A 144179-nucleotide genomic window follows, 5' to 3' on the forward strand; every position below is an offset into this window, starting at 1 on the left:
TACATTACAATTTATCTTTCAGTGCACATTTACTGCCTTCTTTTTTACTGCTTTGATTTACTTTAAAGCCTCTAATTTCAGTGTTTACTTTTACGTTAAAGTCACTATTTTACATTTAACACAAATCAGATACACATAACATAACAAAATAAAGCAATCAGTCCTGGAGTATTCTAGTTGACTCCGCAAAGTAACCTTTAAAAAGGAAACTAGCGCTTGTTTACCATTTTTCTGGGTAAACATCTCTATTTTCTAATTTTGAATTATTTCTAATAAATTAATACTATTTTAATATTTTTATTATTCATTAATTAATAAAAAAATATAATAATATGATTAACTCTTAAATTTTTAATATTCTAATTAAATTAAAATACTCACTATTCTCGATTAATTATTCCATCGTAAAAAAATAGATAAATTAAATAAACACATAATCATAAAACACACCAAAAAAATTTCAAATAATAATTTAAAAATAATTGTAAAATATGTTAATACTATTCAAAACAAAGTTTGTTTGGCTAAAATGAGAAGTAGTTAATTTTTACTTAATTTCAAAATAATTTTCTACTAAAACTCAATCAAAAAACTACTTTTTAGATTTTATTTTCATTTTTAAGTTAAGACAAGATCACTGACAACCATTAACTACTTGTGCTTATTGATCCCCACTTCGTTATCATATGATCACTAATTTGACCATTGTCAAATACCGGTAATCGCAACTCCGAGCATTATATGTTGTTAATATGATCATAATCACCCATCATCGACTAATATTTTAATCATGATAGAAAAAAGTTTTAAAATAAGTATATTAATTTAATATAGTTATTTATCATATATATTATAATTTATAGATTAAAAATACTATTAGTTCAGCTTAATTGATAATTATGTAAAAATATTTGGTTGGGGAGCATCGATTTGAATTTGCGACATTCATTTTTTAATAGAATGTCTTGATCATTAAATAATTAGATAGAAAAGTTAATAATTAAAAAATATTAAGAGTCGTGTTAAAAATATTTATTAAGATGTGAAATTAAAAAACTAAAAGAGTGTATGTAGTATAAAATTATAAATAAAAAGTGTTTTGATTGAAACCAAAATAAAAAATGAAAAAAATTCTTATAAATCCTTCATTACTTTTTTTTATTTATTTCTGACCTTGCTACGCTTCAACAAATTTTCCACTAAATAAGTTCTATTGATTAATTGTTATTATTTTAAACCAATATGTTAATTTTTAATAAAATTTAAATTTATAATATATAGTTCTAATTATTTAATTGTTATTATTTCTAAATCCATATTTTTATTAATTTATACTATTTAATTTCAATTTTCTTTCTTGCAGGTCTTTAAGACACTATTTGTAATCGAGTGCAGCTTTTGTCAAGATGGAGAGAGGGCCCAATGGCTTTGTGCTAGCGATGCGCCATCGATTCATTTGACAAGTGACACTAAGTAGAATAAATCTTCAGTTGGTCGCTTCAAGTGCAACAAATGCATCCCTCTCTAATAATAACGTATGCATAGGAGCTTATCTTAGAGATGAAGATGGTCGTGTTGTTGTAGTTCGAACAAAATGGTTTTCGCTTAGTACAAATGTTGATATTGGTGAAGCTCTAAGGCTCTGTTTGGTAAAACTAGCTGATAGCTAATAGCTGGTAGCTTTTAGCTGGTAGCTTTTAGCTGGTAGCTGGTAGCTGATAGTTGATAAGCTAATGTGAGTGTTTGGTAAATTAGCTGTTTCATTAGCTGATAGATACAAAATGACATTAATGACATTTTAATTAATGAGGGTAATAATATATTTTAGTTAAAATAATAAGGGTATTAATGGAGGAAAAACTCACAAGCTAAAAGCTACAAGCTCAAAAGCTACTTCAAATAGCTTTTGAAAAAAAGCTAAAAGCTAGTAAAAAAGCTACAAGCTAAAAGCTAAAATAGAGTTACCAAACAGAGCTTTTTTATTAATACGAGCTGAAAAGCTAAAAGCTAAAAGCTAAAAGCTCTTTTTTATGTCTTACCAAACAGACTCTAAGTCTTATGGCATCCATTAAATGGGTGCATGAGCTCGAATATGACAAGTTGGATTTCGAATTGGATGCTAAAAGCATTGTAGACAGAATGAACACTCCAAAATCAAACGACTAAGATTTTGGTGCTGTTACACGTGATTGTAAGCTCACTCTTTTATTAGGATTTCTCATGTTAAGTTCGCTAGGAGACAAGCTAATGAGGTTGTTTATGTTTTGACACAGGTGTTGACAGGGTGGCAAAACGGGCTGCCCGCCCCGCCCGCTGCCCGCCCCGCCTTATGCCCGCCAAAAAACGAGCGGGGCGGGCATGCCCGCCAAGTAAAATGGGCATCAAAATCATGCCCGCCCCGCCAAGATGGCGGGTTGGCGGGCGGCGGGCTTACCCACCTATTTTTATTTATATTTTTTTAATAGATTAATATGTTTTTTTTACTTTTTAATTAAACTTTTCACTTATTTTTTAAAACAATTTTTTATAAAAATAATTTTTTAACAAATTTACTCTAAAAAATATTACATATATTTATAAATAATTGTATAAAATAAACCATCAAGAATTACAATTACTAGAATTAACTAAGAAAAGAGTGAGTTTTGGAGGAGGAGCGGGTTTTGGCGAGCGGCGGGCTTTGGCGGGGCGGGTATGGCGGGCGGCGGGTTTTGGCGGGGCGGGTTTTGGCGAGCGGCGAGCCTAAAATCCCAACCCAACCCGCCAATTTTTGGCGGGTGCGCGGGCGGCCCGGCGGGCCCCGGTCCGTTTTGCCACCCCTAGGTGTTGTAACCCAAAATTTGCCCTCCTAATTTTATTTTGCTCAAGCTTTGCATATCATTTGCATATTTCCATTAGAACACAACTTTGCATCATTTCAAGAAAATCAAATATATATATATATATATATATATATATATATATATATATATATATATATATATATATATATATATATATATATATATATATATATATATATATATATATATATATATATATATATATATATATATATATATATATATATATATATATATATATATATATATATATATATATATATATATATATATATATATATATATATATATATATATATATATTTTATGTCATTTTGTATTTTTTTCTATTTCATGATTTTATTTTATTTATTTCAATATTAATTTTTCATCTTAATTTTAATTTAAAAATATCTTTTTAGTTGGATTATTATTAAAATTCATATTTTTTTAGTTTTCTTTTATTTTGCATTTTATTATATTACTAATCAATCTTCTTTCTTTTTTTTCCTATTATTATTGTTGTTATTATTGTTACTATAGTTTTTGTCTTATGTCCAAAATGAAAGAAGAAAGAAATTCTTGCTGTCCAAAAACCTCTTGCTGCTCCCCCAACAATAATAATCCACAACACTCACTCGTAGTTTCAACTGAACAAAAGAACCGCAATCGATTTTTGGCCAGAAATTCCCATAGAAGAAGAAGAAGAAGAATAAAAGCAGTATCACGCAAATTCTAATTCTGGATCCAAGCGGCCACGCACGATAACGAATCGTTAACAAATCGGACTTGCATCACCAACGTAACAACACGCGCAACTTCTTACCGAAGATAGGAGAAATAGAACCAGAGAGATGAGAGAGATCGAGACAAAGAAAGCCTGAGGAGAGGCATTGAGTTGAAATAAGTGTGAAGAGACGGACGAACCCTTCCTTGTTTTAGGGTCTTTGTTGAAATTCTGTTAACCACCATATCTACTGAACACGCCCCCTGCTTGTGTGGTTGTTTTTGCTTGTTGGGCCTGCTTGTGAATCTGAGCCCAACCTGACTTTCCTTTATACACGATTTTGAATGAACCTCCCTCTGTCTAGCTGATTGTTTAAAAGTTGTTGGGCCTGCTACCCATTCAAAGGCCCAGCGCCCCATTTTCTATATGCATCTCTATTTCTATATTTTTGTAGTCCATTTATGTTTGTTTTCTTATGTATATGTAGTTTTAATATTTGCTTGATATCAAAAATACAAAAATATTATTAGAGTTTATATATAACTAGACTTTATTTTTCTCATATAAAAAAATACAAAAACATGTCATTTAATTAAATTTCTTTTATTTTCCCTTTAATATTGAAAAATACAAAAAATATTAGATTAGTCTTTCAATCCCAAAAATATTAGGTAGATGTATATAACAATAGGATAGTCATTCCCCTCATTTTCATTCCTTCTTTTCGTTTTCAACCTTTAAAATACTTAATAAACTTAAAAAAGTAGAGAAAGGTGAGCATCCTGGCATTGACATCAAGTTCATAACTATCTACATTTTCCCCCTTAAAAATACCCAACAAAAAAAACACATAAAACACCTAATAAATTTCAGACTCTTAAAAAGTAGAGAAGGGTGAGTATCCTTGCATTGGGATTTAATTCACCATTATCTACATCAAAAAACACCAATCAATCATTTCTCCTCTCTCTCTCTCTCTCTCTCTCTCTCTCTCTCTCTCTCTCTCTCTCTCTCTCTCTCTCTCTCTCTCTCTCTCTCTCTCTCTCTCTCTCTCTCTCTCTCCTCCAGGGCTTTCTTTCCCTTAAACGGACGTGTTATTTCCTTTCGATCGCAAACAGATAACGCCTAAGACTCCACTCAGCGAGCTGCTATCCTAATGCTAGAATGCGAATGTAACTTTGTCCACTAAAAAACACAAACAAACAAAAATATTGAGCTGAACTACGACGCTCTGATTCCTCAAAAAGGATACGTAGGCAACAAGTCGCGGGGCTTAAACGAGCATAATTTTGTAAATACTTCTTTCTTTTCCCCGCATTTTCTCTTCTTTCTTTTTCATGTTCCTTTAGCTTTAGCATTAGATAACACACCCTTAGATTAGAAGCAAGCATAAGTGGATCCTGTGGAGTACCACAGACGTGAAGGATGCTAGTACCTTCCCCTTGCGTAACTGACCTCCTTACCCGATCTCTGGTCGTAAGACCTTTTCTTATCCATTTCTTTCTTCTGGGTTTTCTCGATATTTTCCCTTCTCTTCGGAGATAAATAAAGTTCAGTGGCGACTCTGTTTTCTTTTTTTCGAGCCAGTTGGTTGGCATCTTTTTATTTTCGCGAGGGTGCGACAACAGGTGACACAAGCTAAGAGAGTTTCCTTTCAGAATAGAGGGTTTACCCTTCATCCTGCTGGCTTACCTACTAGAATGGATATGGATAATATGAACCAAAAAGCCCGGCTTTACCTGATCCTCTTGCTACACAACATTAAGTCAAGGAGTCACAACTCAGACCTCGCCATAGATATGTCTTGCCTTCTCTATTGGATAATGAGTGGTGAGGAAGTGGATGTTGCTCAGATTATCTCTCAGGAGATACGAGAGGTCGCCTCTAGTGGTCACAAGTTAGGAACCAAACTGGTGGCTCAACTTACCTTTCATGGTCTCTGATCGATAAAATAGCAAGTGTACTGTTTTCTACCGATGTAGTTATTAAAGTGGAAATTATCCAAGTATCGATCACAAGGACTGCTATGGCAATATAAGTTTTGACAGTAATTCAATTGAACAAAAAGCACATGGGGTTGATTTGATTGGTTTGTTAAAGATTACAATAAGTTGAAATAAGCAATATTTAAAAACGAGATTTTTTAATAAAATAAGAGAAAACATGCTAGGGTAGATGTATGAACCGCCGTGTAATTCGTATAACCGCTATTTCATGAAAGATTCGTTTGTCTGAGTAAGTAACAATTCTTAATAGTTATTTTCCCTAATTCCTTAGCGTAAAATCATATGGTACATAAATTATGTTTTAATTCCTTAACAACCTAACTTTGCACCAAGGACCATGTTCATGTAATCAAGAATGGATGATCACAATAGTTAAACCCTTATTCCTAAGCGATTCACTAATAGTGTTATAATTCAAAAAGCATTAACATGGTTTGTCCGACCTAACGTTAACCGTAAATCAAGAATCTATTTTCCAATAGAAAAAAGCATTAGACACTTTGAATATAAACTTAACTCATAAAACTTCAAAATCATAAAATAACGGTAATTCGATTCATTACATACTAGCAATTCAGGGACATCCCCCTACCATAAAGATGTTTAGCTACTCATAATAATGAAGAAAATTGCAAAAGTAGGTGTAGACATTACAAGAGATGAGGATTGCTTCAATCTCCAATCGCTTCCGCTCTTGAAGATATCTCTTTCCAAAACCCTTGATTCTCTTTTCCTCCGTTCAATTCTCCAAATATGATCCAAGATCCTTTTCTTTGTCTTCTCTGCTCCTTTTTGTATTCCTAGGTCAGAACTCAAGTCTCCGGCAAAGTCCGAAATACCCTTTTCTCTCACAGATTCAAAATAACTAAAAATTGGGATTTCTGCTCGCACGCTGACACGGTCGTGTCAGAGGACACGGTCCGACCGTGTCATGCTTCCTGTACCCAAAAATTGCATTTTTTTCTTCTTTTCCTGACACGGTCGTGTCAGATGACACCACCAGACCGTGTCAGCTTCTTTGGCCCTTCCAAAAGCTGTCTTGATGTATTCAGAACTCCGCTGTTCGACCATAGTACCTGAGGCAATGCAAACTACCAATCCAGACCAAAAAAAGACATCAAAGGAACTCTTAAACTACTAAATAAACTTAACAAAGATTAAAACACATAACACTAAATACTTGACCAAAATGCTAAAATAACTTACTAACATGTTGCAAACTATGACAAAATATTACCGAGAATAGAATGAAAAGTAGCAGAAATGGTGACCGATCACAACCCCAAACTTAGTTCGTTGCTTGTCCTCAAGTAACACTTTTGATCAACAACAAGGTCATTCTAAGATTTTTCCTTTACCACAATACAGCCAGTTGTACGCAAGTGTCTTTTCACCATCCTAGATTAGAGTCTGGCCCCCAATTCGAATTGTCCGCTGCATATCCGTATCAGAGTGTTCTATCACCTGCAACTGTTCGCACCTCTCACCAAATCTCTCGGGTTAAAGTGTTTATGCGCTCACATCACAGCATATGCAATATCTACTCTTAACCTTGAATAAATTCTATTTTTACCACACTCGTAGATCACACACACTTTTTGAGGTCTTTAGGTTGTAATGGGGCTTGGGTATGGTAGGATAAACAAAGAAGGGGAAACACAAAGGGTTTATTGCCCGATATTCATTAGCTATGATCTGCTCAATTTGATACTTATTCTCTTTGGGGGTTTTTCATGAAGCATTCAGGCAGATATGTTCCTTTTAACGAACTTTATATTGTCGCAGTTCTTCACTACAAATTTTTTTCTTATTGTTTTATTTTATTTTATTTTTCACACATTTTTTTTCTTGACTTAAGGAATCCTACCCCAAACTTAGAATTTTTTTTTGCATTATTATTACAGATACAACCTTAGACATATCGAGCAAGTAATGGTTACACAAGTGAGATGATACGGTGTGAACATACATGTGGGTGATGGTCACTTTATGGGTTAAACAAACAAATGGCTCTGGCTCAAAGGGGTTTTCAAAGGATGATAGTAATGTGAGATGGGATGGCTAGAAAGGCTCTGGGTTCAACAACAAGTTGCCTCAGTGTGTATTCTCCGACGGTGTGATTCCAACAGAATAAATGCAAGATCGGAGTGATAAAATTATACCTGGATAAACTCTCATGATGATGATTTCGTGTTTGGCTTTTTGTATTCTCACCATGTTGGGTAGTTTGCAGGATCCAGAACATTCTTCACATTATGCAGCATCTTTTCTCCTACGGTAAACCATGCTCCTCTCTCGGTCCGGTGTTATCCACTTGCCTATAACTAAATTTTTTCGGCTGCACCAACTATCCAGAATGACCCAGGAACTAGTTCACACTTATGATCTTTCATCCACTTAACTGCTCTTCTATCCTATTCCGGCCATTAGTGTCCTGCTTGCAACATATCATCAACTAGAAGAAATAGATTAAAAACACACAAGCACTTGAATTAAAGTAACAACTAACCAAACGATCAAGACATTAATAAAACACTAAAATAAGAAACAAATAAGAAACAAAATAAAATAAATAAAAAAACAAATAAAACAAATAAGAAACCCTCCCCCACTTGAACGATACATTGTCCCCAATGTTATCGAACAAATGAGAAAGGGGACTCACTGCTCGGGTGGAGGTGGTGGTGGCGGATATTGCAACATCATGTGTTGAAGCATCCGATTCATACTGTCCATGAGTTCTCCTTGACGAGTTTGTTCCGTACCTTGACGAAATAACTCAACTCCTTGTCGGGTCTGTTCCGCCCTTAAATCACCTAACTCATGTTGTAACCATACCCATTCTTCCCGGGCGAATACATTTGTGCTGGCTCCTCCAGTAGGGTGCACTCTGGGTGGCATTTCCCTGTTGACTGGGCCACCCACATCGTCTTGCATGAAGTCGGGCTCCTCTTGCTCGACTTCGTCGTCAATTACCTGAAACTCATCAGCAAATATCCCATACTCCCAGTTTTGACTTTGTAGAGTAGAAATCCGACCGGGAGCGGGGAGCATCATAATAATCTTTTTAGATACAAGATATGAATACCGGTTACCTGCAACACGAATTACATTTTGGCTAATGAGAGCCTGCAAGTCAATCAAATGTCTACCGTTTACCGGAACATCTTCTGTCTCATAGCCCAAATGGCTAGCAATGCGGGTAATAATACCCCCAACTGAAATGTCACCGGTCGTTGCTTTCCCCATCTTCCTCAAATGATTGGCAGCAAAAGCGGCAACGTTGGCAGGGCTTTGCGTAGTCATGCAATGCATCAGATACAACTCCGCTTTGGAGGCTACGCCGGTACTGTCACCCCTGCCAAACAGAGAAAAAGCCAAACATTTTTGCACATACCTGAAACACGGATTTTGGACCCGTGAAGCTTTTGCACCTTTTGCTTCATATTGTTCTACACCTGTAATTTGTCTCCAAAATTCTCCGGGAATAAAAATTTCCGGGACCGTACCAGGTCCGTACACTGGCAAATTAAGCACCAAACCCAACTCTTCCACAGACAAAGAATGTTCATTATTAAACAACCGAAAGGTCATAGTGCCCGTGAGAATTTTATGCGAACCATCCCATACCGGTTTCAATGCAAATTCAACAGTGCTTAGAAACTCCAGAGTCATTTTTTCAAATGTAGGTGCCTCAAATCGCATAAAATCTAGGACTCCTAATGTGTGCAGCAACCTAGTGACTTCTTCTGAGAGTCCTAATTGAACAAGAGTGTCTCTACACATATACCTAGTGGGTATCATCTTTCTACGAAGGTGGTGTGAGTACCTTACCTCTTGTTCCGCTTTGGGGAAAACAATTCCATGAGCATTTACCGGTTCCGCCGCTTGTTGGGTACGCGATGTGCGTTTTCGTGTTTGTTTTGGAGGCATAGTGAGATGCTGCACAAATGAAAAAGCAAATAATAACAAAAATTAAAAATCAACCAATTAACAATCCGTTACCGTAGAATCGTAGAGTACGATTAGTAGAGCAATTTTGCTAACTGGAGTGGTCGAATTCAGGTTGATATGAGGGAGTGGGTGAAGCTTTGAAGGAGTGGAGGCTATGGAGGTTTGGGTTTTTAGGTTTTTAGAAGAAGAAGAATGATGAGAGAGAGATGGAATGAAGAAGAAATAGGGTAGAATATATTATTTTCGTGGTGGGGCCCACCAATTTTGAAATTTTTTGCAAAAGGAAACATCTGGTCCGCAGAACGACACGGGCGTGTCGCACCACACGGTCAGCCCGTGTCGCAAATGACGTGAGGAAAACCAGTGAAAGCACTCGGACACGGTCGTGTTCTAGGACACGGTCAGACCGTGTCGTGCCTCTGTTTTTCATCCCTGAACTGCATTTTGCAGACCTCGCCTGACACGGCCGTGTCTCACCACACGGTCAGACCGTGTCGTGCCTCTGTTTTTCATCCATGAACTGCATTTTGCAGACCTCGCCTGACACGGCCGTGTCTCACCACACGGTCAGACCGTGTCAAGCCCTTCTTCTTGTAATTTTAATTTTTCTAAGTCCAGCTTGTCTCTCTCATAACACCACCCCGAATTTTCACCTGACACACAACTAAACAAATAATTAAAAAGACATTACATAATGAAATAGTCCGAATAAAATAAACCAAACGCGTGGGTTGCCTCCCACGAAGCGCTGCGTTTAACGTCGTGTGGCTCGACGGTTCACCCTTTCATTCAGATAGGTGAACATTCTCTATCAATCCTCTTGTTTGGCCTTGATAGTATGGCTTTAACCTCTGTTCATTCACTTTGAAAGTGTCTCCATTGGTGGAATTCTTCAACTCAATTGCTCCATGAGGGAATACCTGATTAATAACGAAAGGGCCTGACCATTTGGATCTCAACTTTCCCGGGAATAGTTTTAGCCGTGAGTTATACAAGAGGACCAGTTGTCCTTCATAAAATTCTTTTCTCACGATCTTACTATCATGCCATTTCTTCGTTTGGTCTTTGTACATCTTGGCGTTTTCATAGGCTTGGTTCCTGAATTCTTCGAGCTCATGAAGTTGTAGGATACGAGATCCCCCTGCCTTAGACAAGTCCATGTTCAAGAATTTTGATGCCCAGAATGCCTTGTGTTCCAATTCCAGAGGCAGATGACATGCCTTACCATAAACTAATTGATAAGGCGACATACCGATTGGTGTTTTGAAGGCCGTTCGATATGCCCACAGAGCATCGTCAAGTTTGATAGCCCAATCCTTCCGAGAAGCACTTACTGTTTTTTCAAGTATCTGTTTAAGTTGCCTGTTCGATACCTCTATCTGTCCACTTGTTTGAGGGTGATACAGTGTGGCGACCTTATGCTTAACATTATATTTTTGGAGTAACTTCTCCATGAGTTGATTCAGGAAGTGCGTTCCTTCATCACTTATTAAAGCTCTTGGTACCCCATATCTAGCAAAGATGTTTTCTTTCAGGAATCGCACTACCACCCTGGCATCATTTGTAGGCAAAGCCACAGCTTCAACCCATTTGGACACATAATCTACCGCTACAAGGATATAATTCTTTCCGAAAGAGGGGGGAAATGGTCCCATGAAATCTATACCCCATACATCAAAGAGTTCAACTTCTAGCATAGCATTTTGAGGCATCTGATTCCTTTTTGAGATGTTGTCTGTTCTCTGACATTTATCACACTCTTTAATTATTTCTTGAGCATCTCTGAACATAGTTGGCCAATATAACCCAGATTGGAGAACTTTGGCGGCAGTTCTATCACCACTAAAGTGTCCTCCATAGTCGGAATCGTGGCATGCTTTTAGCACATCATTTTGTTCCTCCTCTGGAAGACATCTCCTAATCAGCCCATCAACTCCTTTCTTGTACAAGAACGGATCGTCCCACAAGTAGAACCTGCAGTCATGCAAAAACTTTTTCCTCTTGTTAGAATCAAAATCATCGGGGATTACCCAACCTACCAGATAGTTCGCATAGTCAGCGAACCAAGGGACACCAATAATAGCAAGGATGTGTTCGTCTATGAACTCATCCTTTATTGGTCGCTTCTCTTCTGTTTCCTCAATAGGTGACAATCGAGAAAGGTGATCCGCCACGGTGTTTTCACACCCTTTCTTGTCGCGAATTTCTACATCAAACTCCTGAAGGAGTAAAATCCATCTGAGAAGCCTTGGCTTAGAGTCCTGTTTGGCAAAGAGATACTTCAAAGCAGCATGGTCAGTATAAACAATGACTCTAGAACCCAACAGATATTGCCTGAATTTATCGAAGGCATACACAACTGCTAGCAACTCTTTTTCGGTTGTTGCATAGTTCATCTGTGCAGGGTTCAAAACATGACTAGCATAGTGATCGGTCACCATTTCTAGTAAGTTTCCGCACCTTTTTCCGACCAAAAGTCATAATCTTGGTAATACTAAGTGGCATTGTTATAGGTTTTATTATAAGTTTCTTAATTTGTCGGTTATTTAAGTTTTGCATGCTAAGTGTGTTTTAAGTTTTATAAAAGTGCCATTTTATGCGTTGGTTGTTAGTTTGTTGTCGTCCAGGTTGAACCAGGAATGAGATAGGAACTTAGGACACTCCGAGGCGAAAAAAAGAAGCTGAAAGAGCCAAATAGAAGGTTCACACGGGCACCAGTGTGCTTGCACACGGGCCGTGTCAAAAGAGGGCTGGAAAGATGTTTTTGAGAGCTAGGCAGAGGTTTCACACGGGCACCCGTGTTCCTGCACACGGTCCGTGTGAAAAGCTGAGCAGAAAGTGATTTTTGGGCTAAGAAGCAGTTGACCAACACGGGCACCCGTGTTCCTGCACACGGTCCGTGTTGGTAGGCGCGGGCAGATTTCCAACTTTTGATATTTTGAAAGCCTTGAGCTCATTAAGGGTATTTTGGACCTTTCGGATACGAGGGATGACTGCCAACACTACTAAAACCTAACAGGAAGGAGGAACCAGGGATCTTGGATCATTGAGCATAGAGAATTACAGAGAAAGAAGAGTCAAGGGTTTTGGAAGAGATCTTCAAGAGCACTCGCGATTGGAGATCATATCAACCGATAATTTCTTGTAATGACTTCAATTACTCTTGTTATTTTCTTAAACACTATGAGTAGCTAAACTATTTTATGCTAGGGTGATGTCCCTAAATCTTTTCATGTAATGACTTGTTAAAACCGTTGTGATGAATTTGATGTTTTTATAATTTGAGTTTATGATTCAAAGATTTTCATGCTTCATCATATTGGAAAATATTTTGTTGATCTATGATTAGGGTTAGGCGTGACACACCACTCTAATGCGTTTTGAATCACAACATTACCGGTAAATCACTTAGGAATAAGGATTTCACCATAGTGATCATTCATTCTAGATTACAACGCGTAATGCCTTAATACTAAAATCAATTATTGAGGAATTGAAATTGACTTTTAAGTGTTAATAAGTTTTTCACTAAGGAATTAGGGAAAACTATTTTATGGAATTGATACTCAATTATAGTCACATCTTTTCTTGAACAACGGTGTTCTCAAGGAGTTACATAAGATTTATACATCAACCTTAGCATGCCTTCTCATTTGTGAACCAAATCATCATTTACTTATCGTTTTTAATTATAAACAGTTAGTAGTTTTATCAAGCAAAACAAAAACCAATCATAGCTTTTTGTTCAATTGAAATTTAGTCCTGGCTTATATTTTATCCGCAGTACTTGTGATCGATACTTGGATTCAACTCCATTTTAATAACTACATCGGTAACAAAAGTAGTACACTTGCTATTTTCCGATCAAGTTTTTGGCGCCGTTGCCGGGGACTGCCAAACTATAAGCCGAACTTTAAGTCAATTGAAATTTTGTTGCTCTGCGACCAAAATTTTATTTTTATCTGTTAATTTTAATTTCGTTGCAGTCTTGTATCTGTTCTAACTGTTGTCTAACTGTTTATGCGAGGTCAGACCTCAGCTAAATTTTCCTTTGACACAGAACCAGAAAGAGCTCTGCACGAGAGACGCCGAAAGGCAAGAATTGAAAGACTGGCAGCACCAAGTGCAAGTCTTAGTGTTCCACATCAGGGAAGCGACGACGAAGTGTCTGTGCATTCGGAGCACAGCGACTCTGACTTTGACAGGGAGGTAGTTCAGGAACCAGTTAACATGGCTGGAAATCAACCTCCTGCAGAAAGATTGTTAGGGGACTATGGAGGGGCAAATGCTCACCCCAACCGGATGACTATTGTTAATCAACCTGTGAATGTGGCACATTTTCAATTGCATCCATCCACCATTCGCCAGTTAGAGAGCAAGCCGTTCTCCGGAAGAATAAACGAGGATGCAAATAAGCATCTTCAGAGATTTCTCACTACGACAACTTCGTTGAAGATCGAAGGTCATTCAGAGGAGGCCAAGAGACTAGTTATGTTCCCGTTTACACTTACTGATGACGCAGAGGAGTGGTTTTACTCACTTCCGGCTGCAAGTATCACGACATGGCAAGAGATGGAAACGACATTCCTCAATGAATATTTTCCTGCGTCGGTGTTTATCCGAAAAAGATACGATATTGTCAATTTCAAACAAAAAGAGGGGGAATCATTGGGGGATGCATACAAGAGGTTCAAAAGGTGTTTGACTGCATGTCCTACTCATAACATGGACGCTACCGAGCAAATGCAGAATTTCGTGAATGGGTTGCGACTTAAGACAAAGCAGCTTATTGATACCGCTGCTGGTGGTTCAACAAATTTTGCTACAGCCATAATTATGAAAAGGATCATAGAGGCAATTGCTGCTAATGAGCATCTTGAGTTGTATGATCGAACCATGAGCCAACCGGAGGGAAAAATTGATTTGAAATTGCCAGAGCAGGTTGTTAAGATGGAGGATCAGATTGCTGCAGAGGTAGAGGGAAGGTTAAAAAAGATTAATATTGGAACTCAGACAGTAGCACAGGTGGAACCAGTTAAAGCGGTTCTTTGTGAAATATGTGGTGGACCGCACTTTGCTATGCATTGTGTGGCAACTCAAGAACAGGTTGAGCAGATTCATATGTTGAGGCAAAACAATCCTTATGCCAACACATATAATCCGGGGTGGAAAAATCATCCGAACTTCTCATGGAAAGACCAGCAAGGAAATGTCCAGAAGCCGGTTCAAGGACAACAACCATATCAGCCTCAGACTCAACAATACCAACCACAGGGACAACAATATCGTCCGCAACAACAACCATACCAGCAACCTCAACAACAATACCAACCACAGGGTCCAAGAAAGGCGTAGTGGGAAATTGCCATTGAAAAGATGGCCGCTCAAAGCTCCCAATTCCAAGAAGAGACACGTAGCAATTTCAGGAACACCGGAGCCTCAATCAAGAACCTTGAAGTACAAATGAGTCAAATTGCTCAACACCTTGCAATTCCGCAAGCACCAGGAGCCCTCCCAAGCGCAACTGTTACTAATCCTAAAGACAATCAAAAAATCAATGCCGTCACTACACGGAGAGGGAAACCGCATGAAGTGGTGGAAAAGGATTCGGAGAGTGAGGATCAATTGCTTGAGGTGGAGCTGGACATAAGAGAGAATGAGCACGTGGAAGAAGAAGTGATAACACCAGCACCAGTTACAAAAGAAAAAGTATTAACACCAACACCAGAAGTCAAGCTGCCTTACCCTCAAAGAAACAAGAAAAAGGGGCAGCAAGAAAAGAATTTTGAGAAGTTCCTGGAATTATTCAAAAAGCTGGAGCTGAACATTCCGTTGTTGGAGGCACTTGAGCAAATGCCACCTATGCCAAATTCATGAAGGACATCATCGCAAAAAAGCGAACCATTGCAGACCACCCCATTATTCTAACAGAAACTTGTAGTGCTATTTTGCAGGGCATGAAGATACCAGTGAAAAAGAAGGATAGAGGAGCAGTTACTATCCCTTGCACTATTGGAGATAGATCTTTCAAGAGAGCTCTAATTGATCTGGGGGCAAGTATCAGTCTCATGCCTCTATCCATCTACAAAAAGTTGGGAATTGGTGCAATCCAAGACACTCGGATGACTCTCCAATTTGCAGATCATTCGGTCAAGCGACCTTACGGAGTAGTCCAAGACGTCCTTGTGAAAGTGGATAAGTTTGTGTTTCCGGTAGATTTTGTAATTCTTGAAATGCCAGAAGACGAAGAGATGCCGATAATTTTGGGACGACCATTCTTGGAAACGGGGAGAGTCATGATAGATATGGATGGGGGCACTCTGACTTTGAAGGTTTATCATGAAGAGTTAAAAATCAATGTTCATAATACCATGAAGCATAAAGAGGATATTGGCACTAGTAGCAATATACAAGTGCTCCAACAAGTGGTAGAAAGTGATCATGTGGAGAGTGTATTGCAATTACCTCTCGAAAGAGTTTTGAGCATGTCAATTTTTGGAGAAAATGAAGAAGCCAATGATAATGACTTGGAGGTGGTATCAATGTTGGAAACTCAACCTATCTTTAAAGGTTCTCGAACACATAGGTGGGAAGATCTAAGGCAACCAATAGCATTGGGTTGCAATGAAGAAAAGCCAAAAAGTTCAGAATTGAAACAGCTTCCGGAGAATCTTAAATATGTTTTCCTCGATTCTGAAGAAAAATGTCCCGCCATCATTAGCTCGAGCTTGAAAAATATACAAGAAGACAAGTTAATTAAAGTTCTGAAAAAGTTCAAGGGAGCTATGGGTTGGAAGATTGAAGACCTCAAGGGAATAAGTCCTACGATGTGCATGCACAAAATTCTCATGGAAGAAGATCACAAACCGGTGGTGCAGCCTCAAAGGAGATTGAACCCAGTTATGAAGGAGGTAGTGAGAAAGGAAGTTGTGAAGCTGTTAGATGCAGGTCTTATTTACCCGATATCAGACAGTTCATGGGTGAGCCCTGTTCATGTGGTACCTAAAAAAGGAGGTACAACGGTGATAGCTAATGAAAAGAATGAGTTGATTCCTACCAGAACGGTCACTGGGTGGCGAGTGTGCATAGACTACAGAAGACTAAATCTGGCCACAAGAAAAGATCACTTTCCATTGCCATTCATTGACCAAATGTTAGAAAGATTGGCTGGGCATGACTATTATTGTTTTCTGGATGGGTACTCTGGATACAACCAAATTGCGGTTGCACCGGAGGATCAAGAGAAGACAGCCTTTACTTGCCCATACGGTATCTTCGCTTATAGAAGGATGCCGTTCGGGTTGTGTAATGCCCCAGCGACTTTCCAAAGATGCATGACTTCTATTTTTGCTGATATGCTTGAAAAGCATATGGAAGTCTTCATGGATGACTTCTCGGTTTTTGGTTCCTCCTTTGATAATTGTTTAGCTAACCTTTCACTTGTTTTGCAGCGATGTCAAGAAAGTAATCTGATCCTAAACTGGGAGAAGTGCCATTTCATGGTACGAGAAGGCATTGTTCTTGGTCACAAGATCTCCCACAGGGGAATCGAAGTTGATCAAGCTAAGGTGGAGGTTATCTCAAAATTACCACCACTTGTGAATGAGAAAGGTATTCGAAGTTTCCTTGGCCATGCTGGATTCTACCGCAGGTTCATAAGGGATTTTTCAAAGATAGCCAAACCGCTGACCACTTTGTTGGTTAAAGACAGGACTTTTGTATTCGATAAAGAGTGTGCCGATGCATTTGAGACACTGAAAAATAAACTAGTGTCGGCACCCATTGTGATTGCCCCTGATTGGTCTATACCCTTTGAGATCATGTGCGATGCTAGCGACATTGCAGTGGGGGCTGTACTTGGACAGCGGAGAGAAAAATTGCTTCATGTTATTTATTATGCCAGTCAGGTTTTGAACCCTACACAGATCAATTATGCAACCACCGAGAAGGAGTTGCTAGCTGTTGTGTATGCCTTTGATAAATTCAGGCAATATCTGTTGGGTTCAAAAGTGATTGTTTACACTGACCATGCTGCTTTAAAATATCTCTTTGCCAAGCAGGATTCGAAACCCAGACTTCTGAGGTGGATTTTACTTCTCCAAGAGTTCGATGTAGAGATTCGCGACAAGAAAGGGTGTGAAAACACTGTTGCAGATCACCTTTCGCGAATGTCACCCATTGAGGAGACAGAAGAGCGGCGTCCAATAAAGGATGGGTTTGCTGATGAACACATCCTAGCTGTTATTGGAGTGCCTTGGTTTGCTGATTACGCAAACTACCTTGTTGGCAGTATAATACCTGACGATTTTGATTCTAACCGCAAGAAAAAGTTTGTTCATGATTGCAGGTTCTATCTATGGGACGACCCATACCTATACAAGAGAGGAGTAGATGGGCTGATAAGACGATGTGTGCCTGAGGAGGAGCAAAAGGATGTGTTGAGAGCATGTCATGACTCGGAATATGGAGGGCATTTTAGTGGGGATCGTACTGCCTCCAAAGTCTTGCAGTCAGGATTGTACTGGCCATCATTGTTCAAAGATTCCCAAGAGATGGTAAAAGAATGTGATAAGTGTCAGCGTACTGGGAACATTTCAAAAAGAAATCAAATGCCCCAGAATTTCATGTTAGAGGTGGAGTTATTCGATGTTTGAGGAATTGACTTCATGGGTCCGTTTCCACCATCATTCGGGAAGAATTACATCTTAGTTGCAGTGGACTATGTCTCAAAATGGGTGGAGGCGGTAGCTTTACCAACTAATGATGCAAAGGTAGTAGTCAAGTTCTTGAGGGAGAACATATTTGCTAGGTTTGGAGTACCGAGAGCACTTATTAGTGATGAAGGAACGCACTTCCTAAATCACCTCATGGAGAAACTCCTGCAGAAATACAATGTGAAGCATCGGATAGCCACCCCTTATCACCCTCAAACAAGTGGTCAGGTAGAGGTGTCTAATAGACAGCTCAAACAAATTCTCGAGAAGACAGTGAGTTCGTCGAGAAAGGATTGGGCAACAAAGCTAGATGATGCGTTATGGGCTTACCGAACGGCGTTCAAAACACCCATCGGGATGTCACCATACCAACTTGTCTATGGAAAAGCATGTCACTTACCTTTAGAGCTTGAACATAAGGCATTTTGGGCAACTAAATTTTTGAACATGGACTTGTCTCTAGCAGGAAATTCTAGAATCTTACAGTTGCATGAATTAGAAGAGTTCCGGAATCGTGCGTACGAAAATGCCAAGGTTTACAAGGAATAGACCAAGAAGTGGCACGATAGGAGGATTCAGAAAAAAGAGTTTTGGGAAGGACAGCTGGTCCTTCTGTACAATTCCCGTTTGAAGCTTTTTCCGGGAAAATTGAGATCCAAATGGTCGGGACCATTTATGGTTCATAAGGTGTTCCCTTACGGTGCAGTTGAAATAAAAAATCAAGCTAATGGAGACATTTTTAAAGTTAATGGGCAGAGATTAAAGCCATATTTCCAAGGTCAACCAGTTGGACAGGTTGATGTCATTCGTCTTGCTTAGTAGGACGATGGACCGTCGAGCCATGCGACGTTAAACGAAGCGCTCCGTGGGAGGCAACCCACGTTTGTTTCCGTTAACTTTCATTTTCTTTGTTTTATTTCGTTTCTTTTGTAGGTGGTAGAGTTTGGACCGGTAGACGCAACTCGAGTAAAACGGCACGGAGAGTGTCCATTTTTGGTGCATTGAAAACCATCAACACGGGCACCCGTGTGCAGTAACACGGCCCGTGTTGAAAACTGACTGAAAAGAAGAAATAAAAAATTTAAAAAGTGGCTTCAGCACTTGCAACACGGGCGCCCGTGTGCAGCAACACGGCCCGTGTTGCCCTCAGCACGCCCCTAATTGCCAAGCCAGCTTTTTCACACGGCCGCCCGTGTGCAGAGACACGGACCGTGTGAGCTGTGCGGGACAGTTTTTTTCAAATTTTTTTTAAAACCCCATGTGGGGCCCATCTCCATTATAACCAATCTTCTTCTTCTTTCCATTCATTCTCCCACTTTTCTTTCTCATCCTCCATTAAACCCTAGCCTCCACCTTCACTAAACTCATCCTACCACCATCAACCACCCATCAAAACACCATAGTGCTTTCACAAAAGTTGTTCTACTCTCCATCCTCTTCACTTCTATCGGTTCAGATTTTTGATTTCGTGCAATTTTATTTTTCCGAATTTTTCCTTGTGTTATTTGTGTGTTTTTGTTAACTTTTTCTTGCAGAGCCATTACAATGCCTCCCCGAAAGACAACCACACGCCGTAATATTCGGGATGATTTTGCCGAACCCTCCCAACCGAGGCAGCGGGTCCGTCGCGCTCCAAGTCGTGCAACCGTTCGTAGAGGGGGCCAAGAAGAGAATGCCCATGGCATTACGTTTGCACTTCCTGAACACAAAGCAAGGTATGATATTTTAGTGCAACGTAAATTGCTACCGACTAGATATATTTGTGATGATACTCTTACCAAGTTAGGCCTCAAAGATGAAGTCTACCGGATGTTTCACAACATCGGTATGTTGCCTTTTATGCTGTTTGAGGCACCGACTTATGAGGGCCTAACTTTGGAATTCCTGAGCACTGTAGATTTCAAATTGAGACACAAATGGAATGGCTCCGAAATGGAGTACTTTGGTGATCTAGAGTTTTATATGTTTGGGCATAAGCATGTGTTGTCTGTGGAAGAGGTAGGGGAGGCACTGAAATTACCGTCCTCTGGACCAGGCGCCCCCCCTGAAACTTTTCCTGCTTGTGAATTCTGGGAAGCCATTACAGGTGCAGCTGGGTACAATCCAAGCAAGGCTAAGGCCTCGGGGATTCATAACCCTTGTTTCCGTTATGCTCAGAAAGGTTTGGCTTTCACCTTGTTTGGGAGGGGGGATAGTACAGGGGTCTGTGCAAAAAGAGAGCTATTTTTGTTGCATAACATGATTGAGGTAAGTCGGGTGAATGTCGCTGCTTTTGCTGCTAACCACCTGAAGCAAGTTGGTAATGCTTCTTGTGGAGAGATTTCAGTTGGGGGAATGATCTCTCAATTGGCTGAGCACCTGGATTATGGCCACTTGTTGAATGATGAGCCTTCTTTACCGGGTAAGAAAATTGATTTGCAAACTCTTGTAAATCAGAGGATGATTATAGTGAAGCCTGGGTATTTCTCACTAACTGTCCATGGACAGCATGTTTTGGCATTACCTGCACCTGATTCTGTTTCTATTGCAAATCGTGCTAACTGGCTATATGTAGCCACAGGTGAGTTTATGGGTGAAAGCCCTCCACATGACCATAATTTTGCAGGTGATGACATGGAAGATGACCTCCCCGCCCAGGATCGCCCTGTCCCGCCCCCTAGACAGTTTTTCCAGCACACTGTTGGATCATCTTCCATGAGTCAGGATCAATGGGGGTGGGTGCAAACGGAGATTGGCGCTCTCCGCACCGAGCAAACACGACAGGGTGTTGAGTTGTTCAGGCAAGGAGCTGTGGTGGATGATGTCCAGGAGATGATGCGACGCCTCATGTTGCAATTTCCTCAGGATCCTCCTCCTCCACCGCCTTATCAGTGAGATTGGTAATCTCCGTCACACTGGAATTAAAACATTGAGACAATGTTTAGTTCAAGTGTGGGGGAGGATCTATTTTGCTTTGCTTTCTGTTTTTTTTGAATTCATAGTTTAGTTTGGTTAATTTGAATTTTTCTTTTCTTTTTTCTTCCTGTTTTTATGTTTATTTCGAGTTTGCAGTGCTGCCATTGTGTTACCAGGTTGGATACAAGTCGGAGGGTGGCGAATGACTAGATAGTGGTTGAACAACACATCTCACACTTGATCTCTACAGGCACCACGGAAGTTGACACAATCAAAGAAAAGAAGGTTGGACGCAATGAGGAAAACACTGAACCAAGAGAGAGTATGGTGAACTTTGGAGGAAAGGAAATTGCAGAACACTTAGAGCACTGTGAAGCATGCAAGCTTAACCTACCCGGTGAGATGTCAGAGCCAAATTTATAACATCCTTATGAGAGCTCAGTCAGGTATGGCACTATTCACTTTGATTTTGCGTATTTTCTCATAACACAAGCACACTATGAAAGCACACACTGAGGCAAGTTTTTTTCTCCGTAACCCCGAGCCTTTCTAACCATCCCGTATGCATGTTATCCATCGTTAACCCCCTTTGAGCCATAATAGTTGTTTTGTTCATTGTGTTAGTCTGTTTATCACCTGTTATCTCATTGTTCATGTCATCGCTCGGCATTCATGATTAATCACTTGTAAGACACTAAAAGGATCTAAGTGTGGGGTTGTGAACCATTGAAAAGGGAGGCAAGAAGAGAAAAAAAAAAGAATATCTAAAAAAAAAAAAGAAGAGAAAAAGATGAAGATGATCTTGTGAAAACAACAAAAAGAGGTTTAAATTTCAAAGCAGAATAAGATATTTGCACCGGTCCACTTTTAATCTGAAAAAGGTTCAAACCCCATTCCTATGATTCATATCAAAATGAGTAGAGAAGTGAATCATATGTAATGCCGAGCACCTAAACCATTTGTTACCCCGTTCTTTGTTTACCCACCAAACCAAAGCCACGTTACATCCCTAAGACCTCATAAAGTGTGTGTAATCTCTGTGTGTAGTGATTTGAGAATTTATTCAAAGTTGAAAGTAATATGCATGCCTTGATACTATGAGTGTAGACACTTTAACCCGGAGAGATTTTGTGAGAGTGTGAAAAGCTTGCAGGTGAAAAGCGTGTTCGAAAGTGGGAATGCCGTTGATAGTCTGAAGAAGGAAACCTTACACTCGATTGCTAAGTGTAGGAATCTTGCGAAACACTTGGTTGTGTTGTGGAGAAAAGAGTTTCGTCGGTGACCTTTGTTTTGACTCGATACATCACTTGAGGACAAGCAATGAGATAAGTGTGGGGTTGTGATCGGTCACCATTTCTAGTAAGTTTCCGCACCTTTTTCCGACCAAAAGTCATAATCTTGGTAATACTAAGTGGCATTGTTATAGGTTTTATTATAAGTTTCTTAATTTGTCGGTTATTTAAGTTTTGCATGCTAAGTGTGTTTTAAGTTTTATAAAAGTGCCATTTTATGCGTTGGTTGTTAGTTTGTTGTCGTCCAGGTTGAACCAGGAATGAGATAGGAACTTAGGACACTCCGAGGCGAAAAAAAGAAGCTGAAAGAGCCAAATAGAAGGTTCACACGGGCACCAGTGTGCTTGCACACGGGCCGTGTCAAAAGAGGGCTGGAAAGATGTTTTTGAGAGCTAGGCAGAGGTTTCACACGGGCACCCGTGTTCCTGCACACGGTCCGTGTGAAAAGCTGAGCGGAAAGTGATTTTTGGGCTAAGAAGCAGTTGACCAACACGGGCACCCGTGTTCCTGCACACGGTCCGTGTTGGTAGGCGCGGGCAGATTTCCAACTTTTGATATTTTGAAAGCCTTGAGCTTATTAAGGGTATTTTGGACCTTTCGGATACGAGGGATGACTGCCAACACTACTAAAACCTAACAGGAAGGAGGAACCAGGGATCTTGGATCATTGAGCATAGAGAATTACAGAGAAAGAAGAGTCAAGGGTTTTGGAAGAGATCTTCAAGAGCACTCGCGATTGGAGATCATATCAACCGATAATTTCTTGTAATGACTTCAATTACTCTTGTTATTTTCTTAAACACTATGAGTAGCTAAACTATTTTATGCTAGGGTGATGTCCCTAAATCTTTTCATGTAATGACTTGTTAAAACCGTTGTGATGAATTTGATGTTTTTATAATTTGAGTTTATGATTCAAAGATTTTCATGCTTCATCATATTGGAAAATATTTTGTTGATCTATGATTAGGGTTAGGCGTGACACACCACTCTAATGCGTTTTGAATCACAACATTACCGGTAAATCACTTAGGAATAAGGATTTCACCATAGTGATCATTCATTCTAGATTACAACGCGTAATGCCTTAATACTAAAATCAATTATTGAGGAATTGAAATTGACTTTTAAGTGTTAATAAGTTTTTCACTAAGGAATTAGGGAAAACTATTTTATGGAATTGATACTCAATTATAGTCACATCTTTTCTTGAACAACGGTGTTCTCAAGGAGTTACATAAGATTTATACATCAACCTTAGCATGCCTTCTCATTTGTGAACCAAATCATCATTTACTTATCGTTTTTAATTATAAACAGTTAGTAGTTTTCAAGCAAAACAAAAACCAATCATAGCTTTTTGTTCAATTGAAATTTAGTCCTGGCTTATATTTTATCCGCAGTCCTTGTGATCGATACTTGGATTCAACTCCATTTTAATAACTACATCGGTAACAAAAGTAGTACACTTTCTATTTTCCGATCACATAGTAAATAACATGCAACAACCTTTCTCTCCGCTGTCCTAAGACTGCCCCTATTGCAATGTCACTTGCATCACACATGATCTCAAAAGGTAGAGACCAATCTGGGGCCACAACAATTGATGCCGAAACTAATTTTTTCTTGAGAGTTTCAAATGCTATGGCACAATCATTATCAAAATTAAAAACCTTATCCTTAACCAAAAGAGTGGTTAAGGGTTTTGCTATTTTAGAGAAATCTCTTATGAACCTACGGTAAAATCCCGCATGTCCCAAGAAACTTCGGATACCTTTTTCATTCATTGGTGGTGGTAGCTTTGATATAACTTCGATTTTTGCTTGATCTACCTCTATCCCTTTGTGGGAAATTTTGTGACCCAAAACTATACCTTCACGCACCATGAAGTGACATTTCTCCCAGTTGAGGATCAAATTTGTCTGTTGGCATCTTTCTAAAACAAAAGCAAGGTTAGTCAAACAGTTATCAAAAGACTTACCGAAAACCGAGAAGTCGTCCATGAAAACCTCCATATGCTTTTCAAGCATATCATCGAAGATGTCTTGCATGCATCTCTGGAATGTGGTTGGAGCATTACATAACCCGAAAGGCATTCTTCGATAGGCAAAAATACCAAACGGGCATGTAAAGGCGGTCTTCTCTTGATCTTCTGGTGCAACCACAATCTGATTATACCCCGAGTAACCATCGAGGAAACAATAGTAATCATGCCCTGCTAAACGTTCCAACATCTGGTCAATGAAAGGTAGTGGGAAGTGATCCTTTCTTGTTGCTAAATTCAATCTTCTGTAGTCGATGCAAACTCTCCACCCTGTTACTGTCCGTGTAGGGATCAACTCATTTTTCTCATTCTTAATCACTGTCGTTCCTCCCTTCTTTGGTACCACATGAACCGGACTCACCCACGCACTATCAGATATGGGGTAAATCATCCCTGCATCCAATAATTTGACAACTTCTTTTCTGACAACCTCTTTCATAGCTGGATTGAGCCGCCTTTGTAGTTGAACTACCGGTTTGTGATCATCTTCCATAAGAATTTTATGCATGCACACCGTAGGACTAATTCCTTTTAAATCTTCAACAGACCATCCCATAGCACCTTTATACTTTTTCAGCACTTCTACGAGCTTATTCTCTTGAAGACTTTCAAGGCGGGAACTTATAATCGCCGGGCACTTACTTTCGGTGTCTAAAAAGACATATTTCAAGTTTTCCGGCAGTTGTTTCAATTCAGCCCCTTTCTCCGGTTCATCTTTCTTCTCCTCCACCAATGGTTGCCTAAGATCGTCCCATCGGTTTGGTCGAGAACTTTTGAAGGTTGGTGTTACACTGCGGTCATACAGCTCTAAATGTTTGTTTGCTGCAATAGCATCAATGATCTTCTTTATTTCAGTGGCTGTTTTAAAATTTGTTGAACCACCAGCAGCTGTGTCAATTAGTTGTTTAGTCTTAAGCTTAAGACCATTCACAAAATTCTGCATTTGCTCGGTTGCATCCATGTTATGAGTAGGACATGCAACCAACAACCGCTTGAATCTTTTATAAGCATCTCCAAGTGATTCTCCTTCCTTCTGTTTGAAATTAACTATATCATATCTCTCGCGGATATACACAGAAGGTGGAAAATATTCATTCAGAAATGTTGTCTCCATTTGTTGCCAAGTTGTGATACTTCCAGCAGGTAGAGAGTAAAACCACTCTTCAGCATCGTCTGACAATGTAAATGGAAACATCACCAATTTCTTGGCTTCTTCAGAATGCCCCTCTATCTTTAACGACGTTGTCATAGTAAGAAACCTTTGTAAGTGCTTATTTGCATCTTCATTGATCCTTCCAGAGAATGGTTTCTTTTCAAGTTGTCTTATTGTTGCCGGGTGTAGCTGAAAATGGGCAACATTGACCGGTTGGTTAACAATTGTCATCCGGCCAAGAGGTGCATTTGCTCTTCCATAATCACCTAAAAGCCTTTCCACAGGAGGTGGGTCTTCGGCCATAGTTTCAGGTTCAGAATCTGAATGCTCAGAATGTATTGAATGAGTCTTCTCTGTTTCGGGATCTGAAACTATCAGCGGTTCTTCTTTTGCTTCCAGTTCTCTTTGTTTAGCTTCTCGGCGTCTTGCTCGAAATAATCTTTCTGTTTCTGCGTCAAAAAGAAGTTCAGCTGAGGCCTTACCTAGCATACAAAGATTAGATGAATATCAGTATGAGCAATTCAAATACAGAAAATAAAATTTTGGTTGCAGAGCAACAAAAATTCAATTGAATTATTATTTAACTTATATTTGGCAGTCCCCGGCAACGGCGCCAAAAACTTGATCGATAAAATAGCAAGTGTACTATTTTCTACCGATGTAGTTATTAAAGTGGAAATTATCCAAGTATCGGTCACAAGGACTGCTATGGCAATATAAGTTTTGACAGTAATTCAATTGAACAAAAAGCACATGGGGTTGATTTGATTGGTTTGTTAAAGATTACAATAAGTTGAAATAAGCAATATTTAAAAACGAGATTTTTTAATAAAATAAGAGAAAACATGCTAGGGTAGATGTATGAACCGCCGTGTAATTCGTATAACCGCTATTTCATGAAAGATTCGTTTGTCTGAGTAAGTAACAATTCTTAATAGTTATTTTCCCTAATTCCTTAGCGTAAAATCATATGGTACATAAATTATGTTTTAATTCCTTAACAACCTAACTTTGCACCAAGGACCATGTTCATGTAATCAAGAATGGATGATCACAATAGTTAAACCCTTATTCCTAAGCGATTCACTAATAGTGTTATAATTCAAAAAGCATTAACGTGGTTTGTCCGACCTAACGTTAACCGTAAATCAAGAATCTATTTTCCAATAGAAAAAAACATTAGACACTTTGAATATAAACTTAACTCATAAAACTTCAAAATCATAAAATAACGGTAATTCGATTCATTACATACTAGCAATTCAGGGACATCCCCCTACCATAAAGATGTTTGGCTACTCATAATAATGAAGAAAATTGCAAAAGTAGGTGTAGACATTACAAGAGATGAGGATTGCTTCAATCTCCAATCGCTTCCGCTCTTGAAGATATCTCTTTCCAAAACCCTTGATTCTCTTTTCCTCCGTTCAATTCTCCAAATATGATCCAAGATCCTTTTCTTTGTCTTCTCTGCTCCTTTTTGTATTCCTAGGTCAGAACTCAAGTCTCCGGCAAAGTCCGAAATACCCTTTTCTCTCACAGATTCAAAATAACTAAAAATTGGGATTTCTGCTCGCACGCTGACACGGTCGTGTCAGAGGACACGGTCCGACCGTGTCATGCTTCCTGTACCCAAAAATTGCATTTTTTTTCTTCTTTTCCTGACACGGTCGTGTCAGATGACACCACCAGACCGTGTCAGCTTCTTTGGCCCTTCCAAAAGCTGTCTTGATGTATTCAGAACTCCGTTGTTCGACCATAGTACCTGAGGCAATGCAAACTACCAATCCAGACCAAAAAAAGACATCAAAGGAACTCTTAAACTACTAAATAAACTTAACAAAGATTAAAACACATAACACTAAATACTTGACCAAAATGCTAAAATAAATTACTAACATGTTGCAAACTATGACAAAATATTACCGAGAATAGAATGAAAAGTAGTAGAAATGGTGACCGATCAGTCTCATTATGGGACTTTGCCGCCGTGCAGGTGTGGAGATTATGGATTTGGTTCACATGAATATTACTAGTGTGGTGGATCAAACCTATGTTTCTAGATACTGAGCTCCTAAGATGGCTCCTCAGAACCAACCTCAACCTCAAGCCATGGCACCTCCAGCTGGTCAGCATAATGAGCAGTTAGCTTATAGGTATAATTGGGCTTACTTTGATGCTAACTGAAGATCGCAAGCTATGATTCATGATTCTTTGGTAAAGCTGTACCGCCACCAATGCAATCCGGCGGATGTTCCCTCTTTTCCTACAAATGAGGAGCATGAGGCGCATTGTGCTTGACTTGAGGACATGCCATTCTTCAGAGAGGGGATGGATGTTGATGGTGATGATGATGGAGATGATGAGCAGGATGATGCGGGTGATGTGGAGGAGTGATGATTTATTGTTGTTGCATTAGTTTATGTTATTTAATGCTTTTGGTAACTTATGTTTTATTTTAGTGTTTTGATAACTTATGCTTAGTATGCTCTAGTATGTTGTGACCATGACTTTTGTACCATCCGTATGCGGATGAAGTTTTGTGTACTTCGGTAGCCATGGGTGCCACCCAAACTTATTTTTGTGGGCAACTTATGCCTTTGGTTAATTAGTACATTATGCTTTTGACTTAGATTAATCTAGTATAGTTGTTTAATTAGTTTATTGTGTTTTGTTAATTAGTATAGTATGTTTTGTTCAATTTAGTTATGTTTGGTTATTTGAATAATTATAGGTAGACTGTATATATTATGTATATATATAGTGTGTATATTAAATTTTGTTGTTGTTTGTCCTTGTAAAGATTGTGATGCTCAAAGAAGCAATGTAAATATCAAGTGTTGTCGACATCAAACTTGGATGGTGATGATAATACTCTTGATAAGGTACATGCTAAGGTAATAATTTTATTTCTTTGTAGATTGTAGTGTGACCATGAATTAGGCGCTTTATACAAAATTTTTTTGCCGCATTGCATTTTGTAAATCTTGTTTATGTTTGAATCAAAAGTAGGACATAACCATAAATGTGAGAGGACTTCCATTGTATAGAAAAAATGTGTGTCCTAGCAGTTGGTGTTAACTTAGACGATTCATGTTTAATCTTGCTTTGTCGAGAAGCTTTAGAACCTAGAAGTGATCGAGGCAAATTTTTTCCTGTAGTACGAGAAAAACCACCATCCAAAAGGCTACGAGTGAGAGCGCGATCATTTGTAACCAATTTTGAGCCTGAAAAATTTTTTTTTTGTCAAGTGAATCAAATAAAAGTGCAAAAAATTAATAAGTATCCTACTTATTTAGTTTGTTGGTGAAAAAAAAAATAAAAGAAAAAAATCTTGATTCACTTGAAAAGTTTCTTTGATAAACACTTAACCCAATGACAATTAAACTTTGAATGGAAAGCATGAATGTTTTGATAGAGTGAAATGTGTAAAGTTGGGGAGAGGGGTCTACTAAAGACAAGAAAAAGAAAAAAAATGGTGGTACAATATCATTCTTTGAAAAAGAAAAGAATTGAAAAAGAAAAAGAAAAGAAAGAATAAAAGAAAAAAAATGGAATCAAAATGATACAAAGAAAGAAAAGAATGCATTGTATGTTGAGAAACAAAAGGGTAACAAGAATGTATGAGTTGTGTAAGTAAATAAATGCTTTCCATGATTATTCACCTTTTTTGGTTCAATGGCCGTGTATATATTGCCACTTGTTTGGAACCCGAGCCAATTTACAACCAAAAAAGCCCTTCGTGATCTTTGTTTCGATTGTTTCTTTTGCATAGTGGAGATGAATACATGAATTGTTTTGGATGTGCACAATTGCTAGTGAGTGTGATTAGTCTTTTGTGCTATCATTCCACTTTGTCCTTCATGACTTATGAAGTGAAACTTAGGTGATTCAAGAATGAACATTATTTTCCTAATGCAATTGTGTTGAGATGTTTTGTGTTTAGAAGTTGATTCATAGTCATATTGTGATCTTGTACAAGCAAGGGATGATTATCATGTATGCATGTAAGTCAAGTTTGAACCATTCATTTGGTGTTGCTAACCTTATGTAAATATTATTTTTGTGCTTGTGAGCTAGCTTTGTTTGAGGACAAACTGAAATTCTAGTATGACAGAATCCGGATGTCATCTATGATGTCGTGACATCTGATCTGTTATAAAAGAACTATTTGCTCCGTTAACCATCCTTCCATAAGTGTGGAATTCTGCTAGGACTCTCAAAAAATCCCCTTTGACGGCCTCCCAAGAATCTTTTATAAACCCAAAATTCACTCCATCAGGGCATGGGCTTTTTGAGCTCTCGCATTCCCATACCGCTCTACGGATTTCATCTTCTTAGAACTCTTGAACCAACCGATCTCTGTCACCTTCTTCCATTTTTTGGAAGAACATATTAGATGGAATAGGTCTTACACCTCTGCCTTTAAACAGCCCCTGGAAATGAGTGAAAATCTCATTTTTAATAATATTTGCTTCCTTTGTCATTCTTCCATTCACTTCTAGGGCCAGGTATCATTTTCTCTCCTTCTTCTGTTAATGCAGCCATGGAAATAACTGGAGTTCGCATCTCCTTCTCTCACCCATTTGATCCTAGCTCTTTGGCATTGGATACTACAATTAAGATACATGAGCTTGTGCAGATTCAAGTACACTTCTCTTTTACGGTCTATCTCCATTGTGGATAACGTCGATGATTCACCTTTAACTTCAAGCAAATTTAGTTCTTCCTTAGCACTCTTGATCTTACCTTCCAGGTTTTGCGTGTGTTGCTTGTGCCAATCTTTTAGTTTGCCTTTGATCAGTTTCAGTTTTTCTTTTAAAACATACACCCCCCATCCATCAATTTTCATATTCAGCCATTGTTCTCTAATGAAATCGTTATACCCATCTAGATATTTCCAGCAGTTTAACATGCGAAACGGTTTTGAACCCCAACTTTGCGAAGAACCACCAAGTAGAATGGGGCAATGGTCGGATAATCCTTTATCTAATGCCCATTGCGTACTTGTAGGCCACGAACTAAACCATTCTTCTGCGATAAGGAATCTGTCCAATCTGCTCATTATTGTGCTGCCTGACCTTGACCAAGTAAAATTCCTCCCATGTAGAGGAAAATCGACCAAGTCTGAGCTTAAGATAAACTCATTGAAACCCTTCATATCCTCTCTTTTCGAATTATCATTTGCTCCTGTTCTTTCTTCTTCTTATTGAATAGCATTAAAATCTCCTGCTATACATATTCTGTCACCATTCTTTTCTTGTATTCTTTCAGACAAACATCTCCATAATTCTCGCTTTCTTCTTGTGTCGCATGGAGCATATGTGTTTACTATGATTACTCTTTTCTCTTCCTCTCCGTATTCACCTTCCAACCAGAGAATCGAATCATACATCTGAATACTAGTTGCTGAAAACGCTCTTTTGTCCCAAATCGTCAAAATACCACCTGATCTTCCTTCAGATGGTTTACTAGCGAAATCAAATTCATCAGACTCCCATAACAAGCCGCAGTTCCTTCTATCAACATCTTCCATCTTTGTCTCTTGAATACAAACCACCAATGGTTTATGCTGCTGTACAAGCTTTTGGATCTCTTTTTTCTTAGCATACCTCCTAATCCTCTAATATTGTAACTAATTAAATTTATAACTTCACACAATTACACTCCACTCCCTCTGATAACCCTAAGGTCTTATTATCCTCTTTCTCCACCTTGCACCCCTACTGCCAACTGTTGGACCAGCTCTCCTTCCTCTCCTTTATGTATCAAATCAAATTCTTTCCCCAGATCCCAAACATCCTTTGCCGCTTCTACTTAGTTGGTTTTTTAAAACTGTTGTGGTGTAAGACTTGCTTTAATGCGAGTAGTTGAATGTGTGAAGTGAGTTAATCAATTGTGAAGACATACAAATATGAAATAACTTTAGAATTTTTAGTTTAAATATGAAAAACTTCATTAATAATATTATTTAAGAATTTTAATTTTGTTTATTTAAACAAATACCTAATTATTGACAATTATGGTATAAAATAATCGCTTGAAAATTTAGGTCGAGATTTATTTTGATTATTTTGCAATAATATTGTAGCTGAAATGCTAGAACACCTAAACTCAAGACCGTCATCTGTTACATTTTCGTTTTAGAGATTTGCTAACTCTGTTTGATACAGATTTGTTACAAAACTAGCTAATGTATTTGTGGTAGTAACTCGAAAATTTTCTTATAGTGATCTCGCATGACAATTTTGTTTTAGCAAAAATACGAATTTTCATATTTCACTAAATTATGTTACAATTTCTTTATCTCTAATATAAATTATAAAAAAAAATTAAAAAATTATGATTTTTTAAAATTTTTAACTAAAAAATTCTCACTTTCTCTTTGTTGATTTATAAATATTAATATATTATATCAATAAAGATATACGACAAAAATTATATTATCTTTTTGAAGTTTATTCATATCAAACAAAATATATTAAAAAAATTGTTGAATACATTGACTATGAAACGTTGAAAAAAATTTATTCTATACTGTTTTATAATTTTTAATGTTGAATTATGTATTTTTTAAAATTTTTTATGTATGACAGCTAATTTTTTTTTTTATTTTGATGATTTTGGGCTTCGGCCCTCTCTTTTATAAAAAGAATAGTTGTTCTTGTTTCTGAGGTTATACCAGAGTGTAATATTTAATTTTAACCTTGAAAAACATAATTAAAAAAGTTATTAAATTAAAAAGTGAAAATATCATTTATTTTAGATATTTTTGTTTTACCTAAGTGATATAATTTATAAAAAAAAAAACTACGATAGATTATAACGTTGCAGGCAATAAGTTGAACTATTTGCATGACTGAAATTAGAGTTGTCAAAAGGAAGTATTCAATTTTAAATGGATTGGCTTTGACACGCCTCAAGTATTTATTAAGAGCCGAAGTTCAAAAACTATTACCCAAACCCGATTTATACGGATTGGCTTTGGACTGCGCCCAATTTTATACGAACTATTTATTTATTTATTTATTATTTTTTAATCAAAAATAAAAATTTATAATATTAATTCTTAAAAACTAAAATATAAAAAATATATTATTTTAAATATAATATATTTTTAAGCAATATATTATTTTGACTTAAATAGTCTTTTGGTCCTTGTAAGTTGGGGTGTTTTTGATTTTTGTCCATGTATTTTATTTTTCTTGTAAATGATCCCTGAATGTTAAAGTCTTTTTGATTTTAGTCTCTAAAATTAAAATTCGCACGAAAATTTGAAAGAAAATTCACAAAAAACCTACCGATTTTTTTACGGATTTTAACTTTAAGGACTAAGACCAAAAGTATTTTAACATTTAGGGATTATTTTTAAGAAAAATAAGATACAAAGACGAAAATAAAAAACACGTCAACTTACAAGGATCAAAAGACTATTTAAACCTATTATTTTTTATAAATACTATAATATATGTTTTAAAATATAATATATATTTAAATTATATAAAATAATATTCAACATAAGAGAAACTAATACTCCCTCCGTCCCAAATTATAAGAGAAAAAAACAAAATCACGTTTATTAAGAAAAGTAAAAACACAATCATTTAATTTATGGTTTTCTTGAAATAAAGTGTTTTGAAAAATGTAAAAAAAATTCTAATTGGTTGTTGGTTATAGAAATGATGAGAGAGAATGTAAGTTAAATGCAATTTGCATTTAATTTTACCTTGAAAGAAATGAAAGATGATTTCTTCTCTTATATTTTGGGACAAGAAAAATGCATTTTTTTCTCTTATATTTTGGGACGGAGGGAGTATTATAATATAAAAATTGTGAATAAAACATAAAAATAATTAAATATTAATTATATTAAATTATATATAATATTTAAAATAAAAAGATTAAATAAAATATAGATAAAATTTAATAAAGTGAAAAAAACAAATGTGTTGATTTAAAATGAGAAAACATAAATATTAAAATAAAATTTTATTATTATAGTTATGTGAATTTAGCGGATTACCTGCTATCTATACGTGTCGTCTAACCCTTAAAATATATGAGTTCTAATTTTAAACAGATTTAACGGAGTGATCCATACGATCTAATTCATTTTTCATCTAATCACAACCATTAGCAACTTAAGAAGAAAAAATGAAGTCATTTAAATTTAGAGTTTAATGAAGATGCAATGATAATGTAAATTTTTTTTTATCGTCATCTAATAAAAATATATCATTCTATTATATTATACAAATAATTAAAATTTTAAATCTGATTTGAATACATAATGGTATACACCACTAATTTACAGTCTCGATGCATTTTCTTATTTTCTCTTCAATTTAAGCTCAATATATTTAGAAATATTTGAAAAACTAAATCTGTATTATCAACTATTAAGTCTTACCTTATACTCCTAAAGATTAAACAATAATTGATGTTATAGCGGCATAAATACAGGAAACTAACTTCAGTGTATGACAGCTAAAAAATACAAACAAACTCACTCAATTTTGTGTGAAATATAAACTTCACATAACTGAATACCGCTTAACTATTTCTAACCAAAAAAATAAAATACCGCTTAACTATTACTCCCTATTTTACAATTATAGTAAAAATGCATACTATAAAATACAACTATACTAGTACTCCTTTTGTCACAAATCCTGTCTATATACAATTCTCTTAATTTTAGGAAAAAAGAAACCACTTTTCTTTTCTTAAATTCTGCCTATAAATCTCGTGAGTCAAAAACTCATACACACATTATTTGGGTCCACCACACACGCACACCTTAATAATTCATTTTTTAAGGAGAAAATTTTTGAGCAAAGTTGGAATAAATCATGTCGTCTTGGAATTCAGTTCCACTCCATGTCTCCTATGAAGCTCTTGGATGGTTTGCTTTTGTTTGTTGGTCTATTAGTTTCTGGCCTCAAGTCATCTTGAATTTCCGCAGGAAAAGGTAATAATAATATAAACAAACCCAGAAAATATCATAGTTCATAATTATTATTTTATTGTGTAATTTTTTTATTGATATTTTGTTTATTTTATATTTTTTAATAGTGTTGTGGGGCTGAACTTTGATTTTGTGCTGCTGAATCTGACGAAGCACTCGTCGTATCTTATATATAATGCGTCTTTGTACTTTAGCACTGCAATTCAGAATCAATATAGACACAAATATGGAGAGAAACAGGTTTGTGAATTTCTATTAACATTCAATTCATGATTTAGATTTTGATATCTTGTGAAATGAGATGATATTTTTATTTTTATTTTTTATATTTTTTTAATATATATTTGTAAATTGTGACACTGTTAATTGAACTTGATCTGGTTCATGTTTATCGAAAAATTGTATGGAGAGAGAGAAAATGCATTATTATATGAAAAAGTCAAAGAAAGAGGAAAGAAAATATAGTAAAAGATTCCATTTTAAGACGGGGCTTTCGGAAGGAAAATAAAAGGAGTCACGGAATAAAATATCTCTCTCTTTTTTATTAAATAATCACTATTATAATACATATTTCACTTTTAAATTTATTAAGAAATTGATGTATTTAACTTAAATATAGACTAGATTCATCTTTTATTTAAATGTTTTATAAGAAATATTAAAACTTGATGTATTTAAATTCAAATATAGATTAGATTCATTTTTTATTTAAAATTTTTTAAAAAAATATTTATTTATAATAATGACCAAATAGAATAAGATTTTTTTTTTTTAAAACTATGACTCATCGAGTAAAATGAATTAAAAAAAACTAAAGATTAGACTGTACTCCCTACGGTCTTATTTATAAGCAAAGATTTTTTTCAGAGTTATTGAATAATGAATGTATTTGGTCTACATAATAGATCAGATACATTCATTACTCAATGAACCTAAAAAATGAATCTTTGTTTATAAATAAGGCCGGAGAGAATATGATATATTTATAAAACTATGCTTTTAAATGTTAGCTTTTTGACTAATTAGCATTTCAGAAGTTTGACTACTTTTTATGTTTTTAATATTTTGCAGATGATACCAGTGGCAGCAAATGATGTTGCTTTCTCAATCCATGCTGTTCTACTAACAGCAGTTTCATTGTTCCAAATTGCAATCTATGATGTTAGTGCAACTTTTCCTTATTCTTCTTCTTGTCATGAACTTATAAATTATCCTAACTAAAAGTAACAAATTTTTTGATTATTTTCATGCAGCGTGGAAGCCAAAAAGTATCTAAAATCGCTTGGGCTATAGTCACTGTTGCATGGACAGTAGCAGCTGTGTGTTTCTTTGTGGCATTGAACAACCATCACTGGCTCTGGCTTCTCTCAATCTTCACGTATGTTTATAACTAGTTTTGATGCATAATTGGTTATGGAAGTTTGATTATTTCAACATTTTTTTCTGACTTTTGTTGAAATTGATCAACTTGCAGTACCATTCAAGTTACTATGACCGTCGTCAAATATATTCCCCAGGTTAGGATTAATTCGTTTACACTAATATAGAATTATAAATAAATGCTATTTTGTCTAGAATTGAATCTTAAACCAACATGTTACATTCATTTAACTCGACTAATAATTTTGTTTGTGACAATAGGCCGTGATGAACTTTAAGAGAAAAAGTACTGATGGATGGAGTATTGAGAACATTCTACTCGACTTTTCTGGAGGGGTAGCAAACTATCTACAAATGGCTATGCAATCCATTGATCAAAGTAAGTTATCTTCCTTAACTAATTTATCTTGTCTAAATTTATAGTTTCAAACACGTCTGTCTGTCGTGCAAGGTGAACTACATCAGAGTCTCAAAATTGTGAAACTGTGAAAAAATGTAGCCTCATAATAGATTTGTTACGGCTAAACTATGGTTAAATAAGACTCTTAGTCGTCTTGCCAAGGTTGAATTATGACTAACCTATACAGGACTTTCAAAAACTTAAAACTACTTGGTTTTATTTCAAGCGACATGATTATAAGATTATTGCATCTTTGTTTTTCAGGTTCATGGGTGAACTTCTATGGAAACATTGGAAAGCTATTGCTATCCTTGGTATGTATCAGTGTATCATTCTTTTACTTTAAGAAATATTATTGATGAACATGATTTCTCATTCTTTAACAATATTGCAGGTGTCTATATTCTTTGACATCCTCTTCATAATCCAACATTATGTGTTATATCCCGAAAGAAAACGCAAACCAGAGACAACTCCTGAATATGATAATGCCGCCAAGTCGTCTGATCCAACATTGTCTCAAAATGTCTAAGGGAGCGTTTTGTGAATTTTATTCTAGGGAACAATATAAAAAAAAAAAGTGTTTGGTTAATAGTTTTGTTTTGGATAGAAATGAAATATGTTTGGTTTGTAAAATTAAGTTTTTTGAATGAATGTTATAATTTTGAAATTTCACATATTATCTCCTAGAACTTCAATATCTATAAAATGAATCATCTCTGTCATCTGTCATGAGTTTTGCATAGCTTATTTGAGTTGTTATTTTTCAGCCTATAAAATCCATTAACAAATTTATATTTAATAACAAGAAAAAAATTGAATTTATGAAGAATCATGATTTTACTCTGGCGATTTTTTTGAACGAAAAACATACAATTAAGCTCCGTTTCCTTTCTACCTTAGTTCTTTCTTAATCAAGCCTAAATTCGTCGCTTTCCACCATGACCTCCGCTGTCACCGTCCAAAACAAAGCCACCGTTGTCATTCCATGGTCTAGCCTTCAATCACAAAATACTAACCCTCCACTTAATGATCAACAACCATCTATGGTAAAATGTTTCTTTGCGGTTAACAATGTTTATGATATTCCTTTTGTCTGAACTACCTCAACGGATTATAAATAGGGATAAAATTGCAATTACGAAACTAGAAATGGGTGTAGAAACATGTAAATTCAATCTTCATGAAAGGATTATTTAGTCTAAAGGTGCAACTTCTTTGAAAGTTATTGCCTTGAAAGACAAGCTAAATCCCTTATGGAAATCTCTAAGCAAACAGGGGAATCACATCGCTAAAAAATGATATTGTCAATTACTATGAATATCATTATCTCAAGTACAAAATAATCACAATCTTTCTTGTGCATGCAAAGGGGATTTCAATAAAATTCTTGGAGCTCACAAACACACAGGTGTTCACTTGATTGTCTAACTTCTAGCGAAGGAATTTAGGATCTCGTATGAAAATAATAATTTGTTGCATCTGTTGGAATAAGATTTGTTCAAATCCTTAAAAGATTTTGATGATGACAAAGTATTTTAGAACAATAGAGTTTTACCGATGGTTGTTCAAGTGCGAGGAATCAAAAGACATTAACCTTGATATAAATCAAGGTAAACACTTAGAAGAATCATTAAGAGATATGCAAAATTGTTCTGAATCTAAAGGATCGGAACCAAGCTTTCATGCTCTGAAAAAGTCTACTCAAGTTTCTCTGATGTTGTGTTAAAGCCTACTTGGAAATCTAAAGACCATCAATGTTTGAAGACTAGAGTCACGCGAAGCAAGCAGACGCTGTTATAAGGAATGACTCTAAAACTTATGAACAAGCTTCATCAACAGTTCTGAAGTCTCTACTTCAAAGGATTATTGTCTATCTCAAGTCAACAACTCTAAAAGTATTCATCCAGATTAGTTTGATCAAGATTCTGATAAAGGAAAACTCAGAACCCGTGAACTTAAGACTCTGTAGTCTCATTCTAACTAGGTTCTGAAGACATACTCTAACTTCTAATCAAGCTTTAACTAATTCTATAAGAAGCCACCGATTCAGGAAGTTCAATATAAAAGATAACAATGACTTTATTCAAGCTTCAACAAACGTCTACAAGAAGTCTCCAATATGAAGTTATCTAAAGAAGATTGCATGACAACGTAAAACTACTTTAAGTCTATTCAAGAAAGTAATGTTGTCAGGATCCTATCTCTTCAGCTTTTTTACAAACTTTACTCTGCTCATCTCAACGTCTTTATGCTAGCTATACTTAAACTTCATTTTATGTGTTATAGCAAAATACCTTCAAGTGCTATTTGTACTATAGGTAGTCTCAACCTTCAACGGCTACTTGTACTATAGGTAGTTTCAATCTTCAAACAGTTACTTGTATTATGAGTAGTTTCAATCTTCAACGAATTTATTTTCATATTCTATAAATGAAGAAAATTGAAGTAGAAAATGTGTGTGCATGACTGTGTGTACACAAGAATGTGATACCAGATCACACGATGAGAATTGAGAGAAAAATTATGTGACACATAAAACACATATAAGAGAAACACACAAAAGAACCAAAAATCTAACAAAAAGGGTTATTGTGTGTTAAAGAAAAGAGAGCAGAGTAAGACATATTCACATATGACTAGGAGAGTTAAAATAAAGAATATGTGAAGAAGGCACAACAAATGAAGATCATATGTGTTGAAGAAGAAGAGAAATAATGAAGATTTCATTCTTATACACTTAGGAGCTACTCAACTTGTATCTTGCTCAAAGTGTAAAACCTTTGTGTATCTGCTTAACTAAGAAGCACACATATAAACACAAAGGTTAATAACAGATTCTTTTATTAAAAAAATCTGGAGTCTCCAACATTCATGCTTGAGCACAAGTCTCTTTCAGTTATGATTGAATAGATGTTCTGAACTGAGGTTTAGGCAAGGAAGTCACTTGCTTGAGGGCTTGAGCAGGAAGTCTCTTGTATGAGGAATTGAGCAGGAAGTCTCAATCTGGAGGATTGAGCAGGAAATCTCTTGCTTAAGGGCTTGAGAAGGAAGTCTTTATCTGGAGGATTGAGCAGGAAGTCTCTTGCTTGAGGGCTTGAGCAAGAAGTCTCGATCTGGAGGATTGAGCACGAAGTCTCTTGTCTGAGGACTTAAGCAGGAAGTCTTGATCTGTAGGATTGAGCAAGGAATGTCTTGCTTGAGGGCTTGAGTAGGAAGTCCTAAATTGTAGGTTTAGTTAAAGAAGTCTTTTGCATGCGTGCTTGAGCAATGATTTATCTTTCTAGTTTGATTGAGCAAATTGTAATCTGAATGATTATAGTGAAAATCTCTTGTGCTGTAAGGGGACTGCACTACTCTCAGTTTATGAGGAACTAGGATATATCGTGTGTCACTTTATTTACTTATGCATTTAATTATTCTGTTGTGCATTGAACTATGAAGTCAGACTCTAGTCTAACTTAATTCTTCTTGATGCAGAATCTGATTTCCTCTACTAGGTTATGAATCAAGATTGCAAAAAAAAAAAAACTTTGGTATACACAATTCAACCCCCTTCTTGTGTATATTTTTCTCACCTTCAGTTTGTATCAGAGCCTGGATGTGCATAACCCTTAACAGTGGTACAATCAAAAGATCTAGTGAGAAAATTATACAACACATTCTTTAGTCTTATATACGAACTCCTATCAATTGATAAAACATGAAAATTACAAAAGCTGAAAAAAGATGATATGGAGAAATTCAAACTAATGGTGTGCAAAGTGCACACACATAACTATATGATTTGAAAGGAGTGTTACGATAATCATATAGAGAAATTCAGTCAAATCTCTTCAGGTCAAGAAACTTATTTCTCCTTTAAGTCATTTGCTTTATGAGTATGAAGGGATTTTTAACCTTTAAGACTGACTCGTGGGGCAAGTCTGCGAAGAAATCAAGGATCTTTTTCTACATTAAGCCATTTGCTTTGTGAGTAGGAATAATTTTTAATCTTTAAGATTGATTCGTGGGACAAGTGTGCTTATTGAAGCAATCAAGGTTCAATTTTGATTTGCTCATTGCGATATCTAAAGAAAGCAAGATTGAAAACTCTTGCACCGTAACTCAAGGTCAGCAACAAAATACCTTGCAAACAACTTCTCTTGTTTATAAGAAGATTTAGACAAAGATACCGAAGGAGTCAATCTTGCACTAAGGACTCACATTCTGAAACTGAGTAAGAATCTGGCTCAGATGAAGATAAGAATGTAGTTCTGCTCAAAATAGAAAAGTGTCTGATGAACCTTTGAGTATGCATGAAATGGCTCTTCAAAATTTTTTTTGGCAGTATCAAAGCTTGCTTCCATGGAGAAAGCAAGACCAAAGAATAAGACTTGGGTATATAAGTTGTTAAAAGTAGTAAGATTAGGAATCTATGATCCGCTGTCGCACATGGGTCAAAAACGAGTAATTTAAATTGTAGTTTACGGTAACGAAAACTTGAATATCATATCTCAAGGACTCTTGGATTATTATTAACCAACTAAAGTGATTATGGGGGATTGTTTTGTTTAAGAAATCAGAGAAAAAAAGTGATTATCAACTGATTCTGGTTCTGACTTATCATTGATTATTATAAATTCAATCTCCTAATCTATTCCTATTCGACTACAAAACTCACTGACAAGCGCAACGAGTTTTATGTAATGTAAGTTCCTCTTATCCGAATTAAGCAAACGAATTTAAGCCCTCGCGGATTAAGCAAACACGAATTAATCAAACACAATAAAGAATTAAGCAAACGCTAATGTGATTATAGTTAAGGATCATACAACCATCGAATTAAATCAATATACTCTATGAAAATTGAATAAAGCAAACAAGAATCACATAATACAATTGAACGAAATAGAAACTTGATTAAAATTATTATAACCTCAAAGTATGGTGGAACCCGTAATTAGTAGATTTCGCCTTAGGGATTAGTTCTCCATGACCAAAACCTACAAAGAAAAAGTTTTCTCGTGAATAGTGAATAATGTGACAGTACCGTGTCAGATTTCCTTTTAACAAAATAAGAATTGCACTTCTAATTCAAACCGGGTTGGAAAACATAAAAATCGGTCAAAAATTGGCCCAAAACTAATTAATTCATAAAGTATTAAACTTCAACGAATTATGTGAGACTCCTGCACTCCAAATAAGATTTTGGCTTCAACAAAAAAGTCGTAGCTCTTTCTCTTAGCTTTCCAACGCATATCAGAACGCGCAAAATGGCATCCCGCAGCTCAAGTTATGGTCTCAACAATGAACAAGTATCAAATAACCGCTAATGTTGAAAATAAAATAAAGGCAAAAATAAACTAAAATATAAAAACACAATAAAATGGTAAAAATAATAAAACAACTAAAGAAGCGCCAATGTACAATAACAGAAGAATGTGCATTAAAATGCACTAATTAATCCACCATATTCCATGACAAAGAAGTCAAAAGGTTTTGATAAAAAAAATGTGAGATTTCAAAGTTCGTAGTTTCTGAAGAAATCAAACACTGTGATCTTTAGGTCTAATGGTGAAAGGAACTCAAAACATAACATCTCCAAGTCAAAAGGTTGCAAGAAGACCCAAACCAAAGACTTCTCGATCTAGTGTCAAGAATTCATAAACTAAGGTAAATGGTAAAGCATTTGTCATGATGCCTAAAGGTAGAATTAAGGAAAGTTGAGCATTCTATTTTTCGATTCAGAATGATCATTTATCTCGTGGATTCTATCATCAAATAGTGTCTTACAGACATACAGTTGTTTTCAACTCACTTTATAGACACTATAGAATCTGAAAAGGATGATAAGGAAGAAGTGTGCTTGCTGTTCAACAAAGAATAGTCAGACCCGCATTCTCCATGTTCCTACTCGGCACCAGGTTGATGATATCTTCACCAAAGGCCTCCCTATAGTTATTTTTTATGATTTCCGTATCAGTCTAAGCGTCCGTCGACTTCCTGCTTCGACTGCGAAGGTGTGATAGAATCGATATTTATTTTGTATTATTTATAATTATAATTTACCTGTAATTATATCAAATCAGGTCAAATCTCGGGTACTATATATACTCTTTATTTACAACAGTTTTTAAAGCTTAATTAGTTTAGAGACCCATAAGTTTCATGTTATTCTTTTAATTAATAAACGTTTCTTTCGAGTCTCTCCAAAACATCTCCCAAGGCCAATTTGATTAGCTTTTAACTTTTCAATAAATCTTGTATTATTTAAATAAAAAATGTCACTGGTTTTTAATTTGAACTTTTGACCGGGTTTGGGTAGGGAACTTAGTAAATTTGTCAATAAAAGGCTTTTTCTTTTCACAGTTTGTCTATAGAAAGCTAGCTAGTCGGTCTAAATTTATGACATAAATAGGCATAAAGATCAATACAAATTTTTTTTTTAACTTATTATACAAATTATACAGCAAAGTTTGGTGAAGTCCAGGAAAAATGATTCTCCTGGTACATGAGACAAAATAATCCTAGTTTTGATCATGATAGGACTCAATGGGAAACTTGATACACATTAGAATTCACTTCTTTTTCAACATTCCTGTCAAGGTGCTTTCTGATTCAATCTTGATGCTCCTTTGAATATATATTATGAACCAAATCATGTCTCATCTCACACATTCTCTGGTGGAGACTCATCAGAAGGCCTGACAAGGTGCTCTCTAGTTTGATCTTCATCGTCGCCAGTGGTTACCAATTTGGAGAGTTTTTTAGCAGGATACAGCACATAATGTTGAATAATGAAAATAATGTCAAAGGATACAGATACCTGCAATTATGTATTCCATTAAAATAAAGAATCCATGTTTATAGTTGAAAGCAAAAACAAGAAACGAAAACAAAGTAGAAACAAAAATCTAACAAGCCCTTACTTCTTGAACTAAAATGGAGTACCATACTTCTAAGATTAAAATAATGATATCGAAGTAAAACAGAACTAGAACAAGCTAAACTTAGCAATGATGTAAAATATTGCATCAGGAGAGTTTTCCATACCAGAGAGAGCAATACTTTTCCTATATTGCCATAGAAGTTGACCCACGAATCTGGAAAGATAGGATTTAAAGATGTCAGTTGAAATATAGAATCAAATGGCAAGAAGACCCATCAAAACGCAGAGACGAGAGTTCATGACAAACAGACCTTGATCTATTGATTGCACTACCATCTGTCCATAGTTTGCTATTCCTCCAGAAAAGTCAAGTAGAATGTTACCAATGCTGAATCCATCAGTACTTTTCCTTAGGAAGTTCATGCTTACCTACATTCATGATACAAATTATTAAATGAAAAGCAAGAAGCTGGAAATAATGATGTAGAGTTCTCTTTGATTTATTGTTATGATTAACTCAGGGAAAAAACAATTAGTTAATGTTACTTCACCACCAACTGCGTATTTCGAATAAAACATGTAATAGTAAACTACTTAAATTTATAGTGAGTTATTACAGGTTCCATAGTACATCCGTTATCAACAGAAGAGTGAAGAATTATCCGTTATTCGTTTTTGAGAAAGAGTTTATTTGGGGACACGAAATTTATGTCTCAAAAAAATTTCATGCCACCAGCGTCATGGAAGTCATAGAAAAATGGTCCTTCAAACCAATACAGCTATACGAAGGGTTCAAACTTTTAGAGGACTCCTGATTCCATTACTAGATAGAAAGAAAGAATCAAAGAATTGGGTGCCACCTTTATTCATTCCATTCAATTTGTATTTCCATAATAATTAATTTGTTTCTGTTTTCTAAGAAAAAGAAAGATATTAAGCTAGAATAGTAGACTACAAGGACTTTGAGAAGAACATGAAAATAGTTTGATATGCATTTAGAAGTACAATCAATAAATTAGGTTCTGTAAGGAGTTTACGTTTGTTAAAAAAAATGCTACTCAATAATCATTTGCATAAAAAAAAGAAAACAAAAGGAAATTCTAACCTGGGGAATGTACTTTATAGTAGTCATGAGCACTTGAATTGAGCTGCAACATGATCAATTTAAGTAAAATGTTAGAACAAAACTAAATCATATTCATAGCCTAATTCATCCCTTACAAAAGCACCTTGTAAACCGATGATTGTCCCTATTTATAAACATATGTTCATGTCATATATTGTCTGATGTAAGACTCTTAACAGTTAACACGCCTTCTCACGCCCAACACTATCGGGCTTGGTGGCTGGCACGATGGCGAAACCTAATAGCAAGTAGCCCAAGAGATCTTATACCTAACTCTGATACCATTTTATAGTATGTTCGTTGGGTCTAACTCATTCATACAAAATTGGCTTCTAAGGTGATGATTACTGTCAGTTATTGTCCGATATAAGACTCTTAACAATCCAGAATATAGACTTTAGCAGTACATCAAGGGTAGGTCTGAATACATAATATTCTATCGTAGCAATACCATTAACAATAAGCAAGGATCCAATTCCATAAAAAAATAAGTAATGCATTTAACCACACAAGCACGTATAATCGTCACAGGAGCAAAGTTGAAATTCAAAAAGCCTCAAATAGATGCAATTAATCACACCAGAAGAGACAACATACTTGAAAACATTGAGAAGCCAAAGCCACGAATGATCAGACAAAGCAACAAAGAAACAAACTGCAGCAGTCAGCCAAACAACCGAGACAATCCCAATCGAAATTTTCGACAATTTCTGACTTCCACGCTACGATAAAAAAAACAGTTTCCAAGTTCAGAAAAACAGATAATTCAGTCCTATAAAACTCGCCAAAAAGGAATAAACATCATTTTTACTTCATAGATTGCAATCTGAAACAATGCAATTGCCGTCAGCACAACCGCATGGACCGAAAAAGCAACATCATTTGCAGCCACCGGTATCATCTGAAAAAGCAACACCATTAAAATGAATAATTTCGCATAAACAGTTTAAATAAATGATTAAAAATAAAAGCGATTAAATTACAAGTTTGTGATTGGTGAAGGAAAGTTACCTGATCATAACCGTATTTCTGGAAGTATTGTTTCTGAATAGCGGAGCTAAAGTAGAGAGAAGCATTGTATATGAGATAGGAACTATGTTTCGTTAGGTTTAAGAGAACGAAATCGAAGTTGAGTCCAACGACGCTGAAATTGAAAAATTGAGGGTTTAAATTAATCAAACGGAATGAAAAAGATTGAAGGAGAAGAAGAAATTAGAAATAGGAACCTTTTTCTTCGAAAATTTAAGATGACTTGAGGGTAGAAACTGATGGACCATGCAATAAAAGCGAACCAGCCGAGAATTTCGTAGGTTACTTCTAATGGAACTGAATTCCAAGACGCCATTTCTATCTTCAATTTTCTTCTCTCTATGTGTTACAACGATCAGCGAGAATAAAAATAAACTGTATTAGTATTAGTGTGTGGGCCCCGGAAATTGTTCTGAGATTGTATTTGTTGTTATTTTGATTTTGGTATTTAGGGATAAAATTGTTTGAGAAATTAGAAAAGAAGATTGAAAGCTAGTGAGGAAAGTCATTGATTGTGTAAGAGCAAGAGCAACACGTTATGATGAGTAATTTGTTCGGCTTAACTCTCAAGGAACAACGAATTTGGGAGGCTATTCCGGCTAGATTCAATCTGTTAACAAAGTTGTTTTAGAAATTTGATTTAAATTTTAAAAATTGAGAGTGCAGTATTTATTTAAAGAGTTTTCAACTACCTAACTAAGAATAACACATGCCACCAAACACCCTATATTACCCTTTAACTCACTTTTCATTTACACTAATGAATGCCCTTTTAAGTAATTGACTAAATACACATTTGTTGTCCAATAAAAATCAAAGATTATGCCAAGTGGCAACTACATCCCATTTTCAATGTTTCCCCCTTTCTTTTCTTTTTCAAAATTCGTTCATTGTCTCTTTCCCCCTATTTGTCAGTCATCTACCCCTTTTCAACATCTTTCCATATCTCTCTCCTCAACTCTGTTTCACCGAGGTCAACAACAACTTTTCTCTGTTGTCTCTCTATCTCTTCCATTTTATGCCTTCTGCTCTCCCTTTGGTCTTCCAACCCTAGCGCGGGCGAAACTCTTAGAAAATGAAAGACAAAGTGAACTTGCAATACATCGGAGTTAGAGCGTTGCACACATCAACTGAATATGGAGCGGTCAGAGTTACATAGATCAAAGATGAAATTACCGTTAATGGTGTTATGGGTATCCGGATCTTCAACAAATAGGTATGTTCATGCACCTAAAACAAGTTTGCAGTAGCTTAGGTTTTGCTGTTGTTATATGCTTCATATGGTTTACCTAAATGTTAGAATGAATATAGTGTTTTGGGTTTGATTCAATTTATACACTCATTCTCAGCTTCTTCACGTCTCCTCAAAATCATTCATTCCACCGCATCAAGCCATGGTTAGGGGTCCTGGATTCTACACTGACATCGGCTATAAAGCTAGAGGTAGTTTTTCTCCCTCTCTCTCTTTCTCACACTCGATTCTTGTGTTGTTGGAATTTTTTAGACTTTTATATTTTTATTTTTTTTACATCTATGGTTAGTTGATGAAATTTGTAATGGGTTTTGTTTGTTTTGTGTAGATCTGTTGTACAAGCTTATCCTGTGTGTTCATTTGGACTTTTTATTCTATTTTGAATCTCATTTTTCATTATTTAGTTTGTTCATTCACTATTTTTCATTTTTCTGTTGGTTATTCAGCATAGAGTGAGATTGGGAAAGTACAAGAGAGATTCAAATTTATTGCAGGTTGTATGAAGTCCTGATGCTAACTTAATTTTCCATGTATTAAACTTTCTGTTTTTGACTAAACTTTCTTGTTTTTAGAATTATGGTATTATTATTCCTTCTATTCAATGAGTTCATCCTTAATTTCTGTTATTGAGTCTATGACCACAATGTATAATATAATGAATTTGAGATTGTTGCCAAATGTATGGCCATAAATATAATATTGTTTGGTTGAGGGAGTGGAATGAACAAGTTTGTTTGAGTGAGGTTGATTTTCTTTGAAGTTGAAGTCATGTTTACTGTATGAAGGTGATTATTGGTCTCTTATGTTTACTCATCAGTTTGTTTTATTTGTTCAGGAACTTTGCTTGATGGCAAGCCGATAATAACTTTACTTACTAAAACAATTAATTTGAGTAAGGTGGATTTCTCGCATGAAGAGTGGGTCTTCTACAAGAAGTTGGAAGCTGATTCACGTTCTCAATTTAAGGTTTATTTCCTTTCAAATTTCTTATATAAACTGGACATACTGTAATGATACAATTTGTTTTTACTTTTTAAATTAGCGTCTAGAAATTGATTGTGCCGTAGACAATTCAATTACGAATTATATTATTTTGTTCATCTGATATTTCTACACTGATGGATGTTCTCATTTTGTAGTTATGAAAAGTAATGCTTGTAATTTGCAGGCATATGTGGTTGCTGGCACAATGAATCAAAACTAGGCAAATACTATTTTAATACTTTTACGTCTCCGTTAAGCTTGCGATCACCCACTTCTCTTTAAAGAATACAATTTTGATCCTATTGAAAAAGATTCTGTTGAAATGGAAAAAAGGCTTCCAAAAGAGATGTTGATCCATACAGAAAGCAATCTTATCTGATCAATTCTTTTTTGTTTGTTGCTTCTTTTTCTAGCCATAGTTGTTTGCTTTTGGATTAGCTTTGAAGTACCTTTCTTTAGGATCATGTGCTTAACAATTTATCCATGTCACTCAACTGATAGCAAGTACCAAGCTGAGTGTAACATGAACAAAAGAGGGAGAGGGTTTTTTCAACCTTTCATGGGTAAAGGAAGCTTTAATCACCAACATTTAGCCATGTATCAACTAAATGATAAGGAAAAAATATAAAATAAGTTTTCTCTTAACATAATCTTTGTTTTTTTGGATGGCTTATCATATGTGGAGTTTTCACAACTTGATTTTACCTTTCACACTGACATAGACATTAATTTTCCTCTAACTAACTTATGATTGTTTATTATGGCAGACTAATGGTTGGCATTGAAGGAAAAAAGACAATTCATAGCACAACAAATTGCTGATATATGACATGGATTGTGGTAAACAATAAAGGTAGACCTCACAATTATAATTAACTAGTATAACTCATGATATTCACAAAAATGGTTGATATATAGCATGCATTAACTAGATTTTTTTTCTTGTAAAATTGATACTATTTTTTATTCACATGGACTTTAGAAATAGTTAAAACATAAAACCTGACAAAGTTGGTGTTTTTAAACAATCTTTTCTGTCATAATATATTTTTGAATCATTTAATATTTGTGCATTAGTTAAGAACTAGGAAAACTTATTATGAAGAAGCCACTGTACCAAACAAAAGTATTATTCCAATCCAAAAGTGAACTTTAGTTGACATTTTAGAATGAACTTCTTGCCTTTTGTTTTTAATTGATAATTAAACATGTCTGAACTAATATTAAAAAAAAAAAAATCATAACTGACACTAATTATTAAATAATGCCACTATTTTAAAATTAAATGTCATATCTATAATTTAATCCTATGTTCAATTAATGTCAATGGTTACTGATTTTTCAGTGGGTATATGTAGTTAATAACTTGCTACCATTGATGCCTTGCTCTTTAATTGGCATTTTATCTTTGAGTAATCCAATCATTGACATGTTGTAACATTAGTCAAAACTTCAACCTTTTGGTTTGGCATTGTTCAAATAAAAACCATTCTAAATGATAATAATGGCTAAACATTATTGAGCTAAATGTATGTAATATATATATATATATATATATATATATATATATATATATATATATATATATATATATATATATATATATATATATATATATATATATATATTGACTCAATGGCTAGATCGTTTTGGTACAGCCTTGGATGGCAGGATGGCAATGATTTGAACACGAGACAATTTGGTAGTTCTATATTTGGTGCCAATGACCCAATATTTGGATTGTAATATTGTATTTTGTATCCCTTCATTTGTAATCGTGTATCTTAGCAAGTGTTCTTTAGTAGTTCTAGATAGCGGGAGCATGGGATTAGTCGACCTTGACCAATTAATGTAGTAAATCAAAACTCGCACGCGGAGGGGAATAAATGGCTATTAACCCTTAAATTTATCATGTTGGTGATTTGATAAATATATATTTTTTAAATATTTCAAGTTATTAGTGATTTTTTAATAACAATTGTATATCACCAACAATCTAGCCTTATCGAGTTACCTAAGATACGAATAACTATACATTTCCATATTCTTTTTTTACATAGCTAATATATATATATATATATATATATATATATATATATATATATATATATATATATATATATATTTCTCATTCGAATTTTTAAATTCTTTTTTCTTTTGTAATATATTATCCATCTTAAGATTTGAATTACCCGTGCGGACGCACGGGTCTTCTACTAGTTTATAAATATATAAAAGCTAAAGGCATTTGAAAAAAACCATACATTCTTCTGATTTTATGTTATAATTTTTCTTATTTCAGAGTTAAAAGTATTTAATTACACCCTTGTTTTAATTATATATATTTGATATTTAATGCATTTAATTATGGTATTTGCTTTAATTATACTTCAATATTGTGTGGGAAACATAATTTCATATTCAAACCTAATTATTTCGGTAATAAAAAGTCTCACAAGTTTTCATGTTGGTAATCATGAAACACGATTAATACATGGAATCCTCATTGTCTCTCGTCATCGTTCTCTTTCATTTCCTCTCTCTCTTGAAAAAATATCTGTATTCCTCCTTCTTCCTCCATCATCATTCAACATCACAATATCCATTCTCCGCTGCATCGAGACAATAATGGTTATATTCCGCTTCATTTTGACGGTAAGAGCTACGATTAAGAAGACGAAAAATATTTTGGTTGGTGTACCTTTTTTCCTATGCAGTAGCATGGGTGTCTCTTTTTTTCTATTCAATGTTTCAGTTTTTAAAGGGTATCTTATTTGGATTTGGGATAGATATACATTTCTTGATCTATTTTTGGTTTCTTTAAGGATGAATTGGGGTTGTGGGTTTTTAACTCTGATGTTTGTGTTTATAAGTACCTTAAACACTTGGGATATGAGGTGACATATGCTTATAGGTAACAAACAAATAAGATTCGAATATCTTCCTCTCCTGTTGTTGTTATAACATGATTTTGGTGGAGGAATAACGAGAGTTATAACATGTTTGGATTCATGATTTTCGTGGTAGCTAATTCTCCGATATTCCTTTATTGTTTATCTTATTTGATTGTTCAGTACGCTAAATAGTTACTTGTGTGATTTATATTCCTCTGGAACAATGAATTTTAGTATTAACTCATTTAGAATACCACAGCTTTACATTGAGGTTACTGGAACTACAACCGCCGATTCACTAAAGATATTAATAACGTTTGCTGACAAAGATTTATTTTATTTCAAATATAATTATTGTTGTCATCTGTCAAAGATTCATCTATAAATTGTGTATTGCTACAACTTTTTGTAGAGCACAGTCATGGAGGTAGTGATGGCTATAATCAAAAGCGATATGCATATTGGTGTTCTTCTTCAGGGCGAAGGAATCAGAGACGATAATAAAACACTTTAGCAAACAAGTTTTTCTTGCAATGATAATCTCAATACCCTTATTTTTAATGGAACTTTCACTCTCCTAATGCATTGAAAAATCCTTTTAGTATCCTTTGGAATGTCTTACTCTTTAATGCATGTGTTACTTGGTTTGGGGAAAAGGAAAATCCCTTCACTGCTAAACCATTAAAAAACCATTATTGATGAAGAGTATGTGTTTTAATTTTTTATATTTTTTCCAAGAATGAAATCTAAGAAGTTGTGCATTTTATGATTTGTACAAATACATTCTGACGGCAGAACCTGATCACATATTTGTCAATCCAAAGCCTAATTTAATTTGGCTTCAGAAAATGATATATTCGTATCCTATCCGGGCATGGCAGCAAACTTTAGGCAGTTTTGGATTGATCATATTTTGAAATGATTTTGAGTGTGTTTTATGCATGATAATGTTATATTCAATGTGTGAGCTGTCTATATTTTAGTGCTAATCATACATGCATTTCTTGACAACATGTGTTGGTTTCTAAATTACTTCCATATGTGTTAGATGATTTTATCATTTGTAGAAACTGTGCACGAGTCTAAATTTTTTTCGTTTTAATAGTGTGCCTTATGGTCATTAAACTTTCGTTTTAACATGACAAAACTTCATTTCATAATGGAAAGTCCATTATTGCTACTGCCATATTGTTGCAGGTGATTTTTGTTTGCACAATTAAGGTAATCTACCATCAAATTTGGATGGAACATTTGTTGGATATTACCAATTGAAACACCAACTAAATTATAGTTTCCTTGTGGCTATGAGTTTATGATTAACAATACAATGTAGTTATATGCAAGAATTGAATGTCTAAACTATGTCAAGTTTTACTTGTGTAGAAAATCATCAGAGAAGTTTTACTTGTGCTATAAAAGTTTGGTGATGATTTGCCTGATATTGGACTTGGAGATTGCAAAACTGATCATGATTTCATGTCTATGTGCAAGGTTTGATTTCTACTTCTAAATATCTTTGCATACTTACATTTCAGTGATTTAGTAATTAGTTGAGTGGAAAATAATTAGCAATAGTTCATTTTAAATTGCAAAACAATTTTGGCATTTTAAATTTATACAATTGATGTTGAATTAATCATTGTTTTGAATGAGATATAATAAAAAAATTGTTTTTATAAATTTGCTCGATTTTGTATCTTGGTGATTGCCATACCCAAATTTTTTACCCTAATATCCCAATTCATTTATATTGAATCTAAAAGATTTTTATCATTATCATTCATGCATCATCACTAACCTCAAGATACAAGAGATATGTGTTTGCTTGTTTACTTCTTTCACAAGATAGGTATGTTGGATCAAAGAGCTCAAGTAATTAGGGTTTTGTGACTCTCAAAGTGACTCAAGCTTCTCATATGATAAAGTGATTTCCCTTATCAATACTCAAGTCAGAGTGTGCCTCAATTCAAGATCATCAAATTTCAAGTTCACCTGATGCACAAATTAGGGGTTTGAGCCAATTCCTTATGATGTTGAACTTTTGGTCAAAGCATGATGTTTTGACTTATAACATGATTCAAGGTTCTCAAATACTTCATTATAGCCACTCATATGGTTCAATTGGCTAGAGGAGTTTGATTCATTGATATTGGAAATATTGTAATTCATCTATTGAAAAAGTCAACTGCTAAAGAATCCACTTTGACTTTTAGAGTTTTTGGTCAACCATGGACTTCTAAGGTTAATAATCATGAAAATATGGTTGATGGAACCATTTGATCAAGTTTAATCAAGATAATCAAGAAAAAGTTTCAAAAGATGAAAATTAAGGTTTTAGAAATTTTTCTAAGTACCAAAATTTCATGTTCAAGTAGCCTACTTTGCAAGGTATAACTTTCTCCTCAAGTCATCTTTTTTCATGCCCGAGGTCTCTACTCAAAGATGGTGCTTCATACTTCAATATTTTAAAAAATTAATAAAAAATATCATAAAAATTGGAAGTTATGGGTTAATCAAATTGAAGTTTCAATATTGTAAAAATGTTCCAACACTTAGAAATTTTTCTAAGGGTAGAACAGCTTATTTTCTCAATTTTGTTGGCCAATTTTCATTAAGATCCAAGTTGAATTTCTTCAAGTGACCAACATGAAAGTTGAAATGTGTGATCTTATATTTCCAAAAAGTCCAAGAGCATGAATTTCTTTTACTTGAGCTAAGAGAATCGAATTAAAGAAGACGACACCATAAAGTTATTCTTGATGTCCATTTCCATGTTCAAACCAAGTTACAACCTTTGCAAATCTGCAAGATCTCTTACATGTCGGCCATATTGCTTCTAAATCTCAACCTAATCAGTTGTTTACACAAATCAAAAGAGCATTACCCAATTGATTCAAGCATTATTCAAGGTTTCATTCTATTTCAAGAAGAAAGACAACTTCCATTTTGGTAAAGCATGCTTTAATCACAAACCACTTTGCATTGAGCCCATACCTTGATACCTCTAATCACACTTCATCAACAAACTCGGAAGCAAAGCCTAAAGCCTCCTTATTGTCTCTCAAGTCACTCAAGCTATGCATTGGAACCACCATGTTTTATGTAACTCCATATTTGCATTTCAACCCAAAACCAAACTTCACCATTTCATTTCTGATAAGCTCTTAATCCCTCATGTTTCCCTATAAATAGGAGGCCATTTACAGCTCAATTCCACACCTTGAAATGTAACATCCCAATTTTATTAATTATATTATTAATTATTTTGTTTGGTGTTTTATTAATTATTTATTTATTTAATTATTATGTGATATGATAATTCTTTGATTATTTAATTATGTGTGTATTTGTGCTATTTAGGTTAATTAAGTTATTAGAGAGATATAACTAATTGGGCCTAATTAGTAGAAATAGAATATGAAATTGGTTTGTGGGTTAAGCCCATTAAGAATAGAGATAGTAAGGAAAATAGGGTTTTAGAGGTTATAACTCATTTGAGGGAAAAAGAAGAAAAAAAGGCTAGAGGAGAAAGAGAGAACTCAAGAGAAGAGAAGAAAATTTGGAGAGAAACTAGAAGATAGAAGGAGATTGATTCAAGGTAAGGGGGATAATCCTTATTATTATGAGTTAGTATGATTGGGTCAATGGGTAGATTAACATGATTTAGGGATTTTTTGTTCTTCAATTTTTAGGTTTTTGACATGTTAGATTTTGTTGAAAATCCATGAAATTGATGTTAGAAACATGTTTTGATGTTAGTAGTTGGTACATTGGAGAAATTGAGAATCACAAATTGTCATATATGTTTAGAAACTAATATTGCATCACTTTACTCAATTGCTATTGTAGCAGCTTGCAATACTGTGTTCAAATTCATATGTTTCTTTTATGGTATATAGTGCAACATACATGATGTTATGAGATTGAGAAAAGTTAAACTTTATTTATTAATTGTGTTTTAAGATTGAATGTTATATTTCAATTTGAAAATTTGAATAGACATAAACTTTAATATACTGTTGTATGGTTCCTAACAATACAAGATATATAGAAAAAGTGTCACACATACTTATCTTGTTCAACATGGTTCAAATAGAAGTTATGTGAAAGAGAGAATCATTTAGCCTACGATAATTTTATATAGAAAACTACTACATACTGTAATGATAGATTATAAATTAACTGAAGTATAACAATTGCTACGCTCTGTAGTGATACATTATAGAATAATTTCTATAATCGTTAAATTTATAATATAATGATTCATTAGTATAATAATAATAATAATTATTATAATTTAATATTAGTGATATAATATTATTAGGAGTTTTGAGTGAGAGATGAATATCTGGATTATTAGGCCAATTTAAGTTATTTTCATTTTCGATAGAGTTGTCAATAGAGTTGTTAGAGTTATTAATAAAATTGTCAGAGTTGTTTTGAGTTATTGAGAGTTCTAATTTTAATTGTTTTGCATAATTTTGACATGTTTAGAGTTGTCAGTGTATGATGTCGGTATTTTCTTTTTCGTTGAAACTTTAACAATTCATATCTTTTGAACCGTAACTCCGTTTGGGTTCTCGTTCGAAGCGTTAGAAAGATAGTGCGACATTCTTTTCAATAAAAATAGTTTTGTTGGCAGTAGGTGATATTAACTGATGATTAATAGTTATATTAATTGCATTGAGCCGATTTGATTGGATTATGTTCGGACTTGGATCGATTAATTGGTTTATCGGTAAATTATGGTATTTTGTGAAATGGACCGAATTTGTATTTTGGTTTGAATATTTATGTTGAGAATAAAATATTGCTATGCCAATTATGTCATTTTGCGAGTGTTCTCTGTGGGTAGCCGTATGGCATGAATCTTAGTGATTAGATGATGTTTGTGAAAGCGTGTATTCATTTATATTTTGGCAATCGCGGATTAACATGATATAGTATGATACTAGTGTTAATTTGAATTTATGTTCGTATTTGATAATTGGCCTATATATGTGAATAGTATATTTGTTATGAATGTGTATATGTACAAATGGTGGATAATCCATAGAGTTGAATTATGGTGATATGCATAATGTTAAGATGGTAGAGATGATATTAATTGCATATGTGTTGGTGATGATTGTACATACATTCATAGCATAGTTTACCTTGAGATAGAGGTGGTTTGCTTTGAAATAGAAGCGATGGCTTGATCCTTGAGATGGATATAGAAGCGGTAAGCTATATGTTTACGTTTGGTGGGCGTTGGTCTTGTCCGGATCAAAAGCGTGGCTTGGATTCTAGATATTGAATCGGAAAGCGGTGGAACTTTGGGTTCACATTCGGTACCACATGCATAGAGTCATATGTCTTGCATTGAGTCATATTGGTGTTATGTGATGTTTGAATATATGCAATTGTGTGATTGTTATGTGTGTATGAGATGTGATAATTGAATTTCGTGATGTTTGATACATGATTTGGAGATAAATGTGAATATGTGATAATGATGGTTTATGTGCATATTTGGAATAATAGTATTGAATCCTTTTGAATATTATACTATTGAACTTTGTTGCATACTTGAACATGTGAAATATATTGGATAATGCTATTTACATGATTATGCGAAGTGTGATGAATTCCTATGATTGTTAATTAAATCATTGTACTTTATTATACTTCTTCATAATGATTTGAATTCCCACCCTTCTGTTTGAGTGTTGCCCTTTGTTGGTAACGTGCATGTTCTGAAGCTTAGTAGCTCGTGCGAGGTTTAGCCGGAGAGTGTCCGCGTTTGTTTGGTGATTAGGTAGTGAGTCAATACTCTGGTCATGTAACACTGGGTTAGGATTAGTAGTATTAAATTCATGTTTTTGTTTTGGATATGTATTATGATATTATCTTGTGAACATGTATGTTTTGTTATTTTTTGTTGAGAGGCAATAGTGCCGAATATCTTGGATATGACGTTATATTATCTTGTGGATTATTATTAAGATATGGTTATGGTATGGGACATGATCATTTATGAAATACATGAGTATTTATTATTTCCGCTGTGAATGCATATTCTTGATGAATTATGACAAGTGAAAGGTGTTATCTGTGACACCCCATAAATTTCTTTACTTAATTTAATTAATTTTTTTTATTTAAATAATAGAATTAATTGAATTATTTGAGAAATATGGACTGATGAGGCTAATGGGCCAGTGTCGCAAGTAGCAATTGGGGGATGTGTCAATTGCAAAGCCTTTTACTAAAACAAGGTTATATTTTTCATAAAATAGAAAAGAGGAGGATTTTGTGAAAAGAGAACCAAAAAGGAGAAGGAAAAGAGTTGAACGTGAAATTGGGAGAAGAGCAAGTGTGAAGAGCAAGGGTATCCAAGAATTCGACATCGAGGTAAGGGGGGATTCTTCTCATTAACCTCTATTATGGGTTGTATGAATGATTCAATAGAGTTCGTATGTTAGGATTCCGAATTGGATTGTATGTCGGGTTTGGGGTTTTGGGGTTTATAGAACTTTGATTCAATTTAGGTTGTGAATGATGATTGGTGATGGATAATGATGTTAAACATGATTAAAAGTATGTCTAAACGTGCAATTTATGTCGTATGTGTGGTTTATTTTTCTGAAATTCGTACTGGTATGATTTGAGGGCATTTGGGAGGTATAGAATGTTGTTTTCTGCAGGTTGGTGTTTCTGAAATCGCCGGTTCGCGCCGCGTGCACAGGGTTGGCGCCACGAACAAGTGGGCAGAATGTCAGGATGTTTTGATATGCACAGGTCGCGCCGCGTACCTGTGTTGGCGCCGCAAAGGCGTAACTTTTCCTCGCTTCGCGCCACGTGTAGATGTTTGCGCCGCGAACAGCTTGGCAGAGAGCCAAGGATTTTTGGAACGCTCAGTTCGCGCCGCGAACCAAGCTTTGCGCCGCGTGCTGTTGCTGTTTGGAATTTTTTTTAAGATTAACAATGTATAACTTTTTAACTGTTAGTCCGTTTGATGTGCCGTTTCGAGCACAGTGGAGCTAATTAAGCGATTTATGCAATAAAATAGAGTTTTGAGTGGTGAGTCGAATTTAATTTAAAACACTTGATTTAATTGGTTGTGGTGGCTCATATTGTTATTGCATCGGTTGATGATTGTGATTGTTTAGTTGTTTGGTGTTGATGATTAGCATGCGGTATGTGATGCATGCATTTCATAATCATATTGTGGGCTGTATCCCTTATGGTGGTGGGACAGCGGTAGCTAATTCCCATTGTGTGGAATTGGTGAGAGAAGTAGCCGAATCTTTATGGTGGTGGATCGGTGAGATGGGTTATCCCATGTTTGGTACCACATGCATTTAGTTGCATTGCATTAGGTTGTTGTGTATAATTGTAACATGAATGGAAGTTGTCCAATGTTATAATTTGTGTGTATTTTGGTATGAATGACTGTAATTGACGAATGTTGCTATATTATCTGAATATAATTGATTTGGGTGAATAATGTATGGATGAAGTTGTATTGTTTATATTCCTATAACATTTGTTAATGCGAATGAAACTCACCCTTACTGTTGTTATTTTTCAGATTGAGGAGTAGCTTGTGTACTTGGTGAGGATTAGCTCGTCAAGTAGTTCGTTAGAGTCAGTTGGGTCTGTGTCATGCTCTGGTCGTGTAACACCGGGAACGTTATTTTAGAATTGGCTGATAAACTTCTGTTTTGTTTATGGTTTATGTTTGAATTATGAGTCTTCGACTCCAGATGTTTGATTATTCAGTTGTTAAGAATATTCCGCTGTGTTAACATGCTACCTGAATAATTTTTGGTTTATTGTTCCTTTATGGCATGACATGAATATTTGTTTATTTTGTTGGCGTTGTAATACCCTTCTTCATGTTTTACTCTGATTTTAATGTTAATTTTCTGCGGGGTTTAGAAGGGTGTTACAATAGTGGTATCAGAGCATAGTCGGTCGTTGAGTCAGAGTCTTAGTGTCGGTTAATCCTTCGTATACGATTAATGTAAGGTTGACACTGTCGATACTTCTTGTTCTAATGAATATTGTCTGATATTTAGCAGAACAATGGCCGGAAGAGGAGGAAGAAATGACGACGCGATTGCTGAGGCTCTGGGCATGATTGCTGGTGTATTAGGAGGGAATGCCAATGGGGCTGGTATTGGCGCTGACAGGCAGCTGAATAGTTTTCAGAGGAACAATCCTCCGTTGTTTAAAGGCACGCACGATCCCGAAGGCGCTCAGAGGTGGCTGAAGGAAATCGAAAGGATCTTCAGAGTGATCGATTGTGCTGAAAATCTGAAGGTGAGGTATGGGACTCACATGCTGTCTGAAGAAGCTGATGATTGGTGGATGGCTAGTCGAGATGAACTTGAATCTGCAGGTGTAGCGATCACTTGGGCTGTATTCAGGCGAGAATTCCTGAGGAGGTACTTTCCTGAGGATGTTCGGGGCAGGAAAGAAGTTGAGTTTTTGGAGCTGACACAAGGCAACATGACGGTGCCGGAGTATGCTTCAAAGTTTGTTGAGCTGGCCAAGTACTATGTCCACTATAACAATGATGAAGCGAGCGAATTTTCGAAATGTGTTAAGTTTGAGAATGGTCTCCGCGATGAAATTAAGCAGGGAATCAGGTACCAAAGGATTCGCCGGTTTACAGATTTGGTGGATTATAGTAGGATCTATGAAGAGGATAACCTCAAGCTGAAGTCGTCTCACTCTCGCGAGTTAGTCGATAAGAAAGGGAAGAAGCCTATGGACCGTGGTAAACCATATGGTAGAGGTAATTATAAAGCTGGGAGTTGGAAGAAGCCTAGTGGGGGAGACTCTAGTGCTCCTGTTAAGTGCTTTAAGTGTGGGGAATGTGGACATCGTGTTCACGAGTGCAAGAGCGAAGAGAAGAAGTGCTACAGGTGTGGTAAAGCAGGCCACATTGCGGTTGACTGCAAGGGAAGGACTGTGACTTGCTATAACTGTGGTGAAGAAGGTCATATTAGTCCACAGTGTCCTAAGCCAAAGAAGAATCAAGCTGGGGGTAAAGTTTTCGCTTTATCAGGTTCAGAGACTACTCCAGAGGATCGATTGATTAAAGGTACATGTTTTATCCATGGCACTCCTTTAATTGCAATAATAGATACTGGAGCAACTCACTCGTTTATTTCGTTGGATTGTGCTAAACGTCTGAACTTGGAAATATCTGATATTCATGGAAGTATGATCATTGACACTCCTGCGTCAGGTTCAGTGACTACTTCGTTTGCCTGTTTGAACTGTCAAATTGATATTTTTGGTAGAGAGTTCGGAATGGACTTAGTGTGCCTTCCGTTGGAACAACTTGATGTCATCCTGGGTATGAATTGGTTGCAATTTAATCGGATTCATATCAACTGTTTCACGAAGACGGTTATTTTTTCGGAAGATGTCGGTGTTGAGAGTTTAGCAATGACTGCTAGACAGGTGGATGAAGCAATGAAGGACGGGGCTGCCGTGTTTATGTTGATTGCATCCATGGAGGTGAAAAAGAAAGCGGTGAGTAATGAATTACCGGTAGTTTGTGAATTTCCGGAAGTTTTCCCAGAAGATGTAAGAGAATTACCGCCAGAGAGGGAGGTAGAATTTGCTATTGAATTAATTCCTGGAACTAGTCCTGTGTCGATGGCACCTTATCGTATGTCGGCATCGGAATTGACTGAGTTGAAGAGTCAATTGGAAGAGTTACTTGAGAAGAAATTTATTCGTCCTAGTGTCTCACCGTGGGGTGCACCGGTGTTACTAGTGAAGAAGAAAGAAGGTTCAATGAGGTTGTGAGTGGATTACAGACAACTGAACAAGGTTACTATCAAGAATCGGTATCCCTTGCCGAGGATTGATGATTTGATGGATCAACTGGTTGGAGCTTGTGTGTTCAGCAAGATTGACTTACGGTCGGGATATCATCAGATTCGGGTGAAGACGGACGACATTCAGAAGACGGCATTTAGAACAAGGTATGGTCATTACGAATATACAGTGATGCCATTTGGAGTAACCAATGCGCCGGGGGTTTTCATGGAGTATATGAATAGGATCTTCCATCCTTATCTGGATCAGTTCGGGGTGGTGTTTATAGATGATATTTTAATATATTCTAAGAATGAAGAAGAGCATGCAGATCATCTTAGAGTGGTATTGGAACTATTGAAGGAAAAGAAACTTTATGCAAAACTGTCAAAGTGTGAGTTCTGGTTAAATGAAGTGAGCTTTCTGGGGCATGTAATTTCCAAGGATGTATTGTCGTTGACCCAACGAAAGTAGAAGCAGTGTCTCAATGGGAAGCTCCGAGGTCAGTTTCTGAAATCCGTAGTTTCCTTGGTCTTGCGGGTTACAATAGAAAGTTCATTGAAGGTTTTTCAAAGTTAGCGTTGCCGTTAACTAAGTTGACTAGGAAGGGTCAAGCTTTCGTCTGGGATTCGAAATGTGAAGAAGGATTCCAAGAGTTGAAGAAGAGGTTGACTAGTGCGCCGATCTTGATTTTGCCGAATCCGGCGGAATCTTTTGTTGTATATTGTGATGCTTCGTTGTTGGGATTAGGAGGTGTACTAATGCAGAATCAACAGGTAGTCGCTTATGCGTCGAGACAACTCAAAGTGCATGAGAGAAACTATCCGACTCATGACTTAGAATTGGCAGCAGTGGTATTTGTATTGAAATTGTGGAGACATTATCTGTATGGTTCGAGGTTTGAAGTGTTTAGCGATCACAAGAGTCTGAAGTATCTCTTTGATCAAAAAGAGCTGAATATGAGACAAAGAAGATGGTTAGAATTTCTCAAGGATTATGATTTTGAACTGAATTATCATCCGGGTAAAGCAAATGTTGTTGCCGATGCATTGAGTAGGAAGTCCTTGCATATGTCTATGCTTATGGTGAGAGAATTGAATTTAATTGAACAATTCAGAGATTTGAGTTTAGTATGTGAAGACACTCCTACCAGTGTTAAATTGGGTATGCTGAAGCTGACTAGTGGTATCCTTGAGGAAATCAGAGAGGGCCAGAAGACTGATGTAGAGTTGGTTGATAAGTTGACACTGATTAACCAAGATAAAGGAGGTGAATTCAGAATCGACGAGAATGGTATAATAAGGTTTGGTAGTCGTGTTTGTGTTCCTGACATTGCCGAATTGAGGAAGAGTATTCTTGAAGAAGGACATCGTTGCGGATTGAGTATTCATCATGGTGCTACCAAGATGTATCATGACTTAAAGAAGCTGTTTTGGTGGCCTGGAATGAAAAAGGAAATAGCTGAATTTGTCTATGCTTGTTTGACTTTCCAGAAGTCGAAGATTGAGCATCAGAAACCGTATGGAGCTATGCAACCGTTATTTATTCCGGAATGGAAGTGGGATAGTATATCTATGGATTTTGTTTCAGGTTTGTCGAGGACGGCGAAGAATTGTGAAGCTATTTGGGTTATTGTGGACAGGTTGACAAAGTCTGCTCACTTTATACCAATGAGAATGGATTACCCGATGGAGAAGCTGGCTCAATTATATATTGAGAAGATAGTGAGTTTACATGGTATTCCTTCGAGTATCGTGTCAGATAGAGATCCAAGGTTTACATCCAGATTCTGGGAAGGTTTGCAGAAGGCTTTGGGTACTAAGCTAAGATTGAGTTCTGCTTATCATCCGCAGACGGATGGACAGCCGGAAAGAACTATTCAATCACTAGAAGATTTGTTGCGTGCTTGTGTGTTGGAAAAAGGCGGTGCTTGGGATAGTTATCTACCCTTGATCGAATTTACTTACAATAATAGTTTTCACTCGAGTATTGGTATGGCTCCGTTTGAAGCTTTGTATGGTCGGAGGTGTAGGACGCCTTTATGTTGGTACGAATCAGGCGAGAATGCGGTGATTGGACCAGATATTGTTCAAGAAACGACGGAAAAGATTAAGATGATTCAGGAGAAAATGAAGGCTTCTCAGAGTCGTCAGAAGAGTTATCATGACAAGAGACGGAGAACACTTGAGTTTCAAGAAGGAGATCACGTGTTTATGAGGGTTACTCCTATGACTGGTATCGGACGAGCTCTAAAGTCAAGAAAGTTGACTCCGCGTTTTATTGGTCCGTTTCAGATTTCAAAAAGAGTAGGAGATGTGGCGTATCGCATTGCGTTGCCATCGACGCTTGCAAATCTGCATGATGTATTCCATGTATCGCAGTTGAGGAAATACATTGCTGATCCCTCTCATGTGATCCAAGTCGATGATGTACAGGTAAAGGATAATCTGACAGTTGAAGTCTTGCCTATGAGGATTGAAGATCGGAAGGTGAAACAATTGCGTGGCAAGGAGATAGCGTTGGTCAGAGTAGCTTGGGGAGGACCAGCCGGTGGAAATGTTACATGGGAATTGGAGAGCCAGATGACTCCTACCCGGAACTCTTTGCCTAAGGTATGTTTTCGAGGACGAAAACTTTTCTAGTGGGGGAGGGTTGTGACACCCCATAAATTTCTTTACTTAATTTAATTAATTTTTTTTATTTAAATAATAGAATTAATTGAATTATTTGAGAAATATGGACTGATGAGGCTAATGGGCCAGTGTCGCAAGTAGCAATTGGGGGGTGTGTCAATTGCAAAGCCTTTTACTAAAACAAGGTTATATTTTTCATAAAATAGAAAAGAGGAGGATTTTGTGAAAAGAGAACCAAAAAGGAGAAGGAAAAGAGCTGAACGTGAAATTGGGAGAAGAGCAAGTGTGAAGAGCAAGGGTATCCAAGAATTCGACATCGAGGTAAGGGGGGATTCTTCTCATTAACCTCTATTATGGGTTGTATGAATGATTCAATAGAGTTCGTATGTTAGGATTCCGAATTGGATTGTATGTCGGGTTTGGGGTTTTGGGGTTTATAGAACTTTGATTCAATTTAGGTTGTGAATGATGATTGGTGATGGATAATGATGTTAAACATGATTAGAAGTATGTCTAAACGTGCAATTTATGTCGTATGTGTGGTTTATTTTTCTGAAATTCGTACTGGTATGATTTGAGGGCATTTGGGAGGTATAGAATGCTGTTTTCTGCAGGTTGGTGTTTCTGAAATCGCCGGTTCGCGCCGCGTGCACAGGGTTGGCGCCGCGAACAGGTGGGCAGAATGTCAGGATGTTTTGATACGCACAGGTCGCGCCGCGTACCTGTGTTGGCATCGCGAAGGCGTAACTTTTCCTCGCTTCGCGCCGCGTGTAGATGTTTGCGCCGCGAACAGCTTGGCAGAGAGCCAAGGATTTTTGGAACGCTCAGTTCGCCCCGCGAACCAAGCTTGGCGCCGCGTGCTGTTGCTGTTTGGAATTTTTTTTAAGATTAACAATGTATAACTTTTTAACTGTTAGTCCGTTTGATGTGCCGTTTCGAGCACAGTGGAGCTAATTAAGCGATTTATGCAATAAAATAGAGTTTTGAGTGGTGAGTCAAATTTAATTTAAAACACTTGATTTAATTGGTTGTGGTGGCTCATATTGTTATTGCATCGGTTGATGATTGTGATTGTTTAGTTGTTTGGTGTTGATGATTAGCATGCGGTATGTGATGCATGCATTTCATAATCATATTGTGGGCTGTATCCCTTATGGTGGTGGGACAGCGGTAGCTAATTCCCATTGTGTGGAATTGGTGAGAGAAGTAGCCGAATCTTTATGGTGGTGGATCGGTGAGATGGGTTATCCCATGTTTGGTACCACATGCATTTAGTTGCATTGCATTAGGTTGTTGTGTATAATTGTAACATGAATGGAAGTTGTCCAATGTTATAATTTGTGTGTATTTTGGTATGAATGACTGTAATTGACGAATGTTGCTATATTATCTTAATATAATTGATTTGGGTGAATAATGTATGGATGAAGTTGTATTGTTTATATTCCTATAACATTTGTTAATGCGAATGAAACTCACCCTTACTGTTGTTATTTTTCAGATTGAGGAGTAGCTTGTGTACTTGGTGAGGATTAGCTCGTCAAGTAGTTCGTTAGAGTCAGTTGGGTCTGTGTCATGCTCTGGTCGTGTAACACCGGGAATGTTATTTTAGAATTGGCTGATAAACTTCTGTTTTGTTTATGGTTTATGTTTGAATTATGAGTCTTCGACTCCAGATGTTTGATTATTCAGTTGTTAAGAATATTCCGCTGTGTTAACATGCTACCTGAATAATTTTTGGTTTATTGTTCCTTTATGGCATGACATGAATATATGTTTATTTTGTTGGCGTTGTAATACCCTTCTTCATGTTTTACTCTGATTTTAATGTTAATTTTCTGCGGGGTTTAGAAGGGTGTTACATTATCTTGATGACCAGGTGTAATTGTATATTCGATGATGAATGATGTTTGTTTTTGAAAGCTTTTAGTTTTTGGAAACGTCGATGTGACGCCCTTTGTTTATATGCATACTTATTTACTCTGATTATATGTTTAAATATTTAGGGAATTAGAAAAGGGTGTTACATGAAACACCTCAAATCCCCTACAAACTCAGAGAAACTCATATTGAGATTTTGAAAACTCCATTAAAGCTCCAAAATCCATTTTTTTCCGAATTTCTCTTCCCCTGCAAGTTTCTTGCAAACTTATCATCCAAACACCATCCACATACCATAAGTAAACTTCTGTATGCTTTAATACATAGTTGTAACACTTTCATCATCAACTTAAAATTCTCATTTTTCAAGCTTGCAAGTTGAGTTGGTTAGGAAGATTCAGACAACTTCAATCCAAAGTAAGAGTTTCTATACACATTACTTCAGGTTCAGGGAAGCTAATGGGATCATTATTCATCCTCAAAAGTAGCTTAATCACTATATCAATCTCCACATAACAGGTAAGTTTTTCTGGAATTAGAACTTATACATAGAGGCATCATTTTAAGCATTTCTCAATTCTACTATGATTGTTGTGATGCCATGAGCTGAAGCCCTATGAAAATAGGCATTGATTATACCTTTGTGCAATTTAATTTCATTTAGAAAATTTAGGGTTCTTGAGCTTTTCTTAGAAATTCATGAGCTACGGTTAAAATAAATTTGTGATATATACATTTTTGAAATCCTGGTAAAAATTTGAACAAGATTGATGTTTATACTTTTACATTTAGTTGAGAATGAGAGAGTTCCATTTTGAAGCTCAAGGTTGAAGATGACATTGGCGGTGGCGCCATTTTTCTGATTAAATACTTTGTTTATATTTTATTTATTTGAGTGCATATAGTTAATGGATGAGAGCGTAGCACCGCTAGTCAAGGAGGTTTGTGTGTGAACGAAGGGTATGGGGTTCAAGTCCCCTTGACCTTCACTAATTTTTTACCACTTGCTTATTTTCTCTTTTCTTTCCATTTTTATTCCATTTTAATTCTCATTATTTCCTTTTGATTTTATTTTTTCTTTATGAAATCATGATTATTTATTTCCCTTTAACATAAAAAATCATAAAAATATTTATTTAATTATTTTATTTAATATTTACATATTTGTTTTAAATATATTCAAAAATCATTAAAAATATATTTGCCTTTTCAAGTTGATTTGTTTAATTTTTATATTGATATGTATTGATGATTTGTTGATGTTAATACTATTTTACCATTTTTACTTTGATTATTTATTTGTTCATACCAATATATGCAATTAAGATCATCACCAAATCTTAATCATATAAGCATATATCTCACCAATTCATCACATATGAATTCACCACAATTTTTGCACAAACATACACAATCATGCCATCATTCACATATGAATCACATTCATAGCATTCACCAATTCAACACACCACAAATAACATATAGAAACTATGTCAAACAATGTTATTCTCAACCAATTGCAATTCTCAACATACATATACACACAGATGTCATTGTACATCCACGCACAATTCATTTTCAAATGGTATACAACACACTTTACAAAACAATCACAGCTCTATTATCATTACAACAAACAATAACTATCATGTATTTCATGTTGTCACACACCAAAACATACTTATACAAGCACATACACAAGTATTCAATTAATTACCCACACTTAATTTCACCACTTGCAGCAAATAATGCAACAATTCATTAATAGAACATATACACAATTAAATTTCCAAATATATTAGATAGAAAAATACTGGGCAACCAACTCTATTATCTACACTATGTTATATTTATGTTCATTAGCTTTCTGACGCTTCAAACGATTTTCGATTTGGACTTACGGTTCAAAAGATATGACCAAAACGATTTTGCAATACAAACACTACGGAGCTGCCACGGCCATCCGTGTTAGCTGACATGGGCTGTGTCAGAGCCTAGAAAATCACATTTTTAATTTTATGCGATTTTTCATGCTTTCAACCTTTCAACAAATCCCAAACCCCAAGTTTTGACCTCCAACAATCCCAAAACATATCATATCATAAGACACATGAATCAAGGAAGAAAAACACATTACAACACCATTACTCAGCATATGGCATCAATAAAAAACCATGGTTCAAACATCAATTTCATGGCTTCACATTCAAAATCTAAAAACATCTCAAAAACTTAGAAATTGAAATACCCATTCCTAGTTCATGTATTCTACCCATTGCATACATCATATAAACCCATAATCACATGAAAACTCACCCTTACCTTGGATTTGAGCTTCTAGGGTTGCCTCATCGTCTCTCTTTCTCTTATCTTCTCCTATTTTCTTCTCTTTTCTTACTATCTTTCTATTCTTTCATATTTTGTGAAACCCTTACTAACTCTTATTCTAAATGAGCTTACTAATTAACACCTCCACTATTTCTCACACTAACTCAACATAGGCTCAATTAATTATTTTTTTCTCATTTTCACACTTACTAACCCAAAAGACATATAATACATATTAATTCAAATAATTCATATATTCACAATATCACACAATATAATTAATTACTATATCATATAATAATTAAATAAATAATTAAATAAATAATTAACTAAGAAAATAATTAATAAATAAAAGCGTCGATTTATAAGACGTCGTGAAAAAAGCGTCGATTTGATATGTTGGTTGAGAAACTTAGTGGAGCTTCTACGTGAGAGTTAGAAGAAGAATAATTTGATTAAGAAAAATTAGACGAAGAAGAAATGATATTTTTCCAAAAGATTCTTCCTTTTAATGTGAAAGAATAACATTTTATTAGTAATAAATAAATATAAAGTGTCAACTAATTATCAAAGAAATTCTCACGTGACAAATAATTACTTAGTATTTTTTTTAAAAAATATGTCATTGTACCTTAAAAACATTTACGGTAGAAATCAAATTTATGAACAAAAAACTTAAAAAGATCATTACTTAAAAGAATTTTCTATAAAAATTAAAATTGAATTATAGAGTTCTTAAACATATTTAATTTTTATATTTCTTCATTATTCACATATATTTATAATATATCAATAACTTATAATTTTAATAGTGTATAGTAATGGACAAATATACTATTTGTCAATGTTAAATCAATAACCTATCATAGACTCCACTCTTCCTAGTATCAAAAGAACATTCTACTAGCAACAATTAATATTTTAAAATATTGACCTTTGATCAACACAAATATAGTTTTGGATCACTCATTAAATCAATAGATAACTAGTTAAACCCCATAGTTATTATTCCGTTTTATATTTTAAATAATTGAAAATATGTTCCATGTTGGTTTATTACTTAAAATTGTAAAAATTTACAAACAAATTACTAAAAAAAAAATTATTTTTTTAGTTCTAAATAAGTATAATATTAATACATATTTTAAATTAATAATGAATATAGTATTCATAAAATCATATAATTTGATTTAAGAATATTTTAATACTTATATATTTTACTTCGGTATATTAACTTTTTACATATCATTATATTATAGAACAATTTATGTATTTTCTTTATTTAGAAAAAAGTTGCAATAACCATTTTCAAATTTATAGAAACGGTTTGATGTTTGTCTCCACTAGGATATTTGATATAAATTAGTTGTCAAATGAGTTGTTAAATAATTTATTGTTATTCTTTCAATCTTAACAATATTGCTCCATTTTTATATTCAATCTTAACAATAATTTGTTTACTTGGTCCATTTTTATGCTAACAACTTGGTCGACACGCATAACTATGACTACAAAGCACAAATAACTTGCTTCCCAAGGTTCTTATCCCCTCCCTGTCTGTCTACAACCTTAACATATATAATCACAATACATTCATCTATATTTCTCATCAATCTTTGTCTCAATACCTCAATTCAACAAAAATGAAGAGAGAGGGTAAGCAACATGGCATGGTGAGGACATACAGGATCCTACCAAATCCGAAACCCAACACCCGATTCATTACTCGGATCGATTCGCCTCCAACAGCTGGACTTTTCGCAAAGGTTCCTTCCAAGCCCACCAACCATTCCAAATTCACCGGGAAATGCGATAAGGCGCGGTGCAGCGATTGCCGTCTCCATCCGGTCTCAAAGTCAAAGAACAAATCCAAAGGGAGTTTCAAGCATTTTCAGGTCATGGATCAACCCGGGTTGAAATTTAGAGGGTTGTCCGCGACCGGGACTTTGAACCATCTTTCAAATTGTTATATGGATGATGATGATGATGATGATGTGGAAGATGAAAATGTTGTTGACCATGTGGATGATATGAAAGATGAAAATGTTGTTGACCATGTGGATGATGATCATGTGAAAGATGAAAGTGTTGTTGAATATGTGGATGATGTGGAAGATAAAAGTGTTGTTGACCATGTGGATGATGATGATGATGAGGTGGAAGATGCAAATAATTCATGCATTCTAGAAGAAAAAGAAGTGGAGTTTCCATTGCGTGTTGAACAAGTTAAAGAAGAAAAATATGAAGATGAAGATTGGTGTTGGGTGGAAGTGGAGTGTTGTTCATGATTTGATGATATTGTTTGTTTCTACTAACAAATTGCAATTGCTTGATAATTGCTTCAAATGTATCATTACCAATACAAAGGAAAGATCCAAAATTATAATGGATAAAATATTAGGATCTGTTAATTACACCTTTCAAATAAATATTACTCCTTCTGTTTTCAATATATACTACCAATTAAGGAGTTACTCTGATCAATATGCAAATTTTAAATATATTGTCACCAAAAGAATAATTGATAAAAAACATAGTTACACTTTTGATATATGGGATTTTGGCACCTTTAATTTTGTTCCAATGATTTTTAGCCTCTATTCTAAAATTTGATGAAGCTTGATTGATCCTATTAAAATCTCATGTCTTATCAAGTATTTGATTGGTCATGAATATGACATATAAATGAATTAAAAGTTTAGAAGTAATAAATTTTAAGAATTTTGTTGAATTTGAAAATGAAATGAGAAGAAGAGATATCCACATCATGGGTTCACCCCGCCATTTTTGGCAGGTCCGAGTAAGGATTTTATCCTGGACCCTCAATTTTCTGTGTCCTACTCTATTTTTTTAGTAGGCGCTGAGCTGAGACTTCTTTGGCCGTTTATCACTTTTAAGTTTTAGGAATGGCAGAATCCACCCATTTTTGGCATGTCTAGCTAAGATTTCGTTTTTGATACACACGAGTTTAAATAAAAAGGACACTACCGTTTGTCACTTTTAGGTTTTAGGAGTGGCAGAACCTACCCATTTAACCTCTCACTTTTGGCAGGTCGAGTCAATGGTTCTGGTCTGACTCCTCTACTTTGTTTGGCGGAGTGGACATACCCGTTTGCTTGCCACCCTAATCAAAATGACATATAGCTAGCACTTCTTAAGATCGAACAATTACAGTATAAAGAATTTTAAGATCTCAAAAAACTGCAGACAAAGTATCTATAGGGATGAAAAAGTGGCTGTGAAGGTCAAAGTAGAAATAGCATTTTAAACAAAGGAAGTCTCACACAGGACCATACCATATTGCAATATGTTTAAAAGTATACACGCATGCACCAAAAGGCATCATCATAAGTCATTTTCATGAACCTAAGATATATGTACAATTCAACTCAAAAACCTTGTTCTAGTTGTAATTGCAGCTTAAGTTTTTATCCAAAATTTTCTGCAATATTGCAACATAACCAAACTGCAACCACATTTTAAAACCTGTTTAGAGTTTACATATAAGCTATGACAACAAGGAGTGGTCAAATGACATCATTCAGTGATTCTGTATTCTCCTTTATGAAAAAATTTAGTTATTTCTTTCATTCTTGACTCCATTCTGAATATTTGGAGACATATTTTCATAAGTAATGACACTCTCAGAAGATAAAGAGCCTTTGCTTTGAACTCGAGAAGTGACTCTACTTCCTGGTGTCAGTGTCAGTGAATCCTGCAAGAAATCAACAATTGAATTATTATCAACTTTTGATTGTTATGGACAATTTATTACAACCAAAACTCAGATACGTTAGGATCAATGGTTTATGAACAAATGTGGGAATATACCTCTTTTTTCCCTCTGTTAGAATCTTCTCTTTCCTTGTTAAACTCGGGTATTGGCCTCGGTTTGAAACAGAAGCATAGTCTTAGTTTTCTATTCTTTTTGTGTGATCTCTCCTGTATGTAACAGAATTGAATGTTAATTATACAGATAAAGCAACCGATGAAAAACTGACATAGATACGGAAACTAGTGAAATATCTCAGTGTCATATTGTGACAGACACTGAACGCGCCTTCATTCGAAGTGCAAGTACTACGCATGAAGGAACCATGAAAGAATGATAACATATGAGTCAATGACAATTTACATTTGACATTACAATGATCTAATAAAGTAGGAAGTAGAGCTTTGCCTTGTTTCTACGTGCAGTCCTTTCGTCTGTTTTCAAGCTGAGTTGGGAAGATATAGTAGGTGATTTCATTATGTTTCTGCATGCATAAAACATTGGAAATGTTAGTCTTGAAACAAAGGTTATGTATAATATGTCTCGATGTATCAGTGTCTGACATCAACACAATCTAGACACGACTTCAATTAGAAATGTGAGTGCTATCTACCTATAAAGGTTATATGCCTTCAATTTAACATAACATGTACCTTTTCTTTTCTGATAATGGGGAAAATGAAGGGTGCTTCTGTAACTCATTCTTACAGGCCTGCAATTGAAAAAAAAAAGTTCTCTTTAGCAATTACGGCAACTTTGAACATCCTAACAAAGTTGAGGGTTTTGTAATGAAATGGTAAAAATTGAAGATTGATTACCTTAGTTGGTGTTGTTAGAGGAATCCATATATCCTTTGAAGCTACCGAAGAACCAGAACCAGTCTTTGTAGTTTCAAATTTCTTCATTAATAATGAATTCAATCTACTAATTTGCCTAATGAGTGCAAACTTAACTGACATGGGTAGTGATTTAGCTTTTGATCTCTTCTTTCTTAACGAAGCCTTACTGTTCATTGGATTAACAATATTATCTCTATCTGAAATAATAGGATATGTGGATTTGTCCATTGATTGCAAAACTTCCATGCCAAAGTTACAACCTTTCTGCAATGATTAAAAGAGTTAAAAGATTCCTAACAAAAATATTACTGCGCACCGTCTAGCCCAACTAGTGGATGCCTAGTGTGTGCGAATGTAGTTAACCCTAAACTACACTCGCACACACAAAAAGTTAGTTCCTATAAAAATAATATTTCCAGTAATAATTCAACTAAAATCAAATTCATGTGGAAAGAGCTGTATAAAGCTCAAAACCATCCGATTAGATGATGCCGAACTGCTATCTGAACGCAGGAGATTCTTGCATACAAAGAATCCAGATCACAAATTAACAACATTAAATTCATCTTTGATGTATCAATTGAAATTTTTCCACTAACCTTTTCACTTAGATCCTTCTTAGTATCATCATTGTCAACACCTTCAAATTGATTTTGCATTGAATTCCCTACACAAGCCTTGTTTTCACTTCGAGGTAAACTCGACTCAACATTCAAATTTTCCGCATTTTCTTCACTGACAACATCTTCAGGTTTTGCACTTTCTGCCTCATCAATTCTTGCTTGTTCAAGCAAGGCAGCTGCTTTTTGAGCTGCAAGTTTCTTGTAATGTTCTTCAAAGAAAGCTTTCTTCTGAGCAACCGAACCCGGTTTCGAAAACCTCTCAGCTTCTTCAACATAACGGTTCTGATTCTGAGAGAACGTTGACCATTTCTCCCATTCTAATGACTCTGTTGTGAACCTCCCAAAGGACACTGATTCTCCCATGTTTCTTTGCAGTTTGCAACGTTCCAACTTCACTACAAAAAAAAAATAGTGGTATTTATTTCTTTATTTATTTGCGTTTGTTTTAATTATGAATTAATATATGTGGGCGTTATCATTGATTTGAGGAAGTGCAACCGTTTGGAAATTTGAATTTTCAAATGAAAAAGGTGTGTAACAAGCAAGGCATGTGATGGTTAAAGTAGGAAAATTTGAAAAGGAGCGTTTGGTAGTGGGGTCTGGTAATGATGTGTGAAGGTGAGTATTAATCTTTGCCAACTGAGATGTCGTTTCGGCCTACTTTTAGTTCCGAAACTGAGGGCGCTAATCATGTGTGGTGGTGGTAGGATGGGAGTACTATTTTTTTTTAAGGATGGGTTCTCAATTTATTTATTCCTAACATGGGGAGATTTGGAGAAGTGTATTTTTAATTGTGTTTTTATAAAAACTACACAATTAAAATGTTTTTGGTAGTGTATTTTAATACATCAAAAACACCAATATACATTAACATAAATTTAAAATATCAATTAAACACAAACAAGATTTTTGAAGAGACAAACTAGTTATTTCTTCATCAGGTTCAACTATGTATGTCGTAATTTCATCAAATGTTTTAGGATGAATGAAGTTTGAACATATAGCACAGACATATCTGACCAAGTTAACCTCTAATTTGATCCTTTTTTTGGTATGATACTAACCAAATATAGAGAATATGGTTCTCACATCACTCTTACTTTGAAATTGCAAGTTGGTGAACTGAAAACATACATCATCGTTGATTGAGAGACGATGATACTTCACGTTGATCATCCTTTTAGTGCCGCAGCGTTGAAACGATGATTCATTTGGTCCAATTGATCCATAGATCAGATATTATAATATTGATATTGATTCTAAAGAAAATGGTGAGGTGTCCCATTTTTGTAGTAATCTGCAGATAGGTTAGACTTTATTTTGACTGGGTATGAGTTAGAAGATTTCATTGTTTTGAATTATGAAGTACAATGAATCAAACACAATAATTTATACAAATTTGCATGCATTATAGACGACATAATCACGTGTTAATAAAGTTCAAATTCTATTAAAAATTAAAATTGACGTAATTTACACAAGTTCAAATTCTATAATCTGAATGGACAAAAGCACACTCATGGTTTGGGTTCAGAATATAAAATTGAAAACTAGGTTTTACACCATAATACATGTTTCATTTATATTTGATACCTTATTTTACACATGCATCAACATATATCATAACTAGACAATAAAAGTTATAAAAAAACTCCTAAAAAGATACTTAATATATCTAGAATGCATAAAAGATAATATAGAATTGTACATATTTGGAGTGATTGAGCCGGTCAGGCACATCGGTCCAAAGCAGAATGATGAGGCAGATCCAAAAAAGGTATCAGTCCGGTATCACTTGTCAGCACGGGGGGATTCCTCAAGCCAGCTCAAACACTCAGCCAAACGAGCCCAGCATCATCAACCCCGGATATCCATAATCGTCGCCTTCACGATAAAGGTCTTCACCGTTATGGAAGTTACAAATCTTTAAAGACCAAAACGGCGGGAGTTACGGTAGTTCGCGTATTATGGAAGGAATTCAAGGTTCCTCCATCAATGAGAGTAATAATAGCTCCAACAGCTATAAATAGGGCTTCCAACTGAGGGATAAGTAAGACACATACGTTCTTGAGCTCGCATTAGCTGTGCTGCTCAAATCCATATAGCTACAAATCTTAAACTCTTGTGTGACCTCGCCGAAATATTCTTCCATGAGGTAATCAAAAGTGTTCTATAGGAACATTTGGCGGCCATCGTGGGGCCTAGGTAAAACTTCCCCAGGCCACACACACAAATTCACATACCTTTGACACCAAAGAAAAACCAAGCAACTCGCCATGGAGGAAAGCACCATTTCTAGCATCGCCCACTTGCTGACCATGGCAGAAGCTTTGAGGCAGCGGAATGAGTCATTACAGGGTTTCATACAATTCCTGCAGTCACAAATGCCCAAGGAGAGCGGTGTCACACATGAATCACCTTATTTCCAGCCTCTATCGGATGCCGTGTGGGCAGAAGGGATCCCGGAAGACTTTAAACTTCCTCCTTTTCCCATTTTCGACGGCATAACGAATCCCGTGCAGCACATTTGGGCCGTCGACGACCAAGTCACTACACTCGGGGCTACAAATACTCTCAAATGTGTCATGATGCTAGGAACGTTCAAGGATGAAGCGCTAAACTGGTACATGAATCTCCCGAGAGCTTCTGTCCCAAGATATCCCGATCTGGTATGGAAGATGAATCAATCATTTCCGATACGCAAGCAAGGGGAAGCTGTTAGAACAAGATTTGGTTATGCAATACGTCTATGATTTTTGATGATAACAATGTGTATGAATAATTTTGTTATACTAATGTTTGTTATTGTTGAGTACTTAACAAACAAGTTTGATTCTGATGAGAAGGCGTGGCCAAAACATCAGAAGCCATCAGGTTATATTTCCGCGCTACAAGGTTCTGCTGAACGGTAGCAACAACTTCAGAAGTAGAAGCATCTGAAATAATCACTCTTGATAGAAGTTCTGAAGAAACCAGTTCTAAAGACCAAGTGCTGAAAGACTTTAAAGACGTGGTTCTAAAAACTCTGAAGACTTGAAGTTTTGAAGACTCAAACTTCTGAAGACAAAAGGATTGTGAAGACTAAGTGCTAAAGACTCAAGTTTAACACCTTACATTTATTTATTTCATCGTGGTCATATATTTTACAATCACACTAATAATACATTTATTTATTTCATCATGGTCATATATTTTACAATCACACTTATAATTAAAAGGCATGTATTACAAATCACATCTAGATCACTTATATTCTTTTGCATGACTTGTCGAGTACTCAGTTAACCGATTTTATTATCATATATTTATTAATAGAATTTGTTTGATGATAGTGGGTTCATGTTGAATGGTGATAACACACTATTAATATGAAAATAACTTACGAAATGAACATAAAAGACTATATCATATTTTCATGATATACATATCAGTCATAATATTTATGTTATAAAAATTCAATTTATTCCTCTAAAAACAATTAATTTTGTCAGTTTTGTTATAATAATAAGTAATTATTATTATTACTATTTTGAAATATATTGTGAATAGTGGATGTCTTTTATCTATAAAATTTTCAAATTTTGCATAGTAGCATGTATCATTACATTCAATAGTACTGAAATTCTAGCTCTATAAATACCACTCCTTGGTATATGTAATGTCACACACATAAATCATCTTTAAAGATACTCAATCTCTTCTATCTCTCTGTATTCAGTTTTCTTAACACGTTATCAGCACGATCGTTCTATCAGAAGTTTGCAGTACACTAGGTATATATATTATATACTTAACTCTTTAATCTTATAATTACTTTCATCTGCCCGGTTATAGAAAACTGGCAACCAGTCAAGTGATTTATAACTCGAGTAACTATTATCATTATCATTATTATTTTACTCCTTGTTATAGAAAACTGACAACTTGTCAAGTGCTCTATAATAAGTCTGAGTATTTTTATTATAAATTTTGTGTGGAGGTATAAAACCCCATATGCAACTACTAACATTTATATTTATGCAATTACTAACTTTTATATTTTAGTGGAGGTTTAAAAACCACCATATGTTATTACTAACTTTTATATTTAGTGGAGGTTTAAAAACCACCATATGTTGTTACTAACTTTTATATTTAGTGGAGGTTTAAAAACCACCATATGTTGTTACTAACTTTTATATTTAGTGGAGGTTTAAAAACCACCATATTTTGTTACTAACTTTTATATTTTAGTGGAGGTTTAAAAACCACCATATGCTGCTACTAACTTTTACATTTTAGTGGAGGTTTATAACCCCATTTGCAGTTACTAACTTTTATATTTAATGGAAGTCTGAGACTCCTAACGCAAATATTCTTTTATATTCAGTGGAGGTCTAAAAACTCCATACGCATATTCTAATTTTTTTTATGTGTTCATTTACCTTATATGTTATAAATTATAATTATCTCTAACACTTATAACTACTAGATGATATTTAATACACTTAAAACTTGGCTAAATATTTTTTTTATCACACTTAACTTTTTCCTTTTCCTTTTTCCTTTTCCCCAACGGTAATATAACGGCCATTTTTTTTCAAAATTACCTCTATAAATACTTCCACTTCTTTCATAACTTTCACACCAATCTCAAACTATCTATCCATATTTTTCAAATGGCTAAATTTCTTATTTTGTTCATCACTCTACTTGTAATTATGTTGTTTGCTGTCAGTATTATCAAGCGTGAAGAATTAGGTAATGATTTTGTAGCTTTAATCATAATTATCGTCTTACCATTACTGATCTTAGCTTGGTTTGTTAGTAGAGGTTTTTAAATAATATGTAGTCATGAATTTTGTAACAGAATAAATTGATATTTCTTTTGGTTTTAAATATTGATTATGTTCATCTGAATTATAGATATAATCATGTCAAATCTTAAGCATCAATTCAAAATTCTAAGCATAACTAGGGACAACTTCATAACCTGGAACAACAATTTAATAGATTACCTTACATGTGAGGGACTTAACAAAATCCTTGAAGGAAAGAATTCTGTAAAATCGACAGACGACCCAGATGAAATGGAAAATAGAAAGTCGAAAGTAAACAGAATAATCAAGCATCATCTTGATGACGGATTGCAAACATAATATTCAAATGCTAAAGATCCCAAGATTTTATGGGATAAAATTAAAGCAAGATTTGGACATCAGAAGAAAGTCCTGTTACCCTCATTAATAGATCAGTGGAACAAGTTAAGGTTCTAAGATTATAAAACTGTCATTGCATATAATTCTGCTACGCACCAGATTATATCATAGCTAGAATTTTGTGGCAAAATTATAACCGAAAAAGAAAAATTGGAAAAACCTTTTTCGACTTTTTATGCATCCCAGATATTATTGCAACAACAATATAGAATGAGGGAATACACTGAGTACTCTGATTTAGTTGCATCCCTTCTAGTGGTAGAAACAAAATAACGAGCTCCTTATAAAAAACCACCAGGCACGACCCACGGGAACAATGCCATATCCAGAAACTAATGCCACAACCTTTAATCGTGGGCGTGGTGGCTTTAATCGTCTTAAGAGACGTGGTGGTCATGTTCGTTTTGATGGTAATAATGGTCATGCTCGTTTTGATGGTCACAATCAAGGAGTATATCATAGTCGAAACCTTTTCCACGGTCGAAATCATTTTCGTGGTAGAGGACGTGGACGAGGTCATGTGAATAATTATAGATCCCCTAAATATGAACAAAATAATTGAAATCACAAAGGAAAGGGTAAGTATATTCAAGAAGGTCCCTCAAGGAATTATGAGAATATATGCTACAGATGCGGAAAGAAAGGCTACTGGTCTAAGGTGTGTAAAACACCAGAACATTTGTGTAAAAGACAAATGGCATATGTTGAAGAAAAGGGAAAAGAAGTGAATTTTAATGAGATTGAACCCAGAAATGATAATACCTATTTTGAAACTGCTGATTTTATTGGAGGTGAAACAGATTAAGTAACTATTTAAAATATGTTTTTGAATAATGTTTGGTGTGCTTGTTTTTATATTTGAAACATGTTTCTACTTAACAATTTGTATGTTGTTAAGGTGTATCTTATGTTTGTATGAAATAATAATGTTAAATATGTTGTTAATTTACTGTATTTAATTTTATTTTTATTTTTAAGAAGGTTAAACATGGAACATGTCAAAGACATTTGCATTCCGGACAGTGGAACTACACACACAATCCTCAAAAGTAAGAAATATTTTACTGAAATAAATCCCACTAAAGATATAATAAATACAATCTCAGGCTTTACAAATTTAATTGAAGGAACAGGTAATGATATGTTCGCATTACTAAATGGGACAAAATTTGTCATTAATAATGCTTTATACTCTCCAAAATCAAAAAGAAATTTGTTGAGTTTTAATGACATATACCGTCAAGGATATGATACTGAAACTGAAGGTAATATGAAATACATTAATATTACTTCTAATGTTTTGGGAAAGAAGAAAACTTTGGAAAAACTACCGAAATTGCCTTCTGGATTACATTACACATATATACATGAAATTGAATGCAATTTAGTAGTAAAAGAAGATCCCAAAATTTTAATTTTATGGCATGACCGTTTAGGTCATCCTGGTTCAACAATGATGCGTTAAATAGTTGAAAGTACACATGGTCATTCATTGAAAAGTTTAAAACTTACAAAAGAAGACAGACCGTGTGAAGCTTGCTCTCTTGGAAAACTAATAACAAAGCATTCACCGAGCAAGATTCAGACAGAATCACCTGCATTTCTTGAAAGAAGTCAAGGAGACATATGTGGACCTATCCATCCACCGTCAGGACCATTCAGGTATTTTATAGTATTAATTGATGCATCTAGTAGATGGTCATATGTATGCTTACTGTCAAGTCGTGATATGGCATTTGCAAAATTTCTTGCACAAATAATTAAACTTAGAGCTCAATTTCCTGATTATACTATAAAGAAAATTAGACTTGACAATGCTGGTGAATTTACATCTGAATCATTCAATAATGGGTTAAATACGTTTTTAGTCTCTATAAATATGCGACCCTGCATTTTTAGTCCCTATAAAATTTTTCTTCAATAAATGGTCCTTCTAAAATTTTTATGCATGTAATTTCGGTCTCTGCTGTCAAACCAATGTGTATTTTACAATGATTATTTTGCAGACATGTTCATAATGTTTTAAAAAGTTCCTGAAAATAAAAAAGTACTCAAAATTTAATTTTTAAGTTGAGATTTTTATTACTTTTATCATTATTTTTTGAAATTTGAAAAATTCATATTTAATTCTTCTCATTTTAAAAAATTCTAAAACTTGGTAAACAAATATTTTACAGTATTCTAGACATATATAAAAAAAATTATTCAAAACTTTAAAAATTAAAGGATAATTAATCAGTTTTTAAAATTTTAGAAAATAAATGAAACTAAAATTGCATGCATAAAAATTTTAGAAGGACCATTCATTGAAGGAAAATTTTATAAGGACTAAAAATGCAGGGTCGCATATTTATAGGGACTAAAAACGTATTTAACCCTTCAATAATTATTACATGTCAATTGGTATTACTGTTGAACATCCTGTTCCTCATGTACATACACAAAATGATTTAGCTGAGTCATTAATCAAACGTCTTCAATATATTACTAGACCATTAATAATGAGAACTAAACTACCAGTTACTGTTTGGGGTCATGCAATTTTACATGCTGCAACACTTATACGTCTAAGGCCAACTGTTGATCATAAACATACCCCTTATCAACTTGCAATTGGTAAGGAACCAAATATTTCTCATTTAAAGATATTTGGTTATGCAGTATATGTTCCAATATCACCACCACAGAGAATAAAGATGGGACCTCAAAGGATGTTAGGTATATATGTGGGGTATGAATCACCATCTATTATTAGATACCTTAAACCTTTAACAGGTGATGTTTTCCAGGCAAGATTTGTTGATTGTCATTTTGACGAAACAATATTTCCAACTCTAGGGGGAGAGGATAAAAAACTAGAAAATGACATAACATGGTATGTACCTCATTTATTATATTTGGACCCATATAATAGATCATGGGAAGAAAATATAAAGAAAATAGTCCACTTACAAGATTTAGCAAACCAATTGCCAAATTCATTTACTGATTTGAAAAGAGTAACAAAGTCACATGTACCAGCTATAAATGTCTCAACTAGGATTGAGATTTCAAATCAAAATAGTGTAGAAAGTACATCTAAGGCACACTTGAAGCGTGGCCGACCTATGAGATCCAAAGACAAAAATCCCAGAAAAAGAAAGAGAATAGAAAAGGTGAATTTGATTGAAAGTGATCTTGAAAAGACACTAGATAATGATAAATAAAAAATTGAGAAGCGTGCTCTCGAAGAAGCACAAGATGATGAAAATGAGATCATTGATAATGAAACTGATAATAAGAATGATCTTGAGATTTCAATTAATTATGTTGATACAGGAATTTTGTAGAACCGAAAAGGTATGAATATAGATGAAGTATTTTCATTCTCCATTGCATGTGAAATTATAAATGGAAATGATGATCCAAAGCCAAGAAGTATGAGTGAATGTCAAAATAGACATGATTGGAAAAATTGGAAGGATGTAATAGATACTGAGTTAAATTCTCTAAAAATCGAAAAGTATTTGGCCCTATTATGACTATACCAAAAGATGTAAAACCGGTCGGGTATAAATGGGTTTTTGTAAGAAAACGAGATGAGAAAAATGAGATTGTCAAATACAAAGCTCGTCTTATTGCACAAGGTTTTTACCAACGACCGGGAATTGATTATGAGGTAACATATTCTCATGTTATGGATGCTATTGCTTTTTGCTATTTAATTGGTTTATCAGTATTTAACAATCTTGATATGTATCTTATGGATGTTGTTACTGCTTGTTTATATGGATCACTTGGTACTCATATATACATGAAAATCCCAGAAGGATTTAAAATGCCTGAGACATTAAAACCTAGAGAAATGTATGCAATTAAGTTACAGAGATCATTGTATGGGTTAAAACAATCAAGGAGCATGTGGTACAATAGACTAAGTGAATATTTACTTAAAGAAGGCTATGAGAATAATCCTATTTCTCCTTGTGCTTTTATAAGAAAAACAATATCCGGATTTGTAATAATTGTTGTTTATGTTGATGATTTAAATATCATTGGGACTAATAAAGAAATCAGAGAAGCGAGAAATTATTTAAAGAAAGAATTTGAAATGAATGATCTGGGAAAAACTAGATTCTGCCTTGATTTACAGATTGAGTATACAAAAAATGGTATATTGGTACATCAATCAAATTATACAGAAAGAGTATTAAAAAGGTTCAACATGGACAAGGCAAATCCTTTGAGTAGTCCAATGATGGGTAGAACACTTAATATTGAAAAAGATCCCTTTAGGCCTAAGGAAAGTAATGAAGAAGATCTTGGCACAGAAGTGTCATACCTTAGTGCCATTGGGGCACTCATGTACCTTGCTAACTATACAAGACCCAATATAGCTTTTGCAGTGAATTTACTAGCAAAATTCATTTCATTCCCTACAAAAAGACATTGGAAAGGAATAAAACATATATTTCAATATCTTCGAGGTACATCTAATATGGGTTTGTTTTATTCTAACAATACAAAACTAGTTTTGCTTGGTTATGCAGATGCAGGATATTTGTCAAATCCACATAATGCTAAATCACAAACTGGATATATATTTACATATGGTAACACTGGAATATCATGGAGATCGCAAAAGCAAACACTTGTAGCAACTTCTTCAAATCATGATGAAGTAATTCCCCTTCATGAAGCAAGCAAAGAGTGTAGATGGTTACGATCGGTAACTCGACATATTCAAGGAGCGTCTGGCTTACCAATTGATAGTAATCCAACAATTTTCTATGAAGATGATGCTGCATGTGTTACCCAGATGAAAGAAGGTTACATAAAAAGTGACATGACCAAGCATATCCCTCCAAAGTTTTTCTCATTCACACAAGAACTTGAAAGATACAAAGAGGTTGATATTTAGTATATTCGTTTAAGTGATAATGTGGCAGATCTCTTTACAAAGGCACTTCCTGTTAGAACATGAAATGGTCTGATTAATATTATTAGTTTTGATGATAACATTATATATGAATTTTGTATAAGACAATGTGGTACTCTAATTATTCACGTTTTCCATTTCAGGAAAAGTCTAAAAGAGTATGCACAAAATCAGCATTCATAAGCTCTGATCCAGAAGATCTGGATGACTTCTTCAGAACATGGTCTGGAAGACATCAGAAGATGGTCTTGAGAAAATCATAACATGATCTAGAAGGCATCAGAAGATGGCAATCAGAAGCAAGGCTCTGAAGATCTGATGGTATCACGCTCCAAAGCACTTCCAAAGTCTGATGACTGAAGTTGCATCTGCACCAACGCTGAAGACTATGATATTCAAAAGTTATTCTAATAGTCTGAGTGCAGAAGCAAAGTAAAATATGAAAAGGCTACAACGTCAAATCTGTCTGACTAACAAAAGGAACGAACGTTAGAAGCTACAAAAGGCAAAGTCAGCAAAAGCAGTTGAAGCATGGCTCGAGGTAGTTGACAAAAGAGTGAAACATTAAATGCAGCAGTGTACTATTTATGCAAAGCATTAAATGCTACTCAACGGTCACATTTCTCACTGCCTATATAAAGAAGTTCTGATGCTGAAGTAAAACAACTCTCGCTCTAAGTAACATTACGCTGCCAAAACGATATCTCACAAACAGAGAAGAACTTCATCTTCAACCTCACAACTTGTAATATCTTAGTGAGTGTTTAGAACTTAATATTGAGAGAAAAATCACTTGGTGATTATAGCTTATTAAGAAGCACATTAAACTCTTGTAATATTTGTTTACATCTTTTGTAAAAGGAATTTCCTAGAGTGATCAAGTTATGATCTGTATACTCTAGAAGACTTAGAAGTTGTCTAAGTGGAAAACCATAGTAATCAAGATTGATTAGTGGATTAAATCCTCAGTTGAGGTAAATCACTCTGTCAGGGGTGGACTGGAGTAGTTTGGTTAACAACGAACTAGGATAAACATAACTGTGTGATTATTTTTTATCTACCATTTTTAGAAACAACCCTTATTCAATCCCCCCTTTATAAGTGTTTTTAACTCCTTCAATTGGCATCAGAGCTCCGGTTCTAGGTGCAAACACTTAACCGTGTTAGAGAAAAGATTCAGGAGAAAAAAAATTGTTGATCCAGTTCCAACTCCTACTAAGCATAACAACAATGGTAACAATGGAAGTAACAGCTTTAATGGATTCAATAGACCACCAGTCTTTGATGGTGAGAACTTTGAATATTGGAAAGATAGACTAGAAAGTTACTTTCTATGCCAAGATGGTGATTTATGGGATCTAGTGTTGGATGGTTACAAACATCCAGTATCTACTCAAGGAGTCAAGCTCACTAGACAGGCTATGAGTGATGATCAAAAGAAAGAGTACAAAAATCACCACAAAGCAAGAACTATATTGTTAAATTCCATTTCACATGCTGAGTGGGAGAAGATCACAAACAGAGAAACTGCTCATGACATCTTTGAATCTCTGAAGATGACTCATGAAGGAAATGCACAAGTCAAGGAGACAAAAGGTCTGGCTCTCATCCAGAAGTATGAAGCTTTCAGAACGGAAGATGATGAAAACATTGAAGTAATGTTCTCCAGATTCCAGACTCTAACTGTTGGATTAAGAGTTCTTAACAAGGGATACACAAAAGTTGATCACGTTAAGAAGATAATCAGAAGTCTACCCAGAAGATGGGGACCAATGGTTACAGCATTTAAGATTGCAAAGAATCTAAATGAAGTATCTCTTAAGGAGCTTATAAGTGCACTGAGGAGTCATGAGATTGAGCTAGATGCAAATGAGCCTCAGAAGAAAGGTAAGTCTATTGCTTTAAAATCTAAAAATAAAATTATGCTAACGCTTTTCAGGCAGAAGAAGATGGATCTGACCAGTCAGAGTCAAAAGAAAAAGAAGATGAATTGTCTCTCTTATCCAGAAGGGTGAGTCAACTTTGGAAGAGCAAGCAGAGAAGATTCAAGAACTTCAAGAGACCTGAAAAGGGAGAATCTTCTGAACACAGAAGATATGGCAAGAAAAAGGTAGTGTGCTATGAATGCAAAGAACCTGGACACTACAAGAATGAATATCCTAAGATTCAGAGGGAAAAGCCCAGAAAGAACTTTGAAAAGAATAAAGGCATGATGGATACATGGGATGACTCTGATTCATCTGATCAAGAGTTAGACTCTGAAGATGAGCAAGCCAACATAACACTCATGGCACCAGTTGATGCTGAAGAAGAATCTACTTCTGATTCAGACTCTGATGAGGTATTTTCTGAACTCACTAGAGAAGATTTAGTTTCTAGCTTATCAGAAATTTTGGAAGTCAAGATTCAAATTAGTATCAAATACAAAAAGCTCAAAAAGTTTTTTGCATCTGAAACTAATAGACTTGAAATAGAAAAATCTGAACTAAAAGAAATAGTTTTAAATTTAACTAAAGATGTTGAAACATCTTCAAGTTCAGACATGTCTATTCCAAGCACTAACAATATTCTGAAAGAATATGACTTGAGCTTTAGAAAGTTCTTATCTAGAGGTATAGGCAGAAGTCAGTTAGCCTCTATGATTTATGGTGTTAGTGGAAACAAAAGGATATGTATAGGCTTTAAGGGAGAAATCCCATATAAACTTGAACCTGTTGATGAAATGATCATTAAATACAAACCTCTGTAAGAACAGTTCAAGTATGGTCATTCTCATGATATCAAACACACATCGCACTCTAAAAGTTTCCATATCACACACACAAAGAAATATGTTGTTGCACATTCTGGAAAATTTTATGTAAAATCTCAGTTCAATCAGAACATGAGAAAATCTTAAGTAAAATCTCTGGGTGCTCACATCACATGACGGGAAGAAGGTCTATGTTCCAAAGTCTGGAACTTAAATCTACTGGAGAAGTAAAGTTTGGAGGGAACCAGAAGGGAAAAATCATAGGCTTAGGAACCATATGTATTGGTAATTCTCCCTTTATAACTAATGTTCTTTTAGTAGATGGATTAGCTCATAATTTATTGTCTATAAGTCAATTAAGTGACAATGGTTATGACATAATCTTTAATCAAAAGTCTTGTAAAGCTATTAGTCAGAAGGATGGCTCAATCCTATTTATAGGCAAGAGAAAGAATAACATTTATAAGATTGATCTTTCAGATCTTAAGAACCAACAGGTTACTTGCCTTCTGTCTATTAATGAAGAGCAGTGGGTCTGGCACAGAAGATTGGGTCATGCTAGTTTGAGAAAGATCTCTCAAATTAACAAACTCAATCTGGTCAGAGGACTCCCTAATCTGAAATATAAATCAGATGCTCTTTGTGAAGCATGTCAGAAAGGGAAGTTTTTAAAACCTGCGTTCAAATCTAAAAATGTTGTCTCTTCCTCTAGGCCTTTAGAAATTCTGCACATTGATCTTTTTGGCCCAGTCAAAACAGCATCAATCAGAGGCAAGAAATATGGATTAGTCATTGTAGATGACTATAGCAGATGGACTTGGGTAAAGTTCTTAAAACACAAGGATGAGTCACATTCTGTGTTCTTTGACTTCTGTAATCAAATTCAATGTGAAGATGAATGTAAAATCATAAAAGTCAGAAGTGAACATGGTGATGAATTTGAGAACAGATTCTTTGAAATTTATTTCAAAGAAAATGGTATTGCCCATGATTTCTCTTGTCCTAGAACTCCACAACAAAATGGAGTTGTAGAACAAAAGAATAGGACTCTACAAGAAATGGCCAGAACCATGATCAATGAGACTAATATGGCTAAGCATTTCTGGGCAGAAGCAATTAACACAGCTTGTTATATTCAGAATAGAATCTCCATTAGGCCTATTCTAAATAAGACTCCTTATGCATTGTGGAAGAACAAAAAGCCCAACATTTCATATTTTCATCCATTTGGATGTGTTTGTTATATTCTGAATACTAAAGATCATCTGAACAAGTTTGATTCCAATGCTCAAAAGTGTTTCCTTCTTAGATATTCTGAACGCTCTAAGGGCTACAGAGTATACAATACTGAAACTCTGATAGTTGAGGAATCAATCAATATCAGATTTGATGATAAGCTTGGCATTGAAAAGCCAAAGCATTTTGAGAATTTTGCAGATATAGACATCTCTAACTCAGATCATGAAGAACCCAAGGGAAAGGATGTATCAGAAGATCAAGTTGCAGCGTCTTTAGATTTCAGAATATCTGAAGAGCCAACACTCAGAAGATCTTCAAAAATCAATCCTGCCCATCCAGAAGATGTTATAATTGGAAAAAAGATGATCCCATCAGAACAAGATCATTCCTAAAGAACAATGCAGAATGTCAATTTGGTTTAGTATCTTTGATTGAGCCAACTTCTCTTGATCAAGCTCTGGAAGATGCTGACTGAATAATTGCTATGCAAGAAGAGTTAAATCAGTTTTCAAGGAATGATGTTTGGGATTTAGTTCCAAGACCCAAAGGATTCAATATCATTGGAATAAAATGGGTTTTCAGAAACAAGCTGAGTGAGAAAAAGTGAAGTTATCAGAAACAAAGCCAGACTGGTTGCTCAGGGATACAGTCAGCAAGAAGGTATTGACTATACGGAAACCTTTGCACCAGTGGCCAGGTTAGAATCTATTAGATTATTAATTTCTTTTGCCACTTAGAATAACATCACTATGTATCAGATGGATGTTAAGAGTGCCTTTTTAAATGGTTATATAGATGAAGAAGTTTATGTTCACCAACCTTCTGGTTTTGAAGACTCTAAGTCTCTAGAACATGTTTTTAAATTAAAGAAATCATTATACGGTTTGAAGCAAGCTCCCAGAGCTTGGTATGAAAGATTAAGTCCTTTCCTTCTGGATAATAGTTTCACAAGAGGAAAAGTAGACACAACTCTCTTTTGTAAAACCTATAAAAAGGATAAGCTAATTTGTCAAATTTATGTAGATGATATTATTTTTGGAACATCTAATGCTACACTTGGAAAGGAGTTTGCTAAGTCTATGTAGGCAGAATTTGAGATGAGCATGATGGGAGAACTAAAATATTTCCTAGGCATTCAGATCAATCAAACTTCTGAAGGAACCTATGTTCATCAGACTAAGTATGTCAAAGAACTGCTGAAGAAGTTCAATCTATCTGAAAGCAAAGAAGCAAAAACTCCAATGCATCCAACTTGCGTCTTAGGTAAGGATGAGGTAAGCAAGACGGTAGATCAGAAGATCTACAGAGGTATGATAGGATCTCTTCTCAATCTGACTGCCTCTAGACCTGATATTTTATTCAGTGTATGCTTGTGTGCTAGATTCCAATAAGATCCTAGAGAATCTCACTTAACTGTTGTTAAGAGAATTCTTAAGTATCTAAAAGTTACTGCTAATGTTGGTTTAGTCTATAGAAGATCTGAAGAATACAACTTAGTAGGATATTGTGATGCTGATTACGCTGAAGATAGAGTTGAAAGGAAAAGTACTTCTGGAAGCTGTCGGTTTCAAGGAAGTAACCTGATCTCTTGGTACAGCAAGAAGCAAGCAACAATAGCACTCTCTACAACAGAAGTAGAATACATAGCTGCTGCTGGATGTAGTACACAGATGCTCTAGATGAAAAGTCAGCTAGAAGACTATCAGATATATGAGAGTAACATTCCTATATTCTGTGATAATACTTATGCTATTTGTTTATCTAAAAACCCTATTTTACATTCTAAAGCTAAACATATAGAGATTAAACATCACTTTATTAGGGACTATGTTCAAAAGGGTGTTCTTTCTTTAAACTTTATAGATACAGACCATCAATGGGCTGATATCTTCACAAAACCCCTTGCTGAAGATAGGTTTAAGTTCATTCTGAAGAACATCAGTATGGATTTATGCCCAGAATGAAGGTGTTGAGATGATCTGATATGTGGATTAGTTTGAAGAATATGCTTTATGATTTATTTATTTTATCTATCAGATGTTCTGTTTATGTATGTTCATATGGATACTCTGAATTTGTTATCACAAACGTTTCATGTGTCTAAGTATGACACAGAACTTCTGTTAAAGCAAAATAGTTGTCACCAGCTATTCCAGATGATGACCACATGTTCATTCTGAAGGGACTAGCATGCGTGCAGTTGATAAGACGTCGCCCTAGGTAACTGTGCAAATATTTTCAAATCTCACGCTATCTCCACTAACGTCTCTCAACATTAAATGTGATTGATTCATATTCTGTAACCGTTGCATTCAGAATCTCATTGCATTTCTTTTTCAAGTCCGTGTCTATATTAACTCATTCCATATTCATTTTCTCTCTTTTCACTCCTTTATCATCTTCATAGTTTATGCATTTCTGCCTCCTCTTTTGCCTTCATCTAAACCCTAAATCAAGGAAACCCAGAAATCTCAAGTGTTCTTCAATGGCTTCGTCTGTTCAACACAAAGCTTCGTCTTCTCAACAACAAGAACAACAACAACAACAAACTGTTCTTTCTCCATTGAAAACTTGTTTGATTCCGATGGATGAATTAGAAGTTATCTGTGAAATAATGGTTGATTTTGAAAATCTTCAAGAACATGGGTTTAACTTGAAGAACAACATGATTGTTCAAGGTTGGGAACCGTTTTTCAACCGTCTGATTGGACCAGTTTACCCAGAATTGGTTAAAGAGTTTTGGGTTCATGCAACACTTATGCCAAAGGCAATTCTTTCTTTCGTATGTGGTCAAGAAATCTCAATCACAGAAAATCGGATCAGAAGATTGCTAGGTTTGGAAAACTGGTTTGGTGCTGCTGGAGCCATTGTAGGCAGAACAGACTGGGACGTTGTCTATGCTGAAATCTTCAAATTTGGAGAAAGTTCTACCTGTATCAAGGACTTGAAGGATCCCTACAGAATATGGGCCAAGATCCTTCTGGGTTGCATCTATCAAAGAAAGGCAACTGTTTCTCCAAACTACATCAACCAGGATCAACAATACATTCTGTATTGTATTGGTCAAGGCGAGAAGGTGGATCTCCCTTATATTCTGTTTATCCACATGTGGAATCATGTGAGGGACTCTAGAGAGCAAGCTAGATTGAATACTCCAAAGATTATAAGGAACATCATTCCTTTTGGAAGATTGATTTCTGATATTCTGATTGAGACTGGCTTGGTTGATGATCTGCTAGCAGCTGGAATGGTTAAAGATCTGTATGCAACATGTGGGAGCACTATGAATGCTCACACTCTAAAGAAAATGAAGTTGATTGAGAACATTGCCGCTCCTCCCAGAGTGGTAAATGAGATCTTGACCGGAAGGATTCCTGCTCTGGCTAATTTTGAGCTCTTCTTCAAGAATGAGCATCCCAACACTGTCCTCTTCTATCTGGAAAAGTGTCTAAAGGAAGGCTCTGAGTTTGATCCAGTATGGGTGAGAAACAGAGTGCTTCCCAGTTTAGCTGATCAAGATCCATCACAGAAGAAGGAAGAGAAAGAGAAGAAGAAAAAGGAGAAGAAGAAAGAGAAAGAGAAGAAAGACAAGAAGGAAAAGAAAGAAGAAAAGAAGGAAAAGAAAGAAAAGAACGAAAAGAAGGAAAAGGAAGAAGAAAAAGAAGAGAAGGAAAAGGAAGAAAAGAAGGAGAAGAAGAGAAAGTCTGTTGGAGATGGAACTTCAAAGCCCCAGAAGAAGAAGAAAAAAATACCAGGTATTTCTATAACCGAGTCTGTTCCTATTCCTATTTTAAATTCTGAACATATATCAACAGAACCTCAACCAGAAAAATCTCCAGAAAATCATCCTCAAACTACCAAACAAACCTCTAAATCTCCACCTTCTGCTTCCTCCAAATCTAAAGGCAAACCGCCTATCCATGACTCTGAACCCATTCTCAATCCAAAACCTCTAAACACCATCTTCCCAAATGAAAACATTTTCTCATCTGCTCAACCTCCACCTTTTGAAACTCAACCTCAACCCACCTCTCCATTATCTGACCACCACCCAGAAGTTGACACTCCTGTGTTTTGTAACTTCAATCTCTCTTCATCACCACCATCATTATCATCTGATTCATTCTTTTGCAAACCTCGTCCCTCATTCCCCTCAAAAACCTCAATCTGACCCAGTTGTTGTAGTCCTAGACTCTGACAATGAAGCAGAATCTTCACCCCCTCCGTCCTCTTCAAACAATCCTTTTTTGTTTGAGAGAACCTCTGAACCATATCTCATCTCCCACCCAGAATATCCAATAACCATTCTCAGACCTACCCCACCTTTACCTTCTGTTGATACGCGTTTTGAAATATTAAAACATAAGGTACGAACAAGGTTAGAGTATCTGAAGGTTGCCCATGACTCCAAGCTGGATCATGTGGCTGCTGGAAAGCTCTGGAAGGCTTTCTCTGAAGATGTGCAAGCAGATTTTCTGGATCTCCAGAGTGATTGTCTTGCTGATGCTCCTGGTCCTGCTGGACTGGCTCTAGAGTATGGAAATGGACAATACTTTCAACCAATCAAGGACTGGAAGCCTCTGGAAGAAGCTCCTTTTGTTGATGACATGGATGTGAATTCTGATGATATGGAAGTTGACAATCCTCTGCCCATGGTTGTCAGGACTGATAAGCCTCTGGTTCCTTATCCTTATTCAGTTCTGACTGGCGACTTTCAAACGATGTTTGAATGGTTCAAGGAGAATCCTCTTGAGGAGAATCCTGCTGTAGAGAACCCTGTTGCTGAAACTCAAATGGTTCCAGCATCTGCTGTTCCTACTGCTGTTGAAGAAAATCCTGTTGTTCCTACTGCTGCTCCTTCAACCTCTGCAGTCTTGGAAACTCTGAAGGAACTTCAGCAGAACCAAGCTTCTGTGTTTAGTCGTCTGGACAACCAGGATGACATCAATGCTGAATTCAGAACTTGGATGCAAAGATCTGAAGAATCTTCAAGGAAGCAAGCAGAAGACACCGCTGAGATCAAGAATCTTCTGGCAGCCTTAGCCTCTAAGCTTAACTAGTTTTAGTCTGAGTCTTGTGTCTTAGTAGTTTTCTTTGTTTCTTGCATCTGTTTTTGTTTTTGCATCTGATTGTACTCTTCCCTCTGGTTATCAATGAAAATCTATTTCTTCACTCTGTGTGTCTTTCATCTGAATCTTTTATGCTTTTTGATGTTATGACAAAAAGGGGGAGAAACGTGTTATTTGAATTGATTTATAATATCTGTTGCTGGGCTTAAGTCTCAATATTCCTAACAAAAATTGCAAGTTTTTTTGTCTCTGATAGTTTTGCAAGAATGTGATAATATGAACAACCTCAAAAAGGGGAGAAACGTATCTGAAGAAAATCTTCCAAAGATTTGAAGCAAACAAAGCTTAATGTTCTGATACAAGAAATTACAAGATTTGAAGCAAGCTATGCTCTGATACAAGAATTTAAAGCTCTGTAAAGATCTGAAGCAAATCTACCTTGATGCTCTGATAAAGACAAGTGCTCTTAAAGAAAAATTCAAAGCTTTGAAGCTGTCCAATGGAAGCTATGAAAGAAAGCTCTGAATCATCTAAAGATTAAGAGTTCAACGTGAAAGTCTCATCTGAAATGGAAAATACTTAGGGAAGTCTCTTATTTATAAATTCTTCTAGTATTAATTTCAGGGGGAGATTGTTAATCTCAGGGGAGACATATTCACACACTCTGATTAATATGCTTTTATGCTATATTTGTGTATTGTCTTTTTCATCTGATATTCTGGATACAAATTCATATCAATTCTGTATGTTTTTGTCATCATCAAAAAGGGGGAGATTGTTATAACATGAAATGTTCTGATCAATATTCTTAGTTTTGATGATAACATTATATATGAATTTTGTATAAGACAATGTGGTACTCTAATTATTCACGGTTTTCATTTCAGGAAAAGTCTAAAAGAGTATGTACAAAATCAGCATTCAGAAGCTCTGATCCAGAAGATTTGGATGACTTCGTCAGAACATGGTCTGGAAGACATCAGAAGATGGTCTTGAAAAAATCAGAACATGATCTGGAAGGCATCAGAAGATGGCAATCATAAGCAAGGCTCTGAAGATCTGATGGTATCACGCTCCAAAGCACTTCCAAAGTCTGTTGACTGAAGTTGCATCTGCACCAACGCTGAAGACTCTGATATTCAAACGTTATTCTAATAGTCTGAGTCCAGAAGCAAAGTACAAGATGAAAAGGCTACAACGTCAAATCTGTCTGACTGACAAAAGGAACATTAGAAGCTACAAAAGGCAAAGTCAGCAAAAGGTTGAAACATGGCTCGAGGTAGTTGACAAAAGAGTGAAACATTAAATGCAGCAGTGTACTATTCACGCAAATCATTAAATGCTACTCAACAGTCACATTTCTCACTGCCTATATAAAGAAGTTATGATGCTGAAGCAAAACAACTCTCGCTCTAAGTAACATTACGCTGCCAAAACGCTATCACACAAACAGAGAAGAACTTCATCTTCAACCTCATAACTTGTAATATCTTAGTGAGTGTTTAGAACTTAATATTGAGAGAAAAATCACTTGGTGATTATAGCTTATTAAGAAGCACATTAAACTCTTGTAATATTTGTTTACATCTTTTGTAAAAGGAATTTCCTAGAGTGATCAAGTTGTGATCTGTATACTCTAGAAGACTTAGAAGTTGTCTAAGTGGAAAACCATTGTAATCAAGATTGATTAGTGGATTAAATCCCCAGTTGAGGCAAATCACTCTGTCAGGGGTGGACTGGAGTAGTTTGGTTAACAATGAACCAGGATAAAAATAACTGTGTGATTATTTTTTATCTACCATTTTTAGAAACAACCCTTATTCAATCCCCCCTTTCTAAGTGCTTTTCACTCCTTCACTTCCTACATCAGTTTTCAAGATGCATGTACAAAATATTGGAATGCGTCACTTTCGAGATCTTTAAAGAAGAGCTATATGTATTCTATTGAGGGGGAGCATAATGTTATACTCTTTTTCCCTTATTAAGGTTTTTATCCCAATGTATTTTTCCTAATAAGGTTTTTAATGAGGCAACTTATGTTCCCATAGGATTCTTCTCAACAAAACTTCAACGGAGCACGATGACAAATATTTCAAAAGGGAGAGTGTTATAATAATAAGTAATTATTATTATTTCTATTTTGAAATATATTGTGAATAGTGGATATCTTTTATCTACAAAATTTTCAAACTTTGCATAGTAGCATGTATCATTACATTCAATAGTAGTGAAATTTTAGCTCTATAAATACCACTCCTTGGTATATGTAATGTCACACATAAAAATCATCTTCAAAGATAAAACAAGATATTCTCAGTCTCTTCTATCTCTCTGTATTCAGTTTTCTTAATAAGCTTTAGTTTTTCGATTATAATTTTTTAAATAGTTTTACAAATTAAAAAGTATATTAAAATTTTCAGTTGTTCCTAAAAAGACAATTTACTATATTGATACTCTAAAATTGTCATTAGTTCATGTTTTTGTTACATAATGGGATTAAATGGTAGCCAAATAATGATAAGTATTTTTATAAAAAAATATAATATACTCTATAATGTCTTTTATTTAAGGAGATTGTTTTCCAAAGAAAAGTAAATCTTATGTTTAAGGACACACAATATATAATACTACCTTAATATTTATATTAAAACAATTTTTTAAAATAATATTTAGTCTCTTCTTATATTATATTTTTCATATAAATTATAAAATAGATTCATTATTTTTTTCACAAAAATATTTCTAATAAAATAAATAGAATTAGAAACCAACAAATTCAATATCTTAATATCTTAGTATTTGAGAAATAACTTTAGAAAGTGAATTTACATTGATAAATTTGATGTAAAAATTACTTTTATCAACTATTAGAAAAAAACACATTATGAGTAGTAAGTAGAGTCCAACTGTCATATTATTTTAAAGTAACTCTTTATTTTTTTGCATTAGTGATGCATGCAACCCTAAAAGCTAATTATGAGTTCACAATTTATTTAAGATCTATTATATTTTGTAAACAAATATTAATAAGTTAATGGAGCAAGTCTTAGGCACAACTACAAATTTAAATTGCTTGGGCACACACACCCCAAACTATATATCTTTACACTTTATTTGGTGTATTTCACCAACCAACCTATCTTTGAGTGACTAGTCAAGATATGTGAATAAGTCAATATATTTTTTAAAACTGCTGTTGGAGATGCTAAGAGCTCTCATTAGCTTACCAAAAGTTGATTTGAAGCATATGCATGTATATTTCTCAAAACTGCTGTTAGAATATGAATGTATATTTCTTAAAAAAAAAAAAAGAAAGAAAAGAACATGCATGTATAAACATGGTTGTGATGATTTGAAGCATATGTTTGTATCTCTAATAATAGCAAGCACACATCATACTAATCTAAGTCCATTATTTGAATAGTGAAAAATCATATTTAATTAGCCGCTTTATTTTTTTATTTAGAAAAAGGGTAAGACTATAATGGGTAGCATATTCTTTTTCAAGAGATTAATGTTGTTTAATTCTATGAACTAGATTTAAACTTTAAACCTCTAAGTTATAAGAGAATTGAACTATTTTATTCAAGATTGACCAATATCCTCAAAAACAAATAAATATCCATTCTGTGTCGAAACTAATCTAATTCAAAGAGTTTAAATGAGTTAGTTGTAGTGTAAGTAACTAAGTAGTTAAGTTTGTTATGTTATTTGTTTTACAATTAATTAATTACGTTGGTTAAGATGTTGTATAAATAATCACTTGTGGGATCATGAATCAATGAGTTATACACAATGTTTAATCCAATTATTTCTTCTCTTTTATGTGTGATCAATAGTTTTAACAAGTAACTAGCAAGATACTCGTGCGTCCTAAGCTCTTGTATGTGAGGTTCTAGGTTTAGTGTTATTCTTTACTTGTTCATATTGAGTGAAGATGGCGAGTTTTTTGGTGAATCTTGCCAACAACTTTAGTGGGAAACAATCCAATCTTGACAACAAGATTAATATTGATGGTGTAGGCAAATGAAGGGATCTTTGGGTTCTAAGGTATCAAGGAAGAAAGGTAAGCATGTCTGTAGGGGTGGAAATAGGTTGGGCCGATATAGACTTTGTCAAGCTTAAGTCTGACCTATTAAAAAAACGGAAGCTTAAGGGGTGGAAATAGGTTGGGCCGAAATAGCTTGGTCTTTTCGAAGGCTTGCTTAGTCTGTTATCCTACATAAAAGCCTGTTTGTTTTAGACATATATAAATAAGTAATTAAAATAATATATAAATAGACTAACTAACTAAAAGATTAAGAGACTAAAAATTTGTTTGCATTGACTTATTTTAACTTACCTATTAGCATAAGTTCTGGGAGACTATTTGTTTAATAGAACTTATGAAACAATGTTCATCAGATATTTTCATCTTATTTTCACAAGTTCTTCAAGATAACTAAGTTTTATTTATGTATTTTAATTCAAAGTACAAAACAAAACATAATAAGAATAATAATATTATTCATATTTATTTAAATAGGCCGACATGATAGGCTTAAAAGACTTTTTCAGGGCCTGAGACCTAGCATTTTTAACTAAATAGGTCTATAAAAAAACATAGGTCTTTTCTATTTAAAAAATTGTATGGCCTACTCTCAGCCTATATAGGCTAGCTTGTAGGTCCTTGTTGTCGACCTGACCTATTTCCACCCCTACATGCCCGTAAAATCTTCCCAATGATGCAACCAATGTTTAGAGTGTTTTACATAAAGAGTCCAAGAAGATGTTTAGAGTGTCTTACATAAAGAGTCCAAGAAGAAACATTTGGTGACAATGTTATTCATTCATCAAGGCGCTTACTATTTTAATCCCCAAAAAAATGAAAATACTACTTCATAAGAAGGCTTAAGACATTCTTGAGAAAGATAAGAAAAACTCCAGAAAGTTGAATTACAAACATTAAGAAGACAATTCTAATTGTTGCAATTTGAGACAAATGACAAAGTTGTAGAGTATTTAAATAGGATCACATATCTCACCAAGAAAATGAAGAGTTGTAGTGAAGATGTCACTAATCAACATAGTGAACAAAGTGATGTCCATATCTCGTACAATTTTATTACATTGGAGTAGAAATTGGAGAATTGAAGGATTTGTGAGTCATGAAGTTTGTTGAATTGCAATGTTCTTTGAAATTTCATGAATAAAAGGTGCTGGAAAGAACAAAAGAATGTGTAACTAAATCGGCTCTATAAGCTCAAACATCTAAAAAAGGTGATAGTTTGAAATTGAAGGGGAATAAGAAGTACAAGAAATGAGTAACTTAGCAAGACGACTCAAAGAAAGATGATCAACTTGAATCTTGTTCAAAAAACAATAGTGCTGGTCTAGATAATAAGGGATATAAACTAATGTACAAGAAGAATATCCGCTGTTATAATTGTAAAAGATTTTGACACTTTGTACATGAGTGCAAAAGCAAATTTGTTCCAAGAAGAAAATGCAATATAACTAATTAGGCACATGTGGATCAAGGTGAAAATGATTGAAACATTGACCTTATCTTCCTCATGAAAATAACAAATAATGAACTAGGAAGTATTAATGTTTAATAGTTGGACACAAGATGCTCAAATTACATGACAAATCATTATTCATTATAAATCGATTGTCAACTTTGATGATTCAAGAAAGGCAAAGATATAATTTGTAGACAAAAGAACAATCTCTTTGAAGGATTTAGTGATGTTTTTATCTAAGACACAAAAGGTAATCAAGCACTCGTTAGGTTTGATGTATCTTTCTAACATGAAGCGTAACTTGCTAATCATAGGTCAATTAATTGATAAATGGTTCACCATGCACCTTTACAGAAATTTAATACAAGTATTTGATGCAGATAGGAAAAATATTTTTCTGGACTCCTTTATCTCAAAATAGAATGTTTCAAGTCCATGTAAATGCAATTGATTCCCAATGTCTTTCATATGAGGTGATTGGTGATAATTAGGGGTGGCAAAACGGGTCGTGGCCCGTCGGGTCGGCCCGTGCACCCGTCAAAAAATGGCGGGTTGGGTTGGGATTTTAGGCCCGCCGCTCGCCAAAACCCGCCCCGCCAAAACCCTCCGCCCGTCATAGCCCGCTCCACCAATGCCTGCCGCCCGCCAAAGCCCGCCCCTCCTCCAAAATTCACTCTTTTTTAGTTAATTTTAGTAATTCCAATTTTTGATGGTTTATTTTATATATTTATTTGTAAATATATGTAATAAATTTTTAAGTAAAATTTGTTAAAAAGTTGCTTCTATAAAAAATTGTTTTAAAAAATAAATGAAAATTTTAATTAAAAGGTAAAAACAACCTATTAATCTATTAAAAAAATGAAAAAATATAATTAAAAATAAGCGGGCAAGCCCGCCAACCCGCCATCTTGACGGCGCGGGTATGATTTTTATGCCCATTTCACTTGGTGGGCATGCCTTCCCCGCTCATTTTTTGGCGGTCTTAAGACGGTGCGGGCGGCGGGCGGCCCGTTTTGCCACCCCTAGTGATAATGCTTGGCTATGGAACCTAAGAGAAGTGGTACATGGTTTTCAGAAGATTAGGTTTCTTGCAAATGTGTGAGAGAATTGCTTAATAGGCAAAAAAAACTAAGAAAACATTTGTGTCTCGAATTCCCATGGGAGCTCAAGGAAACTTTAATGAAATACATTCAAATGTTTGAGGTACCTTTAACATATTCTTATTTGAAAGGAATAAATATTTTGTTTCCTTTGTGGATGAATTCAGTCGAATGATATGGGTCTATATGAAAAATGTTGATCAAGTGACTTCAAATACAAGTGGGATAAATTTTGATATAAAAAAATTTCAAAATTTAATTATATAACTTAATTTTACAAGGTTCTTAAGAGGAATTTACATGAAGAAGAAGAGGGAAAATAAAATGACATTAGAAAACATAAATATAAGGGATGAGAAAAGAAAGTGTATAATCTATCCTAGTTCAACCCAAAACCATGAGACGTGCGTCAAATCCCAAGTACAGAACCTTGAGATTTAAACTATTAACTTTGAGCCTTTTTCAAAGGTTCATCTCATAACATCTTACAAAAAGATTTAATCTCTGGCAACTTACAACATTTATATTATATGAGTTTAAGAGAATAACCCTCTCATGGTTTTACAATTACATACAAGAGTTTTCTGTTAGGTGCAAGTGTGAGGGGTTAAGTCTCACATTTCCTATGAATGGGTACATTGTTGGATTTATAACAAAGGGACCCACATACATAAAGTCTTAAGGTTTCTGGTGGAGATGTGGTGTCTCCCTCTCTTATGGTTCTAGAGAATTTGGCATGCGTTGTTGCTCTCGGCTTCCTCGGACTCCCCAACAAGTGGTATTAGATTCATGGTTTAGCTTGGTGAGGGTGTGGGACACTCATATTTATGGTGGAGATCGTTAGGTAAAAAAATGAGTGGTTAAGTCTCATATCTCCTACGAATGAGTAGTATGTTGTATTTACAAGATAGGGGTACAAATGTGAGTACCAAAAAGGAAAGTTTTTCTAGATTTGAATCATAAGCGATTATTAGGTATCCATAATCAGTTGCTTAAAAATAAACGTCTTATAACTAATTACATTACCTCCATAATAGACTATAGACCCAATTTCAATTCATAATCAATTACAAACACTTCTTAATCGATTATGCTTAGTTTAAAAAACTTCTGACCTATTCCAAAGTGTTTTTTCATAAGAAGTTGAAAAAGAGATGAAGTTTTGAAAAATATTTTTTGAGTCTCTGATATCATTTTTGTACTTATAAAGTCTTATGTAGTGGAACTTGAATTAACCAATAAATGAGGAGGCAAAGCTTGTTGCGGTGGTTCTAAGCTTCTGATGCAGTGGAAAGGGGGCTAACTTGCAAGGTTAACACTTCAATACTCAAGTCAGTATGTGAGTGAAAAGTGATGTACATATGAGAATGGGTTTGAATATTTTAGAAATGACGTGTTTTCCTTCTTAAATAGGGGAAGTGATTGCAACTGAAATCGTGAAGTAAAGCATGGATTATAGTCAGCCGCTGATCGTGCTTATCCGCAAGTATATAGAATGTATCAGAGTAATATAAAATATTTTCAAACCCACAGAGACCAAACAATCAATATATCATTACTATTGTTACAGTGTTTATCTAAGGTGATCGTTAGAAGGTTTGTAATACGTAGAACAAAATAAAGTAATAAACTTTGAATAAGTTCATGATAATAATGCTAGAATGTGATTCTCATTGATCAACAGTACTCATATTATATCTAAACAAGATTACTTGTTGGGAAATATTTTTTACCTTGAAAAAAAATTATTTGAACAAGAACTGTCACTCTCGCATATTCAGAACCATATTTTACTCTCTAATCTTTATCGGAGTTGTTATATTCTCAAGTTGTGTTTGCGTTAAAGTAGTAAATCCTTTTTAAAGAAATTAGATCTTTTACTCAGTTGAAAAGTGATTTTGGTTTGAAAGTTTAACTTAAAAGGGTTTCCAAATTTCGCTCGGATAACTGGATCCTAAACCTATAAGCGCGTCCACAAATAGTTTTAAAATCATTTTTTAGAAATATCAAACTTTATTAATTAATTAACAAAATGCTTCCGAGATATTCATTAACCAAAAACAAATCAATTTTAACCTTAAGTATCGAAAGGCTTTCAATCTTATCTGATGTATTCACGACTTTACTTTTGTAATAGCCTGTCAAATTAAGTTTTGAAAAATTGTATAAAAACCAAAACAGCCCATAGTACCGATCCTAAGAAATAACAAACAGAGCATCGTCAAATCGACGGTCCTTACATTCCAGCACTAATAAATTAGTTGGACATGGTTATGGTAAAAGAAGAAGCTTTTGTTTGGAAAATGGAATTAAACATACTGAGGGATAAATAAGAAAGTGCGATAAAATAAACGTGCAAATAAAGTAAAATAGACAAAATACAAATAAAGCTGAATTATATAAGAATCTACTCCAAAGGGAGGCTTGAATCTGGTACGATGGAAATAAACCTCGACTGAATGTAAATGCGGGAAATAAACTTATGCAAAATGTAAATGGAGGAAATAAATTGCTTCAAAATAAAGATTCTCCAAACTTGACAACAATAACAATGCAATAATCCTCTGGTGTGAAGGATTAAAGCCTTTTTTAATATGAATATATGCCTAAGTTATAATAAGTTTGGATGATCGAAAAAAGTGAAAAGAAAATCCTATTTATAATGTGAGGAACCATAAAATATGGCGGTTGCTGAAAACGTGTGAGAAAATATAGGGGAGAGAGGAGAAAGTGGAGACCAAGCGCAAGTCCACTTTCCCAGCGTTCTGAAAAATCAAAGGGTGGAAAACGCAACCCCTATGGCGAACTCCATGCTCACAAAATGGGGAAGACTAAGTCTTCCTAATCGTTAGTGGGTGGAACACGCCACTTGCCCTTTGGCTTTCTCCATAGAGAACACGATCACGAATGCCTTGAGTGCAAATTAATCATTTTCCTTCGTTTTCCATCCAATTTGCTTCGTTTCTTCGTGTAAGCCTCTCATATGGTCAATTACATGAAAAGAAAACAAAACGCCAACATAATACTAGGAATGATAATAAAACAACGATAAAGCATGTGCAAATCGAGTCAAATATGTGATGCATTTTAGTGTTATCAGCCACTAGATTAATTTGGACGATCAGCAGGGTTCTCTCGTACAAAATTGTTGTTTAGAGAGGAAAATGGGTCTTCATGTTCTGAATTTTTCTATTGGGACCTTTATCCATGGGAATTTGTAGGCGGCCCAGAACAGATGCCCCTAAGCCATTGTTTACGCTTTTTAGGGAAAGGGTTTGTAAGATGTGTTCCTATATGGCCAATGGATCTAGGGACGCGGAATTCCTTAATGTAACGTTGTTGTCATTGGAATAAGCGCTTTAAATGCTTTCCCTGTAATAAATAACTTTTTGCTAGGGACGTTTGACACGTGTCTCAATACTAGTAAATGATAATGCTTCCTTTCTCTAAGGGCACTTGAATACTCTTGGCAATTTTTTAAGAGATCTCAACAATTGATGGTGCACAGCGGATCGTACAATCCTTAGAGGATATATTTTGTATAAGATATTCCTGAAGCTTTATTTCGATCTTTTCTTCCATTAACGGCCTGGAAAAGAGTCTTTCCTACTTCCTTTATCTTTTCTTCACGAGCTTCATGTTTTTACATTTGGTTGAGCTCGTATGATTATGTTTTCCTGATACTTGTCCCACATGTTAGATTGATCCATATTCTAAGATAATTTTTAATGCTTTTTTCGCTTCTTCTCCACTTTCTAGGGTTTTGGAACAGTGACACTTGATCTTTCTACTTTTTTCTTTGGGGGATTTTCTTTGTTGTCATTTTCTATTGGAAGTGCTAGTGTCAGGATTTTCCCGTTCATCATATTTTTTATGTATTTTCCTTTCTTCATAACATTCTCGATCATGGAGATTGCATCAACTTCAACAAGGAAGGCGAAGAAAGATATTTCTAAGGTTTGGGTGTACCGAGAAATATTAGGAATCATTTCATATTTCAACCGCGATGGTGCTTTGGACCATTTTTAAATTGATGTGGATCCTTCATGTGACTCGGGAGTGTTTCCCCCCAGATGAAGATAATAAGGTATGTGGTCAATATGATGGGTGCCTATCCCCTTTCATGATGGGTGCCTATCTTCTTAAATATGCTTCATGCATTTTTTTTTGTATTTTTTATCATAACTTAACATCGTTCTCATTTATGTCTTTTTTCCTAAAAAGTGTTCACAACTTTTAGCAGGTTGATTTTACCAAATTGTGATAGGGAGGTTGCGGGTGCCCTTAAGCACTTAGTTCATTGATCCAAAAAGGTTGGTTGTCATGTGACCTCATCGCCTACCCCCAAAATACACTTGAGTTTATTGTTTTATAGGGATGTTATTGACCTACCTTAAATCTTATAGGTTTGTCAAACAAAATTTCTCACAATAGTATTAGAAGGTAGGCTTATTTGGTGCATATCATGTATTGTCAACATAAATAATAAATAGTAATATGAAAACATATAAGTAAAAATTATAGTAGTAAGGATAAATAAATATCATTACACATATTTACATGGATCTCTCACATGAAATTTTGTGCATTGTGTCTGATACAATACACATGTAAAGATGGAAGATCTTGCCAACCATTTCCAAGATTATTATTTGCACTTTATATTGATCCATGTATGTCCAAAATTAAATAGAGTTTGTGTTGTGGTGTGACAGACCTTCTCAAATTCTTTAAAAATAAAATTCAAATATTATTTATCTCACCTTCAACTAGGACAAAAGCTACAAAAAATGAGTTTTAAAATAGTAATAAAGATTACTACATATAGTATAGACTCCAATTTCATCTTCTCTTTACAAAAATTATGCTGACTTAAAATATACACATTTCATCTTTCAATAAAAAAATATAGAATACTTTTGAAAGATGTAAATATGATGTTATTTAAGGGCATATGAAAAATTGGTAAATGGTCCAACAAGTCACCAGTCAGGCCCATCCCAAGGGTAAAGCGGGCTAGGCCCTTGTCTTGGGCCTAAAAAGAAATTTTTTTGAAGGATATTTAGGCCTCAAAATTTTTTTGTATAGCAAAGTTTCTATTAAACTGTTTGCTTTGCTTAGCTGGTTAGTGAATGGTTATTTATCTGGAAGATCTTGTGATTAAATCTAGTTGTTGTATAGTAGCCATACTTTTACTATATTTTTTCTTTTAGGACTAATGACTTTTTTAGTTCTTTTGTTTTTCTTTTAATAAGGAAACAAAGTATTTATTTACTAATCAAAGAGTAATTTCAATACATAAATTAGTATCGAGTACAAAAGATATGTATATATATATATATATATATATATATATATATATATATATACTCATTTTGGTCTCTTAACTATACCCTATGGTTCACTTTGGTCCTTTAATTTTCTAAAAGATGCAAACAAGACCCTTTCGCCAGTTGGCCTCAAACGTCTATTTATTTTATCTACGTGGCAGATGAAATGGTAAGGTTTCATCATCTTCTTTATATTCCCTATTCTTCTGCGTTATTCACCATCATCATTTCCATCTTCTTCAAAATTAGGGCAAAATCTTCTTCTTGTTTAAAATATTCTTGTGTTCAAAATCTTCTTCGTACCCACCATCATCGTTCTGATCTTGTTAAACTCGTGTTGGTCACTGAATGATGAAGGCCATCCAGTGTTCTTCGCATATGAAGCGGAAAATTTATGAAAGTTGTGAGTCATGTGTATACACTAGCTCGCGATTTGTATCAAATTTCCATTATGGAGATAATGTTATGCTTCGTGGGGCAACTACTGAGAAAAAATTTAGAAAGAAATTTTAGGGTTGTTACAATTATAAGGTAAATCCTAATTTCTGTTTGGGTATGTTAAAAATGGTAAACAACTTTTGATCCATATCTGAAATTTGCAGGGATCCTTGCAAAAAGGGTGTGGTTTTTTCTCTTGGTTTCATGAGGAATTGGAAAAAGACATAAATCAAGTATTGATGAATAGTTTGGAATGCATAGCAAGATATTTTTATGAAACCAAAAACCAGTATGAAAAATTGAGGGTTAGAAATGAAGAACTAGGGAATACGGTGATGGAAATTCAAATTCAACTGAACAAGATGTTGAAGTGGAAAAAATCATTGAACATTATCTGTTATGTAATGTTATGTGTAAGTTTTTTTAAGCTATTTTAGGAGTATGTTTTTCTGAACTTTAGGTCTCTACCATTATGAACATCATATGAGGCTATTACATCCTTAATGTCGTTCTTTGAAGTAGAATACATTGATACCTCCCATTTGTAGTTGGACATATTTTTTCTTGCTTTGAAAATTGGGTACTTTTTCCTTTTAACTCCACTAGTGTCATCACTATCACAACCACTTTGAAGATCATCATTATCATTATTACTCCCCTTATATTCTTCTATATCTTTTCATACTTTCCTTTCTCCTTAGCAATTCCATCACTTTCACATATAAAGAGATCAGCAAGTTCATTTTCATCCATCTCATCATATTCATCTTCAAATGTTACTTCAAGAGCATTATCATACTGGTAGATCTCATCCTCACTATCATCATAATTGTATTCATCATGCACTTCACTAATATTGTATGCTTCCACTCCAACATTTATTAATTCCACTTCAACATTATTTGATTCCACACCAGAATTGTCACCTCCAACCCCAACATTAGCATCATTCACTCCAACATTGTCACCTCTAACCCTAACATTAGCATTATTCAATCCAGCATTGTCACCTTTCACCCCAACATTAGCATCATTCAATCCAGCATTATCACCTTCCACCCTAACATTAGCATCATTCAATCCAACATTACCTTCTTCCACAACAACATTCACACAATTCAATCCAGCATTACCTTCTTCCAAAAAAACATTAGACTCATTCAACTTATCCATAATGTCATCAAGCAGCTTGTTAAGAAACTCTTCCACCTCATCTACAATATTGTCGGACCCCTCATCAACATTATCCACAGGACCATCACAATAATTAGGTTGAGACAAACTGTGTTGAATGTAGATATCAACACTTTCGTGCACCCTATAGAGGTATGCACTTTCTAGAGCACCTTAGTCAAGGCATTCATCCCAAATTGTGGGTCATTGTAATACAATTTCTCAACATTGTCCCTATAATCTAACTCATTCAATACACCAGCTAACTCAAAATAGTAATCGTCCTTCATACACACAATTCAGGATCAAGGAATTCACCATTGTGGTGAATTTTGAGCTTCAGAAATTCTTTCATTAACCTTATTCAAATAGTAATCATCCCTTAACACAGTTCAAAAACAAACAAAAAGGACCAAAATCTACCTAAAACCTAAATCTATCGAAAGCCCTAAATCTACCAAATACCAAAATCTAAACAAAGCCCTAATCCAATTACGAAAACATACAGATAATACTTACTTGGAATCGAAACTGTGTTTTCAGTCGTCCCTTCAAACGCAGGTTGAGCCCTTCGCAAGCACCTTTCTTTGAAATCGCCTTCACAATCGCTTCAACAATCGCCTTTTTGTATTCGAGTATGTGACTTCAGAAAAGCAATTACCCTTCGTTTCGTTTTGACTAACATTGTGTTATCCCTTCATTTTATTTGTCGTTTGGACTCCACCTAACCACCTCAGCAAGTCAACTGCCACCTAGAACCTATTTTCGGACTTTTACTAACGGTTCACTAACGGAAGGACTGACGTGGTTATGTTTAAAAAAAATTAAAGGACCAAAGTGACACGAAAAAAAATTAAGGGAGCAAAGTGAACCATATATAATTAAAGGACCAAAATGAATATTTTGCCTATATATAATTATAATACCAACTTAATATTTAACTTTGAAATTAAAAATATTTGTAATTCTTACCTTGCATAAAAATTAAAACATATAAATATTTTTTAAATCATTTATTTTGAGAAATATTTCAACCTTGATAAAAAATATAAATATCTAACTAACAATTTTAATATTAATTTCATAATATAGATACAAAAAAATTTAATTGTAAAAATATCTAAGAATGTCTCCTAAAATTAAAACAATATTTTTTAAATCAATTATTTTGAGGAGTAATTCAACCTGGATAAAAAAAAATGTAAATATCTAATTACCAATTTTAGCATTAATTTCATAATAGATAAAAAAAAAATGTAATCTTTAAAACGTCTCCTAAAAATCAAATATTTTAATGATAATGAATGAAATAAAATACTTGTTTTAATATCCGTCTTAAATCTTGTATTATGTTGGGTCGGGCCAATCATCATCAGTAGACCCTTTGTGAAGAACTTATATGAGCATCTGCACCTAACAATAAAAAAAGAAATAAAGTATTGGATCAACTTGGCTGAATTAATAGATGAAAATCTGTTTTAACAAGTCATCCCCCAAAGAGAAAATAATGCAACATACAAGAATTTATATACTACTCATCCACGGAATAACAAATTCTTAAAGCCATATAAATTAATTTGGTTTTTTCTTTACCACCTCCCTACGAGGGTCACCCCCAGCGAAAATTCCATTTTACCCCACTTCGAAAATACATTTCTGAACTATTTTTTTTCTAAATTTTTCCAGACTTCGGAAGTGCATTTCCGAAAAAATCCCAAAATTTTGACTAATTCGGAGATGCATCTCCGAAACAACAAAAAAAATCTAAAAAAATCCCAAAAATTAATTTTAGGATATTAATTAATTCACATATTATAAATTTGATATAATTTATGAGTAATGAATAATAATAATTATATATTTTGATATAATTTATGAGTTATGAATAATAGTTATTATATATTTCTATCCTGATTCATATTTTAAAATTTAAAATAATTTTAATTAAAAAAATTAAAATAATTTCACTTACAAAATAAGTTATTATTTTTTATTTATATATTTATAATAATTCTTATATATTTATAAAAAAAAATTAAAAAAATGAGTGTCTTAATTATTCACCATTACAGGACAAAAATTATAATCGCATTGATAGTAAATTGGGAAGTCTCTTAAATGATAGTAAATGCAGAACGAGTTGTAATCAACCTGATTTGAAATTTCGAAGTGCCTTTTCTTCCTACTTAAAAGCCTGCTCTCTCACCCATTTTTCCTCCATATGTTGCAGCTCCGGTTGTTCGTCCACCTATTGCAGCGCCGTTTGTTCCATCTGTTGCAGCGCCGGTTGTTACTTCTTTTGTTGCTGCGCCGGTTGCTTCCTTGAGTTCGGCTCCGATTTCCATCGAGAGCCTGCCGAAGTTAAACAGAAGGCTACTCTAGAGCCGGCTCCGTCGTCTCAGAAGGCGGTTAGGTTCCCTAACCGACCTGGTTACGGTCAATTGGGAAGGAAAATTCAAGTTCGTGCTAATCATTTTCAGTTGCGAGTGGCTGATAAGGATCTACACCACTATGATGTAAGTATAGTTTGCTCATAAGTTTTTTGAACCTTAAGTATATAGTTTTTGTTGTTGTTTATTATGTTGGTAAGTTACAATGTGGTATGGATTTCTAGAGGATCAGGACTTTCTAACCTGTTGCAGCGTCTCCTCCATCGTCTTTCTAACCTCATTCTTTTATCATCAGGATCGGGACTTTTCAAATTCCCACTCATATGAGAGTCAATCGGATTAAACTTGACTAAAGCACGCTTCATATATATGAATGTCCTAGTACTCATTAACTGTACTCATACAGTATCCTACAAGATATTTTACAACATGTTTAAATGATAACAGCTGTGTTAACAAAAGGGCAACAATTTCTACACCTCTTGGTAAAAACATTGGATGAATAATCAAAACAAACCCTAAATTAGGTGTATTTTCCCATTGGGGTTTCATGATCATGAGAGTAATGTGAGGGTTTCATGATCATGAGAGTAATGTGAGTGGAATGTAAGAACAAAAAAACAGTAAAAGTAAAGAAAGTGTAATTACCGGGAATATGAAAAGGAGGAGGTAGGTGAACAAGGGTTGGGTTTGGTTCAGTGATGTTGAGTTCTTGTTTGTTATTTTCCTTCTGTCCAGACCTTATTTCGGAAGTGCATTTCCGAATTCCTTGGTGAATTCGGAGATGCACTTCCGAATACACAAATTTTCTGAAAAACAACTTTATTTCGGAGATGCATCTCCGAAATCAATATTTTTCATTATAATATTCACCTTTTCGGAGATGCATTTCCGAAAACACCTTTTTTTTCAATAAAAGTATGTTTTCGGAAATGAACTTCCGAAACAAGGGGTATTTTTGTAAATTCACCAGAGGTGACCAAGAAGGTTAGGAGGTGGGTAAAGAAATTTCCATTAATTTCTATATTCCATGTGTGATGGCTATCATTATTAAGAAATTTCTATGCGGTGGGCGAGTGTAGTTTCTGGTGTGGCTTTCCATAACCATTTTAAAGTCACTAACAAAGATGTGAATTCGATAGATGGATGCAATTAGGGGTGGAAATAGGCCAGATCGGTCTACAGAAGCCTATGGTCTAGCTTATATAAAGTCAGGCCAGATCAGGCTTATTTAACAAAAAGGTCATGCTTAGGCTTTTTTAAAAGCCTATTTAATAAAATAAGTTAGACTTAGGCTATTAAAAAAACTTATGAAGCCTTATAGGTCGGCCTATATTTTCATGTATATTAAAAATAGCTTAAATAGGTCGGTTTATATTTACATATATATATTTAAAAAAGACTAAATAGACAAACCTATATATGCATTTATATTAGAACAAAGGCTAAATAGGTTAGCCTATATATGCATATATATGCCGACTTATAAAGTTTCTTAAAATAATATGAATTAATTGAAAACCACAACGAAAAGTAGGCTTTTAAATAGGCTTTCAGGTCAGACCAGACTTTTAAAAAGGACAGGTTAGACCAAAAAAGAGAGCCTATTATAGGCCACAGGCCAGACTCAGGCCTTTCAAGTTGATCGTAGGCCAGGCCCAGGCCTTATAAAGCCTAGCCTAGCCTATTTTTACCCCTAGATGCAATGTCAAGCTTGAGGTGGTCACGTATCTAAGAAATAACTCTTGACGATAAAATAAAAAGAGGAAAGTTTTAATGTACCACATTATTAGTTCATCTCGTAAAAATACATTAATACATTTCAACTTCGGACATATATTTTTGGACGAATCTTAAATATATCAAATTTATGAACAATTGAGTCACACCATCATTTAAAATAAAATTAAAAAATAACCTGCGCGTTGCACGGATATATTTAATTTATTTTTCATATTTTATGTAATTAAAATAATTAAAATAATTTTTTAGATATGATTTTATTTGTGTAGAATTAAATTGTCTCTTAAAAAAGTAAATTTATTTTATATAAAGGATATATTACTATTAAATTTTAAATTTTGTTATTCTAATGTTAACAAAATTACATTTTGGAATAATATATTTTTATATTTGTTAGGATTTGAACTTGTGACCTCATATAAAAATTTAATATCTGATTTTGTTTTTTGAGAAGTGATGAATTTTAGAAAATATATTTAGTTAACTAAACATATTTAATTGGAGTGATTCTTGTGTTAGAATTTTTAGTTCAAAATAAGTTTTAAATCCATATCTCTTAAAATACTTTTTATAGTAAGAATAAAATATTGTAATGAGTTAAACTTTGAATATGTTATTGATATATAAGAAAATGATATACGTATTATATTGTCTTTTTTTCTATCTAAAATTGTTAAACAAACATAAATATATTAAAAAATGTATTTGAGTTCTTACAAAGTGATTTTAATATTAAATATTAAAACTAACAATTGACTTGTCATAATACTATTCTTTGTTGAAAATGATACGATGAAAGAGTCGTATATGAAAAAGAAAAAAAATATGTAAATTTTTTTTATTTTAATTTTATTAATTAAAACATAATTGCAAAAAAAAATAGAAATATTGTTTTATAAGTTTTTATGAGAATATGTAAGTAATTATTAAGTTAATATATTTGTTATTTTTAATTTTATAATTAAAAAATTATTATAAGAAAAATATAAATATTGCTTTATAACTTTTATTAAAATATGCAAGTAGTTATTAGATTAATATATTTTTTGTATTTTTCAGGATTCAAACTCGTGAGCTCAAGTAGAGACTCATGTGATTTTTAAAAAGTGAAGATAAATTTAGAAGTTGTCACACATAATTATGAGTGATGTGGCAAAAATAATTTTATGTGTCAAATACATTGAGAGTCTCTTTTAATATATATAATAGAAGTGTGGAAATATACTTCCAAAAAAAAATCTAAAAGTATACTTCGTGAAAAAACATAAAACCCATAAATTGAAAAGAAAAAAAAAATTCCTTATCATATTTTCAGATAACTATGACTGAGTCATGAAAATATGAATTGATGGACTTGAACAAACTTTTCTTATCTTCTTGAGGCAACGGATTGAGCAAAAAATTGATGATCTCCATTTGGCTTTATCAAAACCCTAAGGTGAGAGAGAGGTTAACTTTTCCTCTTATAATTGTTCTCTCCACCAAGCTCTATTTGAAAATATTTCTATTTTAAACAAAGACCATCCTCTGCCAATTTTCAATACACGGTTTCAGTTAAATTCAATAATCAAAATAATAAAATTTCATTATGAACTAAAACAACAAAACAATTTATTTTCAGAGTTGAAAAAAATATTAAACAATATCAAAGAATAAGAAAAAAATAGTAGAGGTACATGAAGGCCAAAATATGTATATCAAGGATACAAGTTTCTTCTTCTAACTCTATGGTGTTTCATTTTCATTCCTCTTCTTTTCTGACCTGAATGCACCCAAAAAATCACTACCAAGAAACCTAATCCAGAAAATACACATAAAAACAACACCCAAAATCTAAAAGAATTTGGAATCCCCATTCTATCACTATCAACACTTGCCAACTCCTCTGAATCATTTGCTAAAATATGCTTTGAGATTACACTTTCATCTGTAGCATCTCCTTTTGATGTGGATATGGAATTACCGCGATTACACCCGTTTCTCTCATGATGCAAACGCAGTGCTTCATTCAGTGTCTTGACGCATTCTATACTGAGAAGGTTTTGCTGTAAACTTTTCTCATTATCATGGTCGAGAGTTGATGGATCGGGTGGTTCTGGAAACTTGGCCCAACATTTGTTGACTATATCGATCTCTCGCCATTTGGCCTTGTCAAAACTCCAGTTCCCAATACTGAACTGCAGTCCGTAGTGGAAAACTCTGTATTTGATGCTAAGTTCGAAAGCATATCCCGGGTATATCATTATTTCTCTGTTTATAGTATGCCTTAATTTCAACTGCATCAACAAAATTAGAGGTTACATTAGTGAAATTCGTTCCCGTGAGACTACTTCGGAAAGCTTATGGAAGCAGCTTATCACATGTCCATAAGCTTATTTCTATAAATTCGCTAGTTAACTGATGAAAACAATTTGATTTTATTTTATCTTTTTGTAATAAAATACCTCTGCTGCGCCAAAAGAGTAACCGTACATCTCGCTAATCCAGCCAGATTCGTAAACGTCTCCTGTTATATTTCTGGCATAATGAGCTCTATCAGCTCGAACCTCCTCCGTTTTATGCAGCCATAGTAAAGCGAATTTGCGCAGATCATCTATATGCATAATAATTACGCCACCAACCTTGTCACAAGCCTCGGGATGACTAGTATGTAATTTCGCAAGCTCATTGTCACATCCAATAAGGTAGCTAGCATGTCAAAATAAATAAACAAAAATTGAAATTTCATACGGCATAATAGTATCCAAGTTAAAAATTACATGTATGCGAGTTTCGATACTAGACTTTTTGAAACGAAAGAAATAAAAACAAAAAAAAAAAGGTAAATCAAGTTCATCAGGCTTACTCGTACGGAGTTGAAACAGGCCTGCCCCTGGCAGCTTTGAATTCCCATGGTGTAATTGGGCCTCTCATTATCATATCAGCATCAAGAATCACAATGAATTCAGCATCAATATTTGCATGATTAAGCCAGTGGAGGACTGCAGCAGGTTTGTTAATTGCTGGATACCTGAAATAAAACACAGAAATTATGTGTGATAAAATCTAAGGTTACGTAAACATAATACAGTTGAAACACGCAAAATTACCAATCGCCTGTTAATGGATGTTGACTCATAGAAGGAACATAATGTGTGGGAGCCAAATTACGGCCTTTGTATAGCTTTAAGTCCTCATCAGAGCAGCTGAGAAGTCGAGTGATATTTCCGGGCTGTCCACTTAAATGGAAACTATGCATAAGTCCCACAGTCTGCCAATCAAAGTACGAGCTACATTCGGTTGAAAATATAGTATGGATTTTAGGATATGGCTTGGAAGAATCATGATCAACCTGTTCTTGAATTTTATCATCCATCATTTCTAAAGTAGCTGGAGTCGCATATTTTGGTCGAGTTAGTTTAGCAAAGGTTCCGCTTTTTAAATAGTTCAAGTATTTAGACCATGGTGGTTTAGGACAACCATTTGATGCGTGATGTATAAGAAGACCTTCATTTAAAATGTTTATGCACTCTATACTCAAAAATAGTCCTCGTCTTAGATTCGGGTCAGTTTCCAACGTATTCACCTCTCTAGGGTAAGGAGGTTGAGGAAAGAGCCGGCCACAGTTATAAATGACATCGTCCTCATCATGATCAGCCTTACTAAATGACCAATTCCCAACACTAAACCGCAGACCGTAGTGAAGAAGAATTGGCTCAACACCCTCTCGGGGAGCATAACCAGGGTATATCATTAAATTATCATTGATTTTGTGTCGGAGCCCAACCTGTGAACAACAGAAGAGCACACGAAGGAAACAATTGAAAAGAAGGTCAAAAGAAAAACAATTAGCAAAAGTTAAATAGTTCAAGAACTGGAAATGTAGTGCTTGATGAATATGGTCATTAAGTATAGAAGTAATTCTTGAAATAAAAAATAAAAAAATCATTGCGAGAGTAAAAACTCACTTCTGCAGCACCAAAAGAGTATCCATACATCTCACTGATCCATCCTTTCTCATATATGTCACCAGTTATGTTTGCTCCCCAGTGAGCCTTATCTTGCCGAACTTCTTCTGTTTTCGAAAGCCACATAGGTGCCAAAGCTCGTAGGTCATCTATATGCATAGCCAAAAGCCCGCCAACTTTGTCACATTTTTCCGGGTGTTTCGTGTGGAGCTGAGCCAAAATATTGTCACAACCTCTTAAATACCTAGAGAAGGAATATTTGTCATGTTTATGACATGTTTAAATGTTAATGCAGAAAAACACACAGCGCATACTATTTCAAGATATTAAGACAAGAAAGTTTAATGACTTGATCCAAAGCCGAAAATCAAAACCACTCTAGTCTGGGTTTTAATGAATAATACCCATAATATGCTGCAACAGGTTTTGCTTTCTCTGCACCAATTTCATAAGGTCTAATTGGACCGCGGATTATCATGTCTGCATCTAGAATGAGAATCCAGTCAACATTTTCTGCATCTTTACTATGTTTGAGCCAATATACAACCCCAGCAGGTTTGTTTATTGCAGGGTACCTGCATAGTGGACAGAATTTACCAACCATGTTTAAAAAGGATTTTACTTTTGTAATACAGTAGTCACATACGTATCTTATTATGGCAAACGACTTCAAATTCATAAAATCCTGAAAAGCATATTGTAACTGTCGTCTGCATCGGTATGTTCCAGGCAACACAAAACAAAACCAATAACTGTCTAAACCTATGTGCAAATTCCAAAAAATATCAAAGTTTAGGAATAGAAGGAGTAACTGTCATCTGCATCTGTATGTTCCATGCAACATGAAAAAAAAAAACAAGCAATTGCTAAATAAAACATAACTACATGTAGAAGCAACTCATAGAATAGGACAATCCCTAATGAGAACCAATCCTATCTCATTCTCAGCTAACTATTTTTCATCCAAAATCTAGTATATCTTAAAGCTTTCAATCAAAGCCTATCGCATAATGGTAGTCGCGACCATTTTCTTTTACACCATCAATAATCGAACCTTGGTACGGAACGTCAACCCAAACCCGTCCCTTCCTAGAGTTGGCCACACAACCACTAGGCCAAGAGGCTGCATCCCACTCCCACCTCCCAATGTTCTAAAAAACCTATTTTTTCATTATTGTTTGCAATTTTACCTCTCTCCAAATGCACAAATCCAGGCGAGATTCGTCTGGATATAAGCATCCAGACGAGATTTGTCTGGATGTGACACATCCAAACCATTACAAAAGTGAGTTTCTTAAAAACATTTACCACTTCATCTATCTCACTCTACTCTCTCTCCCTCTCACTACAACTAACAATATAAACTCAAATCCAAAAAAAAAAAAAAAACTGCTTCAACTTTAAATAAGGACCCAAATTTCACCTGTCACCAGTTACAGGATGTACACTCATAGAAGGAACCTCAAAAGTAGGAGCTAAATGCATCCCTCTATAACTCTTCTTCTGCTCATCAGTGCAACTAAGAAGCCTGGTAATATGCCCAGGCTGCTTTGCCTTTCTGAAACTATGCATCAACCCAACAGTTTGCCAATCGAAGTAGTTTCCACATTCCACTGAGAACAGTGTGTGGATCCTCCGCGGTGCTTTGTAAGCTGCTTCAACAGTGAAACTAGTGAAACCCAGTAGCACAAAAAGCAGCAAAATCAAAACTTTTTCCATTGTAGCTTGATTTGAAGGCTAGATATGAAATGGGTGTTTGCTAATTTTGTGAACAAGATCTAAATTTCTTGGCTTTGAAGCCATACTATTTTTACCCTGAAGAATAAAGATCTCGTGCTAAAGTGAAGTCAAACGTTGGATGGATGTATTCATGTTCGTAGTCGCAAGTCGGTACTATCATTGTTAATTTTTTTTTTGTTTATTTATATTTTTAGTCAAAATTAGATATTAAAAATAGCGGTAACAAATGCATTAAATTATAAATACACTTTGCTATTCTCTTATTCAAAATATATTTATAAAAAGGGTTAAACGTTATTTTGCCCCTGCCATTTGGTGCGAATCTCAAAAACAACCCTGTAAAAAAAAACACAGATTTCGTTCCTGCCATTTTTAGATTCCCCTATTTTGCCCCCTTACTGAATGTGGTCAACAAAAATGATGATGTGGCGTGCTGTGTTGGATTTTTTTATTTTTTTATTGCTGACGTGGCTGCCAACTTCATATATTTATTTTTTTATAATTTAATTTTTTTTAAAAAAATTATTATTTTTTTAAATTAAATTTTTTTTCATGTTGGCCAAATTTATTTTTTTTCATACGTAAATATATATAATAAACTGAAAATAATAAAATTATAATAAACTAAAAACATAAATTAAAGTAAAAGTATTTAACATTAATTATTTTAATTTTATTAATTTATTATTATTAAGTATTTTAATTTAGTTTATTTAATTTAGTTTAGTTTTTTAACATTAAAAAAATGAATATAACAATATTAATTTAGTTTATTTAATTTTGTTTAGTTTTTTAACGTTAAAATGTGTTAATTAAGTTAGTTTTATATATTCAACGTTAAAATGTGTTATTTAACTCAATTTAGTTAAGTTAGTTTTAATTTATTCACTTTAATTTATATTAGTTTTAGTTTAATATATTAATTTATTTTAAAATTAACGTTAGTATATATGCTAAATCAAACTCAGTTTAGTTTAATTTATTTTTAATTAGTTTAGTGTTAATTAATTTAGTTTAGTATAGTTTTAATTAATTATGTTTAATTATAATTTAATTTAATTAATTTAGTTTTAATTAACTTAGTCTTATTTTATTAGTCTTAGTTGGTTCAGTTTTAAAAAGCGTTTGCATGCTATAAAAATAACTAAGTGCATTGGTATTACAATAAAAATCATGTAGCCTAATGGATACCTTGTTAGTATTGTGATGTCAAGGTGGTGGGTTGTACTCTCACCATACTAAACTTTTGAGTACATTATCATATTTTATCATTTAAACCAATAATTTATATAAAATAAATTAAAAAGTGTGAATATAAATTTAAAAATAATAATTTTTTTAAAAAAATATATTTTTTTTAAAAAAATTAATAAAAAATCCAGATGGCAGTCACGTCAGCAATTAGAAAAATAAAAAAGATCCAACACAACACGCCACATCATCATTTTTGTTGACCACATTCAGTGAGGGGGCAAAACAGGGGAATCTACAAATGGCAGGGACGGAATCTATGTTTTTTTTTACAGGATTGTTTTTGAGATTCGCCCCAAATGGCAAGGGACAAAATAACGTTTAACTCTTATAAAAAAGCATAACACTCTGGTACCTATAGAATTTGATTATCTATTAATTATGTATTCATAGAATGTGTCATATTACTTTTTATAATAATTTATTTTAAAATAAATTAAAAATTAAATACAATTTGTTTAGAGGTACCGATACTCATACTCAGAGTAAAATTTATGAATATTTAAAAATTTATTTAAAAAAATTATGCTTTTTTTAGTCAGAGAAATTTTATTTTTTAAATTCATTCAATAACTAATATATTTAGATTATATAATAAATCAAATATATTGATTATTCAATAAATTAACCAACAAATTTATAAAACAAAAAAAGATTTCATAAGATCATAGAGTGTTTTTTTTCCTACTGAGGGAGATGGATCTTGTCCTTCAAAAATCTTTAACATTTCTTTCCTTCACGAAATTTTAGTCACTAAATCAATATAGTAATAAAAAAATTAAAAAAGTAAAAAATAAATTAAATACCCAAAATCCCTAAATAAAAAATGAGGGCAAAAAATGAAAATAATGATTGTGCCTTCTTGATGTTGAGCAATCAAAAGTAAGTATTTGTTTTATCGTATCCATAGAGACTAATGTGATATTAATGTCGTTCAATAATTACTATGGTTTTAAGCGGAAGTTTGCAAGATGTTTGATGGTTTAAAGTTGCAAAATGTAAATCGATAAATGATAGATAAAGTTTCAGAGATACGAGAGTTTGCCGGGATTTGATTCCATCCACCAATAGACTACATAATTTACCAATCAGTTATACATAATCTAAACATTTATCAATATCATCACGTATCGCTCACTAACAGAGTTTATGTCTAAACTTCTGATGAGGTTTCTACCTTATTATTTAATTGACGATCTCTCATTCTATTAAACAATATGACAGCATTAAGAATTGATACTTACGGTGAATGTTAAAACTAAATCAATGTCTAGAATTTAGAATCTAATAGATGATTATCTTAGATCAAGATTTGAACCTTATTTCTCAATATCAATTCAAATATATAAAGTTAAACAGTGAAACAAAGATAACATCGATATTAATGCATAAATAGATTGTTTATAACGTCGTGATCAATAAACATACATATTGTTATGGTGAACTACATCCAATTCCAACAAGAAAAGGAGTTTAGCTACTCATGATAACCTGATACAAATGTGAAGAAAAGAAATGAATGAGCATCAATGTTGATTTCCCAACTATTGACGAATCCAGCTTTCGTTATAAACGAATCACCCTTTCTTTTTGTTTGGCATGTTTCTCTATCTCCAAAATAATGTATCTTCCTAAAAATATGAAGTTAAAAGCTATTAATACAAATCTAATGAAGCAGGCCGCACGTAGCCCCAGATTTGGCATTGAGCACAACTACAAAAAATTCTTAAACTGCCATAAATGGGGCTTAGCGCAGTTTTTGGGGCTTAGCTTGGATGTCCGTACTTTTTGTGCTATGATTGTGCTCAGCACGAAACTCAGCAAACATGTTTTGTTCCAAAATTTCATGGTTAAGCAATTTCTTTGTCTTTTGATTACCAAAGCTCTTCCAATGTATACACATACCTACAAAATGAGTTGCAAATGATCAATCTACACAATATTTATACGACAAAACTATAAATCTATTTATACAAAAGTTGAGGTTTAGACTTGTGAATCCAATGAACCAAGTTAATAAGTGCCACTATTTAATACAAATAATCAACACATTTTGGACTTTATCACTCCTCGACCATCAACTACGATAGAGACGATCCTTGTCGTCGTAACTCTGACGACGACAAATACAACGATGACGACACATGAGACGGATTTAGAGACATGAGACTCCTACAACATGTTGATAATAGGGAATATGAATGGGAACATATTGACAACATGAGTTCGACCTCACTTCATCATCTTTCTTACATGCACTAGTAGTTTCTAATCTTCGGTATTTTCCATTTGTTTGTTTCTCCTTTTCTCTATTTAGATTTGTTTTTTTGGTGTATTTGCTGTAGAAAAACAAAGAACGGGAGAAATTGAATAAAAGAGGACATCAACATGTGGTTTAGAAAATATGTAGTTACTGCTTGATTATTATCTTTAATGTAATAGAAAGAATATGCTATTACAAATTTCTTTTGTTGAAGTTACAAATTTCTTTTGTGAAGATATTGAAAATGTTACAATTGGCTTGTTTTACATATTCTGGCTTGAAGCTTTGCAATATTGTAGACAAATAGCTTTGGATGTAATTCTTGGTTGCTTTGGATTAGATGGAAGTGTTGAATGATACTTGTATAAAGCTTTGCAATACTGCAGACAAAGAGCTTTGGATCTATTTCTTAGTTGATTTTAATTATTGCTTGTAAAAGTTGTGTTAATGGTGTTAAAAGGGCCATGAACTTTGTTGATAATATTTTGTATAATGGGTAAGACATTTGTCACAATATATCAAAATACGAGTTTAGGAGTCTTGGTATCTCTTGACGCTCCTTTTATTCAGACTTTGATTAATTATATATATTTTTCTTCTATAACATTCTTAATACTTTTAATATTTACATTCACACTTTCGCTAAGTTGGGTGCTTCACATTCCTAATATAAAAGCCTTCTTCATGTAACAAGATGCCCATTTCTATTTTATAGTGTAAAATCTTTTCAACCAAGTGTTTTCGTCAAGCCTGTAGTTTATAAGGATGTTTCTCCAACCTTTTTCGACCAAGTGTTTTCGTCAAGCCTGAATACAGCAAATCCGTCCGGAAGGTTTAGTTCTCCATGAGTTCTACAAAGCGTATATTTTTTCTCGTGAAATTTTCTAAGATGAAGAGTACCACGGCTGCTAGGTAATAGAGAGAACAACCAAAAATGGTTTATGACCCAACTAGGTCAAATTACAAAACCCAGGCCCACTACTAATGACCCAAAACTGAAAATAAACTAGTGTTGCAGCTTCAAACGCAAATTTGGAAAATATAGGATCCGAATATGACTTCAACTCCTACACCAAAGTCGTAGCTCCCTCTCTTAGCTTTCCGACGATTATTAGAACCCCTCAATCGGATTCCTAGAACTTCAATTATGATCATTTCCGTGCAGACAGCTTAAGCTGAAAAATAAAGTGCGAAAATTAAATTAAACCAAAAATAAACTAAAATGGAAAAACAATATAAAACATAAAAATAAATAAAGAAAAACATAGAAATGCTTAATATAAATATGAAAGAATGTGAATTAAAATGCATTAATAAGCGACCATCTCCATTTATGGTGGAGCATGGGACGGCCAACCCCATTCACCCATGGCCAGCGTCTCAAAAGAAGGAAAAAGAAGGAACAAGTGACTTAAGGCTACGGCGGGCATCTCCGTATAATGAGACCAGCGTCTCAGGCAATCAAAGAAAAACAAGGAACTCACCTCCAACATGAGACCCGTGTCTCCAAAGCAAATGAAAAGAAAAGCAAGGAACTTAAATTATAATGGAGCGGGCATCTCCTGGGAATCATTAGAAGTGAAAGACCATTTCCATACAATAGTAAAATAAGAAGAAAAACGATGGAGGCACATAGTTAGCTTGAGACAGCCTCCTCCAATGCAAAGGGGCGCGCGTTTCCACCAAGTATAGGTTTGAGGCAGCCTCCTCAGTAAACAGGGATACGCTCATTCAGTTCTGTTTCTAGGTTTTCATACGATAATTTATAACACAGAAAATCATTCCTAGACAGTAAATTAAGAATACAACAGCTAACTCAATCGATTTCATGGCAAAGTCCTTTTTCAAACAATAAATTAACACAAGAAATTGCAAGAATCTAAATCCCTAATCCCCAACATACAATTGCTCATAGGCCCCATTATAGGAAGAGAATCTCACCCTTACCTCATTCAACTTGGAGCAACTTGATGGGTCTCCGATTCACACTTCCGATTTGGCACCATGGACGGAAATCTCAAAGATTTGTTCATCTTCTCCAAGACTTGCCTCCTTCTCTTCACAACTTGTTTTCCCCCAAAATGACAACACTACTCACACATCTCTAAAACCCTAATTTATCATTCCAATTGGGCTTAGTTAACACTCTCTCTTTATTATTCTTCACAAACCAATTTAGGCCCAATAAGTCCAATAACTTAAAACGACCAATACATCACTTTTAATAATATCCTGTCGATATAATAATCCATTTGCCGACATAACCATTTATTTGTCAAAATATACTTTTCAACCGATAATTTTTGAAAATGAAATAATAATATTTAATTAAATAAATAATTAAATAATCGCGGCGTTACATGGATAAAGGTCAATACAGATGGTGCAGCTATTGGCACTCCGAAAGCTTGTTCTTGTGGAGCCATTTTCAGAACTCTTTTGGAGAGCATGTAGGATCTTTCTCTTATTTCATTGGTAATGGTAATGCTTTGTTGGCGGAATTCATGGGTGTGATCATGGCGATTGAGATAGCCAATGATAAGAAGTGGTAAAATCTTTGGATTGAATCTGACTCTCTCATTGTTACTAGGGTGGTCCTTAATGAGTGATTGGTTCCTTGGAATCTAAGAAACCGATGGAAAAACTGTCTCTTTTCTTTCAAGCATAAAGGTTTTCTTGTAACTCATCTTTAGGGAAGAGAATTTGTGTGCGGACGCCATCTCTAACTTAAGGTATAGATTTAAATTCTTCAAGTGGTATAACTATGTTGTCACAGAAAAGCTAGGGAGGAATTTATGTTCAACAAATTTGGTTTTCCCAAACATAAGTTGATTTCCCCTTAAGGGACTTGTTCTTTTTTCTCCTATTAATGAAATTTTCAGTTTAAATAAAAAAAAAACCTTCTATTCTTTGTGAAATGAGGATTTGAGGTAAGTGTAAGATTTTAAGAAAAAAATGAAGAGTGTTTTTTATATAAAAATTACTCTCATTTTTCTGTATGTGTTTTCTTAAAAAAATTATGCATAAAAAAAGCCCTCGCTTTAAAAAAAATGCGGTTGAATTTCATATATTTTCTCTAAAAAAAATCACACGCAAAAAAATGACAAGCTTTTGTATAAAATATACTAATATTTTAATAACATAGCCATTTTCCTTTGTATTTTTTTTTTTTGACAAAAACCAAATTAATTCATGTCATTAATCAAATGAAATTCGTTACAAGAAGGGATAATACTTAAGGAACTACGCCTAGACCAAGAATTGGCCGCCTTCGTTAACGAGTGGGCAACCATATTGGCTTGGCGTTTTACAAACTTCACCCCAAAGTTAGGAAAAGAAACTAACAACCGCTTAATAGAAAGAAAAATAAAACTTAACTCCGAACAACCTGTAGCATTAGAGTTGACAGCTTGAACCACCACCTGAGAGTCACTTTCAAAAATCACACACCCCATATTTAAACTAATAGCATGTTGCATCGCTTCTTTCAAAGCCAAGGCTTCCGCTTCGACTATGGACATAGTGCCGACATCCCAAGCAATACCTGCAGTAATGAAACTTCCAATATTATTTCGGAAGCACCAACCCCTGTTAGTAGAATTATGAGAGGTATTAAACCCCGCATCTGTATTGCATTTTAACCAACCCACCACCGGGGGGCTCCAGGTTAAGGGGATCTAAACACCATTAGAAATATCTTGAACCTCACGAGCAACAAACCAATCATGCCAATTAAAATAGGCTTGCAAATCTAACCTTGGTATGTCTCCTCTATCATTATTCCACACAACATTATTACGGTTCTTCCAAAGCACCTCCATTATTACAACAAATCTTCCGGCATCCCTCTTATCCTCTTTATTGCAAATGTCCAGAATCAGTGATTTGGCATCACTCAGAGTATGTAAACGGGGTTCATTAATAGAAGACAAACATGCATCTCTCCAACAATGGATAGTAGTAATACAGTCGAAGAAAACATGCCAATCCTCTTCATCCTCCCTCTCACAAGTCTGACACATAGCCGGACACTGAACATAGTGTTGTCGGAGTCTAATATGGGTCGGCAAACAACCCCTACTGTAATACGGTGAACTGACTTTTTATTTTTATATGCAACAATGTTGCGGTGAGCAAGAGTCGCCACCGACTTTTATTTTGTCCAATGTTAGGAAAGGTAAAAAGTACAGAAAAAGACCTTATTTGAAAGAAAACGGGCTCGGGGGGTAAGTTATGAAAAGGGAAGGTGCAAGCACCCTTTTCATCCGTAGTTATCTACGGGCTCTTAACTTGCTTAGCTCATGTTTGTTTGTTTTGAGTTGAAAAGAGACATAAGGACTTTAGCGTAAATGCGTAGCCTTAGTTTTTTGAAATAGTATTGAAAAGATATTTTTATTGAGCTAGGCAGTTTAAGAGCACTACCCTATTTGACTGGTCTTTTTCTGTATATTTTAAAGTTTTCAGGACTATCCATACTATATAGGAGTAGGTAGTCCTTGTTATATTGGACGTGCGGGTCATCGAAGGGTCATCGAGGTCGTTGAAGGCAACATGATAGAGGTACCCTTAGCAATTTCGAAGGGACGATCGTCACTTTTTCGTAGGCAACAATCGAGGGTCATCGAGGGACTTAGTGACGATTTTATATCGAGGGACCTTTGCTAATGGGTACCTCTACATTTCGAGGGACACGACCTTATAATCGAAGGCAACCAAAGAGGGGCGTACCCTAAGGGTGAGTGAGTGCAAGTGTATTGGATTCGATTTATAGTTTATCTTGATTTAAGTTAGCTAGCGTTTAGTTGATTAGTCTTGCCATACAATCCTATTAACATACATCTAACAGTTAATATTTGTACAGAAAATTAAAGAGCAGAATGTAAAGTTTCTACGCTATTACAAGGCTTCGGGGAGGGGATTACAATTTGTAGAATAGGGGATGAAAATTACGAATTATTACAAAACCCAAATAGAAATTAAAATGGAATGAAATAACTAATGTATACGAAAACTTATGAGTATCCCCAAAATAGTCCGAGTCCTCAAAGGAGGTAGTACCTCGCACACACAAAAGATGTTAGTACAATATATAAAATGATGCATGATTAAAATGACAGGAATATGAGCAACAATTAATTTAAAAACTAAAGAGATAACAAGCGTATTAAATTCTAACAAATGATAATTAAAATATTTTTGTATTTTTTGAATATTAATAAAAATAAATTAACTAATACCTTTTTGGTGTTTTTGAGATTTAAAAAGAAAATCTAATTAATCTAACAATAATATCTTTGTATTTTAATAAAGAGAGAAACATTTTTTTGTGTTTTTTATTTTTTATTAAAAGAGAATAAAATAAACCAATTCTAAAAGAGATTCTTTTTTTGTTATTTAAATTTATATAGTTATAAGATTATTTACAAATTAATTAATTCAGTCGGAGAATGATCTTAAAGGTTATGTACAAGTTAATAAATCTAGCCTAATCAATTGAACTAAATTAAATTAATTACAAGACTAAAATTTATTTTTATTAAAAAAAGGAAAAACAGATTAACTTAAAAAAAAAGAAACATGGACGTGGCAATATCCATGCCACCATTTTCTTAAAATTTGTTTGTTTATTTACTTAATATTTACTTTTAAAAGAAAAGTTTGACTTAATCAACAAAAAAAAACATTTATTTATTTACAACCAAAACCAAAAGCACACATATATTCAGTAAACAGAAACAGTCAAACGCATCTCTCCTTCTCTTTCACATATCAGGGTCATTCTTCACAGACAACATGAAATCAACATAATACAAACGAATTCTCACATATAGTCACCATGGTTTAAGGAAATTACATCATAATGATGGTGGGATAAAAAATTACCGGTAATGAAAATTGCACAGGGAGGTCGCCGACGATGAGTGCGGCACGATCGAGAAGGCATCGTTCACGCAGTGGATCGCGGTGTTTGCTGTATGGGGGAGATCGGTGTTGGCCTGCTACGGGAATCAGTGTTGGCCTGCTACGGGAATCTCGTCGGAGAACTTACGGCGTTCGGATCTAGCGGCGCAGAACACGGTGACTGTGTGATGTCGTGTTCATCCGCTCACGGAAAGGATGCTCGGCGGCTTCCGTGTGACGTCGATTTCTGATTACCCTTTACCTGCAAAACAACCTCAATATTTATCAATGTCATTAGTATAGTTTTTTTTTAGCCATGGTGGAAATTAAAATTTACAGGTTGTTTATATGTAGTAGATGGGTTTGTTAACGGTGAAGATGAATTTGAAATGATGTTATGGTTCTTTCAGTAAGGTTGGATAAATTGACATAGTGTCGGTGATGTGTGGTAAAAGGAGTATTTAGTACTTTGACATAAGGTTGAGGTTTACTGGTTTTTTTCTTAAGAAAAAACGTCAAAATAGAGGACGTGGTTAGTGAGGGGACAAGATTGAATGAAGAAAAGTTTTCTTTTATATGGAGAATTTTGTGTGTAGTAGTGATGAATATACAATGTGTGTATGGTGAAAAAATGTATTGTCTGTGGATTTATGAAAGAAGGTTTTTGTGAATAGGGTTAGGGTTGAAAATTAGATTGGTTGTTTGTACGTGAATGAGTCCCCCTATGGGTGAGAAAATATTATCTATTTATATTAGAACAAAAGTAGGTTAACATACTTGGAAAAAATCAATCCAATTAATTACGAATAAATCAAGAATAATCACAAATTTTATTTGATTTTAATTCATGATTCTTTCTAAGTTAATTGTATCAATTACTATCCTAAAATAAAGAAACATAATCTCTCACAATCTTTTTTTTGTTTTTTCTCTTAAATTTGACTATTTCATACACAAAATAATAAATTAAGATAAAAAATAATATTTTAAAAATTCTCCTAAAATAGAAAACGAAAATAATATTTTAAATTATATAAAAAAAACTTATTTTTGTGATTTTTGAATATAAATAAAAAATAAAATTAAAACTAAGGTATAAACAAAATGAAAAGGAAAACTGTCAGAAGTGAGATTCGAACCCGACACCTTGCACTTGCAAATCTTAACTCCTTACCAATTGTGCGATATTATTTATTTGAAATAAAAAGCCAATTGAAAGTATATGAAACATCGACCAGCATTTTGCTATTTATTAAAATATAAATAATTTAAGGGTAAACTATTATATTTTAAAATAGACTTTAAATCGAATATTTATAAAATTCAGGATGTCAATGTAAATGAATCCAAGATTTTATAAAAATCCAATTTTGAAAATAATTTCGAATTTTTTTTCTTTTTTGAAAATGTGGGCAAATTTTGGGGTATGACACCTACAAATCCTCCATAATAGGTGCTTGGCTCTAGGAGGTGCCATAATGTTCCACAAACTATTCCAATTACCCTCTACTCTTTTATCCACTTGGTGCATCTGAACATTCCTCCACAGCCTATATCCCGATCGAACACTATACTCACCATTTCTTTCCTCCTTCCACACCATCCCATCCGTATCAACTTCCTCCAACAAAGGTACTTTCAGGATTTCACCTGCCACTACATGATCAAACAAGGAGTTAACAACATGTGCATCCCACTGCTTGGAATTGGGACTCATAAGATTATTAACATAAAGTTCATACACACCTTGATTAACCGGACCACCTAGACATCCTTCTGAACTCCCCCGAAGCCAAGGTTCATGCATAACCTTAATGCAACTACCATCACCAATCCTCAACCTACAACCCAGAAGTAACACATCTTTAGCTTTCCAAAGGCTTCTCCAAACAAAACTCGGATTATTACCTAGTTTGGCCTGTAAGAAAGAGGAGTTAGGAAAATACCTTGCTTTGAAAAATCTGGAAACCAGGGCGGATGGATTAGACAACAACTTCCAACCTTGTTTGGCTACCATAGCTACATTAAAAGCACGAAAATCCCTAAAACCCATACCACCATCCTTCTTAGGGCAAGACAGTTTATCCCAAGCCATCCAACGAATACCCTTATTGTTGCTACCTCCCCTCCATCAAAAGGAATTTAACATCTTCTCAATATCCTTCACCACTCCATTTGGAATAATAAACACACTCATAATATAAGATGGAATAGACTGCAACACTGACTTAATCATCACCTCCTTACCAGCCTTAGATAGAGATCTATCTCTCCAAGAATTGATCCTTTTCCAAATACGGTCCTTAATAAATGCAAATGTCTCCTTTTTACGTCTACCAATCATCGACGACAATCCCAAATAAGTACCCGTCCCTAACACATGACGGACACCCATGATTTTAGCAATATCCTCTTGGGTCGGAATACTAAGATTACGGCTGAAGAACACCTCAGACTTGGTTAAATTAATTTCTTGCCCTGATGCATCAGCATAGATCGTAAGAATCTCCATAAGGTGAGACACCTCCTCAATGTTAGCCCTGCAAAATAAAAAACAGTCGTCAGCAAAAAGCAGGTGGGACACACTAGGCGCCCCCTACATATCCGGACACCATGAATATCTCCTCGAGATACCGCTCCTTTGGTAAGAGCTGATAGACCCTCTGCAATGAGAATAAAGAGGTATGGAGACAGTGGGTCCCCTTGCCTCAATCCTCTACCTGGTTGAATTGGACCAACTCTATATGTATTTTTTAAAAGGGCTTTTATGTAAAAATATTCTTAAAAGGACACTAAAAAAACAAATTTAATATAATGAATAGAAATCACTTTTAAATTAATATATTCAAACATAAATTAAATTATGTTTCTCATTTTTAATCATTTCAATCAAAATAAATTCTCATCAACTATCTACCCAATACTAAAGTGTTGCCCAAACTGACTTTTTTGCCCTTCCAACAAAATATTTTTGCCCTTGCTAAAGGTTATTAAAGTAATTAACAAAATAAAAATTACTCCATGCCAAGCGTTGTGTTCTCATTGGTCAGTTTAATCATCTGTTGTACTTGCATAAGTATTTTTCCCTTCTCTCTTCCGGTAACCTTTCCCTTCTCTCTCACTATTTTCTCTTTTATCCTTTCCGTTTTCCTTTCAAACCCTAACCAACGCCGCAAGTGGATTGCCGAACAAACCCATGCTCATCGTGAACGCCGAACTGAAGAGGTTGCTCGTGTGTCATACCCCAAAATTTGCCCTCCTCATTTCATCTTCAATAACTTAAGGTTCAAGGGTTCTCTCAAAGTCACTCTCTCCTATTCAAAATTAGGGTTAGCATTTTATCAAAGGAGTTAGAATCTCTGAGGCCCCAAATGGATCTCAAAGTGTCACATATGTATCAAAGCATATCCATGTCAAAAGTCGAGCTTCAATTCCAAGGATTGCTCACTCAATGGCTCAGATGATCAATACTCGACTATGCTGACCTAAAAGTCAACTATAGTCAAAATACAGTCAAACTTCAAGATTTTTGGTCAACATCAAGTATGTGACCTTATATCCATCATTTGATCAAAGGTTGATCATGATCCATCAATAAAAACTCAGAAATGAACAAATGCAATGGTTCAAATTAGGGTTTTTATAGGAGAAAGTCAACTCAACTTTGACTGGTCATAACTTTCACATGGAGCATCAAAAATTGTCCAACCAAGGCCTATTCTCAAGGAAATTTCATCCTCTACAACTTTGATGTTGGGCCCAAGATCAAGAAATGCACCATTTGGGAGATATGGACAAAAAGATTATAGGTCCTCCAAAAAGTCAACAAAAAACACCTTTTGGGTCAAAGCTCATAACTAGAGCATGGAAGCTCCAATTGAGATGAAACCAAAAGGGTCATTTAGAGGACTCTTTGTGTTTTCCAAAAAGTCCTGGAACTCTCCCATACAATAAAAATTGAGAGAGATGTCGATTGTTGAAGTTGACCAATTTTGGAGAAAATACATGAAGCCAACATTGAGCAATCTTGATCATTTCTCAAGTGGGCTTTAATGATTAACTCATCCACGTGATTTAAGGCCCGTAAAGAGTTCCTTGGCCAAATATTATTATTTTTGCAATATTATTCTATTTACATGAGATCTTAATTATTTAATTTCAAATAAAAATCATGGAATAATTATATGATGATATTTCTTTTTTTATTAATTAAAATCAAATCCAAAAATGATCCAAGGGCCAAGATTAAATGGAAAATATGCATGGAATAGCATGGTGTTCAAAATTAGAAAGATTTTATACAAAATCTTTCTTCAATTTTCATGTTAATGATTGATTGATTTTTTATCTAAAGTTTTAACCCTAATGCAGTGATATATATTCTAAAAAGATTCAGAAGCAAGGGGGACGAAAGATTGATGAGAAGAGGCTAGGGTTTCAAAGTTCAAACTTCTCTCCAAACTAGGGCATAAGCTTTCTTCACATACAGCCGTTCTCAATGAATTCTAAGCTTTGAATCATCTTCTTGCATCATTCAGAGGATCACCCAAAGCATTTGTGAAGGTCAGGTCGTCTCAAATCCTCCTCATTAAGGTTGCACCGGTTTGTATCTTTCTTGGAATTCATATTCTTTGCTCAGACCGTTTCAATCGATTTTGTGTGCATATACTTTTTTGTGACTGTGTTTAGAGTAGTATAGCCGGTTTCCTTTTAAGCTTTGATGCAGGGATAATGTTGTGCCATGGTTAGGGCACAACCATGTTCAAGCTTCGAGTACCAAGAGGCAGGCCATTTCAGAGAAAATAGACCCCACCAATGGATTCAGAGGAGGCCATTTAATATATCTGGGCAGCTTTTGCGTGTTCATTGTTTGAGTTTTGCAGGTCACGAATGGGAATCATGGGAGAAGAAAAAACCTGCGGAAAATTCGCAGGTAATTCCACAAGTATACCCGCAAGAAGTTCCGCAGGTCTGGAGGTTAGTGACAATGAATAGTGTCTGGGGAACATGTGATACACGCGTGGCCAATCACCATTGGAGGGGCAGCGGAGCAATTCTTCTCTCCTTGCGTGGCATGAATCTACTTGCTAGTCAAAAGTCTTCGTTTTCTCTCCCTCAACATCATTGGCCAGTCAGCGCAACGGTGGGCCCACGCGTGGAAGTCAGGTTTTCAATTAATATATTTAGTTTTCATAGATATTGTGTTTTGTGCATCGTTTTGACATCAAAAGCGCTTCAGCCTAGTGGAAGTATGTGCATGTGATGGGTCACAGCGTGGGTTCGACCCTTGCTGGTGACAAATTTGTTTTTTCTAATTATTTTCACTATGTGTTTTATCTTCAATCTGGTATGGGTGACCGAGGAACCTCTACGATACACCCTCGGTTCTTCACCACTGGATCTCCAATAATCCATCTCTAACGCACACAAGGCTGAGGGTTTACCATGCGCCCTCAAGGCTAATAACACAGGATCCAAGCCAGGTTTTGTTATGTTTTTTATTTATTTATTTTCTTTATTATATAATTGTTTATATTAAGATACTAATTAATATTGTTCAATTTAATTAATTTATTTGATTAGGATTAATAAGGATTAGACTATAACTAACATTAGGAGTATTCCGATTATTTTTCTGATTATTTTCTCGATTAATTCGATTTAATTAATTGTTATCAATTTTAATTATAAATCACAAAAAACCCTAGAGAGGTTATCAATGCATTAGGGTTTGCCCAATCCGACTGGCCACTTGGCCAAAATTTTAGGATTTAATTTATTATTCGTTCCGACTAAATTTATTGGTTGCAATAGTTAGTAATCAATTAATTATTTAATTAATATAAATTGAAATAACATTTATTTTGTTAAATAGTTTTAACCAAATCTATTGGTTACGATGATTAGCATTTTCTCTGCATTAAAAATTCGTTATTATTTTTAATTAAAGTTATTGATTATGAGGGATAACGATAAAATTAAATAATTAAAATACATCAATTTGCTAACGGTGATAATCGAATCAATCGATTAGAATAATTAGCAATGCTTTTATTAATCTGTTAATTATGGTGATCAAACCTATTGATCATTGCGATTAATGGTACAAATTAAAATCAGGGTTGTACGCCCAATCTTAAAACACTCCTTCAAACTGCGGATTTTCATCTCTTCAATACTGCGATTTTCAAAACTACGATAAGGTAATTCAAAATACCTTGCGAACCTCACGTTTCAAAAACTACGATAGGTAACTCAAAATACCTTCAAACACCTTCATATCAAATTCTAAGGCGTACAACCCTGTGGCCCGAACTACGTTGACTCTGATTCTCCATAAGGAGATACGTAGGCACTTGGAAACAAGGCGAGTCCCCTTCCCCAAAATCCTAATCAGGTTCGAATCTTACCGTTCACCCTTTTCATTTCCTTAGCTATTAACCTTAATAAATTTAGTCATAAAACTTTGCTTTAACTCAAAACCTTAGGAAAGGGTTGAGGGTGCCTAACACCTTCCCTCGACCTGATTATAATAATCTTACCCCGATCTCTTAACTGCGTAGGGTTTCCTATTCGCCCTGGTAGAATAGGTGGCGACTCTAAAAGCTAATTTTTAGGTCAGGTTGCTACATCGTGAGGCAAGTAGCTTTCCTGCTTCCTCTTCCCCTTTCAGGCGATAAAATTAAAATTCCAATTTCGTAACCCTCTCATTGCATTTTTTATTTTGTTCCTGATTTAAAATTTGTATTTTGAAGGAAGATCTACAAATTTGTTTGTCAGTAACTTGCAGATCTACGCTTGTCCGATCCCACTCCATCGTTTCTGCTCTCCTTTCATCACTTTTGTTTTCAAGGTTGGTGGTTTTGATTCAGTTTTATTTTTGAGTTGTTAGATTTTGATGTTTAGGGTTTCTAATACCCATTTTGGTTTTGATTCAAATATTGCAGTTGACCCTTTTAATCTTTGTACTAAATATGGATGTAAGATTATTTGAGTGACCCTTTTTGTTTTTGTTAAAGTTCATGAATAAAGATTGATGAGTCATTTTTTTGTTTTTTATTGATAGGAATATTGGAAGAGAAGTGGTCAAATAGTAGCTCTTAGAGTAAATGTTGGAACTGAACCTGATGCAGATCTTGGTCCGGTTATCAGATCTTAGAGTAAGTACAATCTAATTTTCACACCAATTGTTTGGAGTTTTGACTGTTAAGTTAGTTGGACGGAGGTTAAAATTAGTTATACTAATTTTTAGCTGTATAAATAATAGTGTGGGTTGAATGTAGTAATTGAATATGTGTTTGACAAGGTTATGTTTAGATTGATACGTGCTTTGTTTGTGCAGACCCAGAACATATTTCATGGCCAGATGTGGATTAACTGCAAGGCTTAAGTTCTTCTTTGGGTGAGGTTTTTTCCTGTTATTGATGTGCTTTCTTCTCTATGTATTTATATCCGTTAGTAGTCTAACAAGATCTTCTATAGGGACCAAATGCAGAAGATCCTTCTCACGTAGAGACGTGGTTTCGTTAACAAGCAACCTGAGGGCTGAAAGAGGCAATGACAACCATTCTGCTGCTTCATCTAGATCATCACTATTCAACTCAGCCTTGATGCATAAGTCTTCCAAACTTGTGGAACCTTCAGATGATGGTCTTCTGGAGTGTATATTGGGCATTGATTGCTGATTTTTTATGTGTGTTGCAGGTAGGTGGGTTTTGAACTGGTTTGAAAGTCCAATTACGAATGAATGCTCTTGTGCAGTATGTTGTAGGTTGTTTTTGTCTCCAGGCTTTTGCTTGTGATGATGAAGATTTGAATTGGTTTACAGGTGATCAGTGCATATTTATGCACATTCTCCTATATTTTTACTTAGGCATTTCTTTACTTTACCTTGTTTATTTTTCTATTTTAATGTGTTTTTATAAATCAGTTTATTTTTGCACTTATTTGATTTTCGCAATCTATTTTCAGCATTTGCAGTCTGCACTAAATTGATCATAACTGGAGCTTCGGGAATCGGATCGACGCGTTCTAATAATCGCCGGAAAGCTAAGAGAAAGAGCTACATCTTTCATGTTAGAGTCAAAGGCAAATTCGAAATGCATAGTTCCCAGAATTTCGTTGAAGTTTCAGTCATTAGAATAATTTATTTTTGGGTCATTAGTTTATGGGCTTGGGTTATGTTTTTGACCCAGTTTGAGTTAGTAGAGAAGAAAACCTTATTTTGTTTTATAAGGGTTGGCAGCCGCTAGAATACGGGAGACCTTTTTTTTGCCACAAATTTTACTTTTGGTTTCATGATTAGAATGAAGAACTAATTCCCGAAGGCAAATCCTACTGCTTATGGGTTCCATTGCTTTGAGGTTATTCTAATACTAACTTAAATCCGATTTCTGTTCAATTCTTTTCTATGAAATCATTTGCTTAATTTGATTACAATTGTTTGCTTAATTCGATTGTTGTTCATAGAATAGAATTGATTAAATTTGATTGTATGCATGTTCCTAAATTTAATTGCGTGTTATCGTTTGCTTAATTCGTTAACTCGTCATATTCTTAACCGTTTGCTTAATTCGGTAAACAGGAACATAACTCGTATGATTTTGATGAGCGCTTGTCTGATTAATCTCATAATCGAATAGGATTGAAGCCATTTAGGGATTGTTGTTATTATAACCGATGATAAGTCGGAACCCGAATCAGTAGGATTAGTCGTTTAGCTTATTTTGATAATCACTTAATTTACTCTGTTTTATAAATTGATTCTAAAACAAACCCCCATTATCGTTTTTAGTGTTAGTTAATAAAATTAAGAATCCTTGTGAGAACGGTATTCGAGTTGTCGTTACCGTTACTACAGTTTTTACAAAAACTCGTTTTTGATCCGTGTGCGACAGCGGATCAAATTGGCGCCGTTGCCGAGGATTCTTGTTGTTATTAACCGATATTAGAGTCATAGGTATAGTGTTATTTCTAGGATTTTTCTTGTTTTTTTTTTTGTGGTGTGGTTGTTGATTTTCAGGGTTGCAATACCGATTGCAGGATAGTGATAAGTTTTCCATCCTATCAGGTAAGTTTGGAAGCTACTGTCTCGATTTGCTCCGAAATTTTTCCTGAATATGAGAAAAAAATCGGCTTTTTATGAATTATTTATTGTTTTCATAGTGTCAAAAAATTCCAAAAAAATTCTCAAAATTTTTATTTGTCTTCATTAGATTAAATTTTGTGCTTTTGTATTTTTTTGAATTCATTTTAATCATATTTGTTTTTTCGTGTAAAAAAAAATGGGAGATTCATTGGATCAGTTGGCTTATCTTATTAATTTGATGGAAGCAAGAGAACATCAATCGTGCTATCAAAATCATATTCCACTTGCAATTTGCAATATTTGTTCTTCAAATTTTCATGGTAATGATGCATGTCCTATGTTGTTAAATACTAATTTTTATAGTGAGACCCAAATGGTAGGTGATCTTCAAGGACAATACTCATACATTGAAGAGCAGCCTATTTGGCCATATCAACAATTTCAACAAAATGCATCATTGAAAGCTGACACACAATCATATTTGGAAGAAATTATCAAGCAAATGGCTGAAAATAATAAGCGAATGACTGAAAATAATTTGCAATTTCAACAACATATGCAATCTATGTTTCCAGTTAAAAAAGTCCAAGGTGAACAAATAATCTCAAGTGTCCATCAAATTCAAGAGAACGTGATGTTTCATGATGATGTACAACCTGTTGCATCATTAGAGTTAACACGATGTGATACCAGCCTTGATGAATTTCCAGGTGAGCCCACTAAAACAGTGTTTGTTTCATATGATGAACTCATAGCAAGAAACAAAAATTCAAGTGAATGCATGAAAGAGATTATGCCACAAAATTTCTTGAAATCTGATTTGGATGAATTATATACTTCTCTTGAAGTAGATAACTCTCTTGAAATTTTTGCTTGTGAATGTGGTGTTTGTAATGTTTGTCTTGAGATCAGTGCAGCCATTTTAGGTGAAGATAGTTTGATGCCGACAACCACTTGTGCAGAAATTCTAGCAAATTCAACAACTCTTGAAATTGACACAAAAAATATGGATTTTTGTCATAAGCAACCATTGTCCATAGCAGAATTTTTTTTGGTGGAAACTCTAATTAAGCCAAACAACATGGAGTTATCTTTCACCATTTGTGCATCTCTTCCACCTATTTTATCTGACTCACAAGCTAAATATGAATTTTCTATTTTTCATACTTTTGTTATTGCAGGTTTACCATATGTGCAGACTATTCCTCCTGAGCCACCAGATTTTTTACTAATATCCAAGTTCACTTGCTATTTACTTTTTCCTATTTCATGTGTTCGTAGTGCAGAAAGGCCTCCACCAAAACCACCAGACATGAAAGCTACATTCCACCTTAACCCCTCGGGTGTGTTCTTTCCTTTCTCTCACTCATATTTTATATTTATGTCCTTTCATTGAGGGCAATGCTTAGTTTAAGTGTGGGGGGGGTGTCGCGGGCGAAAAATCGTTTTGTTCCTCTTTTTGTGGGATGAGACACCTGATGCCTTCTTTGGGCTCGAGTGCTCATAAAAAATGATTTTTCTTTTGTTCCGACCAAACTTTTTATTATTTCCAAAGGAGGAAAAGGAAAAAAGCTGCAATAACCTAAAAGTGGGGGGAGAGATCTTGGGTAAGAGGGTTGGTTATACGAAGGGAAGGTATTAGCACCCAACGTATCTATAGTACTCTATAGGTTTCTTTGCTTTGTTTTTCATTCCATATTGTTGAGAGGTTCTGTTGTGAGAAAAGAGGTGGGACCTAAGGTGTTTGTTTGATTATGCTCGCAAAGATCATCGCGATCCTCTGCATACATATCCCTTAGAGGGAATCAGAGCATCTGTAGCTCGGGGTCTACGGGTGCTAAGGTTTGAATGGTTTTTTTTTGTTTTGTTTTGCTCGCCAAGGATCGACCTTGTGCCTACGTATTCTCAAAGGGATGTTGAGAAAGTCAGAGCAATCGTAGTTCCCACTTATGCTAGTGGAAGCAAAGGAAAATAGACAAATGTCGTCTAAATGCTAGATGTATCTAATCTATATCATCACATACATCTGTTTGATTTTTTGTTTGTTTAACCAGCCTTGTGGCAAAAAACTTTCAATGAAGTCAGCCTTGTGACAAAAAGTTTTGATTAATCAGCCAGCCTCGTGGCAAAAGTTTCAATGAAGTCAGCCTTGTGACAAAAACTTTGATTAATCATCCAGTACGGTGGTAAAACAGTTTGATTGATTAGCCAGCCTTGTGGCAAAAGAAGATTGATTGATTAGCCAGACTTGTGGCAAAAAAGTTTGATTGATTGATTGTTTGTGATGATATATAAGAGATACTCCTAGCATAGAGATGAAAAATGTCTAATCTCCTAGGGTATTTGATTTGGATATTGGGGATGCTTATAAGAAGCCTGTGGGTCCTTGTACGAAGCCCAAGAGGAGGCTATCCGAGGGTCTTTGCATTGTAAGCCCAAGAGGAGGCTATGGGAGGGACAATCCAGGGTCCTTGCATTGTAAGCCCAAGAGGAGGCTATGGGAGGGTCACTCGTTTGTACAAAGCCCAAGGGGAGGCATGGTATAGTTGGTTTGAGCTCTTAGAGCGATTTCACCGGGAAACCATACTCTATGTCCTAACCTAAACTAGTGGAGATTCTTTGCACGAAGCCCAATAGGAGGCTATGGGGAACCTAGTGTTGTACTAAGTTGAATAAGCATATATAACACAAACACACATATGAACAAGTATGAACAAACATGAACAGGTATGAACAATTACATATGACAAAGTGTGTGTATATAATGGAGTTTATGAAGGAAATATACCTGTAAGCATGCTCCATTTGTATACACGGGGGCTCGGGACTCATACTCGGGGAGAGGCCCTTTGAGTTTATTCAACAGCTATGTAAACAGGTATTTACAAGGGGCTTGGGACTTATACCTACATGGAGGCCCATGGTATTTTTTTTGGGAAGATTTAAAGAAAACCTTCATTTTTGGTTTGTATTTCAAAGTTAAAAATCAACTGATCGAGATATGTACAAAAGGCGTACAATGAAATACCTAATTTCATGTACTTGAGTGGGTATGTACAAAAGGGCTTGGGACTTATACCTACATGGAGGCCCATGGTATTTTTGAAAAGTTTTGAAGTTTCTTTGAAGTTTTGTTGTTTTGAAAATGATTTGAAAATTGTTTGAAAAAGTTTTATTTTGAAGAAGTTTTATTGTTGAAAAAAACTGTACAAAAGGAAAAGAAATGGGACTTACACTCTCTAATATTCGAGAGGCCCCTGTTTTATTTTCATAAAACAGGGTGGATGGTTTTGAAAATGATTTGAATGATTTGAAAATTGTTTTGAAAAGATTTTATTTTGAAGAATGTTTTATTGTTTTGAAAAACTGTACAAAAAGAAAAGAAATGGGACTTACACTCTCTAATATTCGAGAGGCCCCACTTCGTTTTGAAAATGAATTGATCAATTAAAAAGATTTAATCAATAGTTTCAAAAAGAAATGGTTTATTGTTTTTGAAAAGAATCGCGATCGCTCGTTTTAAAACGATTTGAATTTTGAAAGAAGTCAAATTAATCAAGATAAACAAAAAGATTGTCTTCAATTAACATTTAGATGATTAGGGTTTGCTTCAAAAAGTATTTACAAATGATTAACTTTGAAAATCAAATGAAAAATAATATTTAAAAGTATTAAAATTACTTAAAAACAAGTCATTTTAAAACTATTAAAAAATGTATCAAATAAATATTTTTTGATGATTTTTTTTGATATTCTTAAAATATATATATTAAGTGAGAGGTATGCAAAAAATGACTAAAAAATGAGTTAATTTGGTTAGTTAAATAATTAATTGAAGTTGTGAAGAAAATCAAAGAAAATAGGGACTAAAAAATTGGTTTTGTCTCCACAAGGGTTTGAACCCACAACCTCACGCTCACCACTCAAAAACATGACCAACTGGACCACGCGCGTGGTCTGTTTAGTATTTGCAACGAATCAATTATATTTTTGAATCAATTTCTAATTTCAGTTTCAAAATCTGGCGCCAAGAACACATACCCAATTCAAATTTGAAAATTCTGAAAACTGAATTGTTTGGATCGAGTGAATAGCCTATCTTGCTCGATTTTTCACCAGGAACATGATGGTATCATTTAATTGCATTTATTTTATCTCTAAGGCTATCAATTTTCTGATGAACACGAAGAACCCTAATTTTGAGTTTCAATCTGAAATCGTGTGTGTGCATGATAAGTTGCAATTGATTGAGGGTTAATGATCCATACATATGCAGAAACAAGATGGCATGGCAGTTTTTCATTTATGATGCATGTATGATAGAGTTTGAAGTTCAAGTGACTTACCTTTAAAAACGGCCAAACTGGAGATTTGATTCTTCAATATAAGTGTTACAGATGCTTTATATCAATCTGGATAGCTTCAATGATGATTATGGAAGGTGTCTGGATGTCTGGAACAAGCTGAATTCATCTGAGCATGGCCATGGCACCCGAACTGCAGTTGCTTCAAGTATGAATCGAATTTGAAGATGGAGGTGTTTCAGATTGCTGGTGAGTGTTTGGATCATTCATATGAAGTATATGGATGGTGTTAGGAGTGTTAGTTTGGACAGATATGGCTTGGTATGGATTTTGGCATGATAAGGTTCAATATATGCAATTATGGAAGTGAGGTAGTGATTCTGAGATTTGAGGTGTTTTTGGGTGTATGAGTGATTCAAACACATCACATTTGACATTTAGAAGTTGTGGGAAGCATCACTTTGTTCAGAACTTGCAAGGTTTGGAGGTTGAGTTTTCTACCTCACTTTGAAACACATGACTTGTAATTCAAGAAAGAAGAGAGAAAACCTATAATTGTGAGGTTTTGGTGTGATTTGCAATGAAGTTTGGACCTCTATTTATAGGCCAAAAGTTCTGAATGCAGAGCTTTGCAACTTGATCAAAGTTTGATGATTTGGCTTAAGAGATAAAAAGGAATCTTTTACATTTAATGCAAAATGGTTAAAGTGACCAAACCATGGTTAAAACTCAAGCTTCTTATCCTCTTCCATTCTGATCTCAAATCAGAGAAAATATCTTCAATTATTGCCTCTTTGCATCATTACTTGGATTATAGGCAATGTAGTCTTGAAACTTAGTGAAAAATGGTGAAAATTCAAGTGAAAATGATCACTAAATGCATAATTCAAAACCATAGCTACACTCCATATTTTTTCATGCTCTTGGACATTTTGGAAAGCTCATGTTGCATACTTCAAAACCCTAGTTGAAATTTTCTTCAAGACCTTTAAGGAAATGGGTGAAAAAGATCCATGAACTTTGAGAAAAATGAAGTTTTAAGTGAAGTTTTCATAAGATGTCAACTTTGAAGCTCCATATCTCTTAAATGGTTGATCTTATGGAAAAAAATTATATGTGTCAAAGTTGTTTATTGGATCAAAATATACAACTTTCATGTTGGAAGTTTTTTTCAGTTTGTAGGTGAAATTTTGAGAAATTCCCTTTCAAAGTTTGGAAAAAACCATTGAAAAACACTTAGAATTTTTCTAAGTATGGAAAGTCAAACTTTTGACTTTTTGATTCTTGATTGATTTTCTTGATTTTTCTTGATCAAATGACTTCATATATCATATATTGATGATTCAAAACTTCAAAAGTCATGGTTGACCAAAATTCCCCAAAAGTCAATGGTGATCTTGTACAGTTGACTTTTTCAGACGAATCGCGTTTCTGGAGTTTTTAATGAAACAGGCTATCCTCACCAAATGAATGGTATGAATGGATCATATTGAAGCATTAGAGGATATTGAGCCATGGTTTGAGTTGTGGCACCATGTCCTGATTAAAAAGGCAGTTGTTCAGTGAATTAGGTCAAAAAACCCTAATTGTCGACCTGATGAAATTGATGTCTGTGGATCTTGAATTGAGACACAATCTTCATTGGATATTGTCATAGGGATTATTTGAAGATGATTGAAACCTTTGATTGACTTCCTGGGGGTTTTTAGGGTTTCCCAAATGTGATCCCTGATTTCAGTCCCTGATAGTTCAAAACCCTGATCTGAGGATTTGTCTGATCAATCTTTGTGTAGGAGATGTTATGAGCCAATGGATTAGGTCAAAATGATGCACTTGAGGTCTTGATATCATGTCCCAAGCCATTAGGTCAAATTCTGAGCAAAAGTCAAGAGTATGCTGTCTTCAGGCAAAACCCTAATTCAGTCGATTCAAAGCTGTTGAGCTTGTTGAAGTGAATCTCTGAGGACCAAATGTTGATTGTTGATGAAGATGGTTCTTTTGAGATGAAGGGAGAACAAAACCCTAATTGATTGTTACTTGTACTGATGAGTGATCTCTTGATTAAACCCTGCTGAGCACAAGTAGCAAACACAAGCTATGCAATTTGTTAGAGATGCAAATGATGCCTATGCAAATGATATGAGGTGGTATCTTAGGTCAAAAATTGGGGTATGACAGATGCCCCTATTTAAGTTTCTTCAACCTGAGACATGAAGATTGAAAATCTTCGTTTTGATAGGGTGGAAGAGACTTAAATATCAGAAGACGCGAATTTTGGACCTAAGATACCAAAATTGCGAATGATGCAAGGATATCTTTACCGAGGGATATCAAACTGACTCCGCTGGGGAAAAGAGATCGGGAAGGATACCTCAATCCGTTTTAGGAAGAGAATCCGTTTTCTTTCTTTTCGGGGAAGCAAGTGTATGCTTCACCGGGGAATGATAGCTTTGTAAGAAAAGCTTACCTATCGACATTATCGACTATCAGCATGGGGATAGACTTGTTTAATAATGCGAAGGTGAAAGGTATGAAACTGTATTACCGACTATCAGCATTGTGATAGACTTGACAAGGTAAAAATAGTTTCAAAGGTTCGGTTAATATTACCGACTATCAGCCTTGTGATAGACATGTTAAATAATATAACCAGAACAAAGAGGTTATCGACTACCAGCCTTGTGATAGTGGTTTTGAAGACATGATCAATTATCAGCCGAGTGATAAAAGGATCCTGGAGACTTTGCTAGGGAAATTACTGGATATTCAGCCTTGTGAACAGTAATAAGGCCCTGATCGTCAAATGGTCTTCATGATTGATTTCCTTGAGAGGAAAAATCTTTTGAAAGAGACATAAGCTGTTCTGATGACGAGGCTATTGCTTATTGTCTGTTTTTTCACGACTCTTTTTGAGGAATCGGAATTTGGATCTTTGGTAAAGACAAGGTTCTAACCAAGAATGAATTGGAAAGAGACAGTCAAACAAGACTTTGTACCCATGAGGAATGAACTCAAATGGGGATTTTCTCCTTTGTTTTGAGAGGAGAAAACTAAAGCAACCTTCTTCCACGAGGAATGATCTCAGTGGGGAACTGGAGAAAGAAGATGTTCTTTCTGCTTATGGGTGACAACCTACTTGAGAGATGACACGCCCATACTTGTTTCTTTTTCTTTTCTTTTTTTCTTTTTTTGGGATAGATATATCCTAAACAAGCGATTATTGGAAAAATGCAAGAATGCATAAATGATGCAAATATGTATGAATGATGAATGTCATGAATGTCGCATGCATGCTAACAATACTGACAGACAGAGGAGTATATACTGGAGAAGGACCGACGTCGCAATACAACCAGATACTTGGCAAATGTTCTTCAACACGGTGTAGATAACACAGGTGATGAATGGTGTTGCATGTTTTAAACTTCTCTGGGGAAGATAAACATCTTTTCTCATTGAGATGGAAGAACCTTTTCACTGGATATGGAAAATCTTCATCACTGGGGATAAAAGACCTTCTTCAATGGGGATAGAAGAGCTTCTTTACCTCGAGGGATAATTGCTTCAAGAATTCTTTTCTGGGACAAGAATACCGTTGTCTCAACAATTTTTCAGGGAGAATCCTTTTGTTCATCCTATGGAGACGACTGCTGATGTTCCTTCCGTTGTTCACAACTCAAAGGAAAATTTCGCTTTTATTTTGAAAAAGAAAAGTGAAGTAAATTCATTTAAAACTTATTTTTTTCTTTTTTTTTTTTGTTTCAAAAGTGAATAACACAATTAAAGCGTCATTTTGCAAGCTGAAAGAAATTAAAGATTGCAAACAAATGGGTACAAGGCTCAAATTTATTTAATAGGATGGAAATCAGCTAAAGGCGTGATTCCATGGAGTATTTACAAAAGTTGGAAATGGTAATTATGCGGAAAAGGCTACATTGAAAGCAATAACCACTATTCCCCCTAACAACTTTGAGTTCCAACTGTGCTTGTCGCTTCAGATTGGCGATGATTTGATCGAAGATCCTTTGATGAAGTACAGACTCTTCAGGTGACGAAGTACGGACTGATGCAGTTACTTTGTCATTAATCCTTAATTTTTGCCTAGATTGCCCTTTCAGGTTTTCAATCTACCAGGATGATTTTTTTCTGTTTTTTTTGTCTCTAATTTTTGCCTGGACCGCCCTTTCGGGTTTTCAGTCCACCGAGACGCTCATTTTTGCCTAAGTCGCCCTTTGCGGGTTTTCAACTTACCGAGCTGTTCTTTTCCTTTTTTTAGACAAAGTATTTCTTGACTGCATCAGCATTCACAGGATATGGGAGTTCATCACCATCCATGGTTGCAAGAGTCATGGCGCCGCCAGAAAATGTTCTTTTGACAACATACGGGCCTTCGTAATTAGGAGACCATTTGCCCCTAGAATCTGGTTGAAAAGATAAGATCTTTTTAAGCACGAGGTCGCCTTCTTGAAATTCACGAGGTCGAACCTTTTTGTTGAAAGCTTGTTTCATCCTTGCTTGGTATAACTGTCCATGGCATAGAGCAGTCATACGTTTTTCTTCGATTAAGTTCAACTGATCGTATCTGCTTTGACACCATTCCGCCTCTGATAACTTAGTCTCCATGAGGACTCTCATTGATGGGATTTCAACCTCTACGGGGAGCACAGCTTCCATGCCGTATACTAGAGAAAAGGGAGTTGCCCCTGTTGAAGTACGCACTGAAGTACGGTATCCATGTAAAGCAAATGGCAGCATTTCATGCCAGTCTTTGTAAGTGACGACCATTTTCTGGACGATCTTCTTAATGTTCTTGTTGGCGGCTTCGACGGCGCCGTTCATTTTTGGCCTGTAAGGAGAAGAGTTATGATGCTCAATCTTGAATTCCTCACATAATTCTTTCATCATCTTGTTGTTCAAGTTTGAACCATTGTCAGTAATGATCTTGCTGGGAACACCATATCGGCAAATGATGTTATTCTTGATAAACCTCACAACCACTTGTCTTGTAACATTGGCGTAAGATGCTGCTTCGACCCATTTGGTGAAGTAATCAATAGCCACCAAGATGAAACGATGACCGTTTGAAGCTTTTGGTTCGATCATTCCAATCATGTCGATACCCCACATGGAGAAAGGCCATGGAGATGAGAGAACGTTGAGTAGAGTCGGTGGCACATGGATCTTATCTGCATAGATCTGGCACTTGTGACATCTCTTCACGTGTTTGTAACAGTCAGATTCCATTGTCAACCAATAGTATCCTGCTCTTAAGATTTTCTTGGACATCGCATGCCCATTTGAATGAGTTCCAAAGGACCCTTCATGCACTTCATGCATTAACATGTCTGCTTCGTGTCTGTCCACGCATCTGAGCAAAACCATGTCGAAATTTCTTTTGTATAGCACATCTCCATTCAGGAAGAAACTGCCAAAAAGTCTCCTTAGAGTTTTCTTATCTTTGTTTGATGCCCCAAGCGGGTACTCTTGAGTTTGAAGGAAGCGTTTGATGTCGTGGGACCACGGTTTATCATCGATGACTGCTTCAGTTGCAAATACATAGGCGGGCCTTTCAAGGCGCGTGATTCTGACTTTAGGCACATCATTCCAGTGATTGACTTTGAACATGGAAGATAGAGTAGCCAAGGCGTCTGCCATTCGATTCTGATCTCGAGGCATATGATGCAATTCAACCTGGTTGAAGAAAGTCAACAGACGTCTTGCATAATCTCTGTAAGGAATCAAGCCAGGGTGGTAAGTTTCCCACTTGTCTTTGATCTGGTTGATCACGAGGGCTGAATCTCCATATATGTCTAGGATTTTGATCCTTAAGTCAATGGCTTCTTCGAGACTCATGATACAAGCTTCATATTCTGCGATGTTGTTGGTACAATCAAACAGTAGCCTGGCGGAGAACGGGATATGAGTACCTTTGGGAGTGATGATGATTGCCCCAATTCCATTGCCAAAAGCGTTTACTGCTCCATCAAAAATTAGGCCCCATCTTGATCTAGGCTCAGGACCTTCTTCTGGTAACGGTTCGTCACAATCTTTCATTTTCAAGTATAAGACATCTTCATCAGGAAAGTCAAACTTGAGAGATTGATATTTATTAATTGGTTGATGCGCCAAGTGATCGGCGAGAATGCTTCCTTTGACCGCTTTTTGAGCACGGTATTCAATGTCATATTCGGATAACAGCATTTGCCATCGGGCAATCCTTCCGGTTAATGCAGGCTTTTCAAAGACATACTTGATCGGATCCATTTTGGAGATTAACCAAGTAGTATTGTTGATCATGTACTGGCGGAGACGTTTTGAAGCCCAAGCCAAAGCACAACATGTTTTTTCGAGCATGGAGTAACGAGACTCACAGTCTGTGAATTTCTTACTCAGGTAATAGATGGCATGCTCCTTCTTAC

The 144179-nt window shown here is 34.7% G+C and overlaps 5 protein-coding genes and 1 long non-coding RNA gene across 6 annotated transcripts; 3 read left to right on the forward strand and 3 right to left on the reverse strand.

The window, feature by feature from the left end:
- The first annotated feature begins 34280 nt into the window (after positions 1-34280).
- On the forward strand, positions 34281-37080 carry LOC131611426 (cystinosin homolog). Its single transcript, XM_058883453.1, has 8 exons — positions 34281-34578; positions 34683-34815; positions 35647-35736; positions 35829-35953; positions 36050-36092; positions 36217-36334; positions 36620-36669; positions 36750-37080. Exons 1-8 carry the CDS (start codon positions 34460-34462, stop codon positions 36885-36887), a joined length of 816 nt encoding a protein of 271 aa, XP_058739436.1. The 5' UTR covers positions 34281-34459; the 3' UTR covers positions 36888-37080.
- Positions 37081-42758: 5678 nt separating this feature from the next.
- On the reverse strand, positions 42759-45990 carry LOC131611427 (cystinosin homolog). Its single transcript, XM_058883454.1, has 8 exons — positions 45579-45990; positions 45364-45496; positions 45164-45253; positions 44950-45074; positions 44332-44374; positions 43538-43655; positions 43391-43440; positions 42759-43163 (listed from the first exon to the last, which is right to left on the reverse strand). The coding sequence occupies exons 1-8, from the start codon at positions 45695-45697 to the stop codon at positions 43008-43010; spliced, it is 834 nt and encodes a 277-aa protein (XP_058739437.1). The 5' UTR covers positions 45698-45990; the 3' UTR covers positions 42759-43007.
- A 22500-nt stretch (positions 45991-68490) lies between these two features.
- On the forward strand, positions 68491-69701 carry LOC131611430 (uncharacterized). Its single transcript, XM_058883456.1, has one exon. It carries the CDS (start codon positions 68822-68824, stop codon positions 69464-69466), a length of 645 nt encoding a protein of 214 aa, XP_058739439.1. The 5' UTR covers positions 68491-68821; the 3' UTR covers positions 69467-69701.
- Positions 69702-70417: 716 nt separating this feature from the next.
- Positions 70418-72943, reverse strand: LOC131611428 (uncharacterized). Its single transcript, XM_058883455.1, has 6 exons — positions 72389-72943; positions 71769-72053; positions 71604-71662; positions 71359-71434; positions 71010-71120; positions 70418-70893 (listed from the first exon to the last, which is right to left on the reverse strand). Exons 1-6 carry the CDS (start codon positions 72773-72775, stop codon positions 70753-70755), a joined length of 1059 nt encoding a protein of 352 aa, XP_058739438.1. The 5' UTR covers positions 72776-72943; the 3' UTR covers positions 70418-70752.
- A 37917-nt stretch (positions 72944-110860) lies between these two features.
- LOC131609095 (peptidyl serine alpha-galactosyltransferase-like) lies at positions 110861-115089 on the reverse strand. Its single transcript, XM_058880740.1, has 7 exons — positions 114637-115089; positions 113618-113788; positions 113214-113457; positions 112356-113032; positions 112112-112276; positions 111711-111954; positions 110861-111542 (listed from the first exon to the last, which is right to left on the reverse strand). Exons 1-7 carry the CDS (start codon positions 114930-114932, stop codon positions 110964-110966), a joined length of 2376 nt encoding a protein of 791 aa, XP_058736723.1. The 5' UTR covers positions 114933-115089; the 3' UTR covers positions 110861-110963.
- A 16361-nt stretch (positions 115090-131450) lies between these two features.
- On the forward strand, positions 131451-132189 carry LOC131611431 (uncharacterized). Its single transcript, XR_009286897.1, has 3 exons — positions 131451-131528; positions 131711-131770; positions 131851-132189. It is a non-coding gene; the product is annotated as an uncharacterized LOC131611431 (long non-coding RNA).
- The last annotated feature ends 11990 nt before the right edge of the window (positions 132190-144179 follow it).

The sequence above is a fragment of the Vicia villosa genome, linkage group LG6, assembly GCF_029867415.1.
Source record: "Vicia villosa cultivar HV-30 ecotype Madison, WI linkage group LG6, Vvil1.0, whole genome shotgun sequence".
NCBI classification, from domain to species: Eukaryota; Viridiplantae; Streptophyta; class Magnoliopsida; order Fabales; family Fabaceae; genus Vicia; species Vicia villosa.

Bases quoted from the DNA above. Each gene is read 5' to 3' on its own strand.
- LOC131611428 (XM_058883455.1), bottom strand. From the start codon at position 72,775: ATGGGAGAATCAGTGTCCTTTGGGAGGTTCACAACAGAGTCATTAGAA. The intron at 71,663-71,768 runs GTAATCAATCTT...TTTCAATTGCAG, and splicing joins CTCTAACAACACCAACTAAG to GCCTGTAAGAATGAGTTACA. The intron at 70,894-71,009 runs GTATATTCCCAC...GATTTCTTGCAG, and splicing joins CTAACAGAGGGAAAAAAGAG to GATTCACTGACACTGACACC.
- LOC131609095 (XM_058880740.1), bottom strand. From the start codon at position 114,932: ATGGAAAAAGTTTTGATTTTGCTGCTTTTTGTGCTACTGGGTTTCACT. The intron at 113,789-114,636 runs GTGAAATTTGGG...TCCACTATGCAG, and splicing joins CATCCTGTAACTGGTGACAG to GTACCCTGCAATAAACAAAC. The intron at 113,458-113,617 runs GTATTATTCATT...TTCCTTCTCTAG, and splicing joins CCTGTTGCAGCATATTATGG to GTATTTAAGAGGTTGTGACA.
- LOC131611430 (XM_058883456.1), top strand. From the start codon at position 68,822: ATGAAGAGAGAGGGTAAGCAACATGGCATGGTGAGGACATACAGGATC.
- LOC131611426 (XM_058883453.1), top strand. From the start codon at position 34,460: ATGTCGTCTTGGAATTCAGTTCCACTCCATGTCTCCTATGAAGCTCTT. The intron at 35,954-36,049 runs GTATGTTTATAA...ATCAACTTGCAG, and splicing joins TGGCTTCTCTCAATCTTCAC to TACCATTCAAGTTACTATGA. The intron at 36,335-36,619 runs GTAAGTTATCTT...TTTGTTTTTCAG, and splicing joins TATGCAATCCATTGATCAAA to GTTCATGGGTGAACTTCTAT.
- LOC131611427 (XM_058883454.1), bottom strand. From the start codon at position 45,697: ATGGCGTCTTGGAATTCAGTTCCATTAGAAGTAACCTACGAAATTCTC. The intron at 43,441-43,537 runs GTCTGTTTGTCA...CTATCTTTCCAG, and splicing joins AGTGCAATCAATAGATCAAG to ATTCGTGGGTCAACTTCTAT. The intron at 43,164-43,390 runs GTATGGAAAACT...ACATAATTGCAG, and splicing joins GAAAAGTATTGCTCTCTCTG to GTATCTGTATCCTTTGACAT.